This window comes from Lycium barbarum, chromosome 2 (genome assembly GCF_019175385.1).
Source record: "Lycium barbarum isolate Lr01 chromosome 2, ASM1917538v2, whole genome shotgun sequence".
Taxonomy (NCBI): Eukaryota; Viridiplantae; Streptophyta; class Magnoliopsida; order Solanales; family Solanaceae; genus Lycium; species Lycium barbarum.
Window position 1 is genome coordinate 6,280,085 of NC_083338.1, and position 109,248 is coordinate 6,389,332.

The 109,248-nt window shown below is 35.1% G+C and overlaps 3 protein-coding genes, 1 long non-coding RNA gene and 1 pseudogene across 6 annotated transcripts; 1 reads left to right on the forward strand and 4 right to left on the reverse strand.

The window, feature by feature from the left end:
- Positions 1-24,987: 24,987 nt before the first annotated feature.
- On the reverse strand, positions 24,988-97,568 carry LOC132625994 (sorbitol dehydrogenase). Of its 3 annotated transcripts, none has more exons than XM_060340692.1 (6): positions 97,407-97,568; positions 89,274-89,341; positions 27,515-27,751; positions 26,475-26,765; positions 25,945-26,132; positions 24,988-25,301 (listed from the first exon to the last, which is right to left on the reverse strand). In XM_060340692.1, exons 1-6 carry the CDS (start codon positions 97,495-97,497, stop codon positions 25,109-25,111), a joined length of 1,068 nt encoding a protein of 355 aa, XP_060196675.1. In that variant the 5' UTR covers positions 97,498-97,568; the 3' UTR covers positions 24,988-25,108. The 3 variants fall into 3 exon arrangements, with proteins under 3 accessions (XP_060196675.1, XP_060196676.1, XP_060196674.1); XM_060340693.1 differs by lacking the exon at positions 89,274-89,341 and adding an exon at positions 28,675-28,742 and having other exon boundaries at positions 97,407-97,547; XM_060340691.1 differs by lacking the exons at positions 89,274-89,341; positions 97,407-97,568 and adding exons at positions 28,675-28,742; positions 30,849-31,122.
- LOC132629258 (probable 2-oxoglutarate-dependent dioxygenase AOP1) lies at positions 36,342-38,804 on the reverse strand. The gene is made up of 3 exons (XM_060344964.1): positions 38,264-38,804; positions 37,280-37,601; positions 36,342-36,828 (listed from the first exon to the last, which is right to left on the reverse strand). Exons 1-3 carry the CDS (start codon positions 38,632-38,634, stop codon positions 36,577-36,579), a joined length of 945 nt encoding a protein of 314 aa, XP_060200947.1. The 5' UTR covers positions 38,635-38,804; the 3' UTR covers positions 36,342-36,576.
- LOC132629259 (uncharacterized) lies at positions 41,359-45,291 on the forward strand. Its single transcript, XR_009578159.1, has 3 exons — positions 41,359-42,080; positions 42,451-42,540; positions 44,422-45,291. It is a non-coding gene; the product is annotated as an uncharacterized LOC132629259 (long non-coding RNA).
- Positions 46,451-48,920, reverse strand: LOC132629260 (probable 2-oxoglutarate-dependent dioxygenase AOP1; annotated as a pseudogene).
- Positions 97,569-98,792: 1,224 nt separating the features above from the next.
- LOC132629261 (probable 2-oxoglutarate-dependent dioxygenase AOP1) lies at positions 98,793-101,336 on the reverse strand. The gene is made up of 3 exons (XM_060344966.1): positions 100,837-101,336; positions 99,942-100,272; positions 98,793-99,086 (listed from the first exon to the last, which is right to left on the reverse strand). The coding sequence occupies exons 1-3, from the start codon at positions 101,208-101,210 to the stop codon at positions 98,835-98,837; spliced, it is 957 nt and encodes a 318-aa protein (XP_060200949.1). The 5' UTR covers positions 101,211-101,336; the 3' UTR covers positions 98,793-98,834.
- Between the last annotated feature and the right edge of the window lie 7,912 nt (positions 101,337-109,248).

Genomic DNA, 109,248 nt, shown 5'->3' on the forward strand with positions numbered 1-109,248 from the left:
AACGGGCTCTTAGACACGCCACTTACATACTCAAATTAAGCAACTTGACCCTCATACTCCGAAACTCGCCACATAAAATGGAATATAGAGAGAGTATGTGTAACACAAATGTTGGAGCATCTCGAGCCAATTAGCTAACGGCCTTTATTTCACCATTTTCAACTAATACATAGTTCTTTATAACCATAAAACATCTTGGATATAAAGTTCCAGAACTATTTGGTAACAAATTTACTCTGTTTATTTTTACAGATTAAACATGACTTTAATTGCATCACCACCACGAGCACTAGTTTCAAAAGCTTCCTCTACTTCCTTTTGAGAGAATCCAAACCTGTGTGTGATCAAAGGCTTCACATCAATCTTTCCACTTCTTAAGAACTCAAGACACAATGGCCACGTATTCTTGTAGCGAAATATGCCGATGACGTCAATCTCCTTGAACAAAATTCGTCGGAAAATTAGTGCAGTGGGGCAGAGCCAGAATTTTTATTAAGGGAATTAAAAATATAAAAAAGTAAACATACAAAGAAACCAAGGGGATTCAATATATACTATGTATAAATTTTGACCTCGTATGTAACATAGTCCTGATCGACGAGACTCGTAGCGGAGTTAACGCTAAGCTGGAGGATTGGAGACAAACTCTGGAGTCTAAAGGGTTTAAGATGAGTAGGACCAAGACAGAGTACTTAGAGTGTAAGTTTAGTGAAGCACCTCAGGAGGCTGACTTGGAAGTGAGGCTTGGTACCCAAGCCATCCAGAAGAAAAGTAGTTTCAAGTATCTTGAATCTATTATGCAAGGCAGCGGGAGATTGTCGATGATGTCACACATCGTATTGGGGCATGATGGATGAAATGGAGGCTTGCTTCCGGAGTGCTATGTGACAAGAAGGTTCCACCACAACTTAAGGGCAAGTTCTACAAAGTGGTGGTTAGACCGACTATGTTGTATGGGGCGGAGTGTTGGCCAGTTAAGATTTCTCACGTTCAAAAGATGAAAGTTGCCGAGATGAGAATGTTGAGATGGATGTGTGGCCACACCAGGAGTGACAGGATTAGGAATAAGGATATTCGGGACAAGGTAGGAGTGGCCTCGGTGGAAGACAAGATGTGTGAAGCGAGATTGAGATGGTTTGGGCATGTGAAAAGGAGAGACACGGATGCCCCAGTGTGGAGGTGTGAGACGTTGGCCATGGATGGTTTCAGACGAGGTAGGGGTAGGCCAAAGAAGTATTGGGGAGAGGTAATTAGACACGACATGACGCAGTTACAGCTTACCGAGGACATGACCTTATATAGGAGGGTTTGGAGGACCCACATTAGGGTAGAAGGCTAGTAGATAGTCTCATTATCCTGTCTTATTAGTAGTAGCATTATCATAGTATAATTTCTTGTGCTCTGATTTATGCTATTATCTGTTATTTTCTGTGCTTTGATTATTCTATGTTATTTGTTTCGCTTGCCTTACTTCATTTTCATATCACTTTGAATCTCTTAGCCTTATCTGACCTCTTTTTATGTGTTTATTGAGCTGATGGTCTCTCGGAAACAGCCGTCCTACCTTGGTAGGAGTAAGGTTTGCGTACACTCTATCCTCCCCAGACCCCACGTTGTGGGATTTCACTGGGTTGTTGTTGTTGTATGTAATTTCCCAGCGCAGGGGGTTAGTGTGAAATATTAAAGTTAATTTTTTGGAAGAATAAATATTATAGATATTTAGAAGATAATCTAGAAGGTTATATTGGACTATCTTAGATATTTAGTTTACTTAAGAAAAATTTAGATGCTCTAAAATCTTAGATATTTAGTTTACTTAAGAAAAATCTAGATGCTCTAGAATCTTAGATATTTATAGAAGAGGATAGAATTGTCTAAATCTTTTTAAATAGGATCATGTCTAGAATCATCCATACACAAGTATAAATAGGGGTGGTCTTAGTCATTTGTAACCAACCCATACAAAACTCAATTGTAACTCAATTCAAGCCAATTCAAGAGAGTCTTATTCCATTACAAAGTTCTCTTTTCCAAAGCTTCCATTTCTTTAGTTGAATCTTTCGATCTCAGTTAATGATCTTGGACTAGCAGAAGGTCTCCTCGATTTACTTTTTCTTCTGCTATATTTCTCTACATGGTATCAGAGCCATAGCCACAAGTTGGCTTCTGGATTTTATTTCAAGATCGGGTTAGTGATATATTCAACTGGTTTTTCTATATGGATTTAAGCGGTCGTGTTAATGGACTAGGGATGGAGTTGTTGAATCAGTCCAATTACAAGGTATGGAAGACATGTATGGTGTCATACCTTGTGAGAGAGAATTTGTGGGATGTTGTTAATGGTAGTTACACAAGTCCTCCTAATGACGGATCGAAAAATAGCGACGCATGCAAGAAGTGAAAGCAAATTAATGTGAAGGCGGAGTTCATCCTGAAGAGGTCCATTTCTCACAACTTGCTTGATCATATTATTAGGTGCAAATCAGCTCATGAGATATGGAGGACCCTCGATCGACTGTTCAACAAGAAGGATTAAGTGCGGTGACAGATCTTGGAAAATGAATTAGCTAACACAATTCAAGGTAATATTTCTATTGCCGAATATTTTTTGAAGATTAAGAACTTACGTTCAGAGATCTCATTATTAAATCCGGATGAGACTATCTATGAAGCACGAATGAGAAGAACTATCATTCGTGGTTTGAAGAAAAAATATATTCCTTTTGTTACATCAATTCAAGGATGGGCTCAACAACCATCCTTGGAGGAGTTTGAGAATTTGTTGTCATCATAGGAGCTACTAGCCAAACAGATGGCTAGTGTGTCTATCAAAGAATGGGAAGGAAATGCTCTTGTAGCTAACAAGAGGAATTTTAAAGGAAGACAAAAGCGAAGTGGCTCAAGAGAGATGACACATTCTCAATTCCATGAGGGGTCAAGCTCGCCAAGACAGAAGGAAGAGTCTTCTAATGGTAAGAAAACTATTAAATATCGATGTGGTGAAGTAGGACATATAAAAGATTTTGCCGAGCCAAGGAAAGCTACATGGCTCAACCTGAGAGAGCTCCTGAAGAAGAAGATTGGGGAAGGTGCTTTGTAGTTGAGACTCGAGTAGTAGATGCCTTGGCTTCTCTCACTGAAGATGAATCTAAATTTTTCAACTTCAAAGAAAACAATGGTTGTGATGTCATTGTGACAGCAGATAATACGGCCCATCACGTGGAGAAGGAAGACACTGGTGTCATCAAAAAGCAAGAAGATTCCAAAGACGTTCAGACTAGTGACGTGGTAGCTGCTACCGAGGAAATCAACGAAGCAGATCCTGAAACTGGTAATAAAAGTCTGGACGTAGAGGGTGTTGAAGTAGAAACTGAGCATAAAGTTTATGAAACTATAGATGACAATGGTGATCATTCTAGAGAAAGCATTGAGGAAGTCGTAGTGGAAGTTGAAGTCTCTGATCAATCATCTGCCATATCAGAGTCGATCACTAGCTCAGATCAAATACTGGAAGCAGATGGAGAAGTCGACGGTCAAATAAAGAAAGAGGTTGACATTGAAGGCTCAATTTCATATGGAGACACAAACAGTATGATTTTTGGAAGCTCTGAAGCTGCCAAACAATTTATTGAGGAGCTGGAAAGGGAATCTAGCGGTGGATCCTATGCTAGTATTGAGGTTTTGATGGAAATTCATGGTCAGATCGTCACCGACTCTAGTGCTTCTCCAGATAACACAATTGTTAAGGAGCTAAGAGAAAGGGGGAGTCTGGAAACTCAAGAATGTAAAATTCAGCATGAGGATGATTCACGTGATTCGCAAAGGACAAAAAGAAATAGGGACAAGACTGCCCGCTACAGAGATGAAAAATTTATCAAGATGTATTCATGTTTCTTTGGAGGCCCAATTATCAGCAGAAAACCATCATCATTTGAAGAAGGAAGAAGTGTCGGGAAAACATTGATGAGATCTTCACCAAGGCACGTCTAAAAGATTCGTCTAAGTTCTTCCACGACAAGTTCAAGATAGCTTCCAAAAAATTACTTTAAGGGGGAGTGTGAAATATTAAAGTTAATTTTTTGGAAGAGTAAATATCATAGATATTTAGAAGATAATCTAGAAGGTTATATTGGACTATCTTAGATATTTAGTTTACTTAAGAAAAATTTAGATGCTCTAGAATCTTAGATATTTAGTTTACTTAAGAAAAATCTAGATGCTCTAGAATCTTAGATATTTATAGAAGAGATAGAATTGTCTAGGTCTTTTTAAATAGGATCATGTCTAGAATCATCCATACACAAGTATAAATAGGGGTGGTCTTAGTCATTTGTAACCAACTCATACAAAACTCAATTGTAACTCAATTCAAGCCAATTTAAGAGAGTCTTCTTCCATTACAAAGTTCTCCTTTCCAAAGCTTCCACTTCTTTAATTGAATCTTCCGATCTCAGTTAACGATCTTGGTCTAGCAGAAGGTTTCCTCGATTTACTTTTTTTTTTTTTGCTATATTTCTCTACAGTTGGACCTTAATCCCCTAGCTCCGCCCATGAGTGTAGTGGCAAAAAGGATACAGGTAGGTAATACCAATCAGTTTAGTACTGAAGATTAACAAAAGTTCTTGTTGGAAAAAAGATAGGTAGGTAATACCAATTGTTGACACCCAATTTTGTCCCGCCTTTCCTCCAAAATACCTATTTATACTTCTGGTATTTTGAAAAATTTTTAAAAAAATATACATCTAGGTTTTACCCTAATTATTAGTCCGTTATTAACACCCACGTTTTATTATTCTAGTACAGTTATTATTATCATTTATTATTATTATTATTATTATTATTATTATTATTATCAATTATTATTATTATCCTTAAATTCTTATTAATACTAATTGCCATTATTATTATTATTCCGGTTATTTCCATTATCATTATTATTATTATCAATTACTAATCAGTATTATCAGTGTCATTTGTTATTAATTATTTATCATTATTATCGTTATTATTATTATTATCAATTATTATTGTTATTATTAAATTATTATTATTACTGATTGTCATTAATTATTGTCATGCTGGTTACTTCCATTATCATTATTATTATTATTATTACTAATTACTAATCATTATTTTCATCGTTATTTTATTATTAATTATTATCATTATTTTATCAGCAATTGTTATTTATTATTATTATTGTTATCATTATTATTATTTATTACTATTATCATCATTATTTTATTATTATCACTATTATTATTATTAATTTATTATCATTTTTTGTTATTATCAATAATTGTTATTTATTATTATTGTTATTGTTTTATTATTAATTATTATCGTCTTTATCATCATTATTATTAATTATTATCATTACTATTATTGTTATTTTTTGTTATTAGTTATCAACATTTGTTATCTACTATTATTGTTATATTTATTTTTATAACCACTATCATCAGCATTATCATTATTACCATTATCGTTATTGTTATTATTATTAGCAGTATTACTACCGCTAGTTATTCGTTACGGTTATTTAGTATTATTGAAACTTGCATTTCTCGGCATTTTATCAACTCCCGCATACACATCGCATTTTATTTTCGCACATTTTAAATAATAGCTTTATTTATTGCACGGTCATTGCAACATCATATAATTTTACTATCCGGGTCTTTTACAATTACACATTTTTCGTACCAGGTGATATTCTGGCACCCTTTATACACCGTTAATCAAAATGGGTCTTTTATTCAAATCTAGAAGCCAAATTATTTCTTGCACTCGGTCCGCATTTTTGACTTACCGGACCCCAAATCAAAGTCCGATTAACTCCTAATATTTTTTGGATTAGCCCATATCGCTTATCTTAATTTTTAGACTAGTCCATGTTTTAATTCACTAATCCATTCTTTTAATAATCGGTCTAAAAATTGACCCGGTCCATAAATGGACCGGGTCCGACCCGTAGCGATTCAGAATAAGGGAAAGGAAAACCCTAAACCCTTCATTCTTTTTCGTCGTCGCCTCCTTCTTTCCCTCCGCCTCCCGCCTCTTCGCCTCCTCCATTATTCCGCCGTCCCTCCCCTTCCCTTTTCCATCACCGCCGTTTACACCATCACGCCCCTCTGACACCCGACACCTCCACTAACTCCACCACGCCCCCACTTCACTGACACCATCACGCCCCATTCCACTGTCTCCACCCACGCCGCTATCACCCCACGCGTCTGACATCCTGTTCCCCACGAACCTCTGCCGCCTCCACCATACGATGTTCCTCACGCCTCTGACGCTCCACGCACCTCTGTCATCCCATCTCCACCTGTTCCTCACGCTCCTCCTTCCCTCTTCCCTATAAAGAGCGGGCGAGTGGTAGAAACTGGGGGGGGGGGGGGGACCCTTAAGGACGAGTTCTCAAAAAGCCCCCTAAAAGCTTCATAAAAAGATCGTTTTTTTTTCCGGCAAAAATCAGGATCTTGTTTTCGTCGAGCCGAAATATTAGGCCCCGATTTGTGTTCGTTTGCTTCGTTTGTTTGCTTTTAATTCGAGCGTCGCGAACTGGGATTTAACGAGTGTTCGAGGTGGATCGAATATCCCGACGACCCTGTTCGCTGCACCACAAACAGGTGAAATTCGACTCTGTTTTGACTTATTACTCGATTGGAACTCCATTAGTATAGAAAATCATGTTATGATGCCTTGTTGCTACTATTTTCTTCAAAATTGAGCTCACTGTTGCTGTCGGATTGGTTTAGGCATCAATATATGTCATGATTTTTTGGTTGTTGTGATCTTTGTTCTCATGGGTGTTTGCGTATTCTGATGTTCAGATTAAATCCTAGGTATGGAATCATATGTTTGTCATTCCTGTTTAGCCTTTTTAGTTTGGCGTGTATCTACAAATTCATTTGGTTCCAGTTGGTCAGCAGGTATTCGAGCGCATTGATATGCTTAGGACTAATCAATTGGGTTCTGTTTTCAACTAGTACTCTCATTTGCAAATACTAGCATGCTAATAGATCTCGCATACCTGTTGATCAGTTGTATGTTCAGTATAATTTGAAAGATCTGTTGATCATGTTTGTATGCCTAACTGATTTATAATATGCCTGCCTAAGCTTGGATTACTTAGAGTCTATTAACAATATGGAATTTGGGGATCTTACCTGTGTTGCTATCTATCTACCATGTTTATTATCAGATCTGCCACCCCCTTTTTTTCTCCCTGCTAAATAACCTTGTTAGACAAAAGATTGGTTAAAAGGCGCTATCACATGATTAGGTAGGGATCTGTGAACCATGTCTACAAAGAAATGTTTTGCCCAGCTATCTGCCTGTCTATCCCTAATTAGTCTCATCTTAGGCTGAGTGTTTCTCTCGACATGACCCTTTATGTCTCTTATATTGTTTGTCCCTATATGAAATGTTGCTGTGTTGCTTTGTTTATGGAACTGTTTTCTGGCAATTGCTGGTCTAAGCCAATCATTCAAGTGTTGTGTTTTGCGACCTGCTAACAATGAATGTCTGCCCTTTTAGATTCTGTTGTTTGTCCTGTTTGAGCTTGAACTGTATGTCAACTTGGAGTCCTGCTAAGGATGCTTGCTTAAAAGTCATTTTGGTATAAAGGAAATCTGCCAAGAATACTGGTCCCCTATGGTTCCTACTGTATTTTAGCCATCCTCAATGACTCTGTTTCTGCTTCGATATTCTCTCGTCTCTTTGGAGTTTGAAGTCATCCGTGCTTTTTCCATTTTATTACTCGGAATCAGTTTGGAGTTACTGGGTTGTAGGCTTTGAAGGCATGTTCCAGTGATAATGGTAGTCTTTCAAACATACAAGTTGTCATTCACTGTTGGTATATTTGTTGGTTGTAGTTGGTAGTTAAGATTGCAATTCGTGTGAATGCTGTGACAGTTTGTGCTTGTCGGAATCCGCATAGGCTTTTATGAGTTGCGAGCATGTTTGGAATTATAGATATGCATGTATATGACGAATATATTCATAGAGTATACACAGAATATACACAATGTTGGTTTGTTTGAATTTATATTTCATACATTAATACAATTCATTGATCGTATGCTAATCATTTCTTTCACTTCCTTGCATGATCATCGCATACGAGTCTGCGGGACTCGCCCACTTCCGTACCTGAGGTTGGGCTAAACCCCAACGAAATTCCCTCCCGAAGCCCAACAACAGCCCACCTGCAGCAAAATATTTGATTCGAGCCAGTGGCCCAATAACAAAACGGCAACAGTAGCAAGCCTTAAAATGGGCTGAACCCATTTCATTTTACTTCAGCTTTTATTTTTATTTATGCATTTAATTTGTATTATTCGACTAACCTTTACTTGGTTTTTATTTTCCTAACTTAGATGAATCCTAGTAAAATTTAGTGAGATAGTCTTAATATCATGGGTAGTTAATTAGATAGAAACTAAATAGATAACCCAAATAAGCCCGATTTATTTACTTATGTTACTTACAATATCCACCTTGAATTATTCACAATATCTTCAATGGCCATTTATAGAATAATTGATAGTATAGAATTCATATTTCCAACCAAAGTAGTCGTCTTCGTATTTTCTCAGTTTTAAAACGTCATTAATATATAAACAAACTCGGGTATATCTTTGAAACCTAAAAGCATGTGTATTTCTTAAAAATTCAAAAAAAAAATCAATTAAACACTTCCTGGCTCGGTTCGTTTTAAACGTTTATTAAACATTACAATAGATTTGCATTTTTTTGTTTATATGTTCAATTATCCTATTTTTTATAAATCTCGCTTTATTATGCCACTTCCTTTTAAGTTGTTAACAATTATCATAAATTTTATTTCAAAAAAAAAAAAGCATTCTAAGATTTTCTTTTATATAAAGTATTGGTTTTATTTTAAATAGCCTTCTTATTCAGAGCATTAACAACATTTATAAATATTACTTAATTAGCATTATTATATTTTTTTCAAAACCTTAAGCAACCATTATAAGTTTATTTTCAAACAGCATTTTGAAATTTCCCTTTATGCTCATTCAAAGCTCTAACATTGATAAATTTCATTTTAAAAGCATCCTCTTTGTGCAAATTACTATATTTTTTGCAAGTTAGGTCAAATAAGCATTATTATATTTTCCTTTGAAACATTAGTAATTTATGCGAGCTATTTTTCTTAAATTCAAAAACAATGTTCAATCTTGATTAATTAACCTAAGTTTGGCCGGATAACCGTATTCAACGGATTCTAAAGGATGCCTAACCCCTTCCCTTTAGGATGATATAGAACCCTTACCTAGAATCACACTGGTTAAGCAGACTATTAACAGAGGTTTAGTTTTAACTTCACCTTAGTTAATATCCAGGTGTCCTAATTCACCGATAAAATTAATTAGGTGGCGACTCCTTAAAATAAACAAAGCAATATAGGAATCACCAATATGTGGTACTCCGCTCTAACCTGGTTAAAATGGGGTATAACAGCTTGGCGACTCCGCTGGGGAGGATTTTAGGTTCTAACCATAACAAACTTAGGTTAATAATTAATTTGTTGGATGTTTAGTTGTTTTCCTTATGTTTGCTTTTATTGCGTTGTTTATTTCTTTTATGATTGCTTTATTATGTGAAATTTTTATGTAATAATGTGTTACTGCTTTCCTTAAATTGACATTCCGTTCATATTTCTTCCACTCCTGGAAAATTCACACAAATTCACACACTTAAGCGGTTTCGCGGGTCGCGGCCGTGCACTACTAAATTACCCTTTAGCTGGATTGATCTTGTGGATTTAGTCGATCGGCGGTGCAATCGACGGCCACGGACTTTCCACTCCCAAGTTGTCCGCTTGGGGGAACCTTGCGTCATAGGAAAACAACTCCTAGTCAGCCTAAGATAGAGCTGAGCCAAACCCTTTTAAGGACATGCACGAACCTAGGAGGCTCAATACCCAAGGCGTATTAAGTCTGTTAGTCAACCACGGCCAAATGTCCAAGTGGGTTCACGACCCCAAGTGACACCAATCATACTTTATATGCATGTTTGAAGGATAACTGTGCCTAAATATCGACTATTTGCTCTAATTAATTAAACTTTAGGAAGGATGGGATGACTAACGTTTCTATGACAGGTATGGATTTACACTGGAGCACAACAAATGACGAAGATTAAGGACATCACAAATGGAGCTAGAAGTTAGGCATAAAAATTGTATTTACTTTACTCAGATTAGGAAACACTTCATGTTGTATTCATTTAATATGTTAATAAATGTTACACAGTGTTTTGTACTTTATTTTGGGGAAATAGAATCCGTTTAATTAATCAAAGCAACAGGATGACATATTATGGCACACTTTTACCCTTCAAACAACGTTAGGCCCACCTCTGGCACAAAGAGGTCACATGCATATTAGGACGCGTTATCGTTTGATATAATCGTTTATGTCTGTTTGACAACTTGTTTGACTTTATTTGATGAATTATTTGCTACATGCCTTTACGTGATCATGACTTTACCTAGATATGCTCGTAAGACTAACATCGTTCGTACTTTATGTTTCTTTTATCTTATTCCCCAAAGAGAGTTGATTCGTGTTGACATTCGATGGCCGACCATCCTTACATCACAAGGTCAAAGACGTCGTCGTTACCTGAACGTAGTTGGGCCATTCAAGGAAATGAAATTACTATGCCTGATCCGGCCGCAGCCATTTCAACTGGTGTGGAAAATATCGTGATCTCTAGCGATCCGCCCGAGACTTCCGAACATGGAACTACTATTCAACGGGATGAACATATTGCCCGCTTGACTCAAGAGATTGAGGATCTACGCAGAGAACTGAATTGGGTTAGAAACATGATCAACTCATCTGTTACACTCCAAATTCCACCTCCTGAACCTAGGGACGTCGCACCAAACCCGCCTCATTTTCCATCTCCAATCCCTGAGCATTCCTCTCCGCAAAACACTGTATCTACCAACAACAACTTACCTCTAACCTACACTACCTATGCCGCTCCTGATCCACCACCCGTCAACCCGCCAAATCAATCACCAGGTAATACTCCTTACGTTGCTTTCCCCACCAACACTAACCCACCACCTACAATTACTCCTCTAAACCCACCAAACCAAGTCCTTACATACTTTAACCATCCACAACAACCTTTCTACCCTTACCATTACGTTGAACCCTACCAAGCTCCACTATTCCCTTACCTTGTCTATAGTACTCAACCAAATTACTACCAACCCCGAGCACCTCAATATCAAAACTTACGTCCATACCAATCTGTCCAAATTTCCACCCACCGAAATCGACCACATACCACACATAAAGCCCGTCCAAACCCTGTCATAAAAAACACCCGTAATTACACTCAGCTCGCTGAACCTTTGTCTCAGCTATTTGAAAGACTGAAAGCGGCAGGCGTGATACAACCTGTTGAAGGGAAAATTCTCAATCCTATCCCAAAATGGTTTGATGGTTCCAAGCATTGTGCATATCATTCCGGAGTTCCTGGGCATGCCACTGAGGAGTGCTATGGCTTCAAAAGCAAAATCGAAGCCTTGATTAAGGAAGGAACAATCCAGCTCACTGGAGCCCGACCCGATATGGATCGCCATCCCTTTTCCTACTCACAAAAACGCCAACATGAACATGATAATTATCGAAAAGTTAAGAATCGGAAGGAGGCTGTTACGCCAATTGGAAAAGATGGAGAGAGGTGTGTCATCAACGTTCGTTGCGCCTATGGGGATGATCCGAAAACAAGTGCCAGTGAAGATTGCTGCAACAACTACTGAGACACCAACCATCTAGGGTGCAGAACCAGGAGAGACTCTGAAGGACTGGACTTGTACTCCGTCCTTGATTCGCCAGGAGCCTTGGTGGCATGAACATGTTGCGAACTTGTTTTCTTTTTGCTTGAACCGTGCCCAAAATTTTGTTTGTTTTGCATCACCTTGTGGAAGCTTGAATTGCAAACTATGAATGCATTTCTGATTTTCCTTAATCATCTATTTTCCACTTTACTCATCAAATCTGTCAACTCTACGATTGTGACATGGACGAATAGACAAATCCTGAGAGAGTAACAAAGAAACTAGGGGACAAGACAAGATTCCACTTGAAAGAATTTTTAAAATAGCCAATAGGTGATGACATAAACCTGAAGGCTGGCAATCCAAGAACAAATAGGTAAGACAATCTAGTTTTGCAACCTTTCCTTTAACACGCGATCCGAACTACGCTGACCTGATTCCCATGGTGGGATACGTAGGCAGCCCACATAGGGTTCGGTTGCTTTATAACAAAAATCCAAAATATCTTATGCGATCCGAACTACGCTGACCTGATTCCCATGGTGGGATACGTAGGCAGCCCACATAGGGTTCGGTTGCTTTATAACAAAAATCCAAAATATCTTATGCGATCCGAACTACGCTGACCTGATTCCCATGGTGGGATACGTAGGCAGCCCACATAGGGTTCGGTTGCTTTATAACAAAAATCCAAAATATCTTATGCGATCCGAACTACGCTGACCTGATTCCCATGGTGGGATACGTAGGCAGCCCACATAGGGTTCGGTTGCTTTATAACAAAAATCCAAAATATCTTATGCGATCCGAACTACGCTGACCTGATTCCCATGGTGGGATACGTAGGCAGCCCACATAGGGTTCGGTTGCTTTGTAACAAAAATCCAAAATATCTTATGCGATCCGAACTACGCTGACCTGATTCCCATGGTGGGATACGTAGGCAGCCCACATAGGGTTCGGTTGCTTTATAACAAAAATCCAAAATATCTTATGCGATCCGAACTACGCTGACCTGATTCCCATGGTGGGATACGTAGGCAGCCCACATAGGGTTCGGTTGCTTTATAACGAAAATCCAAAATATCTTATGCGATCCGAACTACGCTGACCTGATTCCCTTGGTGGGATACGTAGGCAATCCACATCGGGTTCGGTCCCTTTATTAGAAAACTTCAGACCATTTAATGTTTCACGAACTACGTTCTGACCTGATTCCTTGGTGGATACGTAGGCAACCTATACAAGGTTCGGTCACAACATAGCATAGGTTTAGTATACCCTCCAGAATCAAAATTGGGGCATATTTTGGAAGATTAGATAAGAGAAAGTTGGACATCGACACTATTAAGGCTACTAGACCAGAATAGTACACACAAATGACCTTTCAAAGTTCTCGGAAGTGTCGCAATCGAAATTTAGCAGGAATATTTTACAACTTGCATACATATATTTTCATATATATCTTTCCTCACATACATACACTTACGTATATATTTTTCAAATGGAAGACTTTCTTTCAATTGTTTCACTACTGTTCATCTACCGAGGCTTTAAACGGAGGTCGCAAGATCCAAACAAACAGGATGAATGGGGCGCCAACAAAGTCAAGCTTCGAGTCAACACGAATCAACTTCCCCCCTCCCAAACTAAGAATTTTTCTTTGAATGCAGGAACTTAAAATCGAGAGATCAACAATCAAGTCTATCAATCAGGGTCATTGTGGCCTCGCCTCAAAAGCCATGCGGCTTTGCTTTCAGCATTATCTTTTAATTTATTGTTTTATCAAAATAATTCTATAACGTTATACACCTGTTTTTGAAGGTTGACAAGATTAAAGACGAATCAAATCAGGATTACGTGCCATCAATTCAGGCTGTCACGATACCGTCAAACTGCAAATTCTAGAGCTTCTTGTGTCTTTCTGTTTACGGGTTATCTGGCATTGAACATAGTTTTGGCTGCGAATCTGCATTAAGGACGAGATACAATGGCAAAAAGATTTAAGTCATTCAACACCGGTGTGGGGTTGGTGCAAGCGCAAAATGAGGATAGCGAGAAGAATGTAGTACAAAGGAGCGTGTTGGTAAATTTGGGAAATACCCTCATCCTTCTTCCTAACACAAGTTCAGCTCCCATCTCTACCCAAAACACCTCCTCCACTATTTCTCCTCACCCAGCTCCTACAAATATACCGCCAAGATATTCTATTAAACTAGAAGCTTTGCGAGTCACATTGATACCTAATGTCCAAAAGCCTGCACTTGCAGCGCCCTTCACAGAAAACCAGCAAAATCAGCTAGCGGTATACCCACACAAAAGATTGAGAAATGAAGCAAACGCAATCAATCAGAATGACTCGGATAAAGAGCTTCACAATTTGAGGAGAATTGTCGAAGAAGAGATGCGGGCAAGAAATGTCCAAAGCTTAAGATATGAAAGTTTGTGCATGCTTCCAAATGTTGAGTTGCCGCCAGGATTCAAAGTGCCAAATTTCAACACCTTTAATGGAAGAGGAAATCCTGTTACGCACTTGAAGGACTATTGTAGCAGATTAATGGGGATTGGACAAGATGAAGCCATAAGAATGAAATTGTTCATTGAGAGCCTATCAGGGTTAGCATTAGATTGGTACACAGAACAAGACTTTCGCAAATGGTACACATGGGAGGACATGGCCCGCGACTTTGTAGCACATTTCAAATTTAACATCGGGGTTAGTCCAAATCTGTATGATATGCTTGAGATAGAAAGAATGCCACATGAGTCTTTTCAGGAATATGCCATCCGATGGAGATTGGAAGCTTCAAAAATACGCCCCCCGTTGCCTGAGAATGAGTTGATTTCAACTTTCGTCCAGATACAAAAGGGCATATATTATGAAAAGTTGTTATGTGCGCGGTTGCGCGACTTTTCTGATCTAATTCAAATTGGAAAGCAAGTAGAAGCGGGCATTCGAGCAGGAAGAATTGTTGACCTTTCATCAGTACAAGCAACTTTTCAAGCCGAGACATGCAACAATTTGCAAGGCAGAAACAGAGAAACCGACTCAGTTGTCAGGTCTACACATCAGCCGCAATCACGGCAGAACTATCAATGTTCGCGCGATCATATATACCTTCATCAACGAGGCTTTCAATATCAACCCGATCAAGCACAGTCTAGCTTACGACAGTCAGAGCACGCAAAACTCCGCACTTTTACTCCTCTTGAAGAGTCATTAACTAGCATATTTGAGAAAATGAAAGTCAAGGGACTCCTGAAGCCGAAGAAAGGATGGATCCCTAAAATCCTACCGCCAGATTTTGATTGGTCCAAGAGTTGTGCTTACCACTCTAATATTCCAGGTCATGACACAGAAAATTGCCCGGCCCTTAAGCATAAAATCCAGAACATGATCGAAAAGGATAAGATAAGTGTGCAACAAAATAAATTGTGCGACAATGATGACCCTTCAGTTGCAAATGCAATTATTGTTACCGGTGATCTATCAAAATTGGCACCGAGACATTTGAAAAGGAAGCGTGGAACTAAGTAAGACGATTGAAAGGATCTACCGTCACTAGCATTCTCCACCCACTTGCCTCATAATCAGCTTTCCTTCTTGTAATTTTTGCTAAAGCTTGTTATGAACTACTTTCGACCTGATTCCTTCGGGATAAGTAGGCAGTCTATTCTCGAACACGGTCTTAATATAGTGAAAAATTCCATCCTCCCCATAAAGCAACACTGGGGTAGATTTGCAAATGGCCTAACATTATTCGACAAAAGCATGGATCGCAATCCCAAGCAATATATTAGCGTCACCAGATTTGTCGCAATGCCATCGCCACGAGAAATGCAGATTCAATGCCAAAGCTTCAGTGTTTCAATGCAAGGCAACCATTTTATTTTACACTAACAAATTTTTCTTTGAGTAACGCAGGGACCTATTTTAGCTATTCTTGAAGGACATCACACAGTATCAAATCGGCAATTGCAAGATTCAGATACAACAAAGGGCAAAGTCAACTTGATACTAATTTGAAACTTACAAATTTCTTTTAGTGCAGGAACCTTTTAGTTGCAAGTTTTGGCAGGGTAGAAGGTCCCCAAGTCTTCGGCGTTGTATCATGAATGTTTTGTTGCCGCAAATTACGCACTGCGTCAAGACACGTCTCACCGTATATGAATCAAGCATCGCAAAGGCTCTTCGCTCCGCACTAATTTTGGTTTCCAAGTTGCGGAAGTCAAAATATATAACGCTTACAGCTTTGCAGGGATTACGCATCGAGCGGTTTGAATCTTCTTATAACACGCACAGATATTATTGCTTTCAAATGCTTTGCGCATGCACTACTATTTTAAATACCACGCACTGCATACACACTATTGCTTTAAATTTCCCGCACTGCATGCACTACTATTTTAAATATCACGCACTGCATATGCACTATTGCTTTAAATTCGCCGCACTGCATGCACTACTATTTTAAATATCACGCACTGCATATGCACTATTGCTTTAAATTTCTCGCACTGCACATGCATTACTGCTTTCAAATGTCTCGCATTGCAAAAGCACCGCACCGGCATTGCATTATTATTTTCAAATGCCCTGTAAAGGGACAATATCATTATTCGCAAACGCACAGCATTTAGGATCGTCCACCTTTAATGGGACACTTTAGGCTTGTCCGCCTTTAATAGGACAATTAGGCTCGTCCGCCTTTAATAGGACACTTTAGGCTCGTCCGCCTTTAATAGGACAATTAGGATCGTCCGCCTTCAATTGGACATCTTATGCTATTCTGCCTTCAATAGAACATTTTAGGCTATTCCGCCTTTAATTAAACATTATAGGTTCGTCCACCTTTAATTGAACATTTTATGCTATTCCGCCTTTAATAGGACATTTTGAGCATTGCCTTCTATCTGTCGCATGGGCTTGGCACCGCCCTCTTGATGCTTTTGCATAAGGCCGAGCACCGTTTTCCATCTCAATTTCATTCCGCTTTGTAACCTGAACTACGCTCGACCCGATTCCCTCAGTGGGGTTTGTCGTTTGCGAAAATCTCAATATCCTTCCGTGCCAGAAACTGGGACAAATTTTAAAGACGTCATCGCAGCCCAACGTCCTCCTGTGCCAAAACTGGGACAAATTTTTAAGGGCATCATCGCAAGCGACATCGAGAAACATGAAGGAGTATATGGCCAACAGATTCATCAGGCAAAAGGGAAACTTGGAAAAAGGGACGCTCGCTTTGTTTCGCAATGCGTCACAGTCCCAGTTAGCCAAGACTCAGAAATAGGCGGAGTTTACAAGTCCAAACAAAGTTGGAAGCATAAAGCGTCGAGAGCCAAATCTTCAAAGTCAACGCGAACCAAAGCGCTGCATGTGCACTAAATACCCTACGAAAGCACTGCATCATTGACCGCACTGCACCGCACTTGCATGGCTTTATTATTTTCAAATGCCCCTATGTATGCGCAGCCGCATCGCACCGCACCTGCATTACATTATCACTTTCAAATGCCCTGCAAAGGCGCAACATCATTGTTCGCAAAAGCACCGACATGTAGGCTCGTCCGCCTTTAATTGGACGTTTTAGGCTCGTCCGCCTTTAATTGGACATTTTAGGCTCGTCCGCCTTTAATTGGACATTTTAGGTTCGTCCGCCTTTAATTGGACATTTTAGGTTCGTCCGCCTTTAATTGGACATTTTAGGCTCGTCCGCCTTTAATTGGACATTTTAGGCTAGTCCGCCTTTAATAAGACATTTTTTGCATTGCCTTTCATGTGATGCATGGGTTGTGCACCGCCCTCTGCATCGTTTCCATATATTGCCTGGGCCATGCACCGCCCTTTTAATTTTCTGCATAAAGCCGTGCACCGCCCTCTGCATCGTTTCCATATATTGCCTGGGCCATGCACCGCCCTTTTAATTTTCTGCATAAAGTCATGCACCGCCCTCTGAAAATTTCTGCATAAGATATCACACCGCACTTGTTTTGCTTTATTATTATCTTTAATACCCTGCGCGTGCTCGCAGCCGTATTGCACCGCGCTTGCATCGCTGTATTTCAATATTTATTCTTACTGACTATTTTTATCTAGTTTTTTCTTTCGCAGGAGCTTTTAGCGCAACGTGGAACTATTTCTTCGGCAGCGAACTGGGGCAATACGCCGGGAAGGACAAGCAGACTTCTCGACAAGGGTCAAAGATCTACCTCGAACACTCGGCTTCAAATTCAAATTTCCCGTTCACATTCCAGCACAATCAATTTTTAGGGTCCTATCACAATATCCAGTGTCATCATAATTCGACGCTGGGACAATGTTTTTGCGAAGATTCGCATCAAATCGTGAGTCGCCAGTTATAGATGTCGTAGTCTTCCCAGAACTACACACGGCCTGATTCTCGTGCAACCCGAGATATGTAGGCAATTCAAAGACCAGAGTTCGGCCGTAACTTTCTTTACCCTTAATCCACCATCATCCTTTAGCCGGGACAAAATAGGCTACTAAGTCAACGTCTTTGCCCGACAACTCTTTTCATCATTACCGGGCAAAGAGGGACAAGTTGTTGACACCCAATTTTGTCCCGCCTTTCCTCCAAAATACCTATTTATACTTCTGGTATTTTGAAAAATTTTAAAAAAAAATATACATCTAGGTTTTACCCTAATTATTAGTCCGTTATTAACACCCACGTTTTATTATTCTAGTACAGTTATTATTATCATTTATTATTATTATTATTATTATTATTATTATTATTATTATTATTATTATCAATTATTATTATTATCCTTAAATTCTTATTAATACTAATTGCCATTATTATTATTATTCCGGTTATTTCCATTATCATTATTATTATTATCAATTACTAATCAGTATTATCAGTGTCATTTGTTATTAATTATTTATCATTATTATCGTTATTATTATTATTATCAATTATTATTGTTATTATTAAATTATTATTATTACTGATTGTCATTAATTATTGTCATGCTGGTTACTTCCATTATCATTATTATTATTATTATTACTAATTACTAATCATTATTTTCATCGTTATTTTATTATTAATTATTATCATTATTTTATCAGCAATTGTTATTTATTATTATTATTGTTATCATTATTATTATTTATTACTATTATCATCATTATTTTATTATTATCACTATTATTATTATTAATTTATTATCATTTTTTGTTATTATCAATAATTGTTATTTATTATTATTGTTATTGTTTTATTATTAATTATTATCGTCTTTATCATCATTATTATTAATTATTATCATTACTATTATTGTTATTTTTTGTTATTAGTTATCAACATTTGTTATCTACTATTATTGTTATATTTATTTTTATAACCACTATCATCAGCATTATCATTATTACCATTATCATTATTGTTATTATTATTAGCAGTATTACTACCGCTAGTTATTCGTTACGGTTATTTAGTATTATTGAAACTTGCATTTCTCGGCATTTTATCAACTCCCGCATACACATCACATTTTATTTTCGCACATTTTAAATAATAGCTTTATTTATTGCACGGTCATTGCAACATCATATAATTTTACTATCCGGGTCTTTTACAATTACACATTTTTCGTACCAGGTGATATTCTGGCACCCTTGATACACCGTTAATCAAAATGGGTCTTTTATTCAAATCTAGAAGCCAAATTATTTCTTGCACTCGGTCCGCATTTTTGACTTACCGGACCCCAAATCAAAGTCCGATTAACTCCTAATATTTTTTGGATTAGCCCATATCGCTTATCTTAATTTTTAGACTAGTCCATGTTTTAATTCACTAATCCATTCTTTTAATAATCGGTCTAAAAATTGACCCGGTCCATAAATGGACCGGGTCCGACCCGTAGCGATTCAGAATAAGGGAAAGGAAAACCCTAAACCCTTCATTCTTTTTCGTCGTCGCCTCCTTCTTTCCCTCCGCCTCCCGCCTCTTCGCCTCCTCCATTATTCCGCCGTCCCTCCCCTTCCCTTTTCCATCACCGCCGTCTACACCATCACGCCCCTCTGACACCCGACACCTCCACTAACTCCACCACGCCCCCACTTCACTGACACCATCACGCCCCATTCCACTGTCTCCACCCACGCCGCTATCACCCCACGCGTCTGACATCCTGTTCCCCACGAACCTCTGCCGCCTCCACCATACGATGTTCCTCACGCCTCTGACGCTCCACGCACCTCTGTCATCCCATCTCCACCTGTTCCTCACGCTCCTCCTTCCCTCTTCCCTATAAAGAGCGGGCGAGTGGTAGAAACTGGGGGGGGGGGGGGGGGACCCTTAAGGACGAGTTCTCAAAAAGCCCCCTAAAAGCTTCATAAAAAGATCGTTTTTTTTTTCCGGCAAAAATCAGGATCTTGTTTTCGTCGAGCCGAAATATTAGGCCCCGATTTGTGTTCGTTTGCTTCGTTTGTTTGCTTTTAATTCGAGCGTCGCGAACTGGGATTTAACGAGTGTTCGAGGTGGATCGAATATCCCGACGACCCTGTTCGCTGCACCACAAACAGGTGAAATTCGACTCTGTTTTGACTTATTACTCGATTGGAACTCCATTAGTATAGAAAATCATGTTATGATGCCTTGTTGCTACTATTTTCTTCAAAATTGAGCTCACTGTTGCTGTCGGATTGGTTTAGGCATCAATATATGTCATGATTTTTTGGTTGTTGTGATCTTTGTTCTCATGGGTGTTTGCGTATTCTGATGTTCAGATTAAATCCTAGGTATGGAATCATATGTTTGTCATTCCTGTTTAGCCTTTTTAGTTTGGCGTGTATCTACAAATTCATTTGGTTCCAGTTGGTCAGCAGGTATTCGAGCGCATTGATATGCTTAGGACTAATCAATTGGGTTCTGTTTTCAACTAGTACTCTCATTTGCAAATACTAGCATGCTAATAGATCTCGCATACCTGTTGATCAGTTGTATGTTCAGTATAATTTGAAAGATCTGTTGATCATGTTTGTATGCCTAACTGATTTATAATATGCCTGCCTAAGCTTGGATTACTTAGAGTCTATTAACAATATGGAATTTGGGGATCTTACCTGTGTTGCTATCTATCTACCATGTTTATTATCAGATCTGCCACCCCTTTTTTTCTCCCTGCTAAATAACCTTGTTAGACAAAGGATTGGTTAAAAGGCGCTATCACATGATTAGGTAGGGATCTGTGAACCATGTCTACAAAGAAATGTTTTGCCCAGCTATCTGCCTGTCTATCCCTAATCAGTCTCATCTTAGGCTGAGTGTTTCTCTCGACATGACCCTTTATGTCTCTTATATTGTTTGTCCCTATATGAAATGTTGCTGTGTTGCTTTGTTTATGGAACTGTTTTCTGGCAATTGCTGGTCTAAGCCAATCATTCAAGTGTTGTGTTTTGCGACCTGCTAACAATGAATGTCTGCCCTTTTAGATTCTGTTGTTTGTCCTGTTTGAGCTTGAACTGTATGTCAACTTGGAGTCCTGCTAAGGATGCTTGCTTAAAAGTCATTTTGGTATAAAGGAAATCTGCCAAGAATACTGGTCCCCTATGGTTCCTACTGTATTTTAGCCATCCTCAATGACTCTGTTTCTGCTTCGATATTCTCTCGTCTCTTTGGAGTTTGAAGTCATCCGTGCTTTTTCCATTTTATTACTCGGAATCAGTTTGGAGTTACTGGGTTGTAGGCTTTGAAGGCATGTTCCAGTGATAATGGTAGTCTTTCAAACATACAAGTTGTCATTCACTGTTGGTATATTTGTTGGTTGTAGTTGGTAGTTAAGATTGCAATTCGTGTGAATGCTGTGACAGTTTGTGCTTGTCGGAATCCGCATAGGCTTTTATGAGTTGCGAGCATGTTTGGAATTATAGATATGCATGTATATGACGAATATATTCATAGAGTATACACAGAATATACACAATGTTGGTTTGTTTGAATTTATATTTCATACATTAATACAATTCATTGATCGTATGCTAATCATTTCTTTCACTTCCTTGCATGATCATCGCATACGAGTCTGCGGGACTCGCCCACTTCCGTACCTGAGGTTGGGCTAAACCCCAACGAAATTCCCTCCCGAAGCCCAACAACAGCCCACCTGCAGCAAAATATTTGATTCGAGCCAGTGGCCCAATAACAAAACGGCAGCAGTAGCAAGCCTTAAAATGGGCTGAACCCATTTCATTTTACTTCAGCTTTTATTTTTATTTATGCATTTAATTTGTATTATTCGACTAACCTTTACTTGGTTTTTATTTTCCTAACTTAGATGAATCCTAGTAAAATTTAGTGAGATAGTCTTAATATCATGGGTAGTTAATTAGATAGAAACTAAATAGATAACCCAAATAAGCCCGATTTATTTACTTATGTTACTTACAATATCCACCTTGAATTATTCACAATATCTTCAATGGCCATTTATAGAATAATTGATAGTATAGAATTCATATTTCCAACCAAAGTAGTCGTCTTCGTATTTTCTCAGTTTTAAAACGTCATTAATATATAAACAAACTCGGGTATATCTTTGAAACCTAAAAGCATGTGTATTTCTTAAAAATTCAAAAAAAAAATCAATTAAACACTTCCTGGCTCGGTTCGTTTTAAACGTTTATTAAACATTACAATAGATTTGCATTTTTTTGTTTATATGTTCAATTATCCTATTTTTTATAAATCTCGCTTTATTATGCCACTTCCTTTTAAGTTGTTAACAATTATCATAAATTTTATTTCAAAAAAAAAAGCATTCTAAGATTTTCTTTTATATAAAGTATTGGTTTTATTTTAAATAGCCTTCTTATTCAGAGCATTAACAACATTTATAAATATTACTTAATTAGCATTATTATATTTTTTTCAAAACCTTAAGCAACCATTATAAGTTTATTTTCAAACAGCATTTTGAAATTTCCCTTTATGCTCATTCAAAGCTCTAACATTGATAAATTTCATTTTAAAAGCATCCTCTTTGTGCAAATTACTATATTTTTTGCAAGTTAGGTCAAATAAGCATTATTATATTTTCCTTTGAAACATTAGTAATTTATGCGAGCTATTTTTCTTAAATTCAAAAACAATGTTCAATCTTGATTAATTAACCTAAGTTTGGCCGGATAACCGTATTCAACGGATTCTAAAGGATGCCTAACCCCTTCCCTTTAGGATGATATAGAACCCTTACCTAGAATCACACTGGTTAAGCAGACTATTAACAGAGGTTTAGTTTTAACTTCACCTTAGTTAATATCCAGGTGTCCTAATTCACCGATAAAATTAATTAGGTGGCGACTCCTTAAAATAAACAAAGCAATATAGGAATCACCAATATGTGGTACTCCGCTCTAACCTGGTTAAAATGGGGTATAACACCAATCTGTTTAGGAATATATGAACAGTGCTCTCAAATATACAAAAATTTGAATGTATTTGGCTTCATAAGTAGTTTGAAAGTACACAATGTGTTTTATTATTACTGCTTAGATATGTATTTGAAGCCCTTCAAATACACGCATCCAAATACATAAAATCATTTTTATTGATTAGTAATGTATTTGAAGACCCTCAAATACACGCGAAAAAAATACAGAATTTTAGCAAAGCATAGCTATAAATAGGTAATATTTAAAAGGATAGTTACAAATGGTAGGAAGCTACAATAAGGTAGTCATTTGAGTAATTTTACCAAAATTAAACACTAGTGCCTTTAAAGGGCATTACGCACAAAAAATGTAAGGTTCTTTCTTCAAGCCCAAAAATCTCATTACTTGCAACCGGCCTATTCTCTTTTGTTCTGGATGCGCTTGGTTGAAATTTGAAACATATTCTCTCCGACAAAACCAAAGCTCCTAGATTCATGTCGGTTGTCTTTTTCATGTTTCCTTCTCTCCATTGTTGTTGTGTGAAGGAGAGAAACGAGAGAGGTTCTTTCCAACAGATTAATGGAATATAGTATTGTAGCTAAGGGTGGGCACAGTTTAGGCCAACCCGAAATTCGAACTTTTTAAAATATTTGATTTGGATATTTGGATTATGGATTGAACTTCGGATTTTATTTTTAAAATTTATGGATTTCGGATTGGATATGAATTTAGTACTATGGATTTTTGGATATTCGAAAATCCGAATTTTTTATACCTTTTATCTAGACCTACCTATATCATATGTACTAATAAGTCTAGTTTCTAAAGGTCCAATAAATTAATACCTAAGACCCTACCCATTAAAATATTAAATCAAATATACAATTCTCTACTAAATCAAATATAATATAGGGTTTTCTTACTTCTCAAGTTTCAAAAGTCTCACGTCAGTGTCACTCAAGGCAATGTTCTTTGTTATTTTTCGAGATGACTACTTAGATTTTATTTTATTCATTTCCACTTTTTCATAATGCTTTTATTTAGTATGGATTTATTATGTTGGACATGACTTGGATTTGTTAATCCTAACTTGAACCAGAAGGCTGTTTTTACTGAGCAATTAAGATTTAGATTTACTTCTGTGGAGCTAACACCATGAATTTCGTTCCTAATAGGTTTGCCTTAAGTCTCAAGAGTCAAATTCGAAAATCCGAAATATCCACACCGAATAATCCGATTCCGAACTTAAAATATCCAATTCGATCCGAACTTATTTGGATTGGATTTGGATTGTAATTTCTTCAATTCGAAAACCGAATATCCAAATCGAAAATTTCATATCCAATCCGATGGCCCGAATCAACAAGCTTGCAATCAAGTTACTTGTAGTTTACGAGCAGCGTATTATGCTATATTAGTGCTTTTAAATAATGAAGAGATTTTCCAAATGGGCATATTAATAGACTATTGACTAGATCGATTCCAGTATTGACTAGACTATTGAATTCTCTAGTTTCTTAATGTTGACTTCGATTAGCTTTAGACACGATTTTAAACATTTGAAACTTAGACATACTGACTAGACTATTGAATTCTCTCGAGACTTCGATAGCTTTAGACATGATTTTAAACATTTGAAACTTAGACACGCTACTTACATACTCAAATTAAGTAACTTTGACCCCCGTACTCCAAAACTCGCCACATAAAATGGAATATAGAGAGAGTATGTGTAACACAAATGTTAAGAGCACCTCAAGCCTTTATTTCACCATTTTCAACTAATACATAGTTCTTTATAACCATAAAACATCTTGGATATCAAATTCCACAAATATTTGGTAACAAATTTTCTCTGTTTGTTTTTACAGATTAAACATGACTTTAATTGCATCACCACCACGAGCACTAGTTTCAAAAGCTTCTTCAACTTCCTTTTGAGAGAATCCAAACCTATGTGTTATCAAAGGCTTCACATCAATCTTTCCACTTCTTAAGAACTCAAGACACAATGGCCACGTATTCTTGTAGCGAAATATGCCGATGACGTCGACCTCCCTGAACATAATTCGCCGGAAAATTAGTGCAGTCAGGGCAGAGCCAGAATTTTACTAAGGGAATTCAAAATATAAAGTAAACACACAAAGAAGCCAATGAAAATATATACATGTATACATAAAAAATAACTTTGACCTAGTATGTAATTTCCCGGCACAGGGGGGTTGGACCTTAAGCCCCTAGCTCTGCCCATGAGTGTAGTGGCAAAAAGGATACAGGAATTAGAGAACCATAAGCTTATTAATACTGAAGAGTAACAAAAGTTTTTGTCGGGAAAATGATCTATGTAGGTAATACCAATAGTTTAGGAATATATTTTAGTCATGTTAGTACGTTTACTTTAGGTGCAGGCCCGCTATGCGCGGGGTCCGGGAAAGGGCCGGACCACAAGAGTCTATTGACGTAGCCCTTTTAGTATGTTTAATTTAGGTCGTATGTTTTCTAAGTGTCTGTTACTCCTGTGTTATATTTATATGCCAGTAAAATATATCGAGAACTTAAAAGAAGCAACATGGTATTTAATTGGATTGATGTGTAGTGGTAGTTATATTGTATATTATTGGTGTGAGACGAACTAAAATAGACCGACATGGTTCAAATAGTCTAACTCCAATTTAATTGTATTAAGGTGCAGTTGTTGTACCTTGCAGCAGCTGGAGTGAGAGGAACGGTCATCTCGTGATGTCCCATTCCGACTAAGCAAACTTTGCCTCCGGGCTGAGTTGCACCAAGGGCGGTCGACATGGTTTTGTTAAAGCCAGCACAATCAAAACTCACATCGATTCCACCTCCCATCGCTTTCTGAATGTTTTCTATATCCGCAGCTACATCCTGTTCAAAAGTATCAGCTAGGGAAGTGGAAAGAAAACCGAGGCAACATCTTTATTTTTTATGTTTGCGTATTAACAGGTTAATTCCAAGCATAGTCCCTAAACTTTACTCACTACAACAGTAGAGTCACAAAACTATTTTGCCACATTAAAGTCACTACACATTTTACTGTTATAGTGGGTTAAGTTCAGTTATTTTAATGAGACCAAAAATGGTTTCGTGACTTGTTATAATAGGCAAAGTTAGTGTGATCATAGGTGAATTCAACTCGTGTTTTCACTTTCGATGTGCACATGAAACATGAGAGATTAACAGCAAGAATTTTGAAATTTGGATGCTGACCTGAATATTAGTTGAAACCTTAACGATGTCATCTGCTCCTAACTTATTAGCAACAGAAAGACGATAGTCATCTACGTCCACAATAACAATTCTCGGGGCACCAAAAGCACGAGCAGCAAGCAATGTGACAAGCCCGATTGGTCCAGCTCCCAGCACTAATATGTTTGTTTCGGGTCCAACATTTGCACGCCGACAAGCATGAACACCAACACTAAGTGGCTCACACATTGCTCCTTCCTCTAAACTTATATTATCAGGGAGCTTGAAACATAGATCTGCAGGATGGACCACCTGTTGGTGATCGAAAAGAAATAACCATCTTAGCAGTCAAAAATTATGACTCCCTCCGTTTCAATTTGTTTGTCTTAGTTTCACTTGGAAGGGATTTTAAGAAAGTAAATAAGACTTTTAGATTTTGTGGTCTTAAACAAAAGATATGTATAATATATAAGACAAACAAATTGAAGCAGAGGCAGTATCACTTTATAGGCACTGATCTAGTACAAAGCCTCTGAATGTAATCTTATGTGACCTTGCATACAAAAAGCCTACGAAAATTTGACTAGACTAACAAAAATGAGCTCAATATCAATCCTATCATTTACTTGATGTATTCCCTCCGACTCAATTTATGTGACACCGTTTGACTAGATATAAAATTTAAGAAAGAAAGGAAAACTTTTGAAATTTGTGGTCTAGAACAAAACTTAAGACATTTGTGTGGCTATAAATCATTTCATTAAGGATAAAAAGAGAATTCTAAATTTAAATTGTAGTTATAGAAAGGTGACATTCTTTTTGGACAAATTACAAAGTACAGTGTGTCACATAACTGGTATGGAGGGAGTATTAAAGTTCCAGAAGTACACGATTTAAAAATTATTGACACTTATATTCCAACATCTAACCTAATGAAACCGGCAAAGAACAATCATGTCACATGATTATGCTATGATTGCCTTCTTATCAAATGTGAAATCAACGTCGGGAAAATTTTTGAAACGTTTGAAAACCGGTCTAAGTGGGTAAGCTTTTTTTACCTGATTTGCGAGAGAACCATGAACAGGGGGAGTAGCGAAGAACTTCATTTCGGGACAGAGATTATATCGGCCTTCTTTGCAAAGATCACATCTCCAGCAACTAATTCCGGGCTCTAATGCTACACGATCACCAGGAACCAATGTCTTGACTTCACTGCCGGCTTCCTCTATAATCCCAGCACATTCATGTCCAATCACCATTGGTTCTTTAACCACAAAATCCGCACACCTCAAGGTCTGAAGTTCAAAAAAATATTTCCAATTAGAAGCTTAACTGATTTTTCTCAAGTTTGAGACTCTCTTTGACATTATTAAAATGTTTACTGATCAGGAAGGTACAAATTTGTTGATTCCATCATATATATTTAGCTTAAAGTTCTGCAATAGCTCTAGTTCATTTACGTACTCCAATTCACTCCAAAAACTCAACAAATGAACACACATTGAATATCAGACACAAATTGCAGTTGCTTTTGCTCTCAAAACATCTGTAGAATTAGAATATGTAACAGAAATTCACCCGTGTTACAAAGACACTTCATTCACCCTACTAACAGGTATATGATATAAGTAAGGGAATTTCACATTAACATTTCAAAACACACTAAACAAGACTGATGGTAATAATCATACCATTACCGGATGCATAATTGCACTCGGATCCATGTAACATAAAAATTTACATTTGAACAGTGGAAGTCCAAACAAGCTAGTTTCTTTCATTCTTTTTAACATGATTTGCTAGGTCTCTATACATAATAAAGTGTGTGACCATTTCATCTAATAACTTAAGCTGTTTGAGAACAAACATTTATTTACTTAAGTATATATTCTCAACACGCCCCCTCGCGTGCAGGTTTAATTCTTTTTCATGGGCAAGCACGTAGAAATTATTCTTGATAACAGGTTGCAGTGAGATTCGATCAAGGACTTCCGCTTGTGTGTGATCATCTCATCTGAAAGTTTAAGTTGCTAGAGAGAGTGCAGTTTATCTACTTAAGTCTTATTCTCAACCATACACGATAATCATATCCCCACCATAGTAGAGCAAATCAAAACATAACAAAATTATAGATCACCACCAACCCTAAATCCCAACAAAAATTTTAGACCATGTACATGAGCTATCAAGAAAAGTGAACTTAGAAAACCGCTTTTACCTTGAGGTAGTGAACATCACTTCCACAAATACCTACAGCTTTCATCCTGACTCTAACATCATGGGGTCCTATCAATTACCAGTTTGGAAAAAAAATAAAAAAGAGAACACAGTATGAAAATCAATTGAAACAAAATCCAAGAACAAATTAAGCAATTAATTTGCAAATCAAATAGTAAATGTCAAAGAGCTACTTCCTTCTTTATTTATACCAAGCCTGTTTGCTCAAACCTTCATGCTTATATAGTACTTTTTCAGTACAATTTTGTATTGGCTAATCAATTTGAAAAAACTTTTACCAATATTGAGCAGCAAATTGCGCTTGGCCAATGTTCCAAAAGTGCATAAAAAGCTATTTTTTCAGCATCTAAAAAGCAGATCCTGCTACTACTTAAATACACTTATATTTTTTCCTAAAAACTTGTCCAAATACTTCAGTTCTTTAAATTTAGCACTTCTTTAAATGAATAAATAAATAAATAAAAATATTTTTGACTTCCTAGAAGTTTGACCAAACATGATATAAGTTGACTTTGTCAGACTAAAATAGAGTCCGTGGCATTTTGCACCCTTAATGTGTGCTCTTTTTTTCAACTTGCACCCTATCCTATTTTTTTTTATGATTTAAACCCCAATCTCTTTATTTCCTTGCAAAACAATAAATTCACCCTTTTTATAAATTTATCATGAGGGCAAAATAGGAATACAAATAATATATCTTTTTTTCCTTCAATTTATTTATTTTATTTGAACTGCAACAACAATAAATTTTATTTTCAAAGCTCTTTTTTTTTTTTTTTTAGTGATATTTCTCTATCAATTGTTGCTAAACATTTGGAGTTCTTATTGTTACAAGTTTGTCGTTTTTCCTTTATAATTTAATTACTACTAATTTATAAAGGAAAAACGACAAACTTGTAACAATAAGAACTCCAAATGTTTAGCAACTATTGATAGAGAAATATCACTTAAAATAAAAAAATAAAAAAAGAGCTTTGAAAATAAAATTTATTGTTGTTGCAGTTCTAATAAAATAAATAAATTGAAGGAAAAAAAGATATATTATTTGTATTCCTATTTTGCCCTCATGATAAATTTATAAAAAGGGTGAATTTATTGTTTTGTAAGGAAATAAAGAGATTGGGGTTTAAATCATAAAAAAAAATAGGATAGGGTGCAAGTTGAAAAAAAGAGCACACATTAAGGGTGCAAAATGCCACGGACCCGACTAAAATATACTCCCTCCCTCCCAATCTATGTGGCACAAAATTGGCATTCATAAGAGTTTTTCGTTGAAGCAATTTCTTCATATGATCTTTAAATATTTTAAATTGTTAATTATTGTGACTTATAGTACTTCTTAAGTAGTTTCCAAATATGTAAATTTTACTTTTTTAAAACTGAAGATTCTATGTCCAAATTCGCGGTCAGAATTAAAAATTTGACTCTCGAAATCCGAATTGTGTCACCTGACTGGGATGGAAGGAGTAGGAATAAACAAATTTACTACTTCCTTCGTTCACTTTTACTTATCCAGTATTGTAAAAATAGATTTTCACTTTTACTTGTGACTTTAAGTAAACCAAGACAAGACAATTTTTTTTTCTATTTTATCCACAGTAAATTGGTAAATTAATAAAAATAATTTTCCAAAAAAATAAAAATAATTTTCTTCAAATCATTTTCCAAATTCAATAAAAATAAGCGCCAATTAATATGGGTAGATTGGTAAATTATGCCTTTCATTTATTACTCCCTCCAAATCAAAATAATTGTCCACTTGACATTTTTTTCTTGGGTAAAAAAAAGCGTTCACTTATTAAATCAAAAAAAAAATTAACCTTATCTTTTCAAATTTGCCCTATTAACTGTTATGTGATCAAATCTCAATGTCTATTTAATTAGGGGTAGTTTAATCAATTTATATATTTTTTTTTATTGGAGTGAATAGTTTCTTAAAGAGTGTAAATGGCTAAATAAACTCTTATTTTTTATCCGGAGGGAGTATTTCTTAAGGGTGTGCAAAGTTCAAAGTCCACAAGTAAAAGGGAATATCAAATCACTATCACTTTATACTCTGGAATCTAATCAAATTAATCACAAAAATCTACTCAAGCACTTAATAAATAAAGTAATTACAACAGATATAAGTTCAACAAAATTTTAAAAAAGTACCCAAGACAGGAAGATTGAAAGGCTGAATCTTGAGATTGTTAACACCAAGAAGCCAAGCAGCCATGTTTTCATCACTTCCTCCTTTACCCATTTTCCTCAAAATGGGAAATCAAGATTTGATTTTGAAAAGACAGAGAAAAAAAAATTGATTTTGAGAGGGTTTTTGATTGATTCTAATATTTGGCTGTAATAATTTGTACAGTCTGTGAGTTTGTGAATATTATTGAATGATGATGCAATTTGGAGATAGAATCATTTTGTGGATAAGAAGCACAGCTTGTGCAAATCAGTACTGTTGGCATTAAAATAGGTTGTTTTGATTGATTAATGATTGGTTTTGCTTTGTCTTATTTTGTGCTATATTTTTGCAATGGATGCCACTCAAGTTGTATTGAAAGTGACTTTTTCTTTTCACACTGGGTGTTCAGTAATCATATTGAAACTCGACTATATTTGAATTCGCACCATATAGGTTTTATTTGGGGAAATCGCTTCCTACCAATTTTTCCATAACAAGAATTTAAACTCAAAATCTTTAGTTAATAAAAGAGCAATCCCATCTATTGTATCACAGTTTTTGCGGTATTGAAAGTGACTTTTTAGTAAGGCAAAAACCATACAGATTCTATGGGCCATGGCCCTGTTCACTCTTCATTTTTGGCAAAATCTTGCAATTTTAAACATTTTTTTGTGCGGATTGCCATTTATTTGGGTTGGTTTTTAATTTTTGCCCTTCAAATTAGTGGTCTTTAAATTTTATCCCTCATCTAACACCTCAAGGTTGTGAGTTCGAATTCCAGCTCAATTAAAAAAAAAATTAACAAGGCAGATTTTTGCAAAGTCTGTCCAGCAAAACTTCTGCCTTAAGGTAGAATTTCTACCCATGCAAATTCTGCCTGTGAAGGCCAAATTTTGCCGAAAGGGCAGAATTTAAAGACCACCATTTTGAGGGGGCAAAATTAAAGACCACCTCCAGTGAAGGGCAATCCTGCAAATTGCCCAATTTTAAATTCAGAAAATTTCACAAATGGCCTCCATTTGGATGGTCTTTATTTTTTGGCCTTTGTTAAAAAAAAAAAACACACACACACACACAGAAGATAGCTTCCGCTTTAGAAAACTAGCTAGATAAAACTTTTGTTGTCATCAGGCATAAGTTGTGGACATAAATTAATTTTTCCAGTAAGGCGAAAGTTTAGAATATTTCAAGACAGTGAGCTTGTTAGCTTGACCACAAGTTATGTCCTATAGACAAAAGCTAAAACTTATGCCTGATGGGCAATAAAAGTTCTTTCCAGCGAATATTTTAAGTTGAGATCTTTTTGAATAATTTTGTTAAGCGGATAAAAAAATTCAAGACCGAACACTAACCACGCGTCATTTTCTGAAAAAATTACACCTAATGACCTTGAAAATAGTTGATATTAAAGTTTTGTCTCTCGCTAGTCTCATGAACAAGTCAAAAAATTTATTCATGGAACAAGCGAAGTCAGAAGTTCAAAACCACTGATCATTCTTGCAAATCATCCTTTTTTATTTTTACACGTAAAAGATTTCAGTTAAAATTTTGAAATAAAATACAAGAGATCATGTATAAGGTTCTTTTTCTTATTCAAAAAGTAATGGATTATGTTGAACCATCTCCTCCTAAGAGTAAGCTTGTCCATCTAAAATTCGTTATCTGCCCAAGAAAACACAAAACTAGCAAAAAAAAAAAAAAGAAACAATAAGACTAAATAATGAAGAAAAGAGTGTATATATATGTAGAAAGAAAGAAAATTCGTACGTTCTCCAAAACTTAGCAAGTTCATCCTCATATTCATGAATAGCTTTGTCTTCAAGATCAAAAATAAAAGGCAACTTATGGCTATTAGTGGTGCAATGACGACGCCGGGCTTCCACAATACCTCGCTCCTTGTATGCTGCTTTTGCTATAATATAATATAAGTATGGTTTGCATCAATAAAAAATACGGAAGAAAATAAACCTTTGGCCTAGCTAATTTAATATCGTCAAAGTTAAATCATAGATATGAACCATTCAAGACCTTAATAGGAAACAATGACTTATTTCGTTCAATTAATGTGGTACAATCTAACACCTCCTCGCACGTACATGTCTAATTAACTAGAACGTGAATAACATAACATGCAGCCTAAAACCACAAATATAGTGATGCAAACCTAGCTTTGATATACTATATTAAGAAATATTAGATTTAGGCTCAAGCCTATTTCAAAATAACATTCCCTTAACCAATATAGTATCGTACAATCTAACAAGTACTGGCCTGACTGACTTTATGCCAGAGAGAAAAGTGAGCAAAAATATCCTTTTTGAACTGGACATCGGATAGACTGAGTTATAAGGTGCATCTCTTTCTCTCTATTCTATCTCTCAAATTACACATAGAAAACTTTCAAATTCACAAAAAGAGAGAATGTTTTGGCCATATAAATTTTGAGCCTCCCAAAAAAAGAGAAGTAAGCATTTTGTAGTCATGCAAAACAACCTATCATAATGCAAGCATTAGAGAATGATTTCACTGTTCAAATATGTGACCTATAGGTCACACACGAAACAACTTTACTGTTACTCTAGACTTCCCTTCAAGAAAAAGAAAAAGAAAAAATAAATAGTCAGCTCGGCGTCCCCCATTGCACCACCAACAACTATGTTGCAACGCAACAAGTCTTTCTTAAGAACTGAACAAAATCTTGAATGAAGAAGTTGATGGTTATAGAACTCAAGAACTCTTTGCCTTTATATAGGAAAATTTTGCTGCATAATTTTTCTTCTTTTTCTAAATAGTGCAAGATTCTTTTTTATTTGGATTTCTCATTACACTTGGAATTTCTTTTCATCGAGTTGCAAATGATGCTATTCGAGTCTTGCGTGTGTGTTTTTGTTTTTTCCCTTTTAGTGAAAATATTTACACATGTTTGGATTCGCAAATAAATCAATGAGTATGACATATGTCTTTATAATTAACGCTCTAATCACTAAATCACAAATTAATTACACATTCTCACCTCCACTTATGTAGTTAACTATTGTAAATCAATATAGTCAAGTGTAAAGATCGGGTTAAAAGAAATTTTTACAACACCGGTTAAAATAAGTTCACCTTGTGTTATAGTTTTTTCTTTTTCGATTTTTCATTGACCATATGATAAGCAAATTGATCTGGCTAATTCGAGTTCGGTTCGACTACGTTTAATGAGGAAATAAAGCTCATCTACGAAAAGATTTTTCAACCCTACTAGTCCAACGCAAGAATCTGATTAAAGGTCGGAAGAATTACCATTAATCATCCCATCACTACCCCTTAATGGTAAACTTTTTCTACCTTCGAATTATTTTACTATATTTTATTTTATCTCATCTTTCACTACAAGAAAATATAGAAATGGCAACAAAAAAAATTAATATTTGGCAACAACTTAGTTTTATTGTTGGCAAAAAACTTTTTTGTTGCCAAAGAATTTAGTTTTATTGTCATAGTATTGGTTATTATTGCAAAAAGTATTTTTGGCAACAGAAAAGAAAAGTTGTTGCACGTTGTTGTAATAACAGCCGTTAGGAAAAGTCTATACAACCAAAAAAAAATATTTCCAAAAGTACTTTTTACAATAATAATCAATCTATGGCAACAAAAATAATTTTGTTGACAAATATATTTTTTCAGGTAGTGTTTCTAGTGGTGGTCAATTTCTAGGATAATTCTTTACATGATGTGTTGATTTTAGCTTGAGGGCATAATTAATCTGATCATATTTCCCTTTTGGCTATAGATTCTTCCTCAGATGAATGTGATTCCTCTTTACAAAATAGTGGGAAAAAGTTTGTGTTCCTTTGCTTGTTGCTAGTCCTTATCAAAGAAAGAATTTTCTTTCTATTAAATATTCTCCACATATATTATGTGTTTGTAGTTTTGCTTCGAAAGAGAGATTCCGATAGGAACTCTCCGAGAAGTTTAAGTTATATACATCCTTGGTATAAAGATTTTTTTACTTGTCGTAATAGGTAGTATATCTTATATTATTATAGTTTCACATTTTAAGGAGATTTACTGCCTACCGATTGATACCTTTTAGGTGATTAATATTATAAAAACTTCTTTATATTGCGATGCATATAACTTACAAGGGATTGATTTACGCAATTTTTTTTTCTTTTGTGACCATTTAGTTTTTGTCATTATTTTAAAGTTGAACTACCCTTCCGAACAATGTTAGACTTGAGTCTAATGTTTGCTCATATATTGCTTTACCTTACAAACAAATATTAGGTTGTCTAACATCGGCAAAAATAAAAAAATTTAGATTATCGTCTACTATTTTATCATAAGATTTTTAATTTGCTCAAAATCGTTAGACCGTAATCTAAAAAGTCCATAAGTTGAAAGAGAACAAATTAGCAAAATAGAGCCACGTTAAAAGCATATATATTTAGAGTATAAATTTGGTGCACTGTCAGTGTATTAATTTTTTACACCATCAGGTAACCTTAACCTGCTATAGCAGGGTTACCAATCTTCTCCCAATTGTTTTTTTCTTTTTCTAAAATTTAGGCAATGATAATTTATCTCTCTCTTCCCCTCCCTTCCTCTATCTGATTTTTTCTTCATTCCCTCCCCCTCTTCCCTTTAACTCCTATGCTTTCATTATTCCCAATTAGTTGATCGGGTTTCTGTCATTGCTTCTTCTATCACCGTGAGTTTTTAATTATTCAAACCCTCCTCTGATTTGTTCTAAAGTAATAAACTTTACAAACAATTATTAAAAATTGATATCTTTATTAAAAAATTTCTCATAAAGGGAACCAGAATTTAAATTTAATGAGTTCATGTAATGATTTTCAACACTTAATTCATTGAAACTTTAAATTATGGATTCGGATATAATATTTATTGAATTTTACATATATGTATTTATACTCTGTATCGAAATTTATGAATTGAATCTGTGTAGCTGAAAAACTTACATCCGCCTCTAATTAAAATATTGATGTAGATTTTTATATGATATAAGACTATAGTTACAGATAATTCTATATTAAAGAGAAAAGAACAGTCAAAATTTATTTATAGAGCAGTCATAAAGAAAACAAAAAATATGTGTACTAGTAAATCCTCAATGCAAAAGGAACTCCTCAAGGGCAACAATGGCTGAAGTAATGAAGAATTACTTCTTTGGAAAGTTAACAAAATTTACAGCATTAAAAGATTGCTACAAATTGCAGCATTAAAAGATTGCTTCATTTGTAGTGACGTCTTGTTAAGAAAAAAATCATGGAAACTTCAAAATTTTATTGATGCTAACTAGGGGCAGAGATTTGATTAACGCTCAAAAAAGGAAATGCCAAATTTGATTAGAGTAAAATTAGGACTCTACTTATTTTTAATATTTTTTTTCTAAATCTTAAGTATAAAAGTTATTGTAATTGTCCTTTATTTTACCTGATGGTGTAAATAATTTTGTCCACTAACAGTGCACAAAACTTAAACTCATATATTTATTACAAGACAAAACAACCAGGAAAAAACTTCTAGTTATGACAAATATTCATATGGAGGCATAATGAGCATAAGCTACCAACATATAAAACAATAGAAATTTGAAGCTTAAGAACTGCAACAATTCAAACATAACAAAAACACTACTAGGATATACACTACTAATGGAACCCGTCGGAAAATGGCATGTAGAACGCTAACCGTAACAGATCAAACACCACAATAAGTCTTGAAAGCATCATTGCCAGCTCCATAGCCAGCTTGTGAAGTGACATACTCAAATAATCCAAAAATTTCATAGGGCTTGAAGAGTAAAGGATGTTGTTCATCCACAAGTTCTTTTGGTGCCTCTATATTGTAACCTGGTTTTGGTAATGAAAACAATTGAATGGAGAATCTGTCACTTTCTCCAGCCATTGTTACCTTATGAACAGGAGAATACAATCTACCATTTGTCCATGCCTGTATAAATTCACGCCGTCAATACACAGAACTTAAATTCTAAGACAGAGATTAAAATTATATACATCGAAACTATGGGCATATCTAGTAGTGTATCCACAACATTTGACTAGAACCATATATTTATTCGAATACTTTAATTTTGTGAAAAATTGTACCTTTACACTGTATCTACACCCATAGCCACAAAGTAGTAGTGAGGACTTTACTTATACTAGCTATGCGCTCACTTACACCCCTTCAACGTGCTTTACGTGGCACAAATTCAAATTAGCTGAGGGCCAATCACTACCAGAAAATCGCTAAATTCCAATGGATGTTTCATTAGAATTTGGCTCGTTAGTAAGGAATTTTCGATGGAATATTCGTCGAAAATGTTACCGACAAGCCAAATTAATACGAATATCAGACACCGAAAAGAACATGAAAATAATGGAAAAAGAACACTTACCATGAAGGAATCACCGGACAAAACAAGATAAGAATTTGGTGAAATATTGGCATCAATCCACTCTCCATTTTTCTTGAGAATTTGCAATCCATTTACTTGATTTTGTGATATTATAGTCAAGAAGTTGCCATCTGTGTGGCCACCCAATCCAGGTTTATTTTCATCTCCAGTTGATGCTTTGTAATGTGTAAATCGAAATAGGAAAAAATTGGGATCCAAGAAACCATTAATGTAATTTTTTATTCCCAAACTCTCCAAAATCATCCTTTTCACCATTTCATCCAATTCCACAAGTGGATTTGAGTAGGATTTTACCAAATTGCTGCCAAATTAATATAGATATGTTAGTATAGACATAGAACTTATTGAAAATGGTAGTAATTAATATTACAATGCGATAAATTTTTCGTGGAACAAAAAAAAAATATAATCTATAAAATGAAAGGAAATAATGGATATTAAGGATGTATTTGGCATGAAGGAAAGTATTTTTCAGAAATTGTTTTTTACAGAATAAGTCATTTTCTGGAAAACAAACACGAAAGAGTAATTAAGTCATATCCTAGAAATATTTTTCCATTAAAGATGTAAAAAAACCTCCTTAGCTTATGTTTTTCTCCGATGATCCATTTGAAAGAGTTTCTAAATGTTAGAGAGTGTTGGATAGTCAGACATAATCTGGGAATATATAATTTTTCGGAAATATTTTCATAAAATGCTTCATTTATACCGAACACACCCTAAAACATAAAATGATAATATATTAAAGGACTTAAATTATACACATTGATAGTGTAAGAAATTTTAACACGATCGCTCTAATTTAACCAATTATAGCAGACCACCTTCTCTATTTTTCAGGTAATTACCAAATCATAATTGTTATAAAAGGTATCATTTTACTTGCTAACTTAATCAAATGATGTAAAAATATTATACACTGTGCGTGCACAAAATTTAAACAGAATGATAAAATACACATACCAGAAATCAGTATTACCATCAGGCCAAAAAATATTAGCAAAAGTCTCAACACTTTGTGGTTTAAGCAAATCAGCAATGCACAAACTCTCATACAATGGCAAGTGTGGAATCATCCCATTGTAGCCATGCAAGGGTTTGTTTGACAAGTTTTTCAATTTGGTCTCTAAAGGAAATTCAAATATTTCTTTTGAAGTACCAAACATGGCCTCCCTAATTTCATTTGGAACTTTATCATATATTGCTTCAAAGCAACCATATTCTTGCAAGGCTTCAAGAACTTGATTTTTTGTGGATTCCCATTGTATAGTGCCTTGTTTTAGCTCTGGATCTGAGAGATCTATTGTGGGAACTTGAACTTTGGTAGATGCCATTGATGAATTTTTAGAAAGTCAACACTATGACAAGAGAAAAAGAAGAAGAAAGACTTCAAAGTGTAAAAAGAGGAAATAGAAGGTACATATATAATGGGACACTCAAGAATTTGGCACTATATAATGTGAAATGGATAAACAAGATTTGTGCGAGGCAAAACTAGAAGTTTTGAGTTTATGCAGAATCAGAAAAGGCAGCTTATTTGATTCTGAATAAATTATTTATACAATATACATAATAAGTGAATTTTTGTAACATAAATGCAGAGTTACTAAAGTATGTCAGACGATCAGAATTATAGATATGCCCCTGGTTATGTTAATAAATTACTATTCCATCTGTCACATTTTTACATACGCTATCACTTTGTCCTAATTTATGTGTCATAGTTTGGATTTCAAGAGTCAAAATTTTTAATTTTGATGTAAAATCTTTAAATTTTTTGAAATAAAATTCACATATTTAAAAATCATGTAAAAAGTACTCCAAAGAATAATAATTAATAATTTTAAAATATTTAAAAAACATATAAAAATTATAATTAAATAGATTTAATCAATTCGAACTAGGACTGAAAAATTACCAGTTAGAAGGTCAAACAATACGACAAAGAAAAAATCTGTAAGACTTCAAAGTGTGAAAAGAGGAAATAGAAGGCGTACCATATCAATTTTATGCAACATGCATTTAATTTGTAGATAAATTACACGCTCAAACATTTGGCGTTATACTAATAGGAATTGGATAAACAAAACCTGATTACATTCAGTAGCGACGTTATAAATTCTAACCAAAGATTATAAAAATTCGAAATATTATACATAAAATTTCTCTTATGTTAAGAAAATCTAGCAATTTATATATTTAATTATATACAAATTAAACTTAGTTTTACTCTACTTATTCAGTGTGAGTTTCAAACAAGAAAATAAAATATTGGGAACTATAAATTCTTTTAGGTGTATATTGGGAATTTAGTTACAATAGTTTCCATAAAAGAGCCAAGTACTATGAAAGAGGCATGCAGTATGCAAAACACGTGTAGTACCTTCTAACACGTGTGAGTTAGGTCCGGCTTTAATTTTATTGTAATCCATAATTCAATTTCTTGAGAAACACAAAGTCCATTATTTTGGAATCTTTGAATTAAATTGAGAATGTGGAAGTTTGTGATTTTTCACATGGGACAATTTAAGTTTCCTGAATGAGGAGCCTCTTCTGATAAGAACTAGAAAAAGGAAAATTGTTCCGATTGCAGCATGTTATTTCTTTTTTTCATTTAGCCTGTGCTTTTGAAAGAATGATCTATGATAATTATTGAATGAAATTTGTAACGTACATTAATCATTAATTATCATAGATTATAGTAGTGTATTAGGATTTTTTTTTTCCTCTTTGAGATTTTTGTATTGCTATCTTGCTGATAATGTCGCCGGATCAGAGAGGTTTCATCTATACATCTTATATTTTTTTGAAGTTTGTTAAAAACATTTATACAATCATGTCACTCATAAAATAATTATAATAAATTTCATATAAGTTAAATTTGCTAACATATGTGCTATTTTATATGTTTTCTAGGAAAAACCCCAACTTATGGCACAGCGTCAAGAACATATTGTCATGGTTAAGCCTCAAATTGAGATAAAAGCATGTACTGATTAATTATGATGTAATGCTAAGAATGTATATGAAAATACCGAATTTTTGCATAAATTTTTACCCAAAGGTGAGCTCTATGCCTTTATTTCAAATTTTGATTCCTCGAATATAATATTCATTAATCTCCAGAGGACTAATGTCTTCTTAGCAGATTGAGGCCGAGACCTTGAGGATATAAACATAGTGTTAAAGCTAGTTAATGATTGAAGCTAGCTAAGTTGGTGTGAATGAGAAATGGAAGGAAAAAAAATAAAAGAAGGAAAATGAAGTTCAACGAGCCTTGTACCACATTGGTGGTAGAAAGGGAAAGTTATGTGCTTATAGTAGAAATCACTTCCTGTATCTCTTAAAGGGTCAAGAAGAGGGACTCCCCTCGCGCCGTCGTCGTCGGTCGCTTCGGTTTTGGTCAAATGATTTGATTGATAATCTTTTTGGACTAAATTAAATTCAATCTTCATTTTCTGAAATTATTTTATTATTTCCGCCGTAAAATATTAATTAATAAATAATTAAATTTTCGCGGAATAAAAATTTAAAGGAAAAAAAATTCCCAACGTTCTTATTTTTTCGGAAAAGGCATGGCCTTTCCGAACAGCCACCAAGCCTATTCTGAATAGGCATGTTCGAGGCTATATAAACTGAGGCAATGACTCAATTCTCACTTACTGGAAAAAAAAAATTCTTGCATTACACATTCTGCATTCTTTCTCTACAAATAAAACGATCGAGTCTTACTGTGTTTCGTTGCCACAGTTGAGTTCGCCGAAGTCGTAGGCGTTTGAGGTACCGCCACTCCTACGACATGTATATCCGTTATATCCTGGGAGGAAATAATCCGTAACCTCGGGTACAGTGAGGGGGTTAAATTCCTTAAGGACACACAGTGAATTTTGTAGTCCCGGATATTTGTTACTTTTATTTGCACAGTTTCTGCTTTCATTTTCTACTTACTAGTTTTATTTCCAGTTTTTTATTCTGCTTTACGACAATTCTGGACACGGGAGGATAACACATAGCTCCTAATTAATGCTCCACTCAATCTAGTTTAACTATGTGTTCTTTCAGTTAATATTAGATATATTTTCAGAATACACATAATACATCGAGTTTAATCAAGTTATCATGTCTTCACGTGACCCTAATCTATATAATTATATAAAGCCGGGACATAAGTCCGGTGATGTGGCGTAACACAAATTGAGGAATTGCATTTATCTTTTTCTCAGATTTTTGCCTTTCTTACATTTTTAAATTGATCAAACAATGTTTTATATTCCCTTACTATTCCTAAAAAAAAAAAAAAACTCTGGAAACATCGCTTTGTTTTACTTTTACCGTTGCTTTGTTTCACTCATCACACATGTTTCCTCTGTTCCTCTTTCCCATAACAAGGCAAAAAAACCTGTTTTGCTTCATGCAATACATTCTGAGAACTCAGGGGAATTCCACATTCCTTGATCCATAACGCTGGTGGGATGAGAATTCCTTCCCAATTTTTAAGCTTTTCAAGATTCAGACTCTAACAATTGCAAAAAAATTGGGTGTTCAAGAAGTGGGGTAGACGATGAAGTGAGACCGTGCAGGTTTTTTCCTCCTTTTCCCTAATAAAACGGATACTGCTGTTTTTCCCTGAATTGATCAATCCATATATGTTCTTACAATATTGAGTTCATCAAAGGCCATTTCCCAAATGCCATAACAGTATAGACATTCAGGAGCGGAGCTACAACCTATCGAGAATGATCAGCCAAACACTCTTCACCAAATTATACAGTGTATACAGGTAAAATACTGTCATTATCAACTAAAATCATGTTTTGAACACCCTTGAAACAACTATAGAGGTATTCCAGTGGTAAAGGTTGCCTAGACAGTCTTGCAGAGCCCAAGTTCTATTCTCAACAACAGTGGCTTACCCTTTTAAAAAACAGATCTTACCAGTAGCAATTCCCAACAGGTCTCTGTTTGACATTTCTTTTTTATTTTTGATTAATCTTATTTCAAATAAACAAATCTTAAAAGTCATTGTTTAACTAAATATTGTGTAGTTTGATTTAAAAAATTTGGTGTACCCATTCATAAAAAAAAAAATACTTGCCTAAGTTTGAATATCCTGAACAAAATTTCTGACTCCGTCAATCCCGTCAATGCAGACAAGGAAGTTGTGAACCACTGGGCTTGGCCGCTCTTTTTATGAGGGGAGAGACCAAAATGACTACGAGATTAAGTCCCTGCCACATAAAGTCGGTGACGTGTGCTGTACTGGAACTCATTTTTTATTTTTGTGTTTAATTTCTCTTCCTTCCTAGAGATTTCAAGTCATTTTTCGAACAACTAGGTCATTATACATGTATCTTGAAAAGGTGTGATTGGTATGACTCTACAAATAATTTTTATTTTGCTTCACTAGAGATGGAGCACCAAACTCTAAGAAACAAACAGTCGGAACAGTTCAACTGGAAAGAATTGGTAAAATTTTCTTAACGAAGAAAGAGAGAAACTATAATATCCTGGCTCTCCACATTTGCGAATACCTTGATTGCCTTTCTTTTCACTTCCTTTATTTTGGTAAAGTTTATATCCTCTTTAAATAATCTAGAGTTCTGTTATTTAAAAGTTTAAAGTTTCTCCGAAAGGTGAAATTGGGATTATTGTTGTTGGAGTTAATTTTATAGTATTGTCCCTATTGTCAGTTTATAATTAAAGTGATTCTTTGGTTATCTCCCGTTGTTGCTTTGCTCCAAGTTCAAGTTCTTCTGGGACACTGCCAGTTAACATAGATTACTTGCTCATTGCTTTCTTTCCACTAAATTGATATTAGTCAAATTTCTTAAGTGTTTTTAATCTTTTCTTTAGACTTAGTTTTCTTTTGTAGCTTCCCACATCGATTATTTAGTCTTGCTTTTTCTTCAATGTTATTTCCTTTACGTTTCAAGCTCTTTATTGGTCTATTGGATTAACTCTTAGTTGACTATGGGATTAACTATAAATAGTATTTGGCGAAATAGAGGGAAGGAAACTGAAAGTAATTCCAGAAGAATGTTCGGAAATCTATGATGAAATTGACCATTTAATGATAAATCTATTAGTGAGGGTAATGTTGTAAAGATTTAGTTCTTGATATTTGACAGAAGGTAAGTGTGAATAAGAAGTGTTGTTGAAAACATATTAAAGTATATATTGCAGATTTAAGGGAGAGGACCTTTTCTACCTGAGGAAGAAAGGGGGTAACTTAGAATTTTGTGGACATTACAATTGGGGAAATTTTTCTCGATATGAAAATCTGGATTTGTTTACTTCCGTTTTTGGAATGAAGATTGATTTTAGGTTGCTCGGTTTGTTCATTTAGTAGTTTCTTTCTTTATGATTCCATCGGTGAGTTTATTGATTTAGTAACATCATTATATATCAATCCATCATAGATCGGCAAAAAGCTATTGTTATGGTCTATTTTCAAATTTACCATTGTTTGACGAATTTGCTTTTGGTTTTCAGAACGCATCTCTTGATTCTACTTTTTTTTTGCTCATGGATTACTAAAACTGAAAACCCTACTGCAGATAGTTTTACCTTCTTTGGAATTTCTCTGAAAGGTTTCACAATATAGATTGGTGCTCATCTCCCTTGGTCTCTATGTTATATTAGTACATTCTAACTTAAAAAGGAAAAAAAAAATACTTCATACGACACAGTGCAAGGGCCTGCAAGGAACTCTCTTCTTTTTTAATCTTTGAACCCTCTTTTTGACAATAAAAGTAACATATTATCATCGCGAAATAAGAGTCAAGAATGTCGTGAAGAACAGGAAAGATTAATATTATTGTTATTCTTCTTTAAAATTATAGTGTTCTTCTTTTAATAAAGGACTTTCAAGTCAAGTCTGAATGACAAAAAGTCAATTGATTCTGAAGTCAAATGATTATGATATCTTATAACTTTGTGTTCACATTCCAATGCAGATAATATTTACCAAATTGAATTGCTTCCTGTCTCCGTTGAGGGGTTCTATGTGAAGCTTTTAGATGCTTCAAGATTTACTCTTATTTTCTACATATTTTTCTTGATATCAACTTATGGTTTGAAAACAGTGAAAGTTAACTATATTGATTGGTTTTTGGATGCAGAAGAAAGTAAAAAAATGGAAGATCCATAGTAATGGGACTGAGTGGCAATTTTGAGGCGAGTCATGACGGAAGCTGAAAAGAAAAATAAGCTACTTATAAGGAGTTGAATACTATTAATGATGTGAGGCCTTTTGAGGAAAATTGTGCGGGCTTGGCCAAAAGCGGACAATATCACATTATGTTAAGAGTATCTTTGAACCGTTTTAGCCCAACAACTGGTATCAGAGCCAATGATTTGACGGGGCGAGTAAGAAGATGGCGGAATGTGGTGTGAGGCCCGGCTTAGTGTCTTTGCCTGTCTATGGGCCGGTTTACAACCTTTACCCATAGCTTTGAAGACGCATACACAGCTTTGGGCTTCAGTGACCGTAAATACTCTGACGATGTGGGTGACACATTGACGTTAAATCTTTGATCCGTAATGAGTCATGTGAAACTTAGTTCGAGGGGGAGATTGTTGGTGTGCGAACAAGGTACCACATTGGTAGCTGAAAAGAAAAAGGAGGTACTTATAAGAAGTTGGATAATCTTAATGATGTGATGCCTTTTGAGGAAAATTGTGTGGGCTTGGCCTAAAGTGGACAATATCACATCATGTTAAGAGTATTTTGGACCGTTTTAGCCCAACAATCAAGACGGTTAGATATCCAATAAGCTAGCTTGTGCCTTCTCCTAGTTATATACATAAATTCGCTCCTCATCATCCATTCCCGGAGTGTTCCATTTTAAAACTGGGGAGTGTTTTTTATGTAGCTTACAAATTAAATACACCTTTAAGGAATGTTGTGAAGTAGTTCACTGTGGTGAATAGTTGATTTTCATTATATTATTGGTCATTGTAGAGTGAATAATGTTTAAATTAAATTCAATTCCAAAACAGATATTAAAAATATGCTTTACCCTGCTATAGTGACATCGTAAAGGCTGTAAGTAGAATAGGTGTTATGCATACGTGTCAAACTTATGGCCAATCTCATAGCCATAACTTTCTGCCTAGCTACCTCCTCGTTTTTTCTCAAAACCTAGATAAATTTATGAGGTAAAATAACATTTGTCTATGTCCGATGAAAGTAGGGGATATCATATTAGGAAACATTTCATTCTTGGCGCAAGAATTTTAGCATTAATTTTGTAGAAGGTAGAACATAAGCTTATAGGACTCAGTTGTGAAATCGAAAATTAAAGTATGGTTCCATGTAGGAGTAACTATATTAAAGAAACTTCTAACAGCACATCTCTTTTGATACAATATTTCAATACCTTTGAAAATAATGGAGTCATTCTATCAACCCCTGGTGCTTTAAGAGGATGCATAGCAAACACAACAATCAATCTTTATTTCTTCATCAACATCTTGAATTAGCTTTTGATTTATAGAAACAGTAATAGTCACTTTAACATGGTTTAGGATATAGTCTAAGACTCTTAAGTTTGTCCGGTTAGATGTAGAGAATAGACTATCATAATACTTACAATTTCTTGCATTATATCAGCTCACATCAAATGTTTGAATTTAATTTAACTTTAAAGATTCGTTGACTTAATTCTCAGAAAACGAAAAGTATTGCTTTTAGATTTTATATTATTTCAATTGCACGTGTGGAAGGACAAAGTTTGTACTGGGTATTAATTTTGGAATCCTTAAAATTATGAAAATCTTCGTAGAGATCAAGTAGAAGAAGATATAAAAATACATAAAATCTTTCTTATTTTACTTTACACAACAATATGTGTATATATATATACATATATAGGAGTCCTAGACCAATAATTTTCTATGTAATCTTCACTAGACGACAAATTGAATTAGCAAAACATATCGAGCATCATTAAAAGCATAAAATACATATTACAAACCATAACAAACAAAAAGACATTATACTAGAAAATCATCATAAAGTTATGAGAAATATCAATATGAACATTATAACAGAAAATCATCATACAATTATGATAAATATCAATATGTAAGAATAAAAAGTATCACACAACACATAGAAAGCTGAAACTTAAAAGAAATTGCACCAATTCAAACACCACAATAAGCTTTGAAAGCACCAGCACCAGCTTTATAACCAGCTGGTGAAGTAACATACTCAAATAATCCCTGAATTTCAAAGGGCTGGAAGAGTAAAGGGTGTTCTTCATCCACAAGTTCTTTTGGTGCCTCTATGCGGTAATTTGGTTTTGGTATTGAAAATAACTGAAATGAGAACCTATCATTGTTTCCGGCCATTTTTACCCGATGAAAAGGAGAATGCAATCGACCATTTGTCCATGCCTGCAAAATTTGCAAAAAGAAAAAAAATAGAAAAATCTTTTAAAACTATAGCCTACTATGTTCTTGAATAGGTGGTATAGTGGTTATCGTGCCATCAGTAGAGTTCTTAGTGCTAGCGGAACGTGAAAGCTAATCTCACACTTAACTGTCGACAGTACGACTGATGGATCAATGGAATTCAACGTATGTTTATTTAACCCTAACTTAAGATCTTACCCTCTCTGCACACACTCGATGTAAAACTTTAAATCTGCCCATGACTTATCAAGAAGGTTAACCATATAGTAAACTGACTTCAAAATTTTTATATCTTCGGTACAAGTAACACTTAAGAATTAGTAACACTTACTAATTCTTTTATAGTAAACTGACTTCAAAATTTTTTTTTTTTGGTTTGTGTCTTGAATTTTGTGAAATTTGATTATATTAGATTTTTCTAGTAGGTTTGGAAAATCATTCTTCGTAGGATTATTTCAGCTTCTAACCCCGAGAACTAAGCTTTGCTGAACCTCGTTAAATTCCTGACTTCCGGTTTTATTTTTTCCTTCTCTATTTATTTTGATTGTGTGATTGTGTTAGTTAATCCCAAGATTCTCGACAACAAATGATGATGACTCCTCTCATGAAAAATAAAAGATACGTATTTAATACATACAAAAATATGATGGGTGATAAGTATCCATCATTCTTAACCAAGGATCTCAAGTTTGAATCTCGGAAACGGACTCACTTTTAGTAGGGACACTTTACCCCCAAAGTGGAACTATCCCGACACAAATCTGGAATCACTTTGGCACAAAACAGGCACCAGACCAAATGGAAAAAAAAAAAAAAAAGACAACAAGCGAGAAATATATAAATTATAAATAAATGTCATAAAGAAAAATTAACACTTACCATGAAGGAATCACCAGACAACACAACATAAGAATTTGGTGAAACATTGGCGTCAATCCACTCTCCGTTTTTCTTGAGAAGTTGCAATCCATTTACTTGATTTTGTGATATTATAGTCATGAAGTTACCATCTGTGTGACCAATCAATCCAAGTTTATTCCCATCTTCATCACTTTTAGGTGCCTTGTAACGTGTAAACCGAAAACGAAAACTAGAGCTGGGATCCAAGAATTCATCAATGTAATTTATCATCCCCAAAGATTCCAAAATCATCTTTTTTACCATTTCATCCAATTCCATAAGTGGCTTTGTGTATGACTTTACCAGATTGCTGCCAATTTCATTTAGAAAACTACATGGTTAAAATGAACATATACTAATAAAACTTGTAGAAATAGTAATACGATGTGATAATAATTGGATGTTGAAAATGAAAAAAGAACGGCCCTTATGTTTGAGTAGATTCGAAATGATCCCTTAAAAATATATTCCTAGGCAGTTTTGGTCTTTTAACTTTGCCAAAGGTGAGCATCGGTTATCTCCGTATAAAATTTAACAAATTCTAATTGTTAGATTTGTGGGAACTGTGAGGAGAAAAAAGTTGACTAGAAACACCAAAAAAGTACCGTCAAACTCAAAAAAAAAAAAAATACACACTAGAAAAACCACTAATACAAAAGATAGATAAAAGGTAGTAGAAAGTAAACTGCACCTAAAAAAAGTTACACTAAACGATCTAGAAAGAGACCAATCCCAGCAAAAATTACAAAAATTGCAACGGTAAGGCATGTTGATGGGAAGTCTTTTCCATGAAAACATATTCGGGTAATCAAACATCAGAATATGACTTTCGATCTCATTTCATGAAAAGAAAATGACTATCATCATACTAAGAAACTAAAGCAAAATTAAAAATAATGCTAAAATTAGAAGTATATGTACACATACCAAAAGTCAAGATTTCCATTTTCAGGCCAGAAGATATTAGCAAAAGTTTCAACACCTTGAGGTTTAAGCAAATCAGCAATGGATAAACTCTCATACAATGGTAGGAATGGAACCTGCCCTTTGTAGCCATCCAAGGGTTTCTCTGAGAAATTTTTCAATTTGGTCTCTAAGGGAAATTCAAATATTTCTTTTGAAGTACCAAACATGGCCTCTCTAATTTCACTTGGAACTTTGTCATATATTGCTTCAAAGCAACCATATTCTTGTAAGGCTTCAAGAACTTGAACTTTTGTGGATTCCCATTGTTTAGTACCTTGTTTTAGCTCTGGACTCGAGAGATCTATTATGGAATTTTCACTCCATTGGATGCCATTGATATTGATGAATTTTAATTGACAAAACTCTCGTAGATCAGATAGGTTTGAAGACCTATTCGTTACTTCTCCCTGCCATCTATATATAAATAATCTTACGGGTTGTTTAGTTGATGGGACAAGAAATTATAAATTCATAAATACTTAACTACATGCATAGGATGTTTACACCGAATTAAAAGAGAATACTTCTTTACTTTTTTGCAGGAAATATGGTTATTGTCCCCAAAAACATTTGGTCAGCTAAGGACAAAAGGTGTTTGTTGGCATATCATTTATGGAATCTTAAGACTTGACAAACCAAGGTGAATTACTGCATAGTCTAGTGTTAAAAAGTGTGCATGCAAGACTTATTACATTAAATGGATTTGTGTAAACATCTGGTGCAAGTAACTTTTTATCAAATAAACCTGAGATAAATTGTGTTTAAAATATCCAATAGGAAGGTGTGGAGGCCGAGAATTAGGCTAGAAGATTAGTAGGTAGCTGAGTATTCTTATATTTAGTAGTTTTAGTTAGTAACAGCGTAATTCCTTTTCGCCGATGTGTGTTACTGCCTGTTGTTTCATTTGCTCTATATTATTATTGTATTGCCATATTTTTTTTTTTTTTGATACCATGCTTCAAATTATTTTCTTTTCTTTTGAGCAAGGGTCTATCGAAAACAGTCTCTCTATCAAGATAGGTGAAAGGTCTGCGTACATCCTACCCTCCTGAACCCCACTTGTGAAACTACATTGGGTATGTTGTTATTATTATATTTTATATATCCAATATTACACCCACTACATCCCACTTTTAATACAGTAAATCAAACATCTACCGGTAAATATATATCCACTAAATAATTATTAATCTCCAAATCATAATCCCGTGATAACTTATTTCCCAACCAAACGACCCCTTAGAGGTTGTTCAGTTAAAAATAAGTTATACAAATACTGTAATATAAAGATTAATAATGCAGGGATTAATAATTCAAGGATCGTAACGCATAGATTATCTTTTATCGGTGTATAACTTAAACTTGTGGTTGATTTAAATCTGCATACGAGTTTGGATAAGGGAATGAAAGCTAATCTATGGTGGGAATATCCATTTGAATGCCATTTTTTTTTTACCCAGATAAGCTCTGAGTCGTGTTGTATTAGCAAAAAAGAGCAGAGGGGGGCTAGACCTGACCTCAATACAACACAGCCAAAGGTGATTAAATCACCCTAAGGAGACCAGAAGACTTGCAAAATAATATATTAGAGGGCCTTCTGGTATATCACTAATCAAACCAATTTAGCTAACAAAAAAATTGGCTTTGTCATATTTACACCTAAGACTGGGCAGTTGCCACTTATCTAGCTGAAAAGAGCCTCTTACTTGTCTAGGCAAATGAAGGAGAGACTGAGTGAGGAGATTCTGAGTAGACGTGGAAGCAAATTTTGCTAAAAGATCTGCAACGTGGTTCCCTTCTCTGAAGCAGTGGCTCACTTGAATCCCAACTCTGTTTTTGATACTTCGGATGGTGTCCAGAACTTATTTTAGCTTCATGTTAGTGACAAGGTTGTTATCCAACATAGTAGCTATGACCATAGAATCTAGTTCAAGGGTAAAATTTGTGTATTCATGTTGATAGCACCATTTTACCCCAAACTCTGCTGCTAAAGCCTCCGCCATATTGCTGTTACAATATTTGACAGAAATGGAAAATGCCATAATCAGTTCACCCTGACTATTTCTTACAATTCCACCAGTGCCTGCCCTACCAATCTTATGTAAGTAACTACCATCTGTATTGATCTTGATGCTTCCAGGTTGAGGACAGATCCAAGTAACTTGCTTCACCATATGCACTGGCCTAAGTTTCTCTATTATAAGACAGAAAGCAGGCCAGTGGTTGATATCTTGCAACTTCTGAAAATACTTGGTCAAAACAACTTTGATATGACCAAAAGCTTGATAAAACATCCTGCTATAAAGGAAGTGTCTTTGGCCACCATGTTTGCAAGCACACCACTGCTTCCATAATTCCCAGCAAATGAAGTTAGGAGTGATCTTTAGTAGAATATTGTGAAAATTATTTTCAGATTTTGTACTCCACCAATTGTTGAAGATGTTGACAATAGGCTGATTTGCATGTTGTATTCCAAGGGGGTTTCCCATATTATTCCACATGTGTATTGCTGCATCTCCTTCTCCAAAAACATGATGCATAGTATCATTTTGTGAAATCCTGCAACAAAAACAATCGGTTTGTGAGTTAATATTAAATCTGATAATAATATCATTAAAAGGCAACCTCCTTTTAAATATCCTCCATGCCAAAAAGGAAATTTTAAAAGGAACTCTGTTATGCCAAAGATTGTTAAGGAAATTATTTTTTGGCCTATGATTTCTAACAATTTGCCAGGCAGAATCATTTGTGAAAATCCCATTGTCAGAGTGATTCCATATGGGGTAATCCGGTTCACTGTTATTACCAATTACAATATTGGAAATACAATTCACAATGTGATTAGGTATAACAACGTTTAATTTGTCAATATTCCAAGAATTATCATCAATAAAGGAATTGATAAGAATTTTAGGAGACTTACCTGGGCCTTGGCACAGCTTGGCCAAGGCCCCTATACCTGTCCAGTTGTCCCACCAGAAGCTGGAGTTTCCTGCTTGAACTTTCCAGATGATATGAGGTTCTGCTTGTGCTTTGATTTTCATCAAACTTTTCCAAGTATGAGAGTCAGCAGATATGGGAACTTTGCCCACAGGATGTGACCTTTTGCAGTACTTCTTGGTTAAAAATTCTGCCCACAAAGATGGTTGAGTCCTGAACCTCCACCATCTCTTAAGGATCAAGAAATTACTAATGTCATTCATACTTCTTAAACCAATACCACCTTCATCTTTTGGAAAACAAAGATTTTTCCACTTACTCCAGTGGTATTTTTTCTTGCCATCGCTGATTCCCCAAAGGAAATTAGCAAAATGTTTCTCCATGATATCAATGATGCCCTTGGGAGGATTGAGAGCAGAAAGAGTGTAAATAGGTATGGATTGAAGGACATGCTTAATGAGGGTGATCTTTCCCCCATAAGAAAGCATATTACTTTGCCATCCATTAAGCTTTTTAATAATTTTGGCAAGCATGCCATCAAAGTAACTACTATTTTTCCTGCCACTATATATTGGACAACCCAAGTAAGTGAAAGGAAAAATTTTATCCATGTAGCCAGTCATCCTTCTCATTCTATTGATTCTATAGGGGGCAGTATTAGGAGCAGTAATGAAAAAACTCTTATCATTATTCACTTTCTGCCCAGAAGCTTTTTCATATCTCCTAATCTGATACTTAATGAGCTTGATGGACTTATTGTTTCCCCCACTGAATATCACTATGTCATCAGCATAAGCTAGATGGTTAATGATAGGACCATTGTGATTCATGCTGAAAGGGGTGAAGTTTTCATTGAAGTTGAGATAGTTTAGCATTCTAGACAACAATTCAGATCCAATAATGAATAAAGATGGGGAAAGGGGATCACCTTGTTTTAGGCCATGAGAGGAACTAAAAAACCCAACTCTGGTGCCATTAACGAGAATAGAATACCAGACATTGGCAATAATCCTCCAAATCATGTCAAGCCAGATACCAGAAAATCCAAACTTTTTCATAACACACATTAAAAATTTCCAATACATTTTATCATATGCCTTGGCCATGTCATGTTTCATAATCAAATTCCCACCTTTGTTGTATTGCTTAATGCTTTGAACAATTTCTTGAGCAAGAAGAACATTTTCAGTAATTAATCTACCTTTAATAAAGCCACTTTGATTTTCAGAAATTAATCTTCCCAATAGAGGGTTAATCCTATTAGAAAGAATTTTGGAAATAATTTTACAGGTAAAATTACTCAAGCTAATAGGCCTAAGTTCAGAGAAATTAGAGGGAGAATCCGTTTTAGGGATAAGAATCAGGCAAGAGTGAGAATAAAATTTAGTGAGTTTTTTCCCTCTAAAGAATTCCTGAACACAGTTCTTGATATCATCTTGAATAATATCCCAACATTTGTGAAAAAACATACCTGAGTAGCCATCGGGCCCTGCTGCACTGGAAACACTCATACTGAAAACTGTATCCTTAATCTTATCAACATTAGGGATTGCAATAAGTTTGTTGTTGTCTTCATCTGTAATACAAGGGTTAATATACTCCAGAATGTTAAAATCATTAAAATCATGAGGAGTATTAAAGAGTTTTCCAAAGTGATGGATTGCAGCTTTTGCAATCTTGTCATTTCCTTGGACCCATCTGTGTCTGTGATTTTTGATTCTGTGGAGTTGAATTCTGTTTCTTCTTTGTCTGATGACACTATGGAAGTACTTAGTGTTGGAATCTCCCTCTTCAAATCATCTTGTTTGCGCTTTCTGTTTCAATATATTATCTTGAAGGTTCATCCATCTAATGTATTCTGCTTGCCCTTTATTAAGATTTTCCCTGCTCATGTCACTGCTATTTAGTAAATCAACTTCTTCCAAGTCGTGCATTTTGATCTCCCATTCATTCACATGATCATAAACATTACCCACCACATTCTTAGACCAGTGGCTGAGTTTCTTGCTGAGGAGCTTAAGTTTCTGCTGTAGGATCCATTGAGCATTTCCTGTGATTTTAGTGTTCCAGCTATTCTTCACCAGTTGCATGAAAGAAGGTTGATCAACCCAAAAATCCAAGAATTTAAAGTATTTGACACCTCTCTGAGAACTGTCATAATACTTAAGCAAGAGAGGTTTATGATCGGACCCGGCTCTAGAAAGGTGTCTGACAGTATTAGTTTGAAATAAGGTAGCCCACTCGTCGTTGATGAAAACTCTATCAAGTCTCTTCCAAATTCTCTTTCTTAGTGTTCTATTATTGCACCAAGTGAATTTGGGACCAATGAAACCCAAGTCTGAGACCTCACAAGCATCCATGCAACTACTAAATTCTAAACTCTTATACATTCTATGAGGTCTTCCTCCAAGTTTCTCATCAGGATCTAGGAGGACATTAAAGTCTCCAACTTTTGGAAAGATCCTGATCTAGGATGACATTAAAGTCTCCCAAAGATCTTTCCTTTCTAATGCAGTGCATTTAGCATATACTGCAGTAATGAAGATATCCTTGCCAGTGTTGGAGTTGTGCATCTTGATAGTGAGTTGTTGATCAGTGTTGTCAATAACAGAGGTGTTGTAATTTCCAGCCCAAAAAAGCCAAATTTGGCCATTTAAATTGGAGAGATTATGTTGAAAACCAAAGTATTTCATATATTTCTCAATTTTGCTCATATTCAAAAATGGTTCTAGAATAGCAACAAAATCAACTTTATGAATTTTGATAAGATTTTTAAGCCTGTGATTGGCTTTTTTGGTCCTTACTCCTCTAATGTTCCAAAAGATTGTATTAATCATGGAAATTAGACAGAGTTCTTCTTTGTTTCCTTTGCTTTATTAGCATTGGTGTTGTCTTCTTTCTTTTTCTTACCTCCCTTCTTGTTTCGGCTTTTTTTGTTGTTAACAGGAGAGAAATCAATAGTATCTTCCATATTTTGCTGTTGTTGTAGTTGCTCTTCAGGTATAACCACGACTACTCTATTGGGGGATGTAACCTCGATATAATCCAATCCTGGCATATTCTTGATCACGGAGGGAAGGCTATCAGACTTCTCCATAGTATTATCCACGTGTGTTTGTGAATCCACACTCTGGTTGATACTATCCTTTTTGTTATCAGGTACCTGATGTTTATCATTAGAAGAGCTACATGTATTACCATTGTTGGTATTGATTGTATCATCGTCATGCTTATCGTCCTGTTGATCTAAGCCATTTTGTTCCACTTCTTCTTTATTACTTTCATTCGGTTCCTTCACTTTGTCCTCATTTGGATTAACGAGAATACTGGAAGTAGCATCATCCTTGTCATTATTTGGATTTATAGGATCAGTTGTAGTATCCGCATGATTTTTGTTCTTCAGGGCAGGTTTAGTAAAGATTTTCCTGTTCCTATATTTACCAACCTGTTGAATAATGTTGGGCTTGAGAAACACTTTGGATTTATTTTTGGGAAGCTTCTTTTTTTTGTTGGTTTTTTTCTTGTTGGTGTTGGTCCTATCCTTGATATTAGTATCAGCCACCCGATTAGTTTGGAACTCATTGCCTGGATGATCTTTCTTATCTGAACCATTCACTGTGTTCTTCATAATATCTGTTACACCTCATTTTTACCAAAGGCTAAACAAAGCACAACTTATGGAACTCTGAAAGAATTAATTATGTACAGAGTCGCCACCTAGCATTTAAGGTATACTAGAGTACCTATATATTATTAATATATGCAGCTTAACATGATCTACGAAAATAAGTGAGATTCTAGGTAAGGGTTCAAATTATTCCGAAGGAAAGGTGTTAGGCATCCTTCAGAATCCACAAATGTGGTTCCCGGCTGGACCAATTTAATTATACGAGGGATGTGTAAAAAGGCTTGATTATTTACAAAAATAATAGAATTTAGACTAAAAAAATAATATGAATATTCACATAAATAATCATGCAATACGTATTTTATACATATGTGATATAATAATTATTAAAAAAAAGTTATGTGCAACTTAGCAGCTTGGGTATGTGACAAAGGTATAAAAAATGGGCATGAAATTATTTTGCACTCGAAGTGAGTTAATTAATTCAACTAAGTATGTACGCCTAATAATTAATTATGAGAGTATATTCTAAATTCAAAATATTGAGGCAAATCCCCCTATTTATTTACTTAAGTGTGCTAAGCTATTGAATTAAAACTCTAGCAAAACATGATAACTATAACAATATTAGCTACAAAAATAATAACTACCTAATATTAATTTGTCTAAGACACATAAAATTTAAATCACCTAAGCAGATCATAAATAAATACCACTAACCTACACCCTAAAAAGTAAAGTTTCGCTATATTTTATGCTTGCATAATTGAAGAATGCAAAAAAATATAAACAAAGAATTTAATAAGCTATTTGAACTTCTTTTGAGTGCCGTCTTCCAAAAAATAACTTCGGATACCTGCATGAGACTTAATAAAAATGTTAGTAAGAGAATAAATAGTTATCGGATGAATTAAAAAATAATGAATAAACTTAAAATAAAAATCCGTCTTTGTACATGGAAGGCCTTGGAAATCGACGGAAATTTCTTCATCGGCCATCTTGAGACTAACCCTTCTCTCTTTAATCTTGAATACCAGCAACCCATTTTATTTGATTTTTCTCTTCTTCCAAACAGAAGAAAGAACAACAATAAAGAGCAAAGCTAGTGCCTAAGACTCACTTTAAACTTTTTACTTTCTTGAATTGTCAACCATATTCCATGAGTGTTGTACGTACTCCAAAGACTGGCACAGCAATTTCAGACCAAAAAGAATAATTTAAAAAAAAAAAGTACTCTTCTAACGCCTTTTATATTATTAAGCTTACTCTGACAGATCAAATACTGAATCTTTACACCAGCTATCCCCACTTTCAGAACACCAACAAAAATCCCATTTCAAAAATTGAAATACTTTGTAACGTGAAAAAGGGGATGGGAGAGGAACAAGAGGGTCACCTGAAAATACAAAAATCAGTCTGAGCTTTTTTTTACCAACAGACCCACAATAAATCCGAACCACCACGAAAGAAAAAAAAAACAAAAATCAGAGCAGCAGCAGCAGCGGACGACAACAACAGGAACTAAAAAAAATTGTTGGTAAAGAAAAATAGAGTAAAGCACAATCGCCGGTTTCCATGGAGCTCGCCGGAGGAGACCACAAGGTTACCGGAAAAATCAGAGCAACATGGGGTCGGCCCCAAAACAGTTTCAACAATAAAAATAATCAACACCCAAAAAATAGAGATGATGCACAAAATGTAAGAACAAAGGCTGTCGGAGTTCGTCAATCATTTATTTTCTGGCGTAGTACGCCGGAGTTTCTTTTTCCGTTCAAACCGCGTTGCTTCGATGGTGACAAGATCATGGTGACCAGATCTTTTTTTTGTGTGTGTGTTTTCGTGAGGGGATAACAGTGGGGAGAAGAGGGGTGTCGTTGACGGTGACGAAAAAGAGAGGCAGTGGCCGCGGTGGTGGGTGGCGGCTGTGGAAAAAAAATGAGAGGAGGGAAAATGTTTAGGGTTTCTTTTGTTGGAAGAGAGAGCCAAAAATCTGAAAATTAAGTGTGGTGTGTGTTTGTGTCAATATGTGTTGGATCCCAAGATTAAATCAACCCCCACTTTTCCTTAAAATGTGAACAAACCCTCCCTTTTGTCCAAAAATAATGATGAAGCCATACCCCCTTGTCCCCTTAGTTCTTTTAACTAATCAAAACCTAACTCATCACCTCAAAATGTTCTTGATTTGATTGAATTTTACTTTGCGTTTAAAAATTAATTACTCCGATTTTCTTTGCACTGTCGGGCTGTACTAAAATATAGTTGATTAATACATATATAAATAATAATGTAAGTATAAAATATAAATAGTAATGTATAGGATAAACAAATGTATTGCTATAAAATTAAGAAACAATTAATTGCACAAAAAATGATAGTATTACGCTGTCAATGTACAAAATAATGATTCTTGAAAAAAATGACAATAAATTGAGAAAAATCCTAAAATAAGGATAATCATCAATAAATTGTTGAAAAAATATAAAAATGTGTAAAAAATGTATTTTGTGCTCTTTAACGAATCAAGGCCCCCAAAACGTTAATTCTAAGCACGTCGAGCCAAAATTAGGTGTCAACAACTTGTCCCTTTTCGACCGGAGACGATGAAAGAGTTTTCGGACGAAGACGTTGACATTTAACCTATTTTGGATCGACAAAGAATTGCTAAAAGGATATGTACGGAGAAAGAGGCCAGACGTTGGTAGAGCTTTGATAATACTCTCAGTTTGTCGGTAGGGTTACGATAAAAGAAAAAAATGATAAAAAGGGAAGGATTGTGTACTTCCTGGGGAAAGAATGATTCTCGCCCCGATGTGACCGAACTCTGCATAGAACTTCCTACATATCTCGTCAATCACGAGAATCAGGTCAATGTAGTTCGAAAGGTGATAACTAATGGATGTTGTGGCAAATTTTGATCGTCCAATCAAAATTTTGCCCCAATGTTGTTAGAATGGTCCTAGCAAGTGTAGGATGAAGAATGGTCGTGCTATGTAACGCCTTTGCTTCGGCGAAGAATGCAGGTGCAGTGCAATGCGGCTACGAGCATACGCAGGGGCATTTGAAAATAATTAAGCAATGCAGGTGCGTTGCAATGCGGCTACGAGCATACGCAGGGGCATTTGAAAAAATAATAAAGCAATGCAGATGCAGTGCGATGCCTTATGCAGAAATTACAAAGGGCGGTGTATGGCCCATGTAACATATGAAAGCGATGCGAAGGGCGGTGCGCAGCCCGTGCATCATATGAAAGGCGGTGCTCAGCCTTATGCAGAAATTACAAAGGGCGGTGCATGGCCCGTGTAATATATGGAAGGCGGTGCGCAGCCTTATGCAGAAATTACAAAGGGCGGTGCATGACCCATGTAATATATGAAAGCGATGCAAAGGGCGGTGCGCAGCCCATGCATCATATGAAAGGCGGTGCACAGCCTTATGCAGAAATTACAAAGGGCGGTGCATGGCCCATGTAATATATGAAAGCGATGCAAAGGGCGGTGCGCAGCCCATGCATCATATGAAAGGCGGTGCACAGCCTTATGCAGGAATTACAAAGGGCGGTGCATGGCCCGTGTAATATATGAAAGCGATGCAAAAGGCGATGCGCAGCCCATGCATCATATGGAAGGCGGTGCGCAGCCTTATGCAGAAATTACAAAGGGCGGTGCATGGCCCATGTAATATATGAAAGTGATGCAAAGGGCGATGCGCAACCCATGCATCATATGAAAGGCGGTGCACAGCCTTATGCAGAAATTACAAAGGGTGGTGCATGGCCCATGTAATATATGAAAGCGATGCAAAGGGCGGTGCGCAACCCATGCATCATATGAAAGGCGGTGCACAACCTTATGCAGAAATTACAAAGGGCGGTGCATGGCCCATGTAACATATGAAAGCGATGCGAAGGGCGGTGCGCAGCCCGTGCATCGTATGAAAGGCGGTGCACAGCCTTATGCAGAAATTACAAAAGGCGGTGCATGGCCCATGTAATATATGAAAGCGATGCAAAGGGCGATGCGCAGCCCATGCATCATATGAAAGGCGGTGCACAGCCTTATGCAGAAATTACAAAGGGCGGTGCATGGCCCATGTAACATATGAAAGCGATGCGAAGGGCGGTGCGCAGCCCGTGCATCGTATGAAAGGCGGTGCGCAGCCTTATGCAGAAATTACAAAGGGCGGTGCATGGCCCATGTAATATATGAAAGTGATGCAAAGGGCGGTGCGCAACCCATGCATCATATGAAAGGAGGTGCACAGCCTTATGCAGAAAATTGAAAGGTAACGCCTTTGCTTCGGCGCGAATGAAGTGCAGAAGGTAAGGTCCTTGGGCCATGAAATGGTGCCTTTAGGCGATGAGAATGATGCCTTTAGACTATTACGCCCTCGGTGTCCTGTTGTGGGGCTGGACGAGCCAACGCAGTGTCCTACTGTGGGGCTGGCCGAGCCCGTTCCTTCTCTCTCAAAATGTGCCATTGGTGGAATTTTTGAGGGCCCCCTCAAAAATTTTGTCCCAGTTTAGAAAACATACAAAAATTTGTATACTTCCCGCGAAATGCGATGTGCACTTGCGTTTTTTTTTAAGCTACTCAAAATGTTCTTCCAATTTAATGCTTCAGCGAAAAAATACGAGGATCTTCCATGGTAAGACCAGATGTCGATACCTCATAGAGTTAGTAACAACACAACAACATTGAACTATATTTACTATACAACAATAAAAAAATAAAAAAATTAAGAAAAATAGCAAAATCACGAAAGCAAAATCCAGCAATTTTTTTTAAACAATAACAATGATTGATATAACATGCCTCGACTTCAGTTGGTACCAACAATTATTATTGTGCATAAGAATTCGCCATTATTTATCGTCCAACAAACCAAGACCGACTTATTGGTAATTCCTACAGCTTCAAGTGGTACCGCAAACATACCTAAGGATCAACAAGATTGGTTCACTTTGCTTCAAACAAAGATTATGAACTATACCTATCCTCATGTTTCAAGTGCCCTCACCAAAAAGAAAGTCCTTTTTCGCACATATTCAGTATTTTTGAACTTTGGACATCTAGAGAAGTACACTCAAACTCAGAAAGATGTTCAATGCTTGCAATTGTAATACCATAAGCTTGGCCGTCATGTAAGTATCCACTAATGAGAGAAACCTTAGCATAGGATCACGAAAGACTTGTTATGGGGTTGTAATGTAGGCTTGTGAAAAGGGTGGATATTATTTGGGTAAAGAGTGACTAATCATTCCCTAAGCGTTGCACTATGTCTGTGCTTGGTATTTGTGTGCTCTGATGCTGATCTACTTTGTTTTATTGTCCCTTTCTTTTGTACTTGTGCGACTTCTTTTGCAAGTTAAAGTCCTTTTTTTTTTTTTTTGAGTTTAGGGTTGCATGCCCGAAACTCTGTGGGATTAAGGGAATTGACCTGGGTTGCATGCCCGAGGTCTTGATAGTAATTCCAGGTTGTATACTTGAGTGCGAATAAAAATAAAAAGAAATAACGGGTTGTATGTCCGAGATCCCGAATGACTGAGTTTTTTTTTTGTGTGTGGCCTCTTTCTTGCTTTGGAGGTAGTTCTTAGCCTTTGTTTTTCTGGGACAGTTGAATCCCTTTTTTTTTTTTTTTTTTGAAAGCTTCAGCTCAGATCTCTATTCACGGTTGCACGTTTTAGTGCGCTCAGGGAGGTTGGTCCAAGAGAGAGATAGTGCATGTAAGCACTCAGAAATGGTATATATATTTATGATGTGGTGGTAAAAGAAAGACTTTAGGCTCAAATGGGGAATGCTAGGGATAATGTCATTTGGTAGGCTAGAAAGGCTCAAACGGGTCAAAGAAGGTCTACAATCCTTTTCTATGCTGAGTGTTACTCATAATTTCGCCTCAACAGACATTCAGGCCAAGTTCTAGATCACAATGCAATGCAACTGAACGCTATATAAAGCTCACCACACAATGCACATGAAACAATGAGGTTGGTTTTGTTCTTATCTTGCAAGCATGCAATAGAATTTTTTAAGTGTCACTTAAGGTGTGAATGAGAGGTACCAAAAGAATCTATGGTTTATCACAAAGTCAATCCTCTATCATATTGATTATCACTTGTTTATTTTATATGCACAATCATAATTGTGTTGGTACCAACCAAGTCAAAGATATGAATCTAAAAAAATATTTTTTGTATTTTTTGAATAGGGGGTACCGAACCCAAAAAGGGTTGCCTACGTATCTCATTTTAGATGAGAATCAGGTGCGCGTAGTTCGTTGCAGATAGGATAGAAAGAAATAAAATATTTTTGAGATTTTTCAAAATAAAGGATTTTTTTTTGTGATTTTTTGAATAATGAATACCGAACCCAAAAGGGCTGCCTACGTATCTCATCAAAGAAGAGAATCAGGTGTGCGTAGTCCTTGCAAATAGGATACAAAGAAATAAAAATTTTTTGTGATTTTTTTTTTCAAAATAAAGGTTTTTTTTAATAATGAATAATGAATAATGAATAATGAATACCGAACCCAAAATGGCTGCCTACGTATCTCATCTTTGATGAGAATCAGGTGTGCGTAGTTCTTGCAAATAGGATAGAAAGAAATAAAATATTTTTGTGATTTTTTTTCAAAATAAAGGTTTTTTTATGAATAATGAATAATAAATAATGAATAATGAATAATGAATAATGAATAATGAATAATGAATAATGAATAATGAATAATGAATAATAAATAACGAATAATAAATACCGAACCCAAAAGGGCTGCCTACGTATCTCATCTTTGATGAGAATCAGGTGTGCGTAGTTCTTGTGATAAGATATAAAATGCATGATTGAAGAAAAAAATTATTTTACAAAATGCAGGATTCAACACAAGTCAACTAAATTAGTTAGATAAAGTGCTAAGGTAATGCAAAGCAAATAACCATAATATTTATTTAAAAACAAAAACATGTAACAAATAAAGAGTATGCGAAAAAAAAATGTTCGAAATAAAGGATAAAATTCAACCTAGCTAAAAACAACTGCAAAATGGGATGTACGGTAACCTAATAATTCTAAGAGTTGGTTTTCCTATGACACAAGGCTCTCCCAAGCGGACAACTTGGAAGTGGAAAGTCCGTGGCCATCGACTGCACCGCCGATCGACTAAATCCACAAGATCGATCCAAGTAAAAGGGTAATTTAGTAGTGCACGGCCGCGAACCGCGAAACCGCTTTAAGTGTGTGAATTTGTGTGAATTTTCCAGGAGTGGAGGAAATATGAACGGAATGCCATTTTATATAAACCAATAACACATATGAATATTAATATAAAATCACAAAAATATACCAATTAAAGAGAAACGGTAAAAGCAGGATGCATAATTTACAATAAAGTAAAAAATGAGTATGGTAATAAAACTTGCTAGTAAAAAACGCAATAATACAGTGTATAAAATTAAAAGCAGATATGTACGTAAACAAATAAGGGAACAAAGGGAAGGATATACATGATGAATAAATACAGGCAAGTAAAACAATAAACAAAAACTCAAATAAAAATAACACACCTCGAATAACAAATTGAGTCCATATGGTTAGAACCTAAGTAATTCCCCAGCGGAGTCGCCATGTTGTTGCACCTCATTTTTACCAAAGGCTAAAACAAAGCACAACTTATGGAACTCTGAAAGAATTAATTATGTACAGAGTCGCCACCTAGCATTTAAGGTATACTAGGGTACCTATATATTATTAATATATGCAGCTTAACATGATCTACGAAAATAAGTGAGATTCTAGGTAAGGGTTCAAATTATTCCGAAGGAAAGGTGTTAGGCATCCTTCAGAATCCACAAATGTGGTTCCCGGCTGGACCAATTTAATTATACGAGGGATGTGTAAAAAGGCTTGATTATTTACAAAAATAATAGAATTTAGACTAAAAAAAATAATATGAATATTCACATAAATAATCATGCAATACGTATTTTATACATATGTGATATAATAATTATTAAAAAAAAGTTATGTGCAACTTAGCAGCTTGGGTATGTGACAAAGGTATAAAAAATGGGCATGAAATTATTTTGCACTCGAAGTGAGTTAATTAATTCAACTAAGTATGTACGCCTAATAATTAATTATGAGAGTATATTCTAAATTCAAAATATTGAGGCAAATCCCCCTATTTATTTACTTAAGTGTGCTAAGCTATTGAATTAAAACTCTAGCAAAACATGATAACTATAAGAATATTAGTTACAAAAATAATAACTACCTAATATTAATTTGTCTAAGACACATAAAATTTAAATCACCTAAGCAGATCATAAATAAATATCACTAACCTACACCCTAAAAAGTAAAGTTTCGCTATATTTTATGCTTGCATAATTGAAGAATGCAAAAAAATATAAACAAAGAATTTAATAAGCTATTTGAACTTCTTTTGAGTGCCGTCTTCCAAAAAATAACTTCGGATACCTGCATGAGACTTAATAAAAATGTTAGTAAGAGAATAAATAGTTATCGGATGAATTAAAAAATAATGAATAAACTTAAAATAAAAATCCGTCTTTGTACATGGAAGGTCTTGGAAATCGACGGAAATTTCTTCATCGGCCATCTTGAGACTAACCCTTCTCTCTTTAATCTTGAATACCAGCAACCCATTTTATTTGATTTTTCTCTTCTTCCAAACAGAAGAAAGAACAACAATAAAGAGCAAAGCTAGTGCCTAAGACTCACTTTAAACTTTTTACTTTCTTGAATTGTCAACCATATTCCATGAGTGTTGTACGTACTCCAAAGACTGGCACAGCAATTTCAGACCAAAAAGAATAATTAAAAAATAAAAAAAGTACTCTTCTAACGCCTTTTATATTATTAAGCTTACTCTGACAGATCAAATACTGAATCTTTACACCAGCTATCCCCACTTTCAGAACACCAACAAAAATCCCATTTCAAAAATTGAAATACTTTGTAACGTGAAAAAGGGGATGGGAGAGGAACAAGAGGGTCACCTGAAAATACAAAAATCAGTCTGAGCTTTTTTTTACCAACAAACCCACAATAAATCCGAACCACCACGAAAGAAAAAAAAAACAAAAATCAGAGCAGCAGCAGCAGCGGACGACAACAACAGGAACTAAAAAAAAATTGTTGGTAAAGAAAAATAGAGTAAAGCACAATCGCCGGTTTCCATGGAGCTCGCCGGAGGAGACCACAAGGTTACCGGAAAAATCAGAGCAACATGGGGTCGGCCCCAAAACAGTTTCAACAATAAAAATAATCAACACCCAAAAAATAGAGATGATGCACAAAATGTAAGAACAAAGGCTGTCGGAGTTCGTCAATCATTTATTTTCTGGCGTAGTACGCCGGAGTTTCTTTTTCCGTTCAAACCGCGTTGCTTCGATGGTGACAAGATCATGGTGACCAGATCTTTTTTTGTGTGTGTGTTTTCGTGAGGGGATAACAGTGGGGAGAAGAGGGGTGTCGTTGACGGTGACGAAAAAGAGAGGCAGTGGCCGCGGTGGTGGGTGGCGGCTGTGGAAAAAAAATGAGAGGAGGGAAAATGTTTAGGGTTTCTTTTGTTGGAAGAGAGAGCCAAAAATCTGAAAATTAAGTGTGGTGTGTGTTTGTGTCAATATGTGTTGGATCCCAAGATTAAATCAACCCCCACTTTTCCTTAAAATGTGAACAAACCCTCCCTTTTGTCCAAAAATAATGATGAAGCCATACCCCCTTGTCCCCTTAGTTCTTTTAACTAATCAAAACCTAACTCATCACCTCAAAATGTTCTTGATTTGATTGAATTTTACTTTGCGTTTAAAAATTAATTACTCCGATTTTCTTTGCACTGTCGGACTGTACTAAAATATAGTTGATTAATACATATATAAATAATAATGTAAGTATAAAATATAAATAGTAATGTATAGGATAAAAAAATGTATTGCTATAAAATTAAGAAATAATTAATTGCACAAAAAATGATAGTATTACGCTGTCAATGTACAAAATAATGATTCTTGAAAAAAATGACAATAAATTGAGAAAAATCCTAAAATAAGGATAATCATCAATAAATTGTTGAAAAAATATAAAAATGTGTAAAAATGTATTTTGTGCTCTTTAACGAATCAAGGCCCCCAAAACGTTAATTCTAAGCACGTCGAGCCAAAATTAGGTGTCAACAATATCCATATTCACTTGATTCTTCTTGAGTTCAACATTCCCAGCACTATTACTGCTATTAGTTATTTCCTCCATAGCCTTAACAAGTTCATCACCTTTGTCATTAGTAATATTGACCCCATTTTCAGTATCCATAGTTTGCATATCAACTTTTTGTTTTTCAGTAGCCTTTTTCTTTTCTAATACTCTGCAATCAACCATCATATGTCCTAATTTTCGACAATGTCTGCAATACTTAGGGATCCCTTCATATTCCAATTTTTGCATATAACCAGATTGTGGAGCATTTTCATGAACCAAACCAATGTAAACAGCCTCAGGTTGAGGCTTGAGAAGGTCTATTTCTACTCTCACTTTGGCCATGCTTGGCCTAGTTCTACCTTTAGTAGCCATATCCATTTCCAGCGGAGTACCAACAGAGCTAACAATTTGTTTAAGGTAATGCCAAGTGTGTAAGTGGAAGGGGAGTTTAGGGAGAAGAACCCATACTGGAGCAATAGGCAAATCTTCCTCAGGTTTGAAATTCGGTGACCATTTTTGTAGCCACATTTGTTGTCCCTCGATTTCAATCACCCTTCTGTACCAGACGACATTGAAGTCCTCCTCATTAGTGAAATCAAGAAAAACATTGAAGTTATCATAAACCCCAATCGTAGTTGTCCCCTTAGTTTTGATTAATTCCTTGAATTTTGAGCGAAGTCTGTCAATTTGGGGCCTAGGTTTAAGGAACCTGCCCACCATGGTTAATCTACACTCATTGGCCATGATTCCGTAATATTCAGAAGCCGTAAACATCACAGCTGGAGCACCATTGTGAGTAGTATGCAAAGCTGTGACTGATTCCTTGAGTTGTCGAGCATCCATGGCTGTCGAGTGGGGTGAACTGATCGTAGTCGCATATGAGATTTTTGGTGAGATTGTTTCAGCAGATGGGCTCTCCCCTTGATGAGGAGCAGCTTTGCCGTCCAGACGCGCCTTTCCGGTTGCGTCCGGCGGGTCCATAGGGACGGCGCGTGAACAATACGTGCTTATCTTGTATCCGTTGAGAGAAAAAGAAACTAAAAAATCAACTCAAAAACCAACTCAAAAAACTTCATTGGAACTCATCAGAAAGGGGTTTATTGCTGATGATTTTCGTGACTGTTTTGGTGTTTTCGTGGCGGTTCATTGGGAGGTGGGTGTTTAGACGGAAAAATAGGGGTAGCGGGGTAATTTGGTCACTGGTTTTTTGGTGTGGAACTGAAGATGGTGATGAGGTGTATGGACAGTGGTGTTAATGGAGGTGGTGACGGAATGGCCATACATTTGTTTTCATTTGAATGCCATTGATGAATGTAAAAAGTGCAAAAAGAGTTAATGTGAAAGTGCAAAAAGAGTTAATGTGAAAAGAAGGAGTATATTATATAATATATACTAGACAGTGCTCAACACTTTAGATTATAGTATATCTATATATAATAATTTCATTTGCTCACGCTAATAGGTTGATATGCATGTGACAATGAATCCACCATTATTGACTTAATGGGGATACTTTGTGAATTATATGAATATTGTTTGATTTTTAATATGGGATGCACGCTTTTTTTATATTGCTTTTTTTAATATGTGATCCACTTTTTTTTACATGAGTTTGGAGATGGTGGGATTCACGTTTTTCCCTTTTTTTTTGGTCCGTGACTGACGACGAAGCATAGGTTTAACCCATGCTTCTATATGGTAGTGATATTATACATTATACCAAGTTACCAACCTAGGAATCTAGGATTATAATGCTTACCTGTGTTTGTAGATAGATGAGACACCACCAAATGTTGTGGTGGGTGGTAGATACTCAATCATTAATAAAAAAAATTGGGTTCTAACCTGAAATAAAGTCGTCATTGGTAGAAAGCACTTTACTACTAAAGTGAGATTTACTTCCCGTCACGAATTCAAATTAGCCAGATTTCGAAGAAACAATAAAAAGATATATGACATGATGAAGCTAATGGGAAATGGATATGCAAATTAAAATCTTGGTATTGATTGATGCTATTGTTACATATTAATGTGACATTTTTTTCGGCAATTAACTGACTTTTCTTATGTGACATTATTACTATCTGAAAGTTAAATGATACTTTTTTAAATATTTTTTTTATATTTTTACATGTTCTGAGTTATTAACTACGTCGATTTCTAATATTTTTTTCACGTAATTTTCAAACATATAAGGAAATTCAATTGGTTGGAAAAATTTTGCTCGAATTTGCACCGACATTAAATACTTAGGAGTTGTTTGGTACACAGTATTAGCTGAAATATCTCAGCGCTAACTGTGGGGTTAATTTTGTATCATATTTGGTAGAAGGTATAAATTTATTATATTTTATACCAAACAAAGTACAAAGTGCATTCCAAAGTTAAAGATGAGATATCTCATCTTATCCCATTATCCAAGAAATGGGATAAATTGGTCCCAAAATTATAATCCTTATTAATCCTCAATCCCTCGTATTCTGGACTTTTTTCCAGAAATGCAACGACGAGAGGACAACTAATTCTCCTATTAAAAAAGGGGCTAGGTTACATATATAATAAACAATTCCCTAACAAAGAAAAGTGGGTAGGTTTACATGTACAATTATTCTACAATTTTAAGGCTTTTAAGACAATGTTACACGGTTAAAATAGTTTATAAACAAGTGGAAGATCACGCTCAATAAATAAATAAAGGCAGAATATATGGATAGATATTTAATTAGAAATGCAACGAAGATAGGACAACTAATTCTCCTATTAAAAAAACGGGGTAGGTTACATATATAATAAACAGTTTCCTAACAAAGAAAAGTGGGTAGGTTTACATGGTACAATTATTCCACTATTTTAAAGCTTTAAGACAATGTTACACGGTTAAAATAGTTTATAAACAAGTGGAAGATCATGCTCAATAAATAAATAAAGGCAGGATAGTCGTTTAATTAAATTTGTCTGGATTTTTCATTTAATACCTAAATTATGAGTCCGAGTTTATATTGCTAAAGATGTGCCTATTGAACACACCTCGATGACATGATAGATCATGTATCTTTCACCTGAACTTGAAATATAAAGTTTTCCCCTTGAAATTTGGATTTTTGGCCGCAATATTTTTTTTTTTTTGGTTTCCCACCCGATGTTTGGTATTCGCATTGGAGCTCGACTATATTCAGATGCGCTCCGCGTAGGGTCACATCCGGGGGAAAGCAAACACTCCCTATCAAAAAACTTTTCATATCCAGAACTTGAACTTGAGACTTCTGGTTAAAGGAGGAATAGCCCCATCCGCTACTATAATTTTTTTCTGGCAATTAACTATTTTTTCACTTATTTTATTAATATAGTATAATTATGTGTCGGGACATACTATTTTGGAATCTAGGTATTATTTATTGATTTACTCTATAGTGGCAGAGCCATATAGGTTCAAGGACATATGGTTAAATATCTTTTGTCCAAAAAGTTAACTATGTATACATGTCAAATATTAATTTTTATGTCAAATATAAGATTGCCTTCGTCTGGAAATTTGAAACCCTACTGAATATCTTCCTTCATTTCGAAAAATTAATACTTTGTGAAATGGAGAATATAATGCACTCTACTATTTTTCCATGCCAAAAAAAATAATCATGAAGAATATTCTCTCTTTCTTACTTGTCTACTAAAATTGGTCGAACATAACATAAAAACGTTAAAATTTAGACAAGAAAAGGAATAAATTTTCTCCCATACTGTTCAACATTGAATAACTTTGTCATTTGTTAAACTTTTGATCCAATCTTACCCCGCTATTAGGAAATTGTGTCTTTTTTTACGTACAGCCCAACTCGATCGGTCAGTTGGCCCACCTAACAAATGATGAGATTCTCGGTCTATTTAATCAAATTTCATTCTCTCTCGCTATTCAACCGCGAAGCTTCCTTAACTCCTAGCAGAACTCCAATTCGAACGTAATTTTAAATCGTAGAAAAAACATGAGGGATAAATTTGGATCTTTTTTTTCTCGAAGTATTTGGACATATTGAGTCCATACTTTTAATGTTGCACCTCGTTTTATGACAAATTAAGTCAAATACGAGATAAGTTGTTAGCGGCAAGCGTTTGAATAAACCTAATCTAACGGAAGGAAAACTTGAGCAATTTTGAATAGTTAGAGGCGAATTTATACCTTTTCCCAATTCAGAACCCAAACATGATTAGTTTAAACATAATTTTATGTTCTTTCTTTGTTGGGGTTATCCTCCATTTCTATGGTTGACGATGAGTTGAAGGAAGAAGATGATGTGGATGTGAGAAGATAAGATGAGTTTATGTTTGGACATTGAACATAGGACAAATCGAGGTCATCAGATGTTTGGGAATAAATTAGGTCAAGGTTAATTACTTATCTTTGGGCTTATATCAATTTGGGCTTAAGGACAAAATTGCAAACTTGGTATGGGCTGACAGAAACAATTTCATATGGCTAGAAGGAGAAGGCCCAATTACCTCCATGAGCCGTATTTGTATTAGTTGTACATACATAGTATTTTATTTCATTTATGTATTTGTAAATTCAGTATTTATCTTTAAAGTTGTTAGGAGGTTAGCAACAGAAATGGTACACCTCTCCATTCTGTTATAGAGTAGATTCCATACAAACTTGTATAAATACTAGAGTAGATTGTAGAGATAATCATTCAGAAATACAAGAAGAAAATTTCATACACTGTTTTTTTATTTATTTTATCATGGTATCAAAGCAGGTCTGATTTCGTCATATTTACGATCCTATATTTTGTTCTTAATTTACAATCACACTGTCCTTTTTTTCTTCTCTGCATTTTCTTGAATCTATATACTAATTTACAATGTCTGAAGATGGAATATCCACACTAGAAAATATTTCTTCTTCTGTTGAAAGGACTGATGGATCCACTACAACTAATGTTGTGGATTCATCTCATCCATATTACATTCACCCATCAGATTATCCAGGAATGAACCTGGTGGGTGCTCTCTTTGCTGGTAGAAGCTATAGAGGCTGGAGAAGTGCTGTTATCATAGCCCTTTCAGCTAAGAACAAGTTAGGATTCATTGATGGATCTCTAACTATTCCAACTGTTGACTCTGGACTCCAGAAAGGTTGGGAAAGATGCAACAATATGGTACTCTCTTGGTTGCTCAACTCTTTATCAAAAGAAATTGCTGAGAGTGTTGTACTCCCAAAGTGCACAAGTACTCTGGTCTGACCAGGAAGATAGATTTGGTCAGGCAAATGGGGCAAAATTATTTCAACTTCAAGAAGAATTGAATGCACTAACACAAGAGAACTTTAGCATTTCTGCTTATTTTACAAAAATGAAAAGCTTATGGGATGAACTGGATGCTATGAATACCTTTTCTGCCTGTGGATGTTAGTGTACTTGTGGTGCAAAAGAAAAGATTGTGAAGGCACATCAAGATGAAAGATTATTACAATTTTTAATGGGTTTGAATAACACTTTCATAGGTGTAAGAAGTAATATTTTGTTATCTTCACCCCTTCCTAGTATTGGGCAAGCTTACTCTATAATTATTCAAGACGAAAACAAAGAGAGATTCATGCAACCCCTACTTAAACAGGGGAACCATCCTCTTTTATGGTAACTAATTAGCAACCAAGAAAGTTTAATGACTATAAGAATAAAAAAACTACCTATGACACTAAGAAAAACACAGTTTACTGCAACTACTGCAAGAAACCAAGACAAACTATTGACAAGTGTTACAAGATCCATGGTTTCCCAACTCATTTCAAGTTTACAAATCCAAGAAAGTTGCAAAATGATATTCAATCTAACAATGTATTCAGTTCAGGAGATGATGAACAACAATCAGGGGGGAACAATGAGGCAAAGTGTCACGCCCCGAACCATGGCCTGGACGTAACACGGCACTCGGTGCCTGACTGCATGTGACCGAGCGAACCACATGGCTTGCTGAATCATCATGATACATAACATAAGCGGAATGTAACGTGAATGCATGATGAGACTTTATAAAACATGGTAAGTCATAATACTTAATAAAATACTTGTTTAAACATGAGTGAGCCAAAATAACATGAATGAGCCAAAATAGCTATACGACTCCAAATGTCTGACATGACATAACTGACTTGTCTAGTCTATGAAACCTCTATCATGAGTCTGACTGGAAAACATACATATTTACTGGGACAAGGCCCCCAGCATACCTTAGATGCATAACTAATCATAAAACAAAAGTTGACTAAACCCCGAATGAGATGGGGCTCACCAATAAGCTGGTACGCGCAGATCCTAATGAGCAGAGGCGTCGTCCTGTAAGTTAGTACCTGCATCGTGCAATGCATGCCCCCGGGCAATAAAAAGGGGACGTCAGCACATTGAATGTATTGGTATGTATAGCAACTGAAAGAAATAGCATGGGACATGGAATAACATGATGAGAACTGAAACTGCAAACCTGGACATGAACATGAGTGCATACATATACATATAAAAACATGGTAAAAATATCATAAGTAGGGAGAGCAATAACTTATACCGATCCATGGTCTGGTGCTTGCGTCCCGCCAGCAGAACACTCAGTCCTTGCCAGGGAACATGAGATTTAATAAAATATGAAAGGATCCAGTCATTATGAGAGATCGTCCGGGACATGGGTGGAGCGATCCTCATCCTACGGTGGCTACGTAGTTTCAGGCTATCTGAAGCCCTCCTCGGTAATTAATGCAACTCCCAAAACATGAACATGAAAAATAGTGGCACTTGCTGCCCATGGTATATCATGAATCATAACTTGCTTGTACATGGTTTTCATGAATCATAACTTGCTTGTACATGGTTTTCATGAATCATAACTTGCTTGTACATGATTTTCATGAATCATAACTTGTTTGTACATGGTTTCATAAAATAACTTGTCATAGTCTTGCAAAAACGTGTTTTTCGTTCATGAGTAATAACAATAGTTCGAAATCATATATATATATATATATACTTGTCTTAAAAACATGCTTGTAACTTGCTAGATAAAATCATAAAGTTTCATATAAACATTATGAGAACACATGAGGAAGAATTCATGATTCATGGATTTAGCTAGGATTCCTAATATCCGTAATGGAAGATTAGGAATACAATAATGAACATAGATACAAAATTCTTGTACATACATACATAATTACGGGCTACCAATATGTTGGGTTTAATGCCCTAAGATTTGAACTTCATATATTTTACGAAACGAATCATGGGGAAGAACGTAGAGATTCCCACATGTGGATGGAAGTTCTACATATCTTAGTTGCTCCAAAACTTGAATTAAAGACTTGGATTTTGTAGAAGATTTTCCTAAATCTTTATTCTTGAATCTTGAGATGGTTTTCTTGAAAACCCTAGATTAGGAATGATGATTTCTTGTTTAGATTACAAGGATATATGTTAGAATTGAGTTGGAATAATTATAATGGACTTACCTTGGTGTTCTTGATGTTGGAGGAGAGTAGGAAGTCGTTTTAGGGTTTGAGAGAGTGAAAAATAATGAGTTCAACTGATATGGACGAATATATAGTGTTCTGGAACATTGCAATTTACGTCCAGCAAAGTACTGGCCGTATTTTGAAATACGGGCCGTATTTTGAAATACGGACAGCACTGCCTCTCTTCAGTAAAATGGCCATAACTTTTTCCACAGATGTCTGTTTGACCCCCGTAAGATACCGTTGGAAAGGTATTTCAATGATATACAACTTTCATCAAGGAATTTTTCCCAAATTCCAAACACATTTCGAAATACGGGCCGTAAAGTGAAATACGGTCCGTATTTAACCATATGACCTCAAAATGTCAAATTTCAGAATGTTCAGAAATTCTTGGTTTCAGTTTACGGGCACTGTTCATGGTCGTAAATTGAAATACGACCACTGTTCATGGGCGTAAACTACCATATCTCAACTGAAAGGAAAAATTTCAATTCGCACATTCTTTATCTGATGTTCTAAGTCTAGGATTGTGGTCAAAACTTTCATTAAAGGTACGGGGTGTTACAATATCTCTCCCTTGGGATCATTCGTCCTCGAATGATGGGTCATGGTTAAGGATATGGCTGGACATGGCTTGAATATATGAACATGAATGTAAGATGACATAAAACATAAAGAGCTTGACATGGTTTTGTGAGAGCATGATCATGGATCATGAGAACTGAATGTGTGATTACATGGAAACATGGGTACTGAAGCATGAGACATGAAACATGAGCACTGGCTACATGACATGAGCGTGAAACATGAGACATAACATGACATGGGGTATGGAAACTGACATGACATAGTTTCATGAAAACGTCAGTGCCTAAGCATGAGACATGAATAGCGAATATATGAACTTGAACGTGAAACGTGAGGCATGAATACATAAGGGACATTATAAATCTTCTCCAAAATGTCCTTAAGTCATCATTAATTCGATACTCGTAATTCTTGCCCGACATACAACATATACCTTGCTTTCCTTAACAACTTTCGTCTCCTACCTCCAATGTCTTTGAAATCTCATTTAGAATCATTAAATATTACTTCTTACTCGTCAACATGTTGTATGCGTCATACCCTTCGTGGGTCTATTCGTGGTACGCTAACGGAGAAATTTCCAAGGTGTAACATTCTCCCCTTCTTTTGGAACATTTATCCTCGAATGTTAACAATCGGGATTCTACAAAAATTTCGCCAGAGTTTCCCCTGTAATATGGCACTACCAACCTGTCACAACAGCCCATAATATCATTGCCTCACAGGGCTACATCACAATAGCACTATAAATTGGCCACACACGACCAAAAGCGTGAAAAGAAAGATTACACACCTCAAAATCTTGGTGTTTCATCATAAATCTCTTCTGCGGGCTGAAACAAGTGCGGGTACATGGATTTCACATCCTCATCGACTTCCCATGTAGCTTCCTCAACTTTCTGAATCCTCCACAGGACTTTCACTGAGGCTACTTCCTTAGTTCTCAACTTGCAAACTTGACGGTCAAAAATGGCTATAGGAATTTCCTCATACGTCAAACTATCCTTCACTGTTATAGTATCAGTAGGAACAACCAACGACGGGTCTCTTATACACTTCTTCAACATGTATACATGAAACACGGGATGTACAGCAGCCAAATCTTGTGGCAACTCAAGTTCATAAGCTACTAGACCAACCTTTCGTAGAATTTTGTTAAGGTCCAATATATCTGGAACTTAGCTTCCCTTTCTTGTCAAATCTCATGACACCCTTCATGGGTGAGACTTTAAGGAACAACCAATCATCAACTGAAAATTCTAAGTCCCTTCGCCTCACATCTGTATAAGACTTTTGGCGACTCTGAGCCATTTTCAAACGCTCTTGTATTAACTTGACTTTCTTCATATCTTGATAAACCAAATCTGGTCCTAACAACTCTGCTTCACCAACTTCGAACCAACCAATTGGTAATCTACACCTTCGCTCAAAAAGGGTTTCAAACAGTGTCATCCCAATACTAGCATGGTAGTTATTTTTTTGTAAGTAAACTCAATAAGAGACAGGTGGTCATCCCAATTAACTTTGAAGTAAAGGACACATGGTTACTAAACTGCTGAGATACTAAATTGAATGTATATTGTACTAACTGAAGACTGGGCTGACTGAATACTGAGCTAGTTAAATACTGGATTAGCTGAATAATGAGCTGATTGAATACTAGATTAGCTGAATACTGAGCTGACTGAATACTGGATTAGCTGAATACTGGAATGGCATGAATACGTGAGTACTGGACTGATATCTGAGTACTAAGCTGACATAAATATCTGAGTATTGAACTAACATGAATATCATAACATGAGATCTGAATAGCGTATCTGTCTGACCATTTGTCTGAGGATGAAAAGTTGTGCTAAGGTTCACCTCTGTACCCAATCCTTTCTGAAATAATTTTTGAAGTTCGTTGTGAACTGAGCACCATAATATAAAATAATGGACTCTAGGGTCCTATACAATCCGACAATCTCATTAACACATGACTTGGCATAATCTTCTGTTCCATCTGTGGTCTTAACTGGCAAGAAGTGCGCTGAATTCGTAAGTCTGTCCACAATCACTCAAATTAAATCATGCCTCATAGCTGAACGAGGTAGATCTGATACAAAGTCTATATTGATCATTTCCCATTTCCAGACAGGAATATAAATATTTTGAGCCAAGCCACCAGGCCTCTGGTGTTCGGCTTTCACCTGCTGACAATTTGGGCACTTAGCTACAAAATCTGCCACATTCTTTTTCATGTTGTTCCACCAGTGAATCTCCTTGAGATCATGATACATCTTAGTGGAAGCTGGGTGAATGGAATACCTAGAATTGTGAGCTTCTGACACGATTCGCTCTCTGAGTCCATCTACATCTAGAACGCATAATCTGCCTCGGTATCTCAAGGTACCATTATCTCTCCCTTGTTCAAAAGCTAAGGCTTTCTATTCGTGAATCCTCTCTTTCATCTGCAGCAAGTAGGAATCACCAAACTGCTTCTCTGTAACTTCAATGACTAAGCAGGAACGCCATGTTCTGGGCAATAACTCCATCCATTTCGGAGTCTGAAAGTCAAATTCCTAGCTTGGATAAGCATTGAACTTCTTTCACCTTAGTTCTCTTGTCTGCCTAAATCATGAGTTGTACTTCCCATACTTGATTTTTTTTTTTGAGATACTTCCAAAATACTCATAGTACTGTTGTGCGCTAGGTCTTTCACGAGCACCTTAAAGATTAAAGTCTTGTGCAATGGCACTACCCTTATGACACATAACTGGGCATGATCTTATAGCTTTTCTGTGATCGCCTAATCGATAGTAATTGAACTTGACAATATTCGTTCGACGATCATTCTACTCAATTCGGGTTTCCTCTAAGACGAAGCATATTCCTTATGAAGACTATCTAATTATGCCAACTTAACTGAACTAAGGTTCTTCATATCTCATACTAACCATTCGGGTCTTCAATTATCTCACTGGACTTACTGACGATTTATGCATCTCCCCCCTTAGACCAAGGCTTAACATCTTATACTTACAAATTCTTCTCTTTTGATGGAATCCAATTAACATTTCTTATCTTCTGTAATTCCTTTGTACTCTACAACATTGATGAATATTTCGACTCCCATCTGAGCAATTTCTCATGGGGAAAAACTAAATTTACTTACATGAATGGTTGCAACTGTATTCATAACTGGCATACTCCATCTTAATGACTTTACTCTGCTCACATTGTAAATCTTAGGTCAACCACTTTTGACAACTCTTCAAGGCTATTCTTCTGTAGTTTGCTCTCTTACAACTTTAGCTGATTTCTTCTTCCACTAGTCACTCTACTCTGAACTTAACTTAAGCCCTTGTTTTCTCACACACATTCGGATGTATCCAAACTGTCACCCACTCAAGGTGTTCATCTAAATAGGAAATCAAATCTTATTTCTCAAAGTCAGTTGTACTCGTGACTTAGTCAAATCTTATTATTACTGTTGACATGGCTTTTCCAAACATATTACGAAGTTATATCTCATTCTCCTTCTGTTTCTAGAAAAAATTTTGGCAGAGTTTCCTTTGTATTTCTTACTATCCAAAAAACAACCTGCACGCAGGAAATACCAACTATTACCCCTTTCAATCTTTAACTATAGATCGAGTGGGTCCTGATGACCTCCGGTAGAAAACTGTCTTCCACCACTTCCTTGAGATCCTTCATGATTTACGTATCTTGCAGATTTAGCTCCTTTTTCTAATTTCTCTAATATCCTCTCCCTGTGGTATACCATTCTCCTTTCTCGATAATATCATTATCATTCAACATACTATTCATTCCACTATACCCCTTCTCAGGCAACTTATATTGTATTCCACTTTCATTAGCACTTGAAGTCTCATTCGTTACCAGTAAGTACTAGCAAATTGTACCCCATATGGGTAAACATCCTTACTTGGACCTTGAATTATCTGTTCATCTCCTGCGCATTCGAAACGTACGTAATTCTAGAGGAAGAGAAGTTAATTATTGCTCTAAGCTTCATGGCACAATCTAGAGTAGAAAGAAATGAGACAATCCTGAATGTCTTGGTGGTCAACTGTTTATATGTATGGGGCCCTCACACATATAAAAGTGACCCCACTGGACACGGTTTCATAGACTCCCTAAAGACTCTTGAACCTAGGCTCTGATACCAAGCTTTGTCACGCCCCGAACCATGGCCTGGACGTAACACGACACTCGGTGCCTGACTGCATGTGACCGAGCGAACCACATGGCTTGCTGAATCATCATGATACATAACATAAGCGGAATGTAACGTGAATGCATGATGAGACTTTATAAAACATGGTAAGTCATAATACTTAATAAAATACTTGTTTAAACATGAGTGAGCCAAAATAACATGAATGAGCCAAAATAGCTATACGACTCCAAATGTCTGACATGACATAACTGACTTGTCTAGTCTATGAAACCTCTATCATGAGTCTGACTGGAAAACATACATATTTACTGGGACAAGACCCCCAGCATACCTTAGATGCATAACTAATCATAAAACAAAAGTTGACTAAACCCCGAATGAGATGGGGCTCACCAATAAGCTGGTACGCGCAGATCCTAATGAGCAGAGGCGTCGTCCTGTAAGTTAGTACCTGCATCGTGCAATGCATGCCCCCGGGCAATAAAAAGGGGACGTCAGCACATTGAATGTATTGGTATGTATAGCAACTGAAAGAAATAGCATGGGACATGGAATAACATGATGAGAACTGAAACTGCAAACCTGGACATGAACATGAGTGCATACATATACATATAAAAACATGGTAAAAATATCATAAGTAGGGAGAGCAATAACTTATAACCGATCCATGGTCTGGTGCTTGCGTCCCGCCAGCAGAACACTCAGTCCTTGCCAGGGAACATGAGATTTAATAAAATATGAAAGGATCCAGTCATTATGAGAGATCGTCCGGGACATGGGTGGAGCGATCCTCATCCTACGGTGGCTACGTAGTTTCAGGCTATCTGAAGCCCTCCTCGGTAATTAATGCAACTCCCAAAACATGAACATGAAAAATAGTGGCACTTGCTGCCCATGGTATATCATGAATCATAACTTGCTTGTACATGGTTTTCATGAATCATAACTTGCTTGTACATGATTTTCATGAATCATAACTTGCTTGTACATGGTTTCATAAAATAACTTGTCATAGTCTTGCAAAAACGTGTTTTTCGTTCATGAGTAATAACAATAGTTCGAAATCATATATATATATATATATATATATATACTTGTCTTGAAAACATGCTTGTAACTTGCTAGATGAAATCATAAAGTTTCATATAAACATAATGAGAACACATGAGGAAGAATTCATGATTCATGGATTTAACTAGGATTCCTAATCCGTAATGGAAGATTAGGAATACAATAACAAACATAGATACAAAATTCTTGTACATACATACATAATTACGGGCTACCAATATGTTGGGTTTAATGCCCTAAGATTTGAACTTCATATATTTTACGAAACGAATCATGGGGAAGAACGCAGAGATTCCCACATGTGGATGGAAGTTCTACATACCTTAGTTGCTCCAAAACTTGAATTAAAGACTTGGATTTTGTAGAAGATTTTCCTAAATCTTGATTCTTGAATCTTGAGATGGTTTTCTTGAAAACACTAGATTAGGAATGATGATTTCTTGTTTAGATTACAAGGATATATGTTAGAATTGAGTTGGAATAATTATAATGGACTTACCTTGGTCTTCTTGATGTTGGAGGAGAGTAGGAAGTCGTTTAGGGTTTGAGAGAGTGAAAAATAATGAGTTCAACTGATATGGACGAATATATAGTGTTCTGGAACATTGCAATTTACGTCCAGCAAAGTACTGGCCGTATTTTGAAATACGGGCCGTATTTTGAAATACGGACAGCACTGCCTCTCTTCAGTAAAATGGCCATAAATTTTTGCACAGATGTCTGTTTGACCCCCGTAAGATACCGTTGGAAAGTTATTTCAATGCTCTACAACTTTCATCAAGGAATGTTTCCCAAATTCCAAACACGTTTTGAAATACGGGCCGTAAAGTGAAATACGGTCCGTATTTAACCATATGACCTCAAAATGTCAAATTTCAGAATGTTCCGAAATTCTTGGTTTCAGTTTACGGGCACTGTTCATGGTCGTAAATTGAAATACGACCACTTTTCATGGGCGTAAACTACCATATCTCAACTGAACGGAAAAATTTCAATTCGCACATTCTTTATCTGATGTTCTAAGTCTAGGATTGTGGTCAAAACTTTCGTTAAAGGTACGGGGTGTTACACAAAGTCTTTGAGTCAAGACAATATTTCTAAACTATTGCTGCTCTTGGAACAAGTTAAAGTGAACCAGAGAGGTGGAGGTTCCACTGAGACTGCTGCAAATCTAACATGTGCTGGTATAACTAAGTTCTTTAACTCAAATACTTGCCTAATCAATATTAATGGTAGATCTTGGATAATAGATAGTGGAGCAACTGAACATATGACTTTTAACAGAAGTTTGTTCACTAATTTGAAAGCATTTTCTAAACCCATTATGGTCAATCTTCCTAATTCTCAAAAGACCAAAGTGACTTGTTCAGGATCTGTGTCTATTTCCTCTAAGTTTATCCTACATAATGTCCTCTATATACCCTCTTTTAGGTTCAATCTTCTATCTGCACATAAATTGTGCAAATAACTCAGAAAGTTTCTTCTCTTCACACCTAATGCATGTTTTCTTTTGCAGGACCTTTCACTAAAGAACCCTCTGGTGCTTGATAAAGAACACGAAGGACTCTACATCTTAAAGCCAAATCAGCCAGCAATTTCTAATAGTTTTCCTAAGGCTGTATCTAGTTATTTGTCTAGCTCTAGTTTTAAATTACCTAAGGATCAGTCCATTTGTATTTCCAATTGAGTGTCTGTGTTTTCTGGTTTTTCCAGTGTTTTTTATCCAAATGTAAAAGAGAGATTATGCCATTACAGGTTGGGTCACATTCCTTTAAGTAATATGAAAAATATTGTTCCACTTTCTCCTTGTTCTAAATTTACTTCTCCTTGCATTATTTGTCCTAAGGCAAGACAAACCAAGCAAACCAAGCAGCCCTTTCCTTTAAGCACCATCACAACTAAATCTACTTTTGATCTAATACATATAGACATTTGGGACCATACAAAACTCCTACCCGTGATGGTTTTAAATATTTTATCATTATTGTAGATGATTTTACAAGAGCTACTTGGACTCATTTATTAAGCACAAAATCAAATGCTTTTTCAATATTGCAATCCTTCTTAAGTATGGTGGAAAATCAGTTCAGTTCTCAAGTGAAAATAATAATATCAGATAATGCCTTTGAATTAGGAAGTGGTAAAGTGCAATCAGATTTTCTATTATTTAAGGGTATTATACACCAAACCACATGTGTATCCTTCCACAACAAAATGGATTAAGAGGAAACACAAGCATCTTCTTGAAACCTTAAGGGCTTTGTTATTTCAATCTCACTTGCCTATCACCTATTGGGGAGAATGTCTTTTAACAACCACCTACCTTATAAACAGATTCCCATCTAAAGTTTTACACTACAAAACACCTTATAAACTTTTGTTTAAAACAAATCCTTTGTATTCTCATTTAAAATATTTTGGTTGTTTGTGTTTTGTGTCCACTCTACCAAGTCACAGATCCAAATTTGATCCAAGGGCTCTGCCATGTGTTTTTATAGGCTACCCTTTCAATAAGAAAGGATACAAGGTTTTGAATCTTAAGACTATGCAGATTTCAGTGTCTAGAAATGTTGTTTTTCATGAGGAATTTTATCCTTTCTCTTCTCTTCCTCATAAACTATTTTCTGTTCCTATTTTCCACAGTCTAAAATTCATCAACTAATGAGGAACCAGCTACCATTTCAACAGATGATTTTTTATCTCAAGGTTCTGATCCTAGTCATGATGATTGCAATGACACTGAGAATGTTATATCTCCTTCTACTAGTCCTATCAATAGTCTGACCTCTTCTGATATATCTCACTCCTCTCTTCCTAATTCTCCCGAACCTCTTGTTAAAACCATACTTAGACAGTCCTCTAGGATTCCAAAACCTCATTCCTATCTCAAAGATTATATCGTCAATGCTATCACACACACAGATATGAATGCAAACTATATTTTTAAGCAGTCTATGTGGATGACATTATAATGACTGGGAACAGTCAAACAGAATTATATTCCCTTAAGATGTTTCTGAATAAGGAATTTCGAATAAAAGACTTGGGAAATTTGCATTTTTTTTCTTGGCATGGAAGTTGTTAGAGAATTATGGTCTTGTTTTATCTCAAAGGAAATTTACAATTGATCTATTACATGAGTTTGATTCATTAAATCTTAAAGCGGTTTATTCTCCTTTGGATTCAAGCATCAAGTTACAAGCTCAAACAGGCAGTCCAATTACAGATCCTACTCTATATAGACATTTATTGGGTAAGTTGAATTACCTTACTCACACAAGGCCAAATTTATCTTTCACCGTCCAGCACTTGAGCTAATTTATGCAAGATCCTCATAAACCACATCTTGCTGCTGCATTTCGGATTTTGCGATATCTTTAAAGGATTCAGGACTTGGTTTGTTCATGTCTTCTTCCTCATGCTACAAACTACTCGCATTTTGTGACTCTGACTGGGGGACATGTCCAGATTCACGCAAATCAGTTTGTGGATTCTATATTTCAATTAGTTCTTCACCTATTTCATGGAAATCGAAAAAGCAAGCTTCTATTTCTTTTAGCTCAGCTGAAGCTAAGTATCGTTCAATGCGAAGGGTTGTAGCCAAGGTTACCTGGTTAGTATGACTATTTGAGGATCTATCCGTTCCAATTTCTTTGCCGATTCCATTACATTCCGATTGTCTCGCCGCCATTCACATAGCAAAGAATTCGTATTTCACGAACGAACGAAGCACGTTGAGATTGATTGTCACTTCGTCCGTCAACAATACTTTGCTGATCTGATTTCCCTTTCGTCTATCAAATCGATTTCTCAACTTGCAGATCTGTTTATGAAGTCTCTCACTGTCCCGATTCACCATCGGTTATTGGACAAGTTGGGTATTTCATCCTCCCCTCTAACTTGAGGTGGTGTTGGGATTTATCCTCCATTTCTATGGTTGACGATGAGTTGAAGGAAGAAGATGATGTGAGATGTGAGAAGATAAGATGAGTTTATGTTTGGACACTGAACATAGGACAAATCGAGGTCATCGGATGTTTGGGAATAAATTAGGTCAAGGTTAATTACTTATCTTTGGGCTTATATCAATTTGGGCTTAAGGACAAAATTGCAAACTTGGTATTGGGCTTATAGAAACAATTTCATATGGCCAGAAGGAGAAGGCCCAAATACCTACATGAGCTGTATTTGTATTAGTTGTACATACATAATAGTTTATTTCATTTATGTATTTGTAAATTCAGTATTTATCTTTAAAGTTGTTAGGAGATTAGTAACAGAAATGGTACACCCACCTATTCTGTTATAGAGTAGATTCCATATAAACTTGTATAAATACTAGAGTAGATTGTAGAAATAATCATTCAAAAATACAAGAAGAAAATTTCATAGACTGTTTTTTTATTCATTTTATCATTCATGAAGATATATTTGTTTTTAGTTTATTAGTGGTTAATGAGTCATGTCAATTGGCTTAAAAAAATAAGAGCAGCTCCTAATGAAGTTACTGCTAACCTGCTAGTTTATTTAATTTATTGGTGCAACTGTGCAAGCTGCAGCTACTTCCCATGATTTTTCAGTTATTAATTAAGTCTCACACATTATCATTTAAGTTCATAATTGAAGAAAACAACCTTATTTAATTTATTATGGACCCAAAGTAAAACATAGTAACATACCCCGAAATTGGAGATTTTATTTTTATAATCTAGTGCTCTCCCAGCAGCAACATCAAATCATTTACCCATTTTCTAAGAATAATTATCATTGTTGTGGCCAAAAGAAAGAAGCACCTAAAAATGAGAAAAATAGTACTACCATCAAGGTATTATGATGGAATGGATAGAATCAATTCACTCTTAATCAGAGACCTTTAGTTTGAGTACTTAAAGAAGAAAACGAGAAGGGGAAGGGGAGTCAAAAACTTATCCGCACAGCCACTTGATGTTTATACGAAGCCAATAAATGTATGACGACACATGTTTGCATATAGACTTTTAGCACTTAACTATAGTTAATAAACATACATTTTCACCTCATTAAATAAATTAACTATAGTAAATCTACATGATTGATGTAAACACTAGATGCGGATAAGTTTTTACCGGAAGAGAGAGAAACTAAAAGCATCACCAACAAAATCTATGCAGGAATTAGGTGAAAATTCACCATTTTGGGCTTGTATACTTGTTAGAGCCCAACACATAGTTTGCTGATCTATTATGCTCCTCCATGTATCTTTGGGCCTCCAGACTCTCCTTCACCAATCTACTTTACCGTTTTTCTACTTTTGACAATGGTCCAGAGTAGGAAAGTATCTCAGCACTGGTTATTTAAAGAAAGATAATGGAGTTATATAAGACTTGGAAATCATCCAAACATAGGACTAAATTTAATTACAATGATTATTGACCATGGAACCACCCTCTTGCTGGCAGTGAAGTATATAAACACAGAGAATTCAGAAAATCCTAATACATAATATATAGGCATAATACCTAAACAGCCTCTCAAACAAGGCCTCAGCTGGCAAGTATGTTTTCTAGATGAACACAGAAAACTGGTCATGGCATTTTCTATTCCAGTTGACTGTGGAAGCAGCAACCTTGCGAAAGTCCTGGCTGTAGAGTTTGGAAACTCCTGGTGCAAAATTAATGGCATAATGATATTCAAATGGAACTTGACTCTTTAATCATTGCCAACATGCTCACAAAACAGAATTCGGAAAACTTGAAGTTCAAGCACATAATCAACAAGATCCTAAAGAATGTGGAGGGCGTCAATATCAAATTCCTGCACTGTTTCAGAGAAGCAAATTTCGTGGCAGACTACTTAGCAAAACTTTCTTCATCAAGTAGAATCAGGTCCTTATATTACTCTCACGACAGTTTACCTGGCGAGGCAAAGGGACTGGCTCAAATGGATCAGTGGCAATTACTTACTTTTAGACGAAGATTTGAGAAATCTAATTTCTTTGTTAGTTAATAAACCTTTTGTACTACGGAAAGAGATTTGTATAGGTTGCCTCTTTCCTCAAGATTGGCTTTCAATCTTCTTTTGCAGATTAGAGGCAAGGTTCCATGTCCCCCTCTAATCATTTTAATATTCTTACTTAAATTAACATGGTAGGGGTTAAGTCAAACCCCCCACACCTTAGGTCCACAGCCTAATGGTGATGGCTTCATAAAAAAAAAAGTATGTTTTCTAACTTTGGGTGTGCACAAGTAGGCACCTCAAATTGTATAAAGTTAAATATGTAAACACAAATGCTAACGTGGCACTTATGCGGCACATAAGTTTAGAGTTGTCTAGATGATCATTTTGTAAGTTGAAGTGTTCAACTAACAAAGTGGATGCAAGTTGAGGTGCCTATTTGTGCACACCAAAAGTTGGAGGGTATACTTGCCAGCTGAGGCCAAATTTGAAAGCTTGTTTATATATTATGCCTAATATATATGCATAAAAGAAAATAAACCTATTTACAATGTGATATTTTTTTTATGATCAGGGGGTTTCAATCTACTTCCCTTAAAAAAAAAAAAGAAAAAAAAGGGGCAAGCTCCACTGATGGCGAAGCCCCATATATGAATCCCTTTTGTTAGATGATTATATTGTACGTATAGAACAACAACAACAACATACCCAGTGAAATTTCATAATGTGAGATTTGAGGAGGGTAAAGTGTACGCAGATCTTAAAAGTATTCTAATTTTCTTAATATAATTGTTAGATCTATTTGATATAGAAGAAGCTTTAGTATAGTGCTAAATAAAAGGTGGTTCAAAAAATTACTTTACGTTCTAGATTTAAATTCTAAATGTGGCATTCTTAATTTTTTTTTTCTGAATACCCTTACTAGAAGATCGTCAAGTTAATCTAGTATTGAGTGCAATGGGTAAAATTAGAAATAAAAAAATAAAACAAACACATAGATCAAGAACTCAATTTTGCTGTAAAGATAATGCATAGAGGCAAATAACCTAGAAAGCAATAATTGAGAATTTGGCAGAGCTAACATATGCCTCCTCAATGCTATTTTGAACCATTCTCATGCTCTTGTTTTTCTTTGCCCTATTGGTTTTCATATTATTTTTTCAGAAAAACTATCCGGTATTTAGAATTTACTAATTCAATTAATTTGCATTCTCGTTAGGTCCCATTAAAAGGAGACATGAAGTTTCTTCATTTTCAGAATTCAAACCCGATATCTTTGATTATGAGTTTAGAGATCCATCAATTTTGTTCCACTTGTTGGTAGTCTTATTGGCTCTCATTACTTCTCAGTTAATTTGTCTTCTAAATACTCAGCGGCGGATACAGATTTAGAGCATTATTTACGGGTTTACGAAAATTCAATAGTTTTTCTTCAGATCTTGTATATATATTAAAAATATATATATATATATATAAGTATATTTAATGTAAATCTATTGCTATATATTAATTTGAGATCAAGGTAAGCACGCACATAAATTTTTAATCTTGAATCCGACGATAATCTATCAAACATCAGCACGTGGAATATAATCACATTTGAATACCCTCTTTTTCTTCTTCCTATTTTGTTGGTTCTAATACCCTCATTTTTTAATACAATTTAGAGGTAATCTTCTTTGCCACAAGCTAATTTGGACACTTCCACTCCCGCCACTGATACTCCCATCTAAAAAGACAATAAATAAATAATACTATGTAAATTCGTACCTTATTAAGTTTCTAGCAAAAACATATTTGGAGCAATGTTTCTTTTATACATCTGGCACTTATTTTTCAAAATGATCCTTAATGTTAAAAAGGTGCGCTGCGATCTTTTTTTCCATTTGCTATTAACTATTCTATGTTCTGAATTAACCGGCCTAACTAAGTCGGATCACTAAAGAGAGAAGTGTTCTTTATTAGAGTTTTTTCATTCGTAAGATTTGAACCCAAAATTTGTCATCTGTCTCACTGTACCGTTTAGTGGTTAAATTGCTATCTTCAAGAACTCAAAACAAACTATCTTCAAGAACTCAAAACAAACTACGGTACTGTGCTTATTATATATTGTTCTATTTCTAACAAGACAACATAAGTTCTCTCCCGTTCACAATAAATTCTATTTGGAAACTTCTAAAAAAAAATTTGTGCAAAATTGTACTAGAGAATTTCCATCCAAAAGAAGGAAAGGAACTCCAACAATAACAATAATAAGTCACGCCTTTTTTAAACTACAAATCATTTAAACCCAAATCAGACGACTTTAAATCTAAAAATAGAATTAGTCTAGAAATCTATTTTGTTTCATGCAACTATTCTCCAATTACAGACAAAATATATATTTGAAAATTTCATCAATGTGATAAAATAAAAAGAAAATCAATCTAGTCATTCCTACATTAATCAGCTGATTACATTTTTTTCAATTCTCTGAACCAAAGTACATTTATAATTTCTACCAAACTATTCCATGCACAGTACTCTACCTCTACATGCCCATCCTTTCTTACTAATAAATTATATAGGCGGCAAATTTAATAAAACACGAATCAAACAGTCACACAAGTATAGCAACTTGTGAATGTGATTGAAAATGTCACCACCCAATTTCATTGCAGGTATTGTCCGTTTTGGCCTAATAGATATCACGGATTTGTCCTTTGGGTTACATTATCGTTGACCTCAAAAGTACGTTTACCATGTGAATTTGTTTTATGCCTTACAAAGCCTTTCCTCTTTCCTTCTCATTTTAATATAAGATTCGTCTAAAGTGTCATGTGCACCCTTCTTCAGAAGCTTGCAAGCATATAAGCCTACCAGTCCTCCCTTTAGCTCGTCTTCCATCATGGGCGTCACAAAAGAAAACAAATATGTAAAGACTAATTAACCCTCAACATTATCCTTCCTGAAGCCATCCAGTAAAGAATTACAAAAAATCAGAAAGAGAACAAAAATGTTAAATTCTCTTTCTTCTTTGTATCCTAAATTGTTATTAAAAAAAAAAAAGGAAATCAGGAACAAAAAGAAGGAAAGAAGAATATCAATGATGTACTTTATTCTGAATAGGATTTGAGGAACTTCTAGGCCTTCTCCTTAAACCATTTCCCACAGCTTTCTCATGCTCTACAATCGCTCCATTCACTTTGCCAATATTTGTAGAAAGTGAATTAAAAGAAACCATTAATCTTCTTGAATATTGGGATTGTAATCCTTCAAGAAAGAATGTCTCTTCAAGTGAAAAAGAAACCAAGAGAACAATATGACTAAAGTAAGAATAAATAATGTTCTATGACTGTTTTCCATAGAGGGGAACTTTGGTTTCAAAGAAGCTAAGCGAGATGAATATGGTCACACAAAGAAAAAACCTTGGTTTATAAGAATGAAAATAACTTGGTTTATAAGAATGAAAATAGGTTGATAGTCAAGTTATGGCTTGTGCTTAAATCTGACAAAACATGTGTAAATGGATAATATATTAAGAAAAATGATTGGAATATTTTAAAGGGCAGTCCATAGTGTTAAGTCAAAAGTTGCTTTGGACAGATCGATCTTTGTGCAAAGAGGCAGATATATTCCCATGACACATGTTTCGGCCTGTGTGTGCAAAACTCAAAATAGGTGATCTAACGACCGCGTCTAACTACATATATTAGTAGTCATCAGATTCATATGAGCTACTAAAGAGTAAATAATGATCTTTTTAAAAGTGGTGTGCCTTAAAGTAGTTGAGAAAGCATATACTATAACAATCGCGCTGACTGTTTTAAGAGACAAACAGGGTGAATTTTATTTTGTTCCAACTGCTGTGAGCATGGATGTTATATTGCTGAGCAGATATGGAGAAGAATTTTTTATTGCAGGTACATTTGATGACTGTGAGAGGGTTTCAGCAATCTGACATAATTGGTTCAAAAACTCAACAAATGAACACACATTAAAAACTCAACATGCCCCTCACGTGCAGGTTTGATTCTTTTTCATGAGCAAGTACGTGAAAAATCTTTTTTGATAACAACTGCAATGAGACTCGAACTCAGGAGTTCTACTCTAATACCATATTGAAGTGCATGATCAATTCATCTAAAAGCGTATGTTAACTTTTAGATAGAGCATATTTTTATTTACTTAAGTATACTCTTAACAATACACAATAATCATATCCCGGCATTGTAGAGCCAAGCAAAACATAACTAGATAATAGACCACCACTAACACTAAGGGGTAGTTTGGTTGTTGGTTAGGAAGGACTTATTCATGTATTAAAAATAGCAGAACTAATACCATGTTTGGTAGCTTTTTAGTTGCTTTATATAAAACTCTGGACACCAAGTGTGGTTTTTGGTTATTATTGCGCAATCCCACATAAATAAAACATACATAAATTATACGTCAATTTATATTATTTTATGTGAAATATATGATGGAATACTAATACATGAATAACTAAGCCTTGTACAAAACTAATCTCTACATTACTAATACTTGCATAACTTTAACTAGCAACAACACGACACCTAAGTCTCCATAAAAATTATGGACCATGTAAATGAGCTATATCAAGAAAAGTGAACTTAGAAGAGAGATTTTACCTTGAGGTAGTGAACATCACTTCCACAAATACCAACAGCCTTCATCCTAACTCTAAAATCATGGGGTCCTATGAAAAAACAATTGAAACAAAATTGGAGAACAAATTAAGCAACTAATTTTCCAATCAAACCAATGTCAGAGAGCTACTCCCTCTTTGTATGGTTGTTACCCGTGGTTCATTATTGTATTGTTTTCTATGAAATCATGTTTGTATCCATTGTATTAAAAATATGTTGTATGATTGTAAATCCGTTGTAATCTCATGGTTATATAATCATGAAAAAGACTAATTTTTGCAACCAAGAATTTGGTGGTTTTTGGGTGGTTAAGTATTTAACCTCCCCATTATACTTCCACCCTACCCACCCACCAACCTCCATCACACCCAAACCCACCCCACCCCTACCACCCATCCCCACCAACCTGCACCCCCATCCCAACCACCCCATCGACCCCCACCCTCTACCACCCAGCCCCCCACCATACCATTCATCCTCACTCTCTGCCACAAACCCCTACCATCCCACCCTACAACTACTCACTCCCACCGTACCACCCACTACCCCCCTCCCCCACCACCAACACCCCCAACTTAAAGTCTTTGCTTTTCCTCAAGCAAATCAAAATAAAAATCTCAATGAGGATCCACTTTAAGCACACAAAAACATGACTTTGGTTGGTACCAACAATTAGGCTACAAGCATGTGAAGCTTTAACCAAATAACTCCCTCATTTCAAAATACAATTTCAAGAGTGCAGTAGAGATTTAAAACCATCAAGCAACAACACTCAAGCCTCAATAAGTGACTCAAAACCACTAGCTTACTAGATATGTTTAATTGACTCAACTTGGAAATTTTAAACATCACCACTCTATCGTAATCCATATGCCCTCACAAGAAAGAAAGTCTCAAAATCACTATATTTACAACAACAACACAAGGGGAATATACACAAAGTCACTCACACTCAACAAAGAAATTCTAGTGATAACAAATATCACAAAATAAGATTGCCCTTATTTTCGTTCATCACTACTCAAGAACATTCGGTTGGAGATCACATAGGGACTTTTTTAAGCTTGTAATGTAGGCTTAGGGAAGGGTAGGATAAGTATTTGGGATACAAGTGACTACGCCCTCCTTACACTACACATACCTTTTGTCCACTTTCCTCTTCGTTTCAAAACATCACTCCTTCCTTTGCATACTAGTTTCCCCAATTATGCCGGGGTTTTTTTTTCTGCACAAAAAGTTTGCAACCTTTTTGTATTTTTCAAATTTTCTTCCTTTCTTTTGACTTTTCCACAACACCAACCTTCACCACTCTTAAGCAACACTAACACCCCCAACTTAGGCTTTTGGCCTCAATTTCACAATTTCATGTTCAAGGAGGGAAAGGTTCAAGAAAAAGACTTTTCATCAAAAAATTGTAAAGGCTTGTAATGTGGCAATCAAAGAAAATATCATAGGCTCAAATGGGGTTACTAGTGATATTATTTATGCCATGGTAGGATAGAAAGGCTAAATAGGCTTTTTCAAAAAAATCACAAAAATAGCCCAAGGTCAGATCTCCAACTAACATAATCAAAATTAGCATTGAAAGACTAACCGGGCAATTTCTAGATGATAAAAGTAAGCACAAGAATTATTCAACAAACACTCACCACACATGGCATATGAACTAGTCAAGATGGATCAATTTCACTTCCTAAGCAAGAACAACTAGTGCAATATCTCATATCTAATGTAAACACAACTAATAGGTAAAGAGTAACCAAATGAGCCAAAATATTGTCACAAAGATCATTCTATCATATGCACCTTGCTTTTTAACTTTCACAAAACAATTTGGAGGGGTATTCGCATTTCAAGTTCACATGCAAGAGAGAACTCTACTAGTACCAAACAAGTCAAGAGTTTTCATATTTTTCCTCAAAGGAGCACCTACACCTAAACTACAAAGACTAATGAAAGAAGCTAAGAAAGAAAATAAAATAATAAAAGCGACTAATCCACAACACGCCAACAAAACAAAATCTTCAAAAGTTTGAGCAAGTTCCATTTGCAACAAAGTCTATCAACAGCCACACCAACAGTCACAAAACAAACCAGGCAAGGGAACACAATATCCATATATAAGACAAAAGCCGGCAGGAGCACAATTTATGCATATCCAAAATATAATGTGTTACCACATGCCACATCTAACTACAAACACTGCAGTGTCTTCACTGCACATAATCAAAACAAAACACAAAATAGTTTGAGGGCAAATTAAATTTTTTTTTTTGCTGTCACGACCTGCGACTCGCAGGCATGACCTGTGATTCGCAGGTGATGTCACCTGATTTTTTTATTGTCAGCACCTGCGACTCGCAAGCATGACCTGCAAATCGCATGTGATGTCACCTGAAAACTTAGTGTGGCTGTTGGGATCTATTTCAACAGCAGCTACTGGTTTGTGGCAGCTTTGAAAGCCCGACCTGCTCAAAACGAACTTTATGGATTAGTAAAAAATAATCTACTAAGCTATTCTAAAAACGAACATTTCAAAAACGTCTTAAAATTTTTAAAATGATGGGTTGCCTTCCACCAAGCTCTTAAGTTAACGTCACGGCACGACGGTTACTTTTACCACTTTTTTCTCCATTTGGAAGATATGAATTTGCGCCCCAATTTTGAATCAAGATTCCGGTGATGCTCGTGAGGCGGTGGTAGGAAAGCAAAGAGGCCAACTCTCGAGTGTCACATTTTGCACTTCTTGGCCCGTAAGTGAGGCATGCCATTTTGTCTTATTGGCATAGCAAACTTCAAAATGAAAACGCTTTCTTCTTCATCTCCAAAATTCTCCATAGGCTCGGTTAGTTCAACTTCTATTTCACTAACCAAGCATAATGTTGAAAAATGGTTGGAATGCGGTCCAACGCACTCAAATTCCAAATTTGCGTGAATTTTGACATCCTCTCCCAAAAATGAACTAGAGTCTTAAAAAATTATTTAATGAACTTTTTTATGCAACTCTGTATCATTTCTTCAACTTCGGCATCATTCACTATTTTTGGGTTGGTAGGCTAGCAATTTACCATTAGCTCATGAAATCAATCTTGACCTCTTCTTAATTGGAAACCAACTCAAAACTACAATCAGCCCTTTGATATTGAGCATCACATGTCTCAATCTTTGCATTCAATTCAGCCTTCAATTTTTGGATAGCAATTTCAAGTAGCTCCACTTCTTGACTTTGCTCAGCATGTATTTTTAGAAATTCTTCCATCATCCGTGAAATGCCTTCACAATGATCCCCATAGGCTTCAAGTTGTTGAGCTTGATTCATTAGCCAATCTTGGCTCAAAATTTCTATCTTGTCAAGTTTTTCTTCATTGTGAGAGTCGTCCAACTCTTGTAAAAATCCATCCATGGTGAGATATACCTTTTGGATAGTTTCATCATCTTCATGTTGAACTTCTTCCCACAATTCTTGTCAAGACTTGCCCATAGTTTTTGTTCCTCCTCATTATGCTTTGCAAAATTTCCTCAACTTCTTCTTTTTGAAAATTGGAGATTTCTTCTTCAAGATTTTGCTCTTCTTCTTCTTCAAGTTGAACCACTTCTTCACTTTCACAACTTGTGTTGTGGACACAAGAATTCTCAGGCTCATCTTTCAAATTTGAAATCTCTTCTTCAACCAATTCATTTTGAGGAGTAGACACTTCCATGACAATTGAGAAATTTGCATCTTCTAATGAATCATTCATTCTTTTCATAGCTTCTCCATTTTTTTAAATGGAGTGTTGGACGAGCCTTCGTTCTTCCTCCATTTTAGCTTCTCGATCTAAGTACGTTTGGAGTATTGCCATGATGCCTTCAAATCCGGCACTTTATCCTTCACTTGCCATTTCATTATCCCTGTCAAACTCAAAAGCACAACTAGCATTTTCGTTAGAACAACTTGGGGGAGGGGGAAAAAGTAATTGGGACAATCATCCCGGTTTCCACCTTGACCACCATATATATTACAAATACTCTCATCATAGGATTGAGACAGTGCACACACCTCTCTTCCGGGAGCATTTTTACAATCTTGCCAAAAGTGGGGTCCTCCACAATATGGACATGGGTCATCAAAATATAGGTTGCAACCATCAAACTCATTTTCATTCTAAGACGCCATAGAGATATAAGTAACAAAAACAAATCACAAAAAAAATAAAAACTAACACAAAGACGACAACAACAACAACAACAACAACGCAGTGAAATTTCACATCGTGGGGTCTGAGAAGGGTAGAGTGTGTGCAGACCTTACTCCTATCAAGGTACGATGGCTGTTTTCAAAAGACCCTCGGCTCAATAAAAGCATAAAAAAGTCAGATAAGGTTAAGAGAATCAAAGCGATATGAAATGAAATAATGCAAGCGACACAGATAACACATGATAATCAAAGCACACGAAATAACAAATAAAAGAAGAAATCTGAGTAGAAAAAATTATATTGCGATAATGTAACTACCAATAAGAATGGAAAACGAGACTATCTACTAGCATTCTACCTTAATTTGGGTCCTCCAAACCCTCCTATCTAAGGTCATGTCCTCGGTAAGCTGTAGTTGCGCCATGTCGTATCTAATTACCTCTCTCCAATACTTCTTCGGTCTACCCCTACCTCATCTGAAACCATCCATGGCCAACCTCTCACACCTCCGCACTGGGGCATGTATGTCTCTCCTCTTCACGTGCCCAAACCATCTCAATCTCGCTTCTCGCATCTCTTCCACCGAGGCCACCCCTACCTTATCCCGAATATGCTCATTCCTAATCCTGTCACTCCTGGTGTGGCCACACATCCATCTTAACATTCTCATCTCGGAAACTTTCATCTTTTGAACGTGAGAGATCTTAACCGAACAACACTCCGCCCCATAAAACATAGTCGGTCTAACCACCACTTGGTCAAACTCCCCCATCTGATCCTAGGTCGGTCCTCCACGACCCTCTTCTTTCTCATCATCATGATCGCTAAATCCATCACCAAGAGCTTATGTCAGGTTGTAAGATATTCGCTCGGAATGACCTTACAATCTTTGCACAGACCTTTATAATCCTTCCTAAAGAGTAAAAGGTCTATCTGAGTCTTAGCTACCGAACTACGGGAGGTTACCAAGTGTTCCTCCTTCTTTAGGAAACTTGAATTGGCTATCACCAACCCAGAAGATCTTGCAAAATCCAAAAGTGAGACTCCTCCTCCATTCCTATCTCCGAAACCAAAGCCTCCATGCACATTATCATAACCTCCCAAAATAGGCCCGATGTGTCCATTGAAATCACCTCCCACAAATAGCTTCTTAGTGGGCGGTATGCCTCCCACTATTTCGTCCAAATCCTCCCAAAAGCGCCTCTTCTCCTCATCGCCTAAACCCGCTTGCGGCGCATATGTACTAATAATGTTCACTGTGAGTCCTTCAACGACCATCTTAATCGACATCATCCTATCAGTGGCTCTCCTGACCTCTACCTCATGATCCTTAATTCACCATCTACTAAAATGCCCATCTCATTTCTATACTTTGACCTACCAGAGAACCACAACTTATACCCGTCTACCTCCTTAGCTTTAGGACCTACCCATTTGGTCTCTTGGATAAGCGCTATATTAAGCTTCCTCTTCTTAAAAATCTTAACTAGATCTATGGACTTCCCCTTAACGTCTCAATGTTCCAAGATCCTACTCTCAACCTAGACACTCCTCTAACCCACTTACCCCTCCTAACCCTCGCCCCCGTCCCCGAACGAGAACATGACCCTAGTCTACCATCACTAAGCAAAGCCACGAAAATGAGTATGAACTAATAAACTATTCAAAAGTCTAAAGTTAGCAAAATGTAACTACAAATGTATGGACAAATAACGGATGTGGCAACCGGAGGTACCAACTCCAGTTGAACTGAACCTGGTCGCCGCCGAAAAACACTGTTCAACGTCCAAGTTACTGTTCATACTATTCACTGTTGAGTTACTGTTCACTGCCGGAATTCTGCGCACAGAGACCTGAAATGGGAGAAGAGAGGGGGAAAGAAAAAAAAGAACAAGAAAAGAAAAGGAAAAAAGGAGAGAGAGAGAGAGCTAGCCGAAAAATGGTGCCGGAAAAAGTATACAGCGATGATGTAGCTCTGTTCTGGCAGCAGCAGAAGCAGCTAAAAAAAGAAAAAAAAGGAGAAGAGAAGAAGAAAAGGAAAGAGAGAAAAAAGTAGATCTGGCCGGAAAAGTGGTCGGCATTACCTGGTAGCCGGAGTTACCTGAACAGTGATGCGGTCTGGTCACTTGGCGGGGTGGAGAGTTGGAGGGCAGAGGAGAGAGAAAACACAAAAAATACAAACACATATTCACATGTTTGGACCAAAGCAAGCAAGCTTAAAATCCCAAACTAACCCAAATACGCCAAATTGTTCTCCGGCAACGGCGCCATTTTTCATAACGTCCAAATACACTCCTCAAAGAGAAAGTGTACACGGTTGTATGCAATATAATTTATCCAAATATGAGTCGGGGTCGATCCTACAGGGAACAATATACTAGGCAATTAAGAAAGTAAGGAACTTTCACCAACTAGGCTAAAGCCAAACGATAAATGATATTTTGATTTTTTGAGAGAAAATTATAACTAATGCAGAAATATAAACTAACATATAAAGCGAGTAAAATGATCAATGGCCACAAGTTTGGATATAAAGGAAATTCCACTCAAGTAACGATCCAATGTATTTCATGAATTTACAACTAAGAACGGGTTTATGTTAATAGATACTGATTTCTAAAATCTCATTGAAAGTCTTCCAACCAAATCAATGAATTTCACTCTAAGCTTTTCCAAGCCTTGGAGTGTGATATTAGGCACAATCAATTTAACCTCAAGTAACTATCCTTTTCCGAGCTCAAGTTATTAGATGGGTTTAATGACCCAAATTCTTGTTAATCAATCTTTCCCAACCTAGATTTCCTTTTCCGAGATCAATCAAAGTAAATGGGTGAGTCCTAGGGTTAGCTAATCCCTTTGAAAACATTCAAGAACGAGATTAATTAAAGAAACAATAACCCACTTCATTAGGAATAAAAATCATTTAATACATAAGCAAAACAAGAGTTTCATCCAACACTTTAATCATAGAATATTTCCATAAACAAGATTCAAGTGAAGAAAATAAATACTACACACTTAGATATACAATACAAAGCAAGGAATTGAATAAATGAACTAAAGGTTTAAGAAATGCTCAACCAAATCTTCAATCCTAAAGTGTGGTGTAGAAACATAGTCTCCAAACTTGACAAAAAAATGTCAATGATGTCTATTACAAACCCTAATAGAGTATCTATATCATTCCAAAAACTAGAACAAAATCTGGACAATAATACCCTCTTGCACAACATGCTACTCGCATGTTGTGCCAAAACCGTAGCAGGTTGTGCCAATTTCTCGGTCAGCATCTGCTGCAACATCTGCTACTCGCAGATGCTGCATGCACAACATACTGCAGCAGATGCTGCCAGAAAGTGTTGATTGTTCTATTTTTGCTCTTTTTGGTCCGTTATGCTCTTCGGGCCATGTTATCCTACAACTTGACACAAAAACACGAGAAACGATGTCAAAAGTACTTGGGGATTTACAAAAGTCTAAGTAGTTGGAGTCAAACGTACCGTAATTTCACGACACATCAACCACCACACCACCAATCCTACCAACCACCTACTTATTTTTAGAGTTCTTATTTTATTATTTATCTTAGCTTTATTAATAGTATATAAACTAGTTTGAAATTAAGGGTTAAGGATAATTTAGTAAACCTACATGTTATTATATAGTACCATACAGTCAAACCAAACAACAAAAATGTTATTAAACCAATTATACAGTGTCATACAGTCAAACTAAATAATAAAAATATTATTAAACCACAAAAAAAATACAGTTCATCCAAACATAGTATTCACTAATAAAGTAAAATACAATACAATACAATACTATACCCAACCATACCATACTTGATGAATTCACTGTATTGTATACTCTAAAATCTGATACAAAATTGATCATCACCCAAAACCATTCAAGAAAGAGTAGAAAAATAAAAGTACCCAAGACAGGAAGATTAAAAGGCGGAATCTTGAGGTTGTTAACACCAAGAAGCCAAGCAGCCATGTTTTCATCACTTCCTCCTTTACCCATTACACCTCTCTTTTTTTGTTTTTTTTAAAAAAAAAGGGAAAATCAAGATTTGATTTTGAAGGGGGTTTTGATTGATTCTAATAATTGGGTGATTTTGTGTAGTATCTGTGTTAGTGAATATTATTGAATGGGACTCTTTTGTGGATAAGAAGAAACAATATTCTGGCATGAAAATGGTTTACTGGATGTCAAGATTTGATTTTGCTTTTTCTATCTAATACCAAAAAGGGGTATATCAAGATTTTATTTTGAATGGGTTTTTGATTAATTCTAATATTGATGAATTGATTAGATGGTGAGGTATCAAATACAACATATCGCATCTGCATTATTTCAGAATTGTCCATGCATACAAAAGCTAATATCATGATCATATAACTCTATTAATTTTGTAAAGACCCTTTTAGTTACTCCCTCTGTCCTATATCAGTTTTTCTATTTCGTCTTTCGAGAGGTAAGTTAACTAATTTTTAGAGCTAAATTAGATTAAATTAATCTAATATTTTAAAATTATAATTTAGATATTTAAAAATTATATTAAGAAACCTCTAATAGCACATCTCTTTTGATACAATATTTCAATACCTTTGAAAAATAATGGAGTCATACTATCAACGCCTGGTGCTTTAAGAGGATGCATAGCAAGCACAGCAATCAATCTTTATTTCTTCGTCATCTAACATCTTGAATTAGCTTTTGATTTATAGAAACAGTAATAGTCACTTTAACATGGTTCAGGATACAATCTAAGACTCTTAAGTTTGTCCGGTTAGATGTAGAGAATAGACTATCATTATATTAGCTCACATCAAATGTTTGAATTTAATTTAACTTTAAAGATTCGTTGACTTAATTCTCAGAAAACGAAAAGTATTGCTTTTAGATTTTATATTATTTCAATTGCACGTGTGGAAGGAAAAAGTTTGTACTGGGTATTAATTTTGGAATCCTTAAAATTATGAAAATCTTCGTAGAGAAGCAAGTAGAAGAAGATATAAAAATACATAAAATCTTTCTTATTTTACTTTACACAACAATATGTGTATATATATGCATATATAGGAGTCCTAGACCAATAATTTTCTATGTAATCTTCACTAGACAACAAATTGAATTAGCAAAACATATCGAGCATCATTAAAAGCATAAAATACATATTACAAACCATAACAAACAAAAAGACATTATAATAGAAAATCATCATAAAGTTATGACAAATATCAATATGAACATTATAACAGAAAATCATCATAAAATTATGACAAATATCAATATGTAAGAATAAAAAGTATCACACGACATATAGAAAGTTGAAACTTAAAAGAAATTGCAACAATTCAAACACCACAATAAGCTTTGAAAGCACCAGCATCAGCTTTATAACCAACTGCTGAAGTAACATACTCAAATAATCCCTGAATTTCAAAGGGCTTGAAGAGTAAAGGGTGTTCTTCATCCACAAGTTCTTTTGGTGCCTCAATATTGTAACCTGGTTTTGGTAATGAAAACAATTGAATGGAGAATCTGTCACTTTCTCCAGCCATTGTTACCCTATGAACAGGAGAATACAATCTGCCATTTGTCCATGCCTGTAAAATTTGCAAAAAGAAAAAAAAAATCTTTTAAAACCATAGCGTATTATGTTCTTGAATAGGTAGTATAGTGGTTATCATGCCATCAGTTGATTTCTTAGTGCTAGCGGAACGTGAAAGTTAATCTCATACTTAGCTGTCGACTGCGTCGACAGTACGACTGAGGGATCAATGGAAGTCAACGTATGTTTATTTAACCCTAAATTAAGATCTTACCCTCTCTGCACACACTCGATGTACAACTTTAAATCTGCCCATCACTTATCAAGAAGGTTAACCATATAGTAAAAGACTTCAAAATTTATATATCTTCGGTATAAGTAACACTTACTAATTCTTTTATATAAAAATAGATTTTGTTTTTGTCTGTCTCATGAATTTTGTGAAATTTAATTATACTAGATTTTCTAGTAGGTTTGGGAAATCATTCTTTGTAGGATTATTTCAGCTTCTAACCCCGAGGACTAAGCTTAGCCGAACCTCATTAAATTCCTGTTTTATTTTTTTCTTCTCTATTTATTTTGATTGTGTGATTGTGTTAGTTAACCCCAAGATTCTCGGCAACATATGATGATGGTTCCTCTCACGAAAAATAAATCATACTTATTTTAATACATATGAAAACATGATGGGTGGTAAGTATTCTTCATTCTTAACCAAGGATCTCGAGTTTAAATCCTATAAATGGATTCACTTTTAGTAGGGGCACTTTACCCCAGTGGAACTATCCCGATGCAAATCCGAAATCACTCTGGCACAAAACAGGCACCAGACCAAATGGAAAAAAAAAAGACAACAAGCGAGAAATATATAAATTATAAATAAATGTCATAAAGAAAAATTAACACTTACCATGAAGGAATCACCAGACAACACAACATAAGAATTTGGTGAAACATTGGCGTCAATCCACTCTCCGTTTTTCTTGAGAATTTGCAATCCATTTACTTGATTTTGTGATATTATAGTCATGAAGTTACCATCTGTGTGACCAATCAATCCAAGTTTATTCCTATCTTCATCACTTTTAGGTGCCTTGTAACGTGTAAACCGAAAATAAAAACTAGAGTTGGGATCCAAGAATTCATCAATGTAATTTATCATCCCCAAAGATTCCAAAATCATCTTTTTCACCATTTCATCCAATTCCATAAGTAGCTTTGTGTATGACCTTACCAGATTGCTGCCAATTTAATTTAGAAAACTACATGGTTAAAATGAACATATACTAATAAAACTTGTAGAAATAGTAATACGATGTGATAATCATTGGATGTAGAAAATGAAAAAAGAACGGCCCTTATGTTTGAGTAGATTCGAAATGATCCTAGGCAGTTTTGGTCCTTTAACTTTGCCAAACGTGAGCATCGTTTATCTCCGTATAAAATTTAACAAGTTCTAATCGTTAGATTTGTTGGAACTGTGAGGAGAAAAAAGTTGACTAGAAACACCAAAAAAGTACTGTCAAACTCAAAAAAAAAAAAAAATACCACACTAGAAAAACCACTAATACAAAAAGATAGATAAAAGGTAGTAGAAATCAAACTGCACCCAAAAAAAAGGTACACTAAACTCTAGAAAGAGACCTGTTGATGGGAAGTCTTTTCCATGAAAACATATTCGGGTAATCAAACATCACAAGATGACTTTCGATCTCATTTCATGAAAAGAAAATGACTGTCATCATACTAAAAAATTAAAGCAATATTAAAAATAATGCTAAAATTAGAAGTATATGTACACATACCAAAAGTCAAGATTTCCATTCTCAGGCCAGAAGATATTAGCAAAAGTTTCAACACCTTGAGGTTTAGGCAAATCAGAAATGGATAAACTCTCATACAATGGTAGGAATGGAACCTGCCCTTTGTAGCCATCGAAGGGTTTCTCCGAGAAATTTTTCAATTTGGTCTCTAAGGGAAATTCAAATATTTCTTTTGAAGTACCAAACATGGCCTCTCTAATTTCACTTGGAACTTTGTCATATATTGCTTCAAAGCAGCCATATTCTTGTAAGGCTTCAAGAACTTGAATTTTTGTGGATTCCCATTGTTTAGTACCTTGTTTTAGCTCTGGACTTGAGAGATCTATTATGGGAATTTTCACTCCATTGGATGCCATTGATATTGATGAATTTTAATTGACAAAACTCTCGTAGATCAGATAGGTTTGAAGACCTATTCGTTACTTCTCCCTTCCATCTATATATAATCTCACGGGTTGTTTAGTTGATGGGACAAGGAATTATAAATCCATAAATACTTAATTGCATGCACATGATGTTTACACCGAACTAAAAGATAATACTTCTTTACTAAAGGAAATATGGTTATTGTCCTCAAAAAAATTTGGATATCTAAGTAGAAAAGATGTTTGTTGGCACATCATTTATGGAATCTTAAGAATTGACAAACCAAAGTGAATTAATGCATAGTTTAGGCTAGAAGGTTAGTAGGTGTGGAGGCCGAAGATTAGGCTAGAAGGTTAGTAGGTAGCTAAGTATTCTTCTATTTAGTTGTTTTAGTTAGTAACCGCATAGTTCTTTTTCGCCAATGTGTGTTACTGGCTGTTGTTTCATTAGCTCTATCTTATTATTGTATTACCATATTTTTCTTGATACTATGCTTCAAATTATTTTCTTTGCTTTTGAGCCGAGGGTTTATCGAAAATAGTCTCTCTATCAAGATAGAGGTAAGATCTGCGTACATCTTACCCTCCTGAACCCCATTTGTGAGACTACATTAAGTATGTTGTTGTTATTATATTTTATATATCCAATATTACACCCAGTATATCCCACTTTTAATCCAGTAGATCAAACATCTACAGGTAAATGTATATCCACTAAATAATTATTAGTCTCCAAATCATAATCCCATGATAAATTATTTCCCAACCAAACGACCCCTGGAGGTTGTTCAGTTAAAAATAAGTTATGCAGAGATTGTAATATAGAGATTAATAATGCAGGGATTAATAATTCATGGATCGTAATGCATAGATTATCTTTTATCGGTGTATAACTTAAACTTGTGGTTGATTTAAATCTGCATACGAGTTTGGATAAGGGAATGAAAGCTAATCTATGGTGGGAATATCCATTTGAATGCCATTGAAGAATCTAAAAAGTGCAAATAGAGTTAATGTGAAAAGGAGGAGTATATTATATAATATATACTAGACGGCGTATGCCTGCACGGGCAACACTTTGGATTATAGTATATTTATGTGTATGTAGTTATATTTGACTAGTGATAATATATATATATATATATATATATATATATATATATATATATATATATATATATATATATACACACACACACTATGTTCAAAACACGATTAATATAACAGTTTGTGCTCCGTATCTAAAATTTTATTATATTAGTGTTTTCTACGAATACAAAGTTGACAAAAATTTATTAATACTTTTTAAAAGAGAAGACTTGTTTAGAAGGAAACTATTTTCCTCTCTTTGAGATAAAATAATAGCATTATTTAAGCATTAGTTGATACTTTGAATGTTAATTCGATTAATTTAAAGGTGTAAAATATTCTATTGTTAATGTATGTAGATTGGACCTAAACAATACTTATTATTTTTTATCAAATTTTGATTTGGATAGTTCTAAGTCAAATTATTAAATTAATCTTACATGTTTAAAAAGAAAAAAAGTAGAAATTTGATTTTCTATTTAAACGAGAACTACTATTTTTTAACTTTTGGTAAATATTCTTGGTTTAGCTTATTTTACTTGTCATGTTGTCTTTTGCACGGTTTTTTAAGGAAACGTCAATTAGAATTATAATTTGACTAATTTACCTTATTAATTATTTGACCTCAATTTAATATTATTTTTTCTTTTATGACATTAATCTCTTTTCACATTTATTAGAGTAAGAATAAAAATGAAAAAGTAATTAAATTCTATCTTACTTTAAAATTTAAATATTTTAAATATATTTATTTTAGTAAACATAACAAATAAATGACATGGCGAAATAGCAAACACAACAGTTAAATATCTAGATTAGATTTCAGGCTAATATAAGAAAAGAAAGGAAATTGTATGATTTGGCTACTTAATCTTTTGAAGAAAAGCAATAATATGGGTTCGCGTTTTTTTGTTGTACAATAATTTCATTTGCTCCCACTAATGGGTTGATATATGTGACATCCACCATTATTGACTTAATAGGGATATTTTGAGAATTACATGAATATTGCTTGATTTTTAATATGGGGTGCAGTTTTTTTTTAACATTGCTTATTTTTTTAATATGTGGTCCATTTTTGTTTACATGAGTTTGGAGATGGTGGCGTCAACTTTGTTTCTATTTTTTTTTTTTTTTTTGGGTCAGTGACTAATGACGATGTAGTAGTAATATTATGCATTATACCAACCTAGGAATCTAGGATTATAATACCTACCTGTATTTGTAGATAGATGAGATACCACCAAATGTTGGGCTGGGTGATAGATACTCAATCATTAATCATAAATTTTGGGTTCAAACCTGAAAATGAAATCGTCATTGGTAGAAAGCACTTTATTATCAAAGTGGGATCTACTTCCCGTCATGAATCCAAATTAGTCAGATTTCGAAGAAACAATAAAAAGATATATGACATACTCAAACACATATGGCATGAAGCTAATGGGAAATGGATATACAAATTAAAAATCTTGGTATATTGATTGATTGCTATTGTTACATTTTAATGTGACATTTTTCTCTGGCAATTAACTGACTTTGCTTATGTGACATGATTACTATCTGAAATTTAAATGATACTTTTTTTAATATAATTTTTTTTATCTTTTTACATATTTTGAGTTATTAACTACACCAATTTCTAATATTTTTTCACGTAATTTTCAAACATATAAGAAAATTTAATTGGTTTGAAAAATTTTGCCCGAATTTTCACCGACATTAAATAGTTAGGGGTTGTTTGGTACACGGTATTAGCTGAAATATCTCAGCACTAGCTGTGTGATTAATTTTGTATCATGTTTGGTAGAAGGTATAAATTTATCTTGGGATAAATTTATACCTTGTACCAAACAAAGTATAAAGTGCATCCCAATCTCATCTTATCCCATTAATGCAAGAGATGGATAAATTAGTCCCAGGATTATAATCCTTATTAATCCTCAATCCCTCGTGTTCTGGACCTTTTTCCTGAAATGCAATGAAGAGAGGACAACTAATTCTCCTATTAACTAGATGGCTTATGCCCGTGCTACGCACGGTATATGTAGTTGTGTTTAGATAGTGATAATATATATATATATATATATATATATATATATATATATATATATATATATATATATATATATATATATATATATATGTTCAAAATACGGAAAAGGGCTAAAATTACCCCTGAACTTTGAAAAATAGTTCATTCATGCCCTTCGTTATACTTTAAGGCCAATTATACCCTTATGTCTAATTGTTGCCATGTGACATCATCTCAGCCCTTCAAAATTATTTTATCTTCAAATATTTTTTTACCCACTAAAATAACTCAAAACGGCCCGAATTTTTTTCCAGCAAAAATAATACGGAATTATTTTTATATTTTTTCTGGAAAAAATATCCGTATTATTTTTCCTGTAAAAAATATTCGGGTCATTTTGAGTTATTTTAGTGGGTAAAAAAATATTTGAGGGTAAAATAATTTTGAAGGGCTGCGATGATGCCACGTGGCAGCAGTTACACATAAGGGTATAATTGACCTCATAGTATAATTGTAAGGGTATAATTGGCCCTAAAGTATAATGAAGGGTATGGATGAACTATTTTTCAAAGTTCAGGGATAATTTTGGCCCTTTTCCGTTCAAAATATGATTAATATAACATTGTAGTTTGTGCTCCATATCTAAAACTTTATTGTATTCGTGTTTGTCACGAACATTTATTAATATTTTTTAAAAGAGAAGACTTGTTTAAAAGAAAACTATTTTTCTCTCTTTGAGATAAAATAATAGCAATATTTAAGCATTAGTTGATACTTTCAATTTTAATTCGATTAATTTAAAAGTGTAAAAGACTTATTGTTTTTTATAAAATTTTGATTTGGATAATTGTGAGGACCCCAAGGCTGTATCTGCACAGTCAATGGAACCCCTGGGTATCTGAACCCCATGAAACATGCGTGAGTCCATGATCATGACATACTTAGGTATTGTACGGCAGGAAATCACCATATATTCGAGATAACACGCTGCAGCGCCTCGAACCCGTGACCTCAAGCCCTTTACATTCCCCAGAGGGAATCGACTCTTACCAATTGAGCTGCAGCTCAACTGGTAAGAGGCGCTCCATCAGGGGGACAAAAGGCCTGAGGTCACGGGTTCGAGGCGCTGCAGCGTGTATTCTCGAATATATGGTGATTTCACTGCCACAATTACTCAGTAGTCCATGCGCAGTATGGTTAGCGCCCAGCTGTGGCATGTCAGCATGCTTAGTATGTATGAGAGGGCAACCCCAGTGTAGATACTGTGGATCCTCGACCATAAGTCGCCTTTTTTGTGAGGACCCCAAGGCTGTATCTGCACAGTCAATGGAACCCCTGGGTATCTGAACCCCATGAAACATGCGTATATCCATGTCATGACATACTTAGGTATTGTATGGACAAGAGGCACAGACGATTCGATATACGCTGCAGCGGCTGGTATCGAACCCGTGACCTCAGGCCTTTTGTTTCCACGAAGGGAACGACTCTCACCAATTGAGCTGCAGCTATATAGTAACTGTTGACGAAGCATGGGTAAACTGATGCTTCTATATAGTAGAAAAATAAAAATATAATAACATATTTCTATCAACTTTTTAGAAGAGTTGGTCATATAAAGTATAAAACGTCATTTTTTGTGCTTAAATAAAAAAGTGGGTGGGATCACAAAGGATTTTTAGTATATATTTTTTGTTTAACTCATTTTACTTGTCATGTTGTTTACACGATTTTTTAAGAAAACGTCAATTAAAATTATAATTTCACTAATTTACCTTATTAATTATTTGACCGCCATTTAATATTATTTTTTATTTTAAGACATTAATCTCTTTTCACATTTATTAGAGTAAGGAAAAATAAAAAAATAATTAAATTATATTTTATTTTAATATATAAATATTTTAAGTATGTTGTTGTATAATAATTTCATTTTCTCCCACTAATGAGGTGATACTCATGTGGCAATGAGTCCATCATTATTGATTTAATTGTTTGATTTTCTAAGCATTTGCTTTTTAACATTGTTTGTTTTATTAATATGGGATTCACTTTTTTTTAAATATTGTTTGATTTTGTTAATATGTGGTCCACTTTTTTTTTCCCCGTGATTTTGGATGTGGTAGGTTCCACTTTTTTTTTCTTCTATTTTTTAATACTAGCTGGTGTTTAATATGGGGCCCACATTTTTTTTAACATTGTTTTATTTTTTTATTATGGAATTCACTTTTTTTTTTTAAAGTTGATTGATTTTGTTAATATGGGATCTATTTTTTTTCCCCGTGAGTTTGGATGTGATAGGCTGCACTTTTTTTTTATACTGCTTGATATTTAATATGAGGCCCATAATTTTTTTAATATTAGTTATTGTTTAATATATATGGGGCCCACAATTTTTTTTGCTTGATTCTGTTAATATGGAGTTCACCTATTTTCCCCCGCGAGTTTGGATGTGGTGCGTTCTACTTTTATTTCTTCTCCTTTTTTTAACACTGGTTGGTGTTTAATATGGGGTCCACAATATTTTTTAACATTATTTTTTTAAAAATGGGATTCACTTTTTTTTTGGTATTGCTTGATTTTATTAATATGGGGTCCACTTTTTATTCCCGTGAGTTTGGATGTTGTGGTTTCTACTTTTTTTCTTTTTTTTTAATTCTAGTTGGTGTTTAATATGGGGCCTACATTTTTAAAATATTTTTTGATTTTGTTAATATGGAGTTCACTTTTTTTGCGAGTTTGGATGTGGATTTTTTTAATACTAGTTGGTGTTTAATATGGGGTCCACAATTTTTTTTAATATTAGTTGTTATTTAATATATATATATATATATATATATATATGGGGCTCACCATTTTTTTAATATTAGTTGTTGTTTAATTTATATATAGAACCCAATGTTTTTTTACAATTTGTTTTGGGATTTCTTTTTTAAAATAAGGGCCCATAATGGACAATTAAAAAGGACCACAATGGACGACCAAAAAGCACCCAACTGGTGCTTCTATACAGTAGTAACAGTAAAAAATGGAGTAGGTTACATATATAATAGCAATTCCCTAGCAAAGAAAAGTGGGTAGGTTTACATAGTACAATTATTTCACTATTTTAAAGCTTTAATCCTATCAATTGTCATAGACAATGTTAACGGTTAAAATAGTTTATAAACAAGTGGAAGATCATGCTCAATAAATAAATAAAGGCAGAATATATAGATAGACGTTTAGTTAAAATTGTCTGGATTTTTCATTTAATACGTAAATTATGAGTCCGAGCTTATATTGCTGAAGATGTGCCTATTGAACACGCCTCGATGACGTGATAGATCATGCGTCTTTCACAGAATTCGTGATTTTTGTAGGATAAAAAAAAAATTGAATCAAACTAGTAAAAAAAAAAACACATTATTAAATTTCACGTACGAAATAAATGCGTGAAGGAGGCTTTGGTCACAATCAGTTTCTTATACTTCTTTGTCGTGTAAACACAAAACCATGAAAAGCAACGAATAGGAAATGAAGTAGGACAAAGAAGTCTTGCTCATTAAAATTATTTACTCCTTTACCCGCAACCAAACCGTAAGTCTTTCTCGTTATATTTATTTTATAATTAAGAAATTTAATAAAATAAATATATTTTAATTGACCAATATAAAGCAAGAGCGATTGTATGCAAGCATACAGTAAATTTAATGTTTGCTCCTATAAAATTTAACGTTTGCTCCTATATTACCTGGGTTGTTTGGTTGTTGGTTAGAATGAATTATTCATGTATTGAATTAGTAATATGTTAGTAGTATTTTAAGTTTTTATGTACGATGTTCGGTTACAAGTTTATAATCTCGCATAACTAATACATGTATAAGTTATGAAAAATCTATATATTATTTTATGAGAGTAGAAAATAAAATAACTAATACTACATAAATAACTAAACCCTGCATAAGTCCTTGGGGGTCGTTTGGTTGCTCGTTAGAGTTATGACTTATTAAGAGAGGAGCAGCCATCCGCTGCAATAATTAACTATCTTTCACTTATTTTGTTAATATAGTATAATTATGTGTCGGGACATACTATTTTGGAATCCGGCTATTATTTATCGATTTACTCTATAGTGGCAGAGCCATATAGGTTCAAGGACAGATGGTTAAATATCTTTCGTCGAAAAAGATAACTATGTATATATGTCAAATATTAATTTTTATGTCAAATATAAGATTGCCTTCGTCTGGAAATTTGAAACCCTATTGAATACCTTCCTTCATTTCCAGAAACTAATAATTTGTGAAATGGAGAATATAATGCACTCTACTATTTGTCCATGCCAAAAAAAAAAAATCATGAAGAATATTCTCTCTTTCTTACTTGTCGACTAAAATTGGTCGAACATAACATAAAAACGTTAAAATTTAGACAAGAAAAGGATTAAATTTTCTCCCATACTGTTCAACATTGAATAACTTTGTCATTTGTTAAACTTTTGATCCAATCTTATCCCGCTATTAGGAAATTGAGACTTTTTTTACGTCCAGCTCAACTCGATCAGTCGGTCGGTTGGCCCACCTAACAAATGATGAGATTCCCAGTCGATTTAATCGAATTTCATTCTCTCTCGCTATTCAAAACAGTGAAGCTTCCTTAACTCCTAGCAGAACTCCAATTCGAACGTCATTTTAAATCGTAGAAAAAACATGAGGGATAAATTTGGATCTTTTTTTTTTCTCGAAGTATTTGGACATATTGAGTCCATACTTTTAATGTTGCACCTCGGTTTATGACAACTTAAGTCAAATACGAGACAATTTGTTAGTGGCAAGCGTTTGAATAAACCTAATCTAAGGGAAGGAAAACTTGAGCAATTTTGAATAGTTAGAGGCGAATTTATACCTTTTCCCAATTTAGAAC

Bases quoted from the DNA above. Each gene is read 5' to 3' on its own strand.
- LOC132629258 (XM_060344964.1), bottom strand. From the start codon at position 38,634: ATGGCATCTACCAAAGTTCAAGTTCCCACAATAGATCTCTCAGATCCA. The intron at 37,602-38,263 runs GTATGTGTATTT...TTAATTTGGCAG, and splicing joins GATGGTAATACTGATTTCTG to CAATTTGGTAAAATCCTACT. The intron at 36,829-37,279 runs GTAAGTGTTCTT...GAATTTATACAG, and splicing joins TGTCCGGTGATTCCTTCATG to GCATGGACAAATGGTAGATT.
- LOC132625994 (XM_060340692.1), bottom strand. From the start codon at position 97,497: ATGGGTAAAGGAGGAAGTGATGAAAACATGGCTGCTTGGCTTCTTGGT. The intron at 89,342-97,406 runs GTACTTTTATTT...GTTTTTTCATAG, and splicing joins TTTTAATCTTCCTGTCTTGG to GACCCCATGATTTTAGAGTT. The intron at 25,302-25,944 runs GTACAACAACTG...AATTATGTTCAG, and splicing joins CTCACTCCAGCTGCTGCAAG to GGAGGTCGACGTCATCGGCA.
- LOC132629261 (XM_060344966.1), bottom strand. From the start codon at position 101,210: ATGGCATCCAATGGAGTGAAAATTCCCATAATAGATCTCTCAAGTCCA. The intron at 100,273-100,836 runs GTATGTGTACAT...TTAAATTGGCAG, and splicing joins AATGGAAATCTTGACTTTTG to CAATCTGGTAAGGTCATACA. The intron at 99,087-99,941 runs GTAAGTGTTAAT...CAAATTTTACAG, and splicing joins TGTCTGGTGATTCCTTCATG to GCATGGACAAATGGCAGATT.